A 144,179-nucleotide genomic window follows, 5' to 3' on the forward strand; every position below is an offset into this window, starting at 1 on the left:
GGTACTTCCTGGTTCTAGTCAGGACTAATGTGATGGTACTTCCTGGTTCTAGTCAGGACCAATGTGATGGTACTTCCTGGTTCTGGTCAGGACTAATGTGATGGTACTTCCTGGTTCTGGTCAGGACTAATGTGATGTACTTCCTGGTTCTGGTCACGACTAATGTGATGGTACTTCCTGGTTATGGTCAGGACTAATGTGATGGTACTTCCTGGTTTTAGTCAGGACTAATGTGATGGTACTTCCTGGTTCTAGTCAGGACTAATGTGATGGTACTTCCTGGTTCTGGTCAGGACTAATGTGATGGTACTTCCTGGTTCTGGTCAGGACTAATGTGATGGTACTTCCTGGTTCTGGTCAGGACTAATGTGATGTACTTCCAGGTTCTAGTCAGGACTAATGTGATGGTACTTTCTGGATCTAGTCAGGACTAATGTGATGGTACTTCCTGGTTCTGGTAAGGACTAATGTGATGGTACTTCCTGGTTTTAGTCAGGACTAATGTGATCGTACTTCCTGGTTCTAGTCAGGACTAACGTGATGGTACTTCCTGGTTCTAGTCAGGACTAATGTGATGGTACTTCCTGGTACTGGTCAGGACTAATGTGATGGTACTTCCTGGTTCTGGTCAGAACTAATGTGATGGTACTTCCTGGTTCTAGTCAGGACTAATGTGATGGTACTTCCTGGTTCTGGTCAGACTAATGTGATGGTACTTCCTGGTTCTAGTCAGGACTAATGTGATGGTACTTCCTGGTTCTAGTCAGGACTAATGTGATGGTACTTCCTGGTTCTGGTCAGGACTAATGTGATGGTACTTCCTGGTTCTGGTCAGACTAATGTGATTGTACTTTCTGGTTCTAGTCAGGACTAATGTGATGGTACTTCCTGGTTCTGGTCAGGACTAATGTGATGGTACTTCCTGGTTCTGGTCAGGACTAATGTGATGGTACTTCCTGGTTCTAGTCAGGACTAATGTTATGGTACTTCCTGGTTCTGGTCAGGACTAATGTGATGGTACTTCCTGGTTCTAGTCAGGACTAATGTGATGGTACTTCCTGGTTCTGGTCAGGACTAATGTGATGGTACTTCCTGGTTCTAGTCAGGACTAATGTGATGGTACTTCCTGGTTCTAGTCAGGACTAATGTGATGGTACTTCCTGGTTCTGGTTAGGACTAATGTGATGGTACTTCCTGGTTCTAGTCAGGACTAATGTGATGGTACTTCCTGGTTCTGGTCAGGACTAATGTGATCATACTTCCTGGTTCTAGTCAGGACCTGAGCAGCAGCGTTCTGGATGAACTTCAGCTGTTTTACAGCTCGTTTGGAGAGGCCAGTGAGCGGCCGTTACAGTCTAATCTACTGGAGACAAACACATGGATAAGTCTCTCTAAATCTGGTTTAAACCTGGTTTAGGTGAGTGAAGCTTCATTCTGAAGCTTCAGAATGAAGCTTCAGAATGAAGGTCTCCACAGAGTGTTACTCCTCCAGGAGAAGACCTGAGACTTACAGAAAATCCAATAATCAAACTTTAATGTTCTGTATAATTAAACTAATGATGATAAATTGTTTAAAGATAAAGTGTGATATGTGACGCTCCAGAGTCTGAACCATAAACCTTCAGCGACATTTGGACTCATCACTCAAATAAAACTGTCAAACCTGAACCTGGTCTGGACCTGAGCCTGGTCCTGGCTCTGGTCCTGGTCCAGAAAAGGTTTCTTCTCTCATTTTATCTTATATAACCCTTAGTTCCTCTCCTTTTATCTAAAGAACCATTTGAACAGCAGGGTCTTCTGTCTTGTCTGCAGCTGCCCTGGGTCTGACTCATGGAAATGTGGCTCTTATTCTGTGCCAGAGGAATGTTTCATCTTAGACCAAGAGGAGCCACAGAGCGATGAAACGTGAAATGAATAAACACTTTAGTTTCTTCCATGGGACATATAAAGACACAGAGAAGAACCTTTATCTAACTTTTTATTCATGTCCTTGAACAAAGTAGAAATCATAAAATACTTTACACTAAACAAGAGACATTAGAAATGTTCTAATCCAGGTTCAAAAGGTGAGATATTATATATCTATATATCTATATATATATATATATATATATATATATATATACACATGATAAAGACATGGCATCATTAGGGACTGAACAGGAAACCCTCTGGAGACCGGGCGACGCGGTGCCCTGAGCCTTTGCTCCCGTGGTTCATCTTTATGGATTGTTATGAGATTATGAGAAAACATGATTTTATTAATTTATTTATGGAAGGATTTTATGGATTTACAGCGTCTTGATAACGTGGCTCAGATATGAAGAGGATAAAAGCAGCAGGTCGAGGTTCATATCCACTAGCCACGAGGAGAAAAAAGAGCCACAAGGAGAAGAAAGAGCCACGAGGAACGAGGAGAAGAAAGAGCCACGAGGAGAAGAAAAGAGCCACGAGGAACGAGGAGAAGAAAGAGCCACGAGGAGAAGAAAAGAGCCACGAGGAGAAGAAAAGAGCCACGAGGAACAAGGAGAAGAAAGAGCCACGAGGAGAAGAAAAGAGCCACGAGGAGAAGAAAAGAGCCACGAGGAACGAGGAGAAGAAAGAGCCACGAGGAGAAGGAAAGAGCCACGAGGAGAAGAAAAGAGCCACGAGGAGAAGAAAAGAACCACGAGGAGAAAAAAAGAAAACTTACTCCGGAAGTTCCTCCTGAAGTTTGTCCTGGTTTGAGTTTTCTATCTGAGCTTTCCAGGTGAGAAACATGAGAATGAAATAGAAACATGTTTATGATAAACAAAACTGCACTATTACCATATACTTTAAAAAAACTACTTGATTACTTTAGTTTAGCTCCTTTCCTTCTAAAGTCCTGCTTTAGTCCACTTAGACCACATCTGCAGAGACACTGACATGAACGTCCACTTACACCACATCTGCAGAGACACTGACATGAACGTCCACTTAGACCACATCTGCAGAGACACTGACATGAACGTCCACTTACACCACATCTGCAGAGACACTGACATGAACGTCCACTTACACCACATCTGCAGAGACACTGACATGAACGTCCACTTACACCACATCTGCAGAGACACTGACATGAACGTCCACTTACACCACATCTGCAGAGACACTGACATGAACGTCCACTTACACCACATCTGCAGAGACACTGACATGAACGTCCACTTACACCACATCTGCAGAGACACTGACATGAACGTCCACTTAGACCACATCTGCAGAGACACTGACATGAACGTCCACTTACACCACATCTGCAGAGACACTGACATGAACGTCCACTTAGACCACATCTGCAGAGACACTGACATGAACGTCCACTTACACCACATCTGCAGAGACACTGACATGAACGTCCACTTAGACCACATCTGCAGAGACACTGACATGAACGTCCACTTACACCACATCTGCAGAGACACTGACATGAACGTCCACTTAGACCACATCTGCAGAGACACTGACATGAACGTCCACTTACACCACATCTGCAGAGACACTGACATGAACGTCCACTTACACCACATCTGCAGAGACATTGACATGAACGTCCACTTACACCACATCTGCAGAGACATTGACATGAACGTCCACTTACACCACATCTGCAGAGACACTGACATGAACGTCCACTTAGACCACATCTGCAGAGACACTGACATGAACGTCCACTTACACCACATCTGCAGAGACACTGACATGAACGTCCACTTACACCACATCTGCAGAGACACTGACATGAACGTCCACTTAGACCACATCTGCAGAGACACTGACATGAACGTCCACTTAGACCACATCTGCAGAGACACTGACATGAACGTCCACTTACACCACATCTGCAGAGACACTGACATGAACGTCCACTTACACCACATCTGCAGAGACACTGACATGAACGTCCACTTACACCACATCTGCAGAGACACTGACATGAACGTCCACTTACACCACATCTGCAGAGACACTGACATGAACGTCCACTTACACCACATCTGCAGAGACACTGACATGAACGTCCACTTAGACCACATCTGCAGAGACACTGACATGAACGCCCACTTACACCACATCTGCAGAGACACTGACATGAACGTCCACTTACACCACATCTGCAGAGACACTGACATGAACGTCCACTTAGACCACATCTGCAGAGACACTGACATGAACGTCCACTTAGACCACATCTGCAGAGACACTGACATGAACGTCCACTTACACCACATCTGCAGAGACACTGACATGAACGTCCACTTACACCACATCTGCAGAGACACTGACATGAACGTCCACTTACACCACATCTGCAGAGACACTGACATGAACGTCCACTTACACCACATCTGCAGAGACACTGACATGAACGTCCACTTACACCACATCTGCAGAGACACTGACATGAACGTCCACTTACACCACATCTGCAGGGACACTGACATGAACGTCCACTTACACCACATCTGCAGGGACACTGACATGAACGTCCACTTACACCACATCTGCAGAGACACTGACATGAACGTCCACTTACACCACATCTGCAGAGACACTGACATGAACGTCCACTTACACCACATCTGCAGAGACACTGACATGAACGTCCACTTAGACCACATCTGCAGAGACACTGACATGAACGTCCACTTAGACCACATCTGCAGAGACACTGACATGAACGTCAACTTAGACCACATCTGCAGAGACACTGACATGAACGTCCACTTACACCACATCTGCAGAGACACTGACATGAACGTCCACTTAGACCACATCTGCAGAGACACTGACATGAACGTCCACTTAGACCACATCTGCAGAGACACTGACATGAACGTCCACTTACACCACATCTGCAGAGACACTGACATGAACGTCCACTTAGACCACATCTGCAGAGACACTGACATGAACGTCCACTTACACCACATCTGCAGAGACACTGACATGAACGTCCACTTACACCACATCTGCAGAGACACTGACATGAACGTCCACTTACACCACATCTGCAGAGACACTGACATGAACGTCCACTTACACCACATCTGCAGAGACACTGACATGAACGTCCACTTACACCACATCTGCAGAGACACTGACATGAACGTCCACTTACACCACATCTGCAGAGACACTGACATGAACGTCCACTTACACCACATCTGCAGAGACACTGACATGAACGTCCACTTACACCACATCTGCAGAGACACTGACATGAACGTCCACTTACACCACATCTGCAGAGACACTGACATGAACGTCCACTTAGACCACATCTGCAGAGACACTGACATGAACGTCCACTTACACCACATCTGCAGAAACACTGACATGAACGTCCACTTACACCACATCTGCAGAGACACTGACATGAACGTCCACTTACACCACATCTGCAGAGACACTGACATGAACGTCCACTTACACCACATCTGCAGAGACACTGACATGAACGCCCACTTACACCACATCTGCAGAGACACTGACATGAACGTCCACTTAGACCACATCTGCAGAGACACTGACATGAACGTCCACTTACACCACATCTGCAGAGACACTGACATGAACGTCCACTTACACCACATCTGCAGAGACACTGACATGAACGTCCACTTAGACCACATCTGCAGAGACACTGACATGAACGTCCACTTACACCACATCTGCAGAGACACTGACATGAACGTCCACTTACACCACATCTGCAGAGACACTGACATGAACGTCCACTTACACCACATCTGCAGAGACACTGACATGAACGTCCACTTACACCACATCTGCAGAGACACTGACATGAACGTCCACTTACACCACATCTGCAGAGACACTGACATGAACGTCCACTTAGACCACATCTGCAGAGACACTGACATGAACGTCCACTTACACCACATCTGCAGAGACACTGACATGAACGTCCACTTACACCACATCTGCAGAGACACTGACATGAACGTCCACTTACACCACATCTGCAGAGACACTGACATGAACGTCCACTTACACCACATCTGCAGAGACACTGACATGAACGTCCACTTACACCACATCTGCAGAGACACTGACATGAACGTCCACTTACACCACATCTGCAGAGACACTGACATGAACGTCCACTTACACCACATCTGCAGAGACACTGACATGAACGTCCACTTACACCACATCTGCAGAGACATTGACATGAACGTCCACTTACACCACATCTGCAGAGACACTGACATGAACGTCCACTTAGACCACATCTGCAGAGACACTGACATGAACGTCCACTTACACCACATCTGCAGAGACACTGACATGAACGTCCACTTACACCACATCTGCAGAGACACTGACATGAACGTCCACTTACACCACATCTGCAGAGACACTGACATGAACGTCCACTTACACCACATCTGCAGAGACACTGACATGAACGTCCACTTACACCACATCTGCAGAGACACTGACATGAACGTCCACTTACACCACATCTGCAGAGACACTGACATGAACGTCCACTTACACCACATCTGCAGAGACACTGAAATGCAGAACCAAATTTGAAAACAAATTAATTTCCATCTCAATTCCTTGATTATCTGTTGTATGGGAAATAAGAATGAACCTAAACCAGGAATAAATGACACGACTCTGGAGATGTTCTAGACTTTAGATGTGATGCTTATTTGGGTTTGTGACGCACTCGCTCAGGCTCAAGCTCCAGGATGAAGAGGTTCTCGTCTCTGGAGCTGCTCCTCAGCCTCGTGGTGATTTTGCTGCTCATCTGCTCCATCAGCCTGGGCATCCTCAACTTCATCTGTATCCAGAAAACAGGTGAGTCAGACCTAAAACCAGGACTAAACCAGAAATAAACTAAGACTACAATGAGAACTTTAACCAGGACTAAACCAGAACTAAACCAGGACTACAATGAGAACTTTAACCAGGACTAAACCAGGACTACAATGAGAACTTTAACCAGGACTAAACCAGAACTAAACCAGGACTACAATGAGAACTTTAACCAGGACTAAACCAGAACTAAACCAGGACTACAATGAGAACTTTAACCAGGACTAAACCAGAACTAAACCAGGACTACAATGAGAACTTTAACCAGGACTAAACCAGAACTAAACCAGGACTACAATGAGAACTTTAACCAGGACTAAACCAGAACTAAACCAGGACTACAATGAGAACTTTAACCAGGACTAAACCAGGACCAAATCACACTGATACTGGTAAATCCAAAAACCAAACCAAAACTGAACCGGGACTGACAAAAACATTTTAAAAGCGAAAGAACAATGTGATGTGATAGAACATATGACACAAAAGCTCAGGCATAGTTCTGCTGCGTGTGCTGAGATGATGTTTGTATCTGTCACGTGGTTTAGGTTCTGATGACATCATCTTCTTGGGGCAAATGAAGATCACTGGAGGAGCAGACTTTTCAGATGACCTCACAAACTCCACCTCGGCTCAGTTCAAAACTCTGGCCTTCGACGTTCAGCAGCTGGTCAGTGTTTCTGTTGAACATCTAAACTCCTGCGCTCATGACCTCTGTGTAACCTCTGTGAAATCGTTATGTGACCTCTGTGTAACCTCTGTGTAATCGTTATGTGACCATTGTGTAACCTCTGTGGGACCTGTGGGACCTGTGAAACCTTTGTGTGACCTTTGTAACCTCTGTGTGACCCCTGCGGGACCTCTGAAACCTTTGTGTGACCTTTGTAACCTCTCTGTGACCTCCGTGGGACCTGTGCGACCTCTGTGGGACCTGTGGGACCTTTGTGTGACCTTTGTAACCTCTGCACAACCTCTGTGTGACCTCTGTGTAAACTCGGTGTGACCTGTGTGACTTCTGTGTGAACCTCTGTGTGACCTCTGTGTGACTTCTGTGTGACCTCTGTGTGACCTCTGTGTATCCTCTGGCCTCCAGGTGAGCGAGGTCTTCTCTCTGAGTGACCTCAGGCTCCAGTTCAAATCCTGCTCCGTTCTGCTCTTCAGGTCAGAATAACAAACCCTGACCCTGACCCTAACCCTAACCCTCACCCTCACCCTAACCCTAACCCTCACCCTCACCCTCACCCTCACCCTAACCCTCACCCTAACCCTCAACCCTCACCCTCACCCTCAACCCTCACCCTAACCCTCACCCTCACCCTAACCCTAACCCTAACCCTAACCCTCACCCTAACCCTCAACCCTCAACCCTCACCCTCACCCTCACCCTCAACCCTCACCCTAACCCTCACCCTAACCCTCACCCTAACCCTCACCCTCACCCTAACCCTCACCCTCACCCTCACCCTAACCCTCACCCTCACCCTCACCCTAACCCTCACCCTAACCCTCACCCTAACCCTCACCCTAACCCTCACCCTCACCCTAACCCTCACCCTCACCCTCACCCTCACCCTAACCCTCACCCTCACCCTCACCCTAACCCTAACCCTCACCCTAACCCTCACCCTAACCCTCACCCTCACCCTAACCCTCACCCTCACCCTAACCCTCACCCTAACCCTCACCCTAACCCTCACCCTAACCCTCACCCTCACCCTAACCCTCACCCTCACCCTAACCCTAACCCTCACCCTCACCCTCACCCTAACCCTCACCCTCACCCTCACCCTAACCCTAACCCTGTTTATAAAAGTGTTTGTCTTGCCAGTTGAAGCTGATCAATGCTGTTGTAGAGCCCAGTATGTGAACCAGAGTCATGCAAGAGCCAGGCTGTGGAAGGTCGCCTCTCCTTCCCTTAGCAACCAATCATGCTAGCTGTCAATCAAACCCTTGTTCACACAAGCTGGACCTCTGTGAAAGAAGGCTCCTGATTGGTCAGTTATTATTGTCGCTATCTTGATTTACAAATACAACAGTGAAATAAAAAATACCTGGGCTGCGTCCAAATTTCCACCTTATTCCCTCCTTAAGGATGAATTTAGGGCTCAATGACCTCCAATCATTTTATTCATACTTATTATTCAGCTTAAATAACATATCTTCAGAACTAATTGATGTAGAGCAACTTATAATCAAAAGAGAAAAAAACATGCAGAATAGGCAAGTCTTGTTATATATCTTACAGTTTGAAAACTACCATAAGATGCCACTTGGGGCCGCCACAAGGAAACCCTAACCCGGGCAGAGCGGGCGCAGCGCGGGCACCCAGAGCGGGCGCAGAGTTCAGATTGTACGGCTGCGGCTGCTTTAGTCACAAAGGAGGAAACTCAGAACAATGGACAATGAAGCGAGCACTGGAGTGAGTGCAGAGGAGAAGGTCACAATCTGTCCGTGTCTGATTAAACATGGACCGGCCTCCTGCTGGTGCCAGAGTCAGGACTAAACATGGCCTCCTGCTGGTGCCAGAGTCAGGACTAAACATGGACCGGCCTCCTGCTGGTGCCAGAGTCAGGACTAAACATGGAGCGGCCTCCTGCTGGTGCCAGAGTCAGGACTAAACATGGACCGGCCTCCTGCTGGTGCTAGAGTCAGGACTAAACATGGACCGGCCTCCTGCTGGTGCCACAGTCAGGACTAAACATGGACCGGCCTCCTGCTGGTGCCACAGTCAGGACTAAACATGGACCGGCCTCCTGCTGGTGCCAGAGTCAGGACTAAACATGGACCGGCCTCCTGCTGGTGCCAGAGTCAGGACTAAACATGGACCGGCCTCCTGCTGGTGCCACAGTCAGGACTAAACATGGACCGGCCTCCTGCTGGTGCCAGAGTCAGGACTAAACATGGACCGGCCTCCTGCTGGTGCCAGAGTCAGGACTAAACATGGACCGGCCTCCTGCTGGTGCCAGAGTCAGGACTAAACATGGACCGGCCTCCTGCTGGTGCCAGAATGAACTTCACTCCATTTGGAACCATATGATATAAGTTGAAGTTTGACATGAACAAACTCATTCTTTCTTTAGAACTGTGTGTCACGTTTAACTCCTGTGTTTAGGAAAGGCAGTGTGTTGGTGACCTTTGACCTGCGCTTCCTACGTGCTGTCAGTGCGCAGGAGGCAGAGCAACAGTTGGGGGCGGGGCTTGAGCTCGTCCAAGGCTCAGGATTGGTCATGGATCCGAGCAGCATCAGAGTGACAGGTGAAACTGACAGAAAAAGATTGATTTTTCCACTCATTCCTCCTTGAATTCATGTGCTTTGTATTTCTGTAGTAGAAAAAGCTTCAGTTGTTTCATCTGGACTCAGTTTGAAAAAATAGACGTTTTGACTCTCATCCAAGAGTCATTGTCAATAAAAGAATTTAGAACGAGAACTCCGATATTAATACTGTTCTGTGGTAAGACCCGCCCATTGGGAGGAGCCTTCCTGAAGTAGAAAGAGTTGTTTGTTTCAACAGAAACTCCCCCTTGTATCTACCGAGCCTATTCAGAATCTTAATGGGCTATTAGAATCCTCTTTGTCTTTGTGAGACCCTGGCTCAACCACCCTGAGTACCTGATTAACATTTGAATGCCCTGGTCCTTTACCTTTCCAGGGGTTCAGTAACCCATTATAGATAACAGGAAGATTAAACCGTCGCCCTCCATTTCTGTTTAAAGAAGGTCTTTCTTTTTTAACAAAAATAGCTTCCTTGACTCCTCTTTCAAACCATCTTTTCTCCTGCTTAAAACCTTCACCTCACCGTCTTCAAACGAGTGATTAGAGGCTTCAAGATGGAGATGCACGGCGCTCTGTGGTCCTGAACTTGTATTTCTTCTGTGCTGATAGAGCCTCTTGTGTAGAGGCTGTTTAGTCTCACCTATGTACCGTTCTTTACAGCTTTCTTCACTGCATTGGACAGAATAAACTACATTGCTCTGTTTTTGAGTCGGCAACTTGTCCTTAGGGTGAACCAGTTTTTGTCTTAAAGTGTTTCCTGGTTTAAAATAAACAGGGACTTCGTGTTGTCTAAAAATTCTCTGCAGTTTTTCCGACAGGCCAGACACATAAGGGATAGAAACACCTTCCTTCTCTGTTCAGTTTCCCTTTTGTCCTGCTTCTTGGTTCTCTTCACTCTGTTGAGGGCCCAAGCGGGGTAACCACAGGCTGAGTGGGCTGTCGGAAAAACTGCAGAGAATTTTTAGACAACACGAAGTCCCTGTTTATTTTAAACCAGGAAACACTTTAAGACAAAAACTGGTTCACCCTAAGGACAAGTTGCCGACTCAAAAACAGAGCAATGTAGTTTATTCGATCCAATGCAGTGAAGAAAGCTGTAAAGAACGGTACATAGGTGAGACTAAACAGCCTCTACACAAGAGGCTCTATCAGCACAGAAGAAATACAAGTTCAGGACCTCAGAGCGCCGTGCATCTCCATCTTGAAGCCTCTAATCACTCGTTTGAAGACGGTGAGGTGAAGGTTTTAAGCAGGGAGAAAAGATGGTTTGAAAGAGGAGTCAAGGAAGCTATTTTTGTTAAAAAAGAAAGACCTTCTTTAAACAGAAATGGAGGGCTAAGATTCAATCTTCCTATTATTTATAATGGGTTACTGAACCCCTGGAAAGGTAGAGGACCAGGACCAGGTCATTTAGATGCTAATCAGGTACTCAGGGTGGTTGAGCCAGGGTCTCACAAAGACAAAGAGGATTCTAATAGCCCATTAAGATTCTGAATAGGCTCGGTAGATACAAGGGGGGAGTTTCTGTTGAAACAAACAACTCTTTCTACTTCAGGAAGGCTCCGCCCAATGGGTGGGTCTTACCACAGAACAGTATTAATATCGGAGTTCTCGTTCTAAATTCTTTTATTGACAATGACTCTTGGATGAGAGTCGAAACGTCTATTTTTTCAAACTGAGTCCAGATGAAACAACTGAAGCTTTTTCTACTATGGAACACGCCTGGACCAATGAGGGATTACACCGACATATTTGTATTTCTGTGTTTATACAGAGAAAGGAGACGTTTTGCCTACGCTGACTCCTCCCACCTCTGTGACTCCTCCCACCTCTCTGACTCCTCCAACCTCTGTGACTCCTCCCACCTCTGGGACTCCTCCCACCTCTGTGACCCCAAACCTGACCCCCAGCTCGTCTCCAGGTGAGTGCTGCTTCATCTGATTAATAACATCTTAAAACTTCCAGGAGACATGTGAATAAGTGGACAGTGAGTCAGGGGACATCCCCGGTGTGGACAGTGAGTCAGGTTCAATTAAATTTATTTTTGTAAGGCCCAAAATCACAACAACAGTCGCCTCTGAGGGCCGAATCAACAATGTCTGTGGTGGCGATAGAGTCAGACAATGTCGCTGGGACAAAGTCCCAGGGTCCTCTGTCCTTAGACTCTCCTTCTCGGCCAGGAAAAACTAGAAAAAAAACCTCCTTGGGAAAAAGCGTAGAAACCTGGAGGAGTTCCAGTGAAGGAGAGATCCCACTCTCACAGACGTTTGGGAGACTGGAGCTGGAGCCACTCTTCAGGCAGATGAGGGACCGTCCACACGGGGCAGGGACACTTCACCAGGAGAGGGACATCTGGGTCCACAGGTCCTCAGGAGTGAGAAAAAGAAAAATAGGCGGTGAACAGTTTGCAAGTGGAATTGAAAATTAAATATTGTTTGTTAGAATAAGTAGGAAGAAGAGGACAGAGCTCATGCTGTCATACTTTCCCCAGCACAGTTGCTACTAGGGCAGCGGAGCTGAAGCTGTGGGTTTATGTTTCTGTTCCTAACTGGTCAGACCATAAGAGATTTCAAAGAGGAACGTTTTAAGCCTGGACTTAAATGAAGAGACTGTGTCAGCATATTTAACATGGGTCGGGAGCTGATTCCATAACAAAGGCGCTTGGTAGCTAGACGCTCTACCTCCTACAGTACTTTTAGAGACTCTTGGGACCAGAAGGCCAGCATTTTGAGAGCGAAGAGCTCTGTTTGGATAATATGGTTCTATAGCATCTTTGAGGTGGGAGGGGCCATGTCATTTATGGCTTTGTAGGTCAGAGTAGAATTTTAAATGTGATTCTAAACTCGACGGGGAGCCAGTGAAGAGACACCAGCACCGGTGTAATGTGCTCTCTTCTTTTTGTTCCTGTTAGTAATCTTGCTGCTGCATTTTGAACCACTTAAAGCTTTTTATGGAGCTTTTAGGACCTGCTGTGAGCAGGAGTTACAGTCTAATCTAGAATCTGTAGCCAGGAAACTAGCAGACAACAGGAATCACTTGAGGTTCAATCTTAGATGCAAACAGAACAACATGATCCCGAAGAGCCTGCAGATCAAATCACCGGTCAGAGGACACAGAGCAGAGAAGATTTGGAGAAGGAGCCTTATACAGATGCTCAGTGAAAGGATCCAGGAAAACAACGTCAGAATTGATAAATTGAAAGACAGAACAGGAACTTTACAGGAGAAATTAACCAGCATACTCCCTGAAGAAGCTTTCAAAAGAGTGCTGGATTTTACACAGACAGCACAAGAAGCACAGCACAGGAAGAGCAAAGAACGCCAAATCAAGAAGTTCAACATTCTTTTGAACAAAAAGAATGCAGGTGAGGTCGAGCTAGACATTAGGACTGAGACAGACAAAGTAGCAACCAGAAAAAAAACAATTGGATTAAGAACCTATCAGATCGTGTTCTGACACAGGCAGAAAAGGAGGTGCTCTCTAAAGGGCTCAACTTTTTCTGTCACCTCTAAACACATCCCTACAGAGGACTACATCACAGCCACTGAAACGGCAATTAGAAACAACAAAATGACTGAATCGGAGGCTGCAGACCTGAGGTTACGAGTCACAGCGACCCTGAAGAGTGCTAAACCACCTCCTTCAAATATCACAGCTGAAGAGAGAAAAGCACTTTCAGCACTGGAAAAAGATCATAGCATCAACATCCTCCCAGCAGACAAGGGACGTTGCACTGTGATTCTCAACGCAGCTGATTACGAAGCCAAAGTCCACACCCTCCTCGAGGACACGACCACATACGAACGCTTGAAAAGAGATCCGACCAGTGGCTACAAGAAGAAAGTGATAGACTGTTTACAAAGGCTGGAAAAAGAGGAAGTGATAGACCGGCCTCTGTATTACAGACTGTATCCTGGTGAAGCCATGCCTTGCATTTATGGCCTTCCAAAAATACACAAGAAGGATGTTCCACTCAGACCCATAGTGTGCAGCACAGATCACTTACAATGTGGCCAAGCATTTAACAACTATATTGGCTCCGCTTGTGGGGAATTCGGTACATCATGTGGACACGCACAACTTTGTGGATAAAGTGAAACATCTCCAACTGGACCCAGATGACCTCATGGTTTCATATGATGTGGTGTCCCTGTTCACCTGCATCCCGACCTCTGATGCAGTAGCAGCAGTGAGGATCAGACTGCAGGAAGACACCACCCTACAGGAAAGGACCAAACTGACACCTGAACACATATGTAAACTGTTGGACATCTGTCTGAACACCACTTACTTTCAATTCCGGGGACAATTTTACAGACAGATTCATGGCTGTGCCATGGGCTCGCCCGTCTCTCCCATAGTGGCCAACCTGTACATGGAGCACTTTGAGAAGAAGGCACTGGCCTCATTCTCAGGCTCCGCCCCAAAACTGTGGCTCCGCTATGTCCATGATACTTTTGTAACAATTAAGAAACAAGAGCTGGAAACCTTCTCTGATCACATCAATGCTGTGGACCCACATATCAGGTTTACAAGAGAAGACGCTAAGGCAAGGCAAGTTTATTTGTAGAGCACATTTCATACACAAGGCAATTCAAAGCTTCACAGCAGGAAAAATGCATTCAAATCACAAAGAAATTACAGAAACAGAAATACAATAAAATTAACTAAATTAAAAATTATCAATCCAACTGATTTTCTAAACTAATAAAATCACAAACAAAAGAGAAGAGTGCAAAGAAAAAATCCTTTCAGTCATATGCGCAGCTAAACAAAACTGTTTTTAGCTTAGATTTGAACATTGTCAGAGTAGAACCTGTCTCACATCTTCAGGAAGACTGTTCCAGATTTTAGCTGCATAAAACTGAAACGCAGATTCCCCATGATTTGTCCTGACTCTGGCACCAGCAGGAGGCCGCTCCATGTTTAGTCCTGACTCTGGCACCAGCAGGAGGCCGGTCCCTGAGGTCCTCAGAGTCCGAGATGGTTCATATGGCACTAACATATCCAAGATGTACTTTGGTGCTAGGCCATGGAGAGACTTGTACACAAGCAGAGCTGCTTTAAAGTCTATTCTCTGAGCCACAAGGGGCAGTGCAGAGACCTGAGAACAGGACTAATGTGATCATACTTCCTGGTTCTAGTCAGGACCCGAGCAGCAGCATTCTGGATGTACTGCAGCTGTTTTACAACTCGTTTGGAGAGACCAGTGAGCAGGCCGTTACAGTAGTCTAATCTACTGGAGACAAACGCATGGATAAGTCTCTCTAAATCTGGTTTTGACACTATATTCTAAGGAGAATCGCTTGGCCTTTCTTGATTGTTCCACGATCAGAGGAGAGGACGGGAAACTCCAAATAGAAGTATATAGGAAACCTACACACACGGACCAGTATCTGCTCTTTGGTTCCAACCACCCACTACAGCACAAGCTGGGAGTGATCAGAACCTTACAACACAGAGCTCAAGGTGTGCCCACCAGCTCAGAGGGCAAGAAGAAAGAGGAAAAACATGTCCGAAATGCCCTCTCAGCCTGTGGTTACCCCGCTTGGGCCCTCAACAGAGTGAAGAGAACCAAGAAGCAGGACAAAAGGGAAACTGAACAGAGAAGGAAGGGTGTTTCTATCCCTTATGTGTCTGGCCTGTCGGAAAAACTGCAGAGAATTTTTAGACAACACGAAGTCCCTGTTTATTTTAAACCAGGAAACACTTTAAGACAAAAACTGGTTCACCCTAAGGACAAGTTGCCGACTCAAAAACAGAGCAATGTAGTTTATTCGATCCAATGCAGTGAAGAAAGCTGTAAAGAACGGTACATAGGTGAGACTAAACAGCCTCTACACAAGAGGCTCTATCAGCACAGAAGAAATACAAGTTCAGGACCTCAGAGTGCCGTGCATCTCCATCTTGAAGCCTCTAATCACTCATTTGAAGACGGTGAGGTGAAGGTTTTAAGCAGGAGAAAAGATGGTTTGAAAGAGGAGTCAAGGAAGCTATTTTTGTTAAAAAAGAAAGACCTTCTTTAAACAGAAATGGAGGGCTAAGATTTAATCTTCCTGTTATTTATAATGGGTTACTGAACCCCTGGAAAGGTAGAGGACTAGGACCAGGACATTTAGATGCTAATCAGGTACTCAGGGTGGTTGAGCCAGGGTCTCACAAAGACAAAGAGGATTCTAATAGCCCATTAAGATTCTGAATAGGCTCGGTAGATACAAGGGGGGAGTTTCTGTTGAAACAAACAACTCTTTCTACTTCAGGAAGTTTCCTCCCAATGGGCGGGACTTACCACAGAACAGTATTAATATCGGAGTTCTCGATCTAAATTCTTTTATTGACAATGACTCTTGGATGAGAGTCAAAACGTCTATTTTTTCAAACTGAGTCCAGATGACTACAACTGAAGCTTTTTCTACTAAAGTCTAATCTAGATGTTACAAATGCAGGAGACGTTTTTCAGCTTCACTTTTAGGCCGGATTCTTCTGATTTTGGCTCTTGTTGCGCAAATGGAAATAGTCTGTTTTACAAGCTTGATTTATATGAGCTTTAAATGAGAGCTCCTGGTCCAATAAGACCAAGGTTTCTAACAGTAGAACTGGAGGCTCCAGTGACATTGTCCAATGAGACTATCTGCTCAGATAGAGCGTCACGTAGATGTTTAGGGCCAAGCACAATGACCTCCAGCACAATGACCTCCAGCACAATGACCTCCAGCACAATGACCTCCAGCACAATGACCTCGGTTTTTTCAGGGTTAAGAAGCAGGTAGTTAAGTGTCCTCCAGGTTTTTATCTCCTTCACACAAGCACTAAGTCTGTCTACTTGATCGCTCTGATCAGGTTTCATTGATAAATACAGCTGAGTGTCGTCTGCAGAGCAGTGGAAGTTAATGCCATGTGACCTGATCATGTGACCTAACAGCAGCATATAAAGAGTAAACATAATTGGACCGAGTACTGACCCCTGTGGCACACCGTAAATTACTTTAGAACAAGGTGAGGAGCTCTGGTTTACATGAACAAATTGGTACCTATCAGATAAATAGGATTTAAACCAGCTGAGGGCGGAGCCTCTGAGGGCGGGACATCCGACACCTACATCACATTCCAGCCTCTGCAGCAGAATGTTGTGGTCAATGGTCAAACGCTGCGCTGAGGTCCAACAGAACCAGGACTGAGAACAGACCATCATCAGCGGCTAATAAAAAAATCGTTTTTGACTTTAACTAACGCAGTTTCAGTGCTGTGGTGGTCTCTGAACCCTGCTGTGGTGGGCTCTGAACCCTGTTCTGGTGGGCTCTGAACCCTGCTGTGGTGGGCTCTGAACCCTGCTGTGGTGGGCTCTGAATCCTGAATGGAAAACTTCACATAAGTTATTGTCCTGTAGGTGGCGACAAAGCTGTTCTACCACAACTTTTTCAAGGATTTTAGAGACGAAGGGAAGATTATAAATAGGTCTGTAGTTTAACAATAGGTCGGGATCTAGATCAGGCTTTTTCAGAAAAAGGTTTAATGACGTCATGTTTGAAGGACGTGGAACATAAACACTTTCTACTGAAGTATTTATTATAGTAAGAATAGAGTCTATAATTAGGGGGAGAATGTCTTTGAGGAGCTTGGAATGGGGTCTAGGACACAAGTTGAGCTTTTAGAGGACATAAGGGCTGAAGTTCTCTCTCTTGATCAACAACTGAACCTTTCTACATTTACAGGTGGATTTATCTGAGACGTTAGATTTACAGCTTGGGCTAGTTCAGGGCGAATAGTGGGAGTCATTCATCTCATTTATCTCTGATTGTTTGCATTTTATTGTTAAAAAATAGGAAAAAATCATCAGAGCTGAGAGAAGCTGGGAGTGAGGGCTCTACTGCTGTGACAGTGTGTTACCATGGCTACAGCGCTGAAAAGAAATGTAGTGTTACTTTTGTTGACTTCTATTAGATGTGAATAGAGTCTAGTTTGGGCCTCACACAGAGCTGCTGATAGGACAGGAGCAACTTTTCCTGCTTTTAGAGATTCTTCTGTGTGGGAGGGGCCAAATAATCCCTCTAGTTTTCTAACTCTTTGTTTATGTGAATGCAGTTCTTGGTTGTACCATGGGGAGGAGGCGCTTTGACCTTATGACCTTCTGTTTTAACGGCGCTACAACGTCAAGAGCAGACTTCAGAGAATTCATGGTCAAGTTGACAAATTGATCACTTATACTGGGACTAAAACTGTTCACAGCAGGATCACATGACATGATCAAATGACATGATCACATTACATGATCACGTGACATGACATGATGACGTGATCATGTCATGTGATCATGTCATGTGATCCTGCTGTGAACAGTTTTAGTCCCAGTCACGTGATCACGTCACGTGATCACATGACGTGATCACATGACATGATCACATGACATGATCACATGACGTGATCACATGACGTGATCACGTCACGTGATCACATGACGTGCTCACGTGACACGATGACGTGACACGATCACGTGACACGATGACGTGACACGATCACGTGACACGATTACGTGACACGATCACGTGACACGATCACGTGACATGATCACGTGACATGATCACGTGACACGATGACATGACGTGATCACATGACACGATCACGTGACATGATCACGTGACACGATCACGTTACACGATTACGTGACATGATCACGTGACATGATCACGTGACACGATCACGTGACACGATTACGTGACATGATCACGTGACATGATCACGTGACACGATCACATGACACGATCACATGACACGATGACATGACACGACGACATGACGTCATCATATGACGTGATCACATGATGTGATCACATGAAGTGATCACATGACATGTCACTGAATATTGGCTCTATTATTTCTTTGAAAAGGACAATATCTGAAAAATCTATCTGAAAATTCATTATAACTTTATTTTGTGGGACTGGATGATCTTTAAGAATTAACTGAAAGGTAATTATGAAATGATCTGACAATATAGAGTTTTGAGGGAAGACAATGAGGTCATTTATCTCTATTCCATACGTTAGGACAAGATCCAGAGTGTGCTTATGACTGTGAGTCGCTTTATTTACATTCTGAGTGAAACCAATGCTGTCTAACAAGGCGCTTGAAGGCATTACTGAGGGAGTCATCACTCATGTTCACGTGGATATTAAAGCCTCCAGCTATAACTATTTTATCCCAGGCTAGCACTAAGTTTGATATAAAGTCAGAAAACTCTGTTAAACTCTGAATATGGACCAGGAGGTCGGGAGAAAACTATGAACAAAACTCCTTTTTGGTTTTTCATATTTGGACACGTGATTGACACATGAGGCTTTAAATGAGTGAAATGTGTTGTTAATTTTAGGAATCATGAGTCGCTTAAGTGTGAGATCACTGCCACACCACCACCTCGACCTGTGCTCCTGGAGGTGTGAGAGGTAACATGGGTGGGTGGGGTTAACATGGGTGGGTGGGGTTAACATGGGTGGGTGGGGTTTACATGGGTGGGTGGAGTTAACAGGGGTGGGTGGGGTTAACATGGGTAGGTGGGGTTAACATGGGTGGGTGGGGTTTACATGGGTGGGTGGGATTAACATGGGTGGGTGGAGTTAACAGGGGTGGGTGGGGTTAACATGGGTAGGTGGGGTTAACATGGGTGGGTGGGGTTTACATGGGTGGGTGGGGTGGACTCATTTAGTCTGACGTAGTCGTCTTGTTGAAGCCACGTTTCAGTTGGAGCTGAAGATCTATGTTATAGTCACTAATTAATTCATGAACTAAGAGCGATTTGGAGGAAATTGCTCTAATGTTGATCAGTCCACATTTTATGTCTTTATTCATTTGTTTATTTGTGTCATTTGTAATTGTTATTTGGTCTGACATCTGAAATGGGTTTTTCTGAGATGTGACTTTTTGGCATTATTTGTACGAGGGACACGAGGGACATGAGGGACACGAGGGACACAAGGGACACACACAGTCTCTATCTGTCTTGAATCTGAACACTTCACATGTGACAGAGCGGGCAAGAGTTCAGCGACAGAGGAGCGTCTTACACTGCTGCTCTGCGCCCGGTGACGTCCCCGGTGTGGACAGTGAGTCAGGGGACGTCCCGGGTGTGGACAGTGAGTCAGGGGATGTCCCCGGTGTGGACAGTGAATCAGGTGACGTCCCCGGTGTGGACAGTGAGTCAGGTGACGTCCCCTGTGTGGACAGTGAGTCAGGGGACGTCCCCGGTGTGGACAGTGAGTCAGGGGACGTCCCCGGTGTGGACAGTGAGTCAGGGGACGTCCCCAGTGTGGACAGTGAGTCAGGTGACGTCCCCTGTGTGGACAGTGAGTCTTTTTGGTGGTGTGTGACTTTGTGTTAAGATGTGATTCTCACTCATCATCAAGAATCAAAAAAAGGAAGTCTTGATGCTGTTTTAGTTTCTTTTAGTTTCTTTTAGTTTGGATCCGACTCAAACGTTTCCACGAGACAAACGTATCACGTTTTAAATGTTTTAAATATTTAAAAACAGCACGTTTTAAAGTTTTCTCTTTCTCTCTCAGCTTCGTGTCCAGACGGTCACATGACCTGCTCTGACGGGTCAGGCTGTGTTCTGATTGGTCAGTTTTGTGATGGACACAGAGACTGTTCAGACGGATCAGATGAAGACCAGAGCAGCTGCGGTAAAACTGTGTTACACCTGAAGCTGGACACAACCACGTCATGTGCTCAACAGAACAAAGACACAACCAACAGAACAAAGACTTCCACACAACCAAACACACATGTGCTCAACAGAACAAAGACTCCCACACAACCAAACACACATGTGCTCAACAGAACAAAGACACAACCAAACACACATGTGCTCAACAGAACAAAGACTTCCACACAACCAAACACACATGTGCTCAACAGAACAAAGACACAACCAAACACACATGTGCTAAACAGAACAAAGACTTCCTCACAACCAAACACACATGTGCTCAACAGAACAAAGACTCCCACACAACCAAACACACATGTGCTCAACAGAACAAAGACACAACCAAACACACATGTGCTAAACAGAACAAAGACTTCCTCACAACCAAACACACATGTGCTCAACAGAACAAAGACTCCCACACAACCAAACACACATGTGCTCAACAGAACAAAGACAAAACTAACAGAACAAAGACTTCCACACAACCAAACACACATGTGCTCAACAGAACAAAGACACAACCAAACACACATGTGCTCAACAGAACAAAGACTCCCACACAACCAAACACACATGTGCTCAACAGAACAAAGACACAACCAAACACACATGTGCTCAACAGAACAAAGACTCCCACACAACCAAACACACATGTGCTCAACAGAACAAAGACACAACTAACAGAACAAAGACTTCCACACAACCAAACACACATGTGCTCAACAGAACAAAGACACAACCAAACACACATGTGCTCAACAGAACAAAGACACAACCAAACACACATGTGCTCAACAGACAAAGACTCCCACACAACCAAACACACATGTGCTCAACAGAACAAAGACACAACTAACAGAACAAAGACTTCCACACAACCAAACACACATGTGCTCAACAGAACAAAGACACAACCAAACACACATGTGCTCAACAGAACAAAGACACAACCAAACACACATGTGCTCAACAGAACAAAGACTTCCTCCATAAGAATCATTTATAATAATAATTAATCGTTTCCACAGACGACATCACGACAGTCAGAGGTTTATCGGTGTAAAACAATTCAACAGTCAGAGGTTTATCGGTGTAAAACAGTTCAACAGTCAGAGGTTTATCGGTGTAAAACAGTTTAACAGTCAGAGGTTTATCGGTGTAAAACAGTTCAACAGTCAGAGGTTTATCGGTGTAAAACAGTTCAACAGTCAGAGGTTTATCGGTGTAAAACAATTCAACAGTCAGAGGTTTATCGGTGTAAAACAGTTCAACAGTCAGAGGTTTATCGGTGTAAAACAGTTCAACAGTCAGAGGTTTATCGGTGTAAAACAATTCAACAGTCAGAGGTTTATCGGTGTAAAACAGTTCAACAGTCAGAGGTTTATCGGTGTAAAACAGTTCAACAGTCAGAGGTTTATCGGTGTAAAACAGTTCAACAGTCAGAGGTTTATCGGTGTAAAACAGTTCAACAGTCAGAGGTTTATCGGTGTAAAACAGTTCAACAGTCAGAGGTTTATCGGTGTAAAACAATTCAACAGTCAGAGGTTTATTGGTGTAAAACAGTTCAACAGTCAGAGGTTTATCGGTGTAAAACAGTTCAACAGTCAGAGGTTTATCGGTGTAAAACAGTTTAACAGTCAGAGGTTTATCGGTGTAAAACAGTTCAACAGTCAGAGGTTTATCGGTGTAAAACAGTTCAACAGTCAGAGGTTTATCGGTGTAAAACAGTTCAACAGTCAGAGGTTTATCGGTGTAAAACAGTTTAACAGTCAGAGGTTTATCGGTGTAAAACAATTCAACAGTCAGAGGTTTATTGGTGTAAAACAATTCAACAGTCAGAGGTTTATCGGTGTAAAACAGTTCAACAGTCAGAGGTTTATCGTGTAAAACAGTTCAACAGTCAGAGGTTTATCGGTGTAAAACAATTCAACAGTCAGAGGTTTATCGGTGTAAAACAGTTCAACAGTCAGAGGTTTATCGGTGTAAAACAGTTCAACAGTCAGAGGTTTATCGGTGTAAAACAGTTCAACAGTCAGAGGTTTATCGGTGTAAAACAATTCAACAGTCAGAGGTTTATCGGTGTAAAACAATTCAACAGTCAGAGGTTTTTTGGTGTAAAACAGTTTAACAGTCAGAGGTTTATCGGTGTAAAACAATTCAACAGTCAGAGGTTTATCGGTGTAAAACAATTCAACAGTCAGAGGTTTATCGGTGTAAAACAATTCAACAGTCAGAGGTTTATCGGTGTAAAACAATTCAACAGTCAGAGGTTTATCGGTGTAAAACAGTTCAACAGTCAGAGGTTTGTTGGTGTAAAACAGTTCAAGAGTCAGAGGTTTATCGGTGTAAAACAATTCAACAGTCAGAGGTTTATCGGTGTAAAACAATTCAACAGTCAGAGGTTTATCGGTGTAAAACAATTCAACAGTCAGAGGTTTTTTGGTGTAAAACAGTTTAACAGTCAGAGGTTTATCGGTGTAAAACAATTCAACAGTCAGAGGTTTATCGGTGTAAAACAATTCAACAGTCAGAGGTTTATCGGTGTAAAACAATTCAACAGTCAGAGGTTTATCGGTGTAAAACAATTCAACAGTCAGAGGTTTATCGGTGTAAAACAGTTCAACAGTCAGAGGTTTGTTGGTGTAAAACAGTTCAAGAGTCAGAGGTTTATCGGTGTAAAACAATTCAACAGTCAGAGGTTTATCGGTGTAAAACAATTCAACAGTCAGAGGTTTATCGGTGTAAAACAGTTCAACAGTCAGAGGTTTATCGGTGTAAAACAGTTGCAAGAGCTGCTACAGCCTAAAAGCAAATATAAAAGTCTTCAACTCTGCAGCAAAGTATTCACTTTGTGTCTGACGTGTAAAACAAGAACACATTTCCCTCTCTCTCTTTCTTACATTATCTTCTTTTTCTTTTCTTTTTCACTCTCTTTCTCTCTCTTATACCCGTTATTTTTTTCTCTTTGTCATTCTCTCTTTCGCTCCTCTTTTTCTATTTTCTCTTCTCTTTTGCGCTCTTTTCTTTCTCCTCTTCACAGCGACGTCATGCGATGGTCACTTCCTGCTCCAGGGTCAAACTGGCTCCTTCACTTCCTCTGTGGGCGGGAACTATAGCAACTCCACTTCCTGTCGCTGGATCCTTCGGTATTTCACATTAAAGCTCTGGTTTGTGTTTTATTTTGACTTGTGCTCTTATTGTTGCGGTTTGTTTTAGGGTGGAGCAAGACCTGTCAATCAGAGTGGATTTCCTGTATTTCCAGACCGAGGAGGGGCGGGACTTCCTGCGGTTGTACGAGGGCGTGGGGGCGGATCGACAGCTGATTGGTTTGTGATTAGTATAGGGGGCGTGGTCTGGTTGTTGAAAACGAAGGTTACGACTGTAACTACGGTTCTATGAATCCCGGATGACCGGTCAGTCGGGATGAAATAGAATGCTCCACGAGCCCGAGAACAGATGAAGCAGAGAAACAGCCTGGAGTCGACTTGAACGCTCCACGAGCCCGAGAACAGAGAAACCTCAGATCACGCAGCATCACAGGAAAATGACACATCTCACTGAGTGAGACATGAAGACTCCTGTCTCACTCCCACAGACTGACATCACCAGAGTAAAGTCTAAAGAGTGAAATCTAAAGAGTGAAATCTAAAGAGTGAAGTCTAAAGGGTGAAGTCTAAAGAGTGAAGTCTAAAGAGTGAGGTCTAAAGAGTGAGGTCTAAAGTCTTAGACGTACAACTCCAATAGGGGGCGGTAATGTAACACTTGGATACCAACTGCCATAAAACACCAAGAAAGAAGAAGAAGAAGAAGAAGAAGAAGAAGAAGAAGAAGAAGAAGAACCATCTGGGCCTGTCCCATGTGGACCATCTGGGCCTGTCCCATGTGGACCATCTAGGCCTGTCCCATGTGGACCATCTGGGCCTGTCCCATGTGGACCATCTGGGCCTGTCCCATGTGGACCATCTGGGCCTGTCCCATGTGGACCATCTAGGCCTGTCCCATGTGGACCATCTAGGCCTGTCCCATGTGGACCATCTAGGCCTGTCCCATGTGGACCATCTGGGCCTGTCCCATGTGGACCATCTAGGCCTGTCCCATGTGAACCATCTGGGCCTGTCCCATATGGACCATCTGGGCCTGTCCCATGTGGACCATGTGGACCATCTGGGCCTGTCCCATGTGGACCATCTGGGCCTCTCCCATGTGGACCATCTAGGCCTGTCCCATGTAGACCATCTAGGCCTGTCCCATGTGGACCATCTGGGCCTGTCCCATGTGGACCATCTAGGCCTGTCCCATGTTGACCATCTGGGCCTGTCCCATGTGGACCATCTGGGCCTGTCCCATGTGGACCATGTGGACCATCTGGGCCTGTCCCATGTGGACCATCTGGGCCTGTCCCATGTGGACCATCTGGGCCTGTCCCATGTGGACCGTCTGGGCCTGTCCCATGTGGACCATCTGGGCCTGTCCCATGTGGACCGTCTGGGCCTGTCCCATGTGGACCGTCTGGGGCTGTCCCATGTGGACCGTCTGGGCCTGTCCCATGTGGACCATCTGGGCCTGTCCCATGTGGACCGTCTGGGGCTGTCCCATGTGGACCGTCTGGGCCTGTCCCATGTGGACCATCTGGGCCTGTCCCATGTGGACCATGTGTGATGATATATCAGTGACAGGTGGAGGAGGAGGTGGAGCTAAAGTGCAACAGATCTGGTCCAATCAGCTGTCAGTGCTCTATCTCCTTACGTGCTACACAACACTGCATTTCCCATCATGCATTTGGACGGCTGCATCTCCTTACAGGCCGCCTCGATCTCGTCTTGATCACATGATATAATAGGGCCTAAAACAAGCCTGTTATTCCTGCTTGTTTCTGATTGGACATGCTCTTTCTCTGTACAGGTGAGCTAACAGGCTCCGCCCCTCCTGGAAAAGTGTGGCTGCTCAGCGACCAGGTGACAGCAGAGTTTGTGTCAGATGACCTGGGTGAGGGGCGGGGCTTCAGGGCCATATTCCGGGCAGAGAATCTGACTAACATCAGCAGTAAGTCTGACCCTATCCTGCAATCACACTGTCCCCATCCTGCAATCACACTGTCCCCATCCCCCAATCACACTGTTCCCATCGCCCAATCACACTGTCCCCATCCCCCAATCACACTGTCCCCATCCCCCAATCACACTGTCCCATCCTGCAATCACACTGTCCCCATCCCCCAATCACACTGTTCCCATCGCCCAATCACACTGTCCCCATCCCCCAATCACACTGTCCCCATCCCCCAATCACACTGTCCCCATCCTGCAATCACACTGTCCCCATCCCCCAATCGCACTGTCCCCATCCCCCAATCACACTGTCCCCATCCTGCAATCACACTGTCCCCATCCCCCAATCACACTGTCCCCATCCCCCAATCACACTGTCCCTATCCCCCAATCACACTGTCCCTATCCCCCAATCACACTGACCCCATCCTGCAATCACACTGTCCCCATCCTGCAATCACACTGTCCCCATCCCCCAATCACACTGTTCCCATCGCCCAATCACACTGTCCCTATCCCCCAATCACACTGTCCCCATCCCCCAATCACACTGTCCCCATCCTGCAATCACACTGTCCCCATCCCCCAATCACACTGTCCCCATCCCCCAATCACACTGTCCCCATCCTGCAATCACACTGTCCCCATCCCCCAATCACACTGTCCCCATCCCCCAATCACACTGTCCCTATCCCCCAATCACACTGTCCCTATCCTGCAATCACACTGTCCCTATCCCCCAATCACACTGTCCCTATCCCCCAATCACACTGTCCCTATCCTGCAATCACACTGTCCCTATCCTGCAATCACACTGTCCCCATCCCCCAATCACACTGTCCCCATCCCCCAATCACACTGTCCCCATCCTGCAATCACACTGTCCCCATCCCCCAATCACACTGTCCCCATCCCCCAATCACACTGTCCCTATCCCCCAATCACACTGTCCCTATCCCCCAATCACACTGACCCCATCCTGCAATCACACTGTCCCCATCCTGCAATCACACTGTCCCCATCCCCCAATCACACTGTTCCCATCGCCCAATCACACTGTCCCCATCCCCCAATCACACTGTCCCCATCCCCCAATCACACTGTCCCCATCCTGCAATCACACTGTCCCCATCCCCCAATCACACTGTCCCCATCCCCCAATCACACTGTCCCCATCCTGCAATCACACTGTCCCCATCCCCCAATCACACTGTCCCCATCCCCCAATCACACTGTCCCTATCCCCCAATCACACTGTCCCTATCCCCCAATCACACTGTCCCTATCCTGCAATCACACTGTCCCTATCCTGCAATCACACTGTCCCCATCCCCCAATCACACTGTCCCCATCCTGCAATCACACTGTCCCCATCCTGCAATCACACTGTCCCTATCCTGCAATCACACTGTCCCTATCCCCCAATCACACTGTCCCTATCCCCCAATCACACTGTCCCTATCCTGCAATCACACTGTCCCTATCCTGCAATCACACTGTCCCCATCCTGCAATCACACTGTCCCCATCCTGCAATCACACTGTCCCTATCCCACAATCACACTGTCCTGGTTTAGTCCTCTCTTGTGTGTTTAAGACCTGGTTTAGTCCTGGTTTAGTCCTGATTTAGTCCTGGTTTAGTCCTGGTTTAGACCTGGTTTAGTCCTCTCTTGTGTGTTTCAGATGAGCAGAAGCTGAATTGTTCCTTTGAGGACGGCTGGTGTTTCTGGAGACAAGATCCAGACCAGGACCAGGACTGGATCAGGACCAGAGGAGACCGCTTCCCCCCAGAGACCGGCCCCAGTGAGGACCACACCACAGGATCCAGCACAGGTATGAAGCAGGACTAAAACAGGACTAAAACTGGATCAAAACTAGACTAAAACTGGACTAAAACTGGACTAAAACAAGACTAAAACAGGACTAGTTTTGCATCACACAATGATGGTGAGGCCTGGTTTTCATGGTGTGGTGGAGGGCAGAATCATGACAGAAACAAAAGACAGAAACAGGAACATCATCTCATGAACTCACATCCACGAGTTACAGAGCGTTACAAAAACACAACTACAATCGTACACAGACAATTGTAGAAGCTCCAAACACTCCCATTGACCCGGGCTTATCTGAGGGGTTGGGGCATACCTGAGGGGGTGGGGCTTACCTGAGGGAGTGGGGCACACCTGAGGGGTTGGGGCATACCTGAGGGGGTGGGGCTTACCTGAGGGGGTGGGGCATACCTGAGGGGGTGGGGCTTACCTTAAAGGGGAGTTGGTGTGGTCGGGGGTGGGACATTGGTGGGCTCTGGAGGGGCGGGGCCACAGGGCAGTGATGTCAGAGTGATATCATCTAAAGCGATGTCGTTACAAGTGCTTCACACAAAAGAAATCAAAAAACAGTTTAAGACGTAAAGAGACACAAAAAAGAAAAAAAAATAACACAAAAGCAACTTCAGTTTTTAGTTTATTTCTTTATTTGAACATGTATTAATGAATAGCTAGTGCTGTGATGACACTGGCTTTAGCTCAAAGATCCCGTGGAACAGGGGGTAAAGCAGATAAAGCCCTTGTCCCGTGGAACAGGGGTAAGGCAGATAAAGCTCTTGTCCCGTGGAACAGGGGTGAAGCAGACAAAGCCCTTGTCCCGTGGAACAGGGGTGAAGCAGATAAAGCTCTTGCCCCGTGGAACAGGGGTAAAGCAGACTAAGCTCTTGTCCCGTGGAACAGGGGTGAAGCAGATAAAGCCCTTGTCCCGTGGAACAGGGGTGAAGCAGAAAAAGCCCTTGTCCCGTGGAACAGGGGTAAAGCAGACAAAGTCCTTGTCCCTTGGAACAGGGGTGAAGCAGATAAAGCCCTTGTCCCGTGGAACAGGGGTAAAGCAGATAAAGCCCTTGTCCCATGGAACAGGGGTGAAGCAGATAAAGCCCTTGTCCCGTGGAACAGGGGTGAAGCAGATAAAGCCCTTGTCCCGTGGAACAGGGGTAAAGCAGATAAAGCCCTTGTCCCGTGGAACAGGGGTGAAGCAGATAAAGCCCTTGTCCCGTGGAACAGGGGTGAAGCAGATAAAGCTCTTGTCCCGTGGAACAGGGGTAAAGCAGATAAAGCCCTTGTCCCGTGGAACAGGGGTGAAGCAGATAAAGCCCTTGTCCCGTGGAACAGGGGTGAAGCAGATAAAGCCCTTGTCCCGTGGAACAGGGGTAAAGCAGATAAAGCCCTTGTCCCATGGAACAGGGGTAAAGCAGATAAAGCCCTTGTCCCGTGGAACAGGGGTGAAGCAGATAAAGCCCTTGTCCCGTGGAACAGGGGTAAAGCAGATAAAGCCCTTGTCCCGTGGAACAGGGGTAAAGCAGATAAAGCCCTTGTCCCGTGGAACAGGGGTAAAGCAGACAAAGCCCTTGTCCCGTGGAACAGGGGTATAGCAGATAAAGCCCTTGTCCCGTGGAACAGGGGTGAAGCAGACAAAGCCCTTGTCCCGTGGAACAGGGGTATAGCAGATAAAGCCCTACAAACTAATAGTAGAAAAAGCTTCAGTTGTAGTCATCTGGACTCATGTCGGTGTAATCCCTCATTGGTCCAGGCGTGTTCCATAGTAGAAAAAGCTTCAGTTGTAGTCATCTGGACTCAGTTTGAAAAAATAGACGTTTCGACTCTCATCCAAGAGTCATTGTCAATAAAAGAATTTAGATCGAGAACTCCGATATTAATACTGTTCTGTGGTAAGACCCGCCCATTGGGAGGAAACTTCCTGAAGTAGAAAAAGTTGTTTGTTTCAACAGAAACTCCCCCCTTGTATCTACCGAGCCTATTCAGAATCTTAATGGGCTATTAGAATCCTCTTTGTCTTTGTGAGACCCTGGCTCAACCACCATGAGTACCTGATTAGCATCTAAATGACCTGGTCCTCTACCTTTCCAGGGGTTCAGTAACCCATTATAAATAACAGGAAGATTAAACCTTAGCCCTCCATTTCTGTTTAAAGAAGGTCTTTCTTTTTTAACAAAAATAGCTTCCTTGACTCCTCTTTCAAACCATCTTTTCTCCTGCTTAAAACCTTCACCTCACCGTCTTCAAACGAGTGATTAGAGGCTTCAAGATGGAGATGCACGGCACTCTGAGGTCCTGAACTTGTATTTCTTCTAAATTTAACAGCCTCTACACAAGAGGCTCTATCAGCACAGAAGAAACAGTGACAAAACAGAGCTCCTCCTCATTGGCACCAAATCCACTCTCAATAAAACTGGTCCCTTTTCACTCAGCATCGACACCTCGACCATCCCCCCCTCTACCCTGGTACGCAATCTTGGTGTCATCATGGACCCCACCCTCTCCTTCACTCCCCATGTCAGCCACATCGTCAAGACCTCATACTTTCACCTCCGCCGCATCGCCAAAATCCGACACTGCCTCACCCTCCCCGCTGCTGAATCCCTCATCCACGCCTTCATCTCCTCCCGCCTCGACTACTGCAACTCCCTCCTCACTGGCATCTCCTCCCATTCCCTCCACAGACTCCAAATGGTCCAAAACTCCGCTGCCCGCCTCCTCACCCACACCCTCCTCACCCACACCCGGTCCCGTGATCACATCACTCCCGTTCTCCGCTCTCTCCACTGGCTCCCCATCAAGCAGCGCATAAACTTTAAAATACTCCTCCTCACCTTCAAAGCTCTTCACCACCTTGCCCCCCCCTACCTGTCTGACCTCCTCATCCCCCACCGCCCCACCCGAGCTCTCCGATCCTCCTCCTCTCTCACCCTGGCTGCACCAACATCCCGACTCAAAACTTTTGGCGACAGAGCATTCTCCCGAACAGCACCCCGACTCTGGAACTCCCTCCCCCAACCTGTCCGCCACTCTCCCTCACTCACAACATTCAAATCCCGCCTAAAAACATACCTCTTCACCCAAGCCTATGACCTCCCCTACCCCTAGCCTCCTCTACCCCATTGCCTACTCTTCTACCCCCTGTTACATCCCCATCTTTTTCTCTCTACTTCTTCTGTCTTGTTCATTTTATCTGTATATTAATGTGTTCTGTACGTGTTGTCCCCCCCTGTCTGTAAATACCCCCCCTTTTTTATTATGTTCAGCGTCTTTGGGTCACTGAAAAGCGGCATATAAATAAAAGTTATTATTATTATTAGGCCCGAGCGCCACAAGCTGGCGAGAGGCCTATTAATCTCGTAAGGCCGTGCGAAGCACGGCTGCGAAAGTGCGCACGTAGTGCGCACGAAATCGAGCGCGAAGCGCTCGCCCACTTCCAAACAGTCACTAACGCACTCCTTCACTCATGCACGCCCCGTGCATACTAATTAGTAGTAGGAAAATGGAACATTACCGTTGTAAACGGGCGAAGCCCGTGCAAAAGTGCGCACTAAACGAGCACTTTACATTGAGATGACGACCGCGAAGCGGTCGTCATCCCCATATAAAGCACTCATTTGCGCTAAGTAGCTCACGAATATGTTCCCCATCTCTTGCATGTTCCGTGCATATAAGCATGTAATGCAAAAATTGAACATTATTACTGTATAGAGGGCCAAAAACACAAAGTGGGCGGAGCCCACTCAAAATTAACGAAAGTACCCGTCAGTGACCAGGGACCCACACCATGAGGTAGGAAAGCGCGAGCGCTTTCCGAAAATGTATAGTTTATGATATTTGAAAAATGGGAAACATTGTTTTCGCATCGGAATATTCTTCTTCTTCTTCTTCTTCTTCTTCTTCTTCTTCTTCTTCTTCTTCTTCTTCTTCTTCTTCTTCTTCTTCTTCTTCTTCTTCTTCTTCTTCTTCTTCTTCTCGGGACCAACCCCCCTATTTTTCACCCAGTGAACATTGACGAAAAGTCACAAAAATGTTCACACCTCTAAAAATCGTGCCTCTCTACATTCTGGCTATTTCCCTTTTCTAAAATAAAAAAAATTGGCGCGTCAGCGCCCCCAAATGTACCAAAAATGCATTGAGAGATGGGAAATGACCCAAAAAAAATCTGATCGTAGGATCATGAAATTTGGCGCAGAGGTAGATGGTGACAAGAGAAGTAAAAAATATTATTACGGCAACGCCGTCCGCCCAACCAAATGTCGGCCATATTGCTTCAAAAATGGCTAAACATGACTTCGGAGTTTTTCCAAACGTCGTACTTTTACGAACTCCTCCCAGGGCGTTGGCCCTAAAAAGCTGAAATTTGGTGAAAATGCTACTGAGGAGTGGGACATCAAAAGTTATCCAAATTACATTGATACCTCTCACGGTCTCTGTGCGGCGAAGCCGCAAACTGTAGCTAGAATTTCAGAAATCTCCCATATTTAAAATTTCTGCCGTTTGCGCGGATAAAGTCCGAATTGCGTCAAATTAGAATCAGTTGTTAAACTCTTTGCCCTAAACCTACTTGAAGTGAAATAAATTCATTTGGCGCCACAGCGCCCCCTACAGATTTTATATGGAGGTTAAATGTTTAGTTTTGCGAAATTATATGAAATTTGACACACAACTCAATTTTAGCATCCCCATCAAAAAAGTCAATGAGACCCATGTCATAATTGTTATGGCGTTGCCGTAACGATGACCGAAACCTCCCATGTTATTCCAATGGGGCCAGAACATGTTTACACTTTAGACTTTCACAAACTCCTCCCAGGGCGTCAGCCCTATTAACCTGAAATTTGGTGAGACTCATCTTCAGGACCATCAAAAGTTATCCACATTTTCATTCAAAGAGTCACGGTGTCTGTGCGGCAAAGCTGCACATTTTGCCAAGAATTCAAAATAAAATTGCTTTTTGATGGTAAAACAAAGGGGAGAACATGTGACAGCGTCACAGATTCAGCAGTAGGCGTGATAAAAGGACAATTGGGGCGCGTTAGCGCCCCCTCCTCTTGCGGCGTGGCGGCGGTGTGGCGGCGGCGTGGCGAGGGCCGATCATTGCCGCTTGCGGCTATATTTATTATGATTATTACAACTATCTACTACAACTACTACTACAACTAACTACTACAACTACTTCTACTACTAACTACTACAACAACCACTACTACAACTACTACTACAACTACTACTACAACTACTACTACAACTACTACTACAACTAACTACTACAACTACTACTACAACTAACTACTACAACTACTACTACAACTACTACTACAACTAACTACTACAACTACTACTACAACTGACTACTACAACTACTACTACAACTAACTACTACAACTACTACTACAACTAACTACTACAACTACTACTACAACTAACTACTACAACTACTACTACAACTGACTACTACAACTACTACTACAACTAACTACTACAACTACTACTACAACTAACTACTAAAACTACTACTACAACTACTACTACAACTGACTACTACAACTACTACTACAACTAACTACTACAACTACTACTACAACTACTACTACAACTAACTACTACAACTACTACTACAACTAACTACTACAACTACTACTACAACTGACTACTACAACTACTACTACAACTAACTACTACAACTACTACTACAACTAACTACTACAACTACTACTACAACTACTACTACAACTGACTACTACAACTACTACTACAACTACTACTACAACTGACTACTACAACTACTACTACAACTAACTACTACAACTACTACTACAACTGACTACTACAACTACTACTACAACTGACTACTACAACTACTACTACAACTAACTACTACAACTACTACTACAACTAACTACTACAACTGACTACTACAACTACTACTACAACTAACTACTACAACTACTACTACAACTAACTACTACAACTACTACTACAACTTCCACACATACACTCACTTGTGCACATTCTGACTTGTGGAGGATAAAATGTACAGATGTCTCGCTAATAGTCACAACTTTGAGAATTATTCAGCCAGGGTCAGGGTTAGGGTTAGGGTGAGGGTCAGGGTAAGGGTCAGGGTGAGGGTCAGGGTCAGGTTGAGGGTCAGGGTTAGGGTGAGGTTAAGGGTTAGGGTTAGGGTCAGGGTCAGAGTGAGGTTAAGGGTTAGGGTTAGGGTCAGGGTTAGGGTGAGGTTAAGGATTAGGGTTAGGGTTAGAGTTAGGGTTAGGATCAGGGTTAGGGTGAGGTTAAGGGTTAGGGTTAGGGTCAGGGTTAGGGTGAGGTTAAGGGTAGTATTAAAAAAATTTCCATTGAAAATAACAGTTTGCCGTCACTATAGAATGGTTCCATCAAAAAAGGTTAAACCTAACCCTAACCCTTTCAAGTGGTGTGAATCCTTCATCAAGATGTGAGATGAATTAATTGACTCTTAGCAGTAATTTTAGATACAACGGGTAAAACACTGATGGGTTTATAATTGTTGATCCGTGTTTTAGACCCTGATTTGAAAATAGGTGTTATTGTGGCTGTTTTTTAATATGACGGAACTCTTTTCTGGTTGATTGATTGATTGATTGATTGATTGATTGCTCACGGGCCTCAGCAGACTCTCTTAATAAGTTGTTGAATTCCATGCACATCCCTTTTTGGCTTTGGAATTTTTGAGGTTTTTATACATTTAGTGAACTCTGCTATTGTTACTTTTTGTAGCTGAAATAGCGGCTGATGACAGTTATTGACTCTGTTTAATCTGTTTCTCACTGTCGCCCTCCGAGGCAACTGCTCTTGTGATTTTGGGAGTTAGAAAAATAAACTGAATTGACTTAACCAGGACTAAAAGCGCGCTTGTTTTCCAGGCTTTTATGTGACGACTTCTCTCAGTCCGGGATCCTGGTTGAAGACCTTCTGGATCCTGAGTCTTCCCCTGAGTCCGGTGTCTGGAGCCTCCTGCCTGTCCTTCTGGTAAATCACTGACAGAAGCTGTGCCCTTTAAACCTGAGCCCTGGATGTTTAGAATGTCTGGCTCCGCCTCTAGTTTCAGGTATCAAATGTTTCAGGTATTACATGTTTCAGGAATCACATAGTTGTATCACATGTTTGTATCACATAGTTGTATCACATGGTTTTATCACATGTTCCAGGTATCACATAGTTGTATCACATGTTTGTATTACATAGTTGTATCACATGGTTGTATCACATGTTTCAGGTATCACATAGTTGTATCACATGTTTCAGGTATCACATAGTTGTATCACATAGTTGTATCACATGGTTGTATCACATAGTTGTATCACATGGTTGTATCACATGTTTCAGGTATCACATAGTTGTATCACACGTTTCAGGTATCACATAGTTGTATCACATGTTTTAGGTATCACATAGTTGTATCACATGTTTCAGGTATCACATAGTTGTATCACATGTTTTAGGTATCACATAGTTGTATCACATAGTTGTATCACATGTTTTAGGTATCACATAGTTGTATCACATAGTTGTATCACATGGTTGTATCACATAGTTGTATCACATAGTTGTATCACACGTTTCAGGTATCACATAGTTGTATCACATGTTTTAGGTATCACATAGTTGTATCACATGTTTCAGGTATCACATAGTTGTATCACATGTTTCAGGTATCACATAGTTGTATCACATAGTTGTATCACATGGTTGTATCACATGGTTGTATCACATGGTTCTATCACATGTTCCAGGTATCACATGTTTGGCACAGACATATTTGTGCTCAGAGTCCTGATCATCCGTCCGGACCTCACAGACCTGGTCCTGTTCCAGAGATTTGGGGACTTTGGCGACTTCTGGTACGAAGGACAAGTCCAAATCCACCAGAACTACAGCTACGGACAGGTACGGTTGGACAGGAACGGGTGGACAGGTACGGGTGGACTGGTACAGGTGAACAGGTACGGGTGGATAGGTACGGGTGGACAGGTACGGGTGGACTGGTACAGGTGAACAGGTACGGGTGGATAGGTACGGGTGGACAGGTACGGGTGGACAGGTACGGGTGAACAGGTACGGGTGGATAGGTACGGGTGGACACGTACGGGTGGACAGGTACGAGTGGATAGGTACGGGTGGACAGGTACGAGTGAACAGGTACGGGTGGACAGGTGCGGGTGGACAGGTACGGGTGGACAGGTACGGGTGGACATGATTGCTGGGTGTCTTGCTCTGGTCCTCGTTCAGAGTTGAGCTGGACAAATGGTCCGGCTTTAGTCTCGAGCTAAAGTTACAAACAGACGACTCTACTATGTAGAGGACCAATCACAGCATGTGTTTTGGACCAATCAGAGCATGTGTTTTGGACCAATCAGAGCATGTGTTTTGGACCAATCAGAGCATGTGTTTTGGACCAATCAGAGCATGTGTTTTGGACCAATCAGAGCATGTGTTTTGGACCAATCAGAGCATGTGTTTTGGACCAATCAGAGCATGTGTTTTGGACCAATCAGAGCATGTGTTTTGGACCAATCAGAGCATGTGTTTTGGACCATGTGTTTTAGATCGTATTCGAGGCACAGAAAAAAGGTGGAATGTTGAACGACATCGCTTTAGATGATATCACTCTGACATCACTGCCCTGTGGCCCCGCCCCTCCAGAGCCCACCAATGTCCCGCCCCCGACCACACCAACTCCCCTTCCAGGTAAGCCCCACCCCCTCAGGTAAGCCCCATGGGCAGGAAATACACTTCTAACACTGAAAATAACATTTTGTTCAGCTTTATTTTGCATTTGATCTCATGTCTCGTCAGAACAATTATTCTATACAAACTACAGTGTGGGGGCGCCCCAGGGCACTGTCCTCGCGCCCTTTCTCTTCACCCTTTACACTGCAGACTTCAGACACGACACGGACAGCTGTGTCCTGCAGAAGTTCTCTGACCACTCTGCCATCATCGGACTCATCACGGACGACGATGATGTGGAGGACAGAGGACTGGAGCAGGACTTTGTGGACTGGTGTCAGCAGAACCACCTCCTCATCAACGCGGGGAAGACCAAGGAGATGGTGGTGGACTTCCACAGAGGCCACGCCCCCCTCACCAGTGAACATCCAGGGACGGGACATTGAGAGAGTGACTCATACAAGGACCTGGTGTTCATCTGAACCACAAACTGGACTGGACTCATAACACAGACTGTACAGGAAGAGCCAGAGTAGGCTCTACCTCCTGAGGAGACTCAGGTCTTTTGGAGTGACAGGGTCGCTCCTGACAGGGCCACTCCTGACAGGGCCACTCCTGAAGACCTTCTCTGACTCTGTGGTGGCGTCAGCTCCTGTAGGTGTGGCCTGCTGCAGCAGCATCACAGAGAGGGAGAGGAAGAAGCTGGACAAAGTCATCAAGAAGTCCAGCTCCGTCCTGGGCTGTGCTCTGGACTTGGTGCAGGAGGTGGGGGACAGAAGGGTCCTGGCTAGATTCACATCTATGCTGGACCATGAGTCTCACCCCCTGCAGGACATTCTGTCCCCTGCAGGACACTCTGTCCCCTGCAGGACACTCTGTCCGCTCTGGAGAGCAGCTTCAGTGAGAGACTGATCCACCCTCGCTGTGTGAAGGAGAGGTTTCGTAGGTCTTTCCTTCTGCTGCTGTCAGACTTTATAACAAACACTGTTAGTCCTGAACACTCACAATACTGACCTAACCATGTGCAATTGTGTCATATGTGCAATTACTGTCGTGATCACATTTATTTATTTATGTATTTTTTATGCATTTATTTATTTATTTATTTGTATCTTTATTATTTTCCCCTCCATCCCTTGTTGGGAAATGGGAGTTTTTGTTTATAGGAGATCTTCTACTGAAAGTGTTTTTCAAACTTCCTATAAGTGATCTGTTCTTTTCTTCTGTATCAACCTGCGTTGCAACAATGAAATTTCCCCATGTGGGACAATAAAGGAATATTTTATCTTATCTTATCTTATTATCATAAAATATCAATCGAAGAAGCTACTGATACATAGCACAATATGAAACTAAAAGTATTATATAAGTGTTAGGGTTAAGAGTGTCCTAGGGTTAGGGTTAAGAGTGTCCTAGGGTTAGGGTTAAGAGTGTCCTAGGGTTAGGGTTAAGAGTGTCCTTGGGTTAGAGTTAAGAGTGTCCTAGCGGCACAAGCGGGTTTGTGCTCTATGCTGCTCTTTGATTGGTCAATTGTGTCTTTCAGCTAACTGTGGAGGACCCTTCAATCTTCATAACAACGCCTCCTTCAACTCCCCCAACTACCCCCATTACTACGGCAACAAGGCCAACTGTGAGTACAAATACTACTGCAAATAGTGCAAATACTACTGCAAATACTGCAAATACTACTGCAGATACTGCAAATACTACTGCAAATACTACTGCAAATACTACTGCAGATACTGCAAATACTACTGCAAATACTGCAAATACTACTGCAGATACTGCAAATACTGCAAATACTACTGCAGATACTGCAAATACTACTCCAAATACTGCAAATACTACTGCAAATACTGCAAATACTACTGCAGATACTGCAAATACTACTGCAAATACTTACTGCAGATACTACAAATACTACTGCAAATACTTACTGCAGATACTGCAAATACTACTGCAGATACTGCAGATACTGCAAATGCTACTGCAGATACTGCAAATACTATTGCAAATACTGCAAATACTTCTGCAGATACTGCAAATACTACTGCAAATACTACTGCAGATACTGCAAATACTACTGCAAATACTGCAAATACTACTGCAGATACTGCAAATACTGCTGCAAATACTACTGCAGATACTGCAAATACTACTGCAGATACTGCAAATACTACTGCAGATACTGCTGTCAGTCATATTTTGGCTCTGAGCCACGACAATAACTAAATTCCAGAAAAAAGAAAAAAAATCGAACCATAACATCACACAGAGGTGTGTGATGTTATGGTCAAATGTAGTGCTGAAGTGTGACGCTAGTAATGAACAGGAAAGAAGGAAACAAAAACAAAGGGTCAGTGTCTGCTGCGTCGGGGAGTGACCATCACCAGACAGTCACATTCCTCGCCTTGGGTCATGAAAATCCCCATAAAGATGAGTATTTCCCCCAGGAATCACCATGACTCAAAATGCAATACCTAAAATGCCCCACAAAGCAAAGGAAATGTGACCAGTCACTAAACACTAAAACAAAAAAACACTAGCAGAGTATTTAACCCTCAACCACAAGGCGCCCGAGACGAGGCGCGAGACGAGGCGCCCGAGACGGGGCGCCCAAGACGAGGCATGAGGCAAAAACAGAGACCAGCTAACAAGGCGTGGGTTAGGGTTAGGCGTGTTATAAAAGCGTGTTATAAAAGCTCAGGGAATTATGATCGCTGTAAATCTGCAACGGGGCCACGCCCCCTCGATGGCCAACACATCCTTTTCCTTTTTATATTTATTTTAATTAGTTTTTTTTTTTTTATTTATTTAGTCGCACACGTCGATAAAAGCCCTCGGCCCCTTGGGACCGTGGGGTACGAGCCACCACAAAAAGCATACCTCAAAACCCCGCCTACATCACGCCTCCCCACAAACAGTATACACTTTATACTACTCCATTTCCACACGGTCTGAGATGTCCCCTTTGGCTTTTATGTCCCCTTTGGCTTTTATGTCCCCTTTGGCTTTTATGTCCCCTTTGGCTTTTATGTCCAGTGTGACGTGGAGAATAAGGCAAGGCAAGGCAAGGCAAGGCAAGTTTATTTGTAGAGCACATTTCATACACAAGGCAATTCAAAGCTTCACAGCAGGAAAAATGCATTCAAATCACAAAGAAATTACAGAAACAGAAATACAATAAAATTAACTAAATTAAAAATTATCAATCCAACTGATTTTCTAAACTAATAAAATCACAAACAAAAGAGAAGAGTGCAAAGCAAAAATCCTTTCAGTCATATGCGCAGCTAAACAAAACTGTTTTAAGCTTAGATTTGAACATTGTCAGAGTAGAAGCCTGTCTCACATCTTGAGGAAGACTGTTCCAGATTTTAGCTGCATAAAACTGAAACACAGATTCCCCATGTTTTGTCCTGACTCTGGGCACCAGCAAGAGGCCGGTCCCTGAGGTCCTCAGAGTCCGAGATGGTTCATATGGCACTAACATATCCAAGATGTACTTTGGTGCTAGGCCATGGAGAGACTTGTACACAAGCAGAGCTGCTTTAAAGTCTATTCTCTGAGCCACAGGGGGCAGTGCAGAGACCTGAGAACAGGACTAATGTGATCATACTTCCTGGTTCTGGTCAGGACCCGAGCAGCAGCGTTCTGGATGTACTGCAGCTGTTTTACAGCTCGTTTGGAGAGACCAGTGAGCAGGCCGTTACAGTAGTCTAATCTACTGGAGACAAACGCATGGATAAGTCTCTCTAAATCTGGTTTTGACACTATATTTTTGATTTTGGCAATGTTTTTTAGAAGCTGCTGATGTTATTGATTTGACGTGGCTATTAAAGTTCAAGTCTGAGTCCATTATTACCCCCAGATTTCTAATTTGGTTTGTAGGTTTTAGAGCGAGACTCTGGAGGTGACCGCTAACACTTTCTCTTTGTTTCTGTGGGCCAAAAACGATTATTTCAGTCTTGTCTGAGTTCAGCTGGAGAAAGTTGTTTTGCATCCACAAACTGATCTGTTGGATGCAGTGACAGAGTGAATCTACTGGTCCATAGTCACCTGCCGATAGTGAAACATAGATCTGAGTGTCGTCTGCATCATTGTGATAGGACACATTTTCACTGCGTATCAACTGACCTAACGGCAGCATGTAGAGGTTGAACAGAAGGGGACCCAGGACTGACCCTTGGGCACTCCACAGGTCAGGGTCATGTGGTCTGAGACACAGCTACCAATTTCAACAAAGTACTTCCTGTCTTCCAGATAGGACCTTAACCAGTTTAGGGCAGTGCCAGTGATGCCCACCCAGTCCTCTAGTCTCTGTAAGAGGATCCCATGATCGACAGTGTCAAAAGCAGCACTCAGATCTAACAGAATTAAGACTGAGGCTTTGCCCATGTCAGTGTTCAGGCGGATGTCATTTGTCACCTTGACAAGAGCAGTCTCAGTGCTGTGATGAGGTCTAAAACCTGACTGAAAAACATCAAATGAGTTGTTTATTAAGAGGAAATCTGTGAGCTGTTGGTAAACAACCTTTTCAAGGACTTTGCCCCAAAATGGCAGATTCGAGATGGGCCGGTAATGACTCAGTACTGCGGCATCAAGACTGCTCTTCTTTAGGAGAGGCTTTATGACCGCAGTTTTCAAAGACATTGGGAATGTTCCAGATTGAAGCGACATGTTAACTATGTGAGTAAATGGTGCTAACAAACTGTTCAGCACAGACTTTAGAAATCTGGTGGGTAACACATCAAGGCAGCATGTAGATGAACTCAGCCTGGTGATTATCTCATGGACAGTTTTGTCAGTTACTGGTGCAAAGTGAGTTAGCTCTAAGTGTCTTGGTGGTTTTAGGGTAATTTTTTGCATTGTGGGATTTATAGCATTTTTAATGCCCTGAACTTTGTCATTAAAGAATAATGCAAACTCATTACACTTGGATGTGGAAATGAGTTCTAACGGCAGCTGAGCTGGAGGGTTTGTTAATCTGTTTACTGTGGCAAACAGGACACGCGAGTTGTTACTGCAGCTTCCAATTATTTCAGAAAAACATCTTTCCCTAGTTCTACATAAGATTAGGTTGTACATATTCAGCTTTTCTTTGTAAATCTCTTTTTGAACCTGGAGCTTTGACTTGCGCCATTTCCGTTCGGCCCTGCGGCACTCCCTTTTCTGTGCCCTGACCGAATCATCATTTCTCCACGGCGCCTTCTGCTTATTTTTAACCATTTTAGCCTTTATAGGGGCGATGGTGTCCAGAACATTAGAAACACTAGATGTAACAGAGTTCAACAAATCATTTACATTAGAACATGAGACATTTTCAAAGTTTATCATTTCCATAAATGCCATCACTTATGTGTCTCCTCTGAACAACTGCAGGACCAACCGGAGGTTTGGGAGAAACAGACAGGTCAAAGAAGACACAGAAATGATCAGACAGAGCAGCATCGATCACATTAACATTTGAAATATTTACCCCCTTTGTAATTATGAGATCTAGAGTGTGTCCTTTGCTGTGGGTGGGGCCTCTCACATGCTGAGTAAGACTGAAGGTTTCAAGGACAGCATCAAGCTCTTTAGCGTTTCTGTCACAAATATTATCAACATGCACATTGAAATCACCTGTAATGACCAAACCATCAAAGTCTGTGCATACGACTGAAAGCATCTCAGTAAAATCATCAATAAAACTTTGGCAGTGCTGGGGAGGCTTGTATAAAACAATGAAGAGAATGGATGGAGACCGTTTTAGCTCCATTTTAAAGGATACATACTCAAATGATGAAAACACCCCAAAAGACAACCTGCGGGTAATTATTTCATCCCTAAAGACAGCACAGACTCCACCCCCTTTTTTGTTTTCTCGTGTTTCAGATTCAAACTTAAAATTGGGTGGAGCAGATTCTATCAGAACTACATTTCCTGTGTTTTTGTCAAGCCATGTTTCAGTTAAAAACATAAAATCAAGATTATAAGAAGAAATAAAATTATTAATTAAGAGAGATTTGTTACATAAGGATCTGACATTTAGCACAGCAAGTTTCAGACTAGTTTCAGTGGGACTGGGCTTTATCTTTTCACAGGGAATATGAATCACATTTCTCAGATTGGGCCTGACTCGCATTTTGTTTTTCCATCTGTGTGATGATGTGACTACAGAAATAGCACTAGGGGGGGCTCTTTTTACATAGGGCCCCGGGTTGGTTTGATTTTTAATGTGACAATAAGTCCCGGCAACGCTGAGACCCAGTGCATCCTAGCTATGGGAGATACCAGGTGAAAGGCGAGGTTGGATGGGTGGTGGGGCTTTTGTAGCCAAGGAGAGTTTGGGACCAGGTGAGAGGCGAGGGGGGATGGGTGGTGGGGCTTTTGTTGGTGTAGTCGGCATAGCCCTTGCTATATTGGGCGTGAGTGGAGCCATCTTAATGCCTGATTTGATCAGACTTTCAAAATGGCTGGGAAGGCCCATGGGTGAGAGTGGAGATGAGAAGGAGAATGATGAATCTTTAGTGGGAGTAAATGTTGCAGGGGGAACCCAGGGCTGGTGTGAAGGCAGGGGCGATGACAGGGATGTTGTTGGGCTTGTCACAGATGGGTCCAAGGCCTTTGAAGATTGTTCCATTGCTGGAGGCGGTGGAGGTGAATGTGGAGCAGCTGGAGCTGAATCCTTTGCTGGTGGTGGTGGAGCAGCTGCTGATGAATCCTTTGGTGGAGGCTGAGGTTGTGGTGCTTTTGATGTTGAAACATTGGCTCGGTCTCTGGCTGATGGAGCAGGAATTCTTCTCTCATTCCTCTCTTCTCTAACTATCTGCTCAGGACCCTGTCCAGGCCCAGTCCAATGCCTCAGAGCGTGGAGCAGGTTCTCTGTCAGCACCCTCACTCCACCTCTGCATAGGTGGGGGCCATTTCTCTTAAACAGGTCCTCTCGTTTCCAGAATAGATGGAAGTTCTCAATGTAGTGTAGTCCTCTCGGGGCACACTCTTTGGACAGCCATGTGTTCAGCTGAAGAAGCCGGCTAAACTTGTTTATCCTCCTGTCGATGTTTGGAAGAGGTCCACTTATGAATGTTTTGATTTCCATTTTATCAAGCATGTCGAATAACTTCAAGAAGTCTTTTTTCAAAACTTCAGTCTGTTCCCGCCGCATGTCCACTGCACCCACGTGCACAATCAGCTGTTTAGCTCCTCCATGCTTAGCCATAATATTTGGAAGGAGTGACGTTATCTCAGAAACAGTGGCGCTTGGAAAAGAATGTGTGTTTATCTTTTCATGCGTCACGTGACTTATCGCGCCGTCTCCTATCAAAACAATCCGTGTGACCTTGGCTTTTGGCACAGTTCCTCCTCGCTGTATTTTGGCCACGTCATCGTTCCTTTTTTCATTTAATTCCATCTCTGAAAGTGGTAAAAATCTGTTGGTGAGCTGTATTTTAGGTGACTTCACGTTATCTTTGTATCGTTTAGGCTTTGCTCCAAGTTTGTTCCAAGAAACAGCCTGATCTTTCTGGTTTTTAGACAGTTTTGGAAACGACACAGAGTCACTGCGGTTTAGGTTGAAAGTAGCAGTTTTTCTTGTAAAAAGTGTGCTCTTCTTACCGTCGGTTGACACAGGAATGGTATCGTGAAGAACTTTTTCAGATTCCAAAACAAATATCTGTGTTTTCAGCTCATTAATTTCTTGTTGATATTTCCGACAGCGTTCAGTCTTTCTCCCTTCTTCTCCCGACATGTCGCTGGCGTCAGATATGTCGTTAAAACTGGAAAAAATTTCTTAAAATCCTTGGTTTACTTGACAAGGTCTAAAGCAAAAATGTTTGGAAGACAAAAACTGATTAAAAAGCAAAATAAATAAGGAAAGCAGCGATAGCAAGCGGAGCGAGCAAAAAAGCGTGTGCACTCTTCGGAAGCAGGTTGCAGAATAAACTTTTTTAAAGTGAGCATCATATTTTTACTGTGGCTTCCATTGATTTTTGAGGTTGCGCTCCTGAGCCGTCAATATGACTCACTCGCACATCCATCTCCAACCACTACGCCATTGTTGCGTTTTTCCAGCCCCCGGATACAATTTTAATTAGTCCTTCGCCGATTCTCATTGTTAAGCTAATGACATTAACACAAAGGACAAAGTATGACAAAACATAAATACAATTACAGCACAACATGTCCTACATGTCCTACATACACGTCCCATTTAGTCCCATATATGTCCATTTTTGAATTAAGTTTCATTGTAATTGTTTCCATGTGTTTGTGTCGTTTCCTCGATGGTTTGTGTCATTTTTTTGTTCTTTGGCCTTTTTTTCTGCCCCAAAAGTTCATTCCAAAAGTATTTATTATGTTCATGGCAGAAATTTTGAGACCAAAGTGCAAAGTTCTAAAATTGAGTCCAGGTGGTGATCTGACAGATCAATCTTAAAGGTGCTCTACACCTCAAACTTAAAGGTGCTCTACACCTCAAACTTAAAGGTGCTCCACACCTCAAACTTAAAGGTGCTCTACACCTCAAACTTAAAGGTGCTCTACACCTCAAACTTAAAGGTGCTCCACACCTCAAACTTAAAGGTGCTCCACACCTCAAACTTAAAGGTGCTCTACACCTCAAACTTAAAGGTGCTCTACACCTCAAACTTAAAGGTGCTCCACACCTCAACCTTAAAGGTGCTCTACACCTCAAACTTAAAGGTGCTCTACACCTCAAACTTAAAGGTGCTCCACACCTCAAACTTAAAGGTGCTCTACACCTCAAACTTAAAGGTGCTCTACACCTCAATCTTAAAGGTGCTCTACACCTCAAACTTAAAGGTGCTCTACACCTCAAACTTAAAGGTGCTCTACACCTCAAACTTAAAGGTGCTCCACACCTCAATCTTAAAGGTGCTCCACACCTCAAACTTAAAGGTGCTCTACACCTCAAACTTAAAGGTGCTCCACACCTCAATCTTAAAGGTGCTCTACACCTCAAACTTAAAGGTGCTCCACACCTCAAACTTAAAGGTGCTCCACGTCTCAAACTTAAAGGTGCTCTACACCTCAAACTTAAATGTGCTCCACGCCTCAAACTTAAAGGTGCTCTACACCTCAAACTTAAAGGTGCTCCACACCTCAAACTTAAAGGTGCTCCACACCTCAAACTTAAAGGTGCTCCACACCTCAAACTTAAAGGTGCTCTACACCTCAAACTTAAAGGTGCTCTACACCTCAAACTTAAAGGTGCTCCACACCTCAATCTTAAAGGTGCTCTACACCTCAAACTTAAAGGTGCTCTACACCTCAAACTTAAAGGTGCTCTACACCTCAATCTTAAAGGTGCTCCACACCTCAATCTTAAAGGTGCTCTACACCTCAAACTTAAAGGTGCTCTACACCTCAAACTTAAAGGTGCTCTACACCTCAAACTTAAAGGTGCTCTACACCTCAAACTTAAAGGTGCTCTACACCTCAAACTTAAAGGTGCTCCACACCTCAAACTTAAAGGTGCTCTACACCTCAATCTTAAAGGTGCTCTACACCTCAATCTTAAAGGTACTCCACACCTCAAACTTAAAGGTGCTCTACACCTCAAACTTAAAGGTGCTCTACACCTCAATCTTAAAGGTGCTCTACACCTCAAACTTAAAGGTGCTCTACACCTCAAACTTAAAGGTGCTCCACACCTCAATCTTAAAGGTGCTCTACACCTCAAACTTAAAGGTGCTCTACACCTCAAACTTAAAGGTGCTCCACACCTCAAACTTAAAGGTGCTCTACACCTCAAACTTAAAGGTGCTCTACACCTCAAACTTAAAGGTGCTCCACACCTCAATCTTAAAGTTGCTCTACACCTCAAACTTAAAGGTACTCTGCACCAAACTCTACTCACCACCAATCTGTGGAAAAGACCCCGCCTTGGGTATTGACACTGGAAATTCTACTGCAAATACCGCAACAAATACTACTTCAAATGTTGCCAATACTACTGCAGATACTGCTGATACTACTGCAAACACTATTGCACAGATCTAAACCAGGTCTCTCTGCAGATCTAAACCAGTCTCTTTTTTCAGGTCTCTGGAGACTTCATGCAGAAGTCGGCAAAAACCTTCAGCTGCATTTCTTGGACTTTGACCTTGAAACGACCTACGACACATTGGAGATCAGAGATGGACCAGAACCGGACTCTACTCTCCTGGGTCTGAACAGGTTTAGAGCAGGATCTGAACAGGTTTAGAGCTGGATCTGAACAGGTTTAGAGGAGGATCTGAACAGGATCTGAACAGGTTTAGAGGAGGATCTGAACAGGTTTAGAGCAGGATCTGAACAGGTTTAGAGCTGGATCTGAACAGGTTTAGAGCTGGATCTGAACAGGTTTAGAGGAGGATCTGAACAGGATCTGAACAGGTTTAATGAGGATCTGAACAGGTTTAGAGCAGGATCTGAACAGGTTTAGAGGAGGATCTGAACAGGTTTAGAGCTGGATCTGAACAGGTTTAGAGGAGGATCTGAACAGGATCTGAACAGGTTTAGAGGAGGATCTGAACAGGATCTGAACAGGTTTAATGAGGATCTGAACAGGTTTAGAGCAGGATCTGAACAGGTTTAGAGGAGGATCTGAACAGGATCTGAACAGGTTTAGAGGAGGATCTGAAAAGGCTTAGAGGAGGATCTGAACAGGATCTGAACAGGTTTAATGAGGATCTGAACAGGTTTAGAGCAGGATCTGAACAGGTTTAGAGGAGGATCTGAACAGGTTTAGAGCTGGATCTGAACAGGATCTGAACAGGTTTAGAGGAGGATCTGAACAGGTTTAGAGCTGGATCTGAACAGGTTTAGAGGAGGATCTGAACAGGATCTGAACAGGTTTAGAGGAGGATCTGAAAAGGCTTAGAGGAGGATCTGAACAGGATCTGAACAGGTTTAATGAGGATCTGAACAGGTTTAGAGCAGGATCTGAACAGGTTTAGAGGAGGATCTGAACAGGATCTGAACTGGTTTAATGAGGATCTGAACAGGTTTAGAGCAGGATCTGAACAGGTTTAGAGGAGGATCTGAACAGGATCTGAACAGGTTTAATGAGGATCTGAACAGGTTTAGAGCAGGATCTGAACAGGTTTAGAGCAGGATCTGAACAGGTTTAGAGCAGGATCTGAACAGGATCTGAACAGGTTTAGAGCAGGATCTGAACAGGTTTAGAGCAGGATCTGAACAGGATCTGAACAGGTTTAATGAGGATCTGAACAGGTTTAGAGCAGGATCTGAACAGGTTTAGAGCAGGATCTGAACAGGTTTAGAGCAGGATCTGAACAGGTTTAGAGCAGGATCTGAACAGGATCTGAACAGGTTTAGAGGAGGATCTGAACAGGATCTGAACAGGTTTAATGAGGATCTGAACAGGTTTAGAGCAGGATCTGAACAGGATCTGAACAGGTTTTCTTCTTTTCTCAGGTGTTTTCACAGGAACCCGAGGCCCCGTCCATGACCTTTTCTCCTTGACCAATCAGATGTCTCTGTATTTCTTGACGGACGGGTCAGGCTCTGGTCGAGGATTCAGGGCAAACTTCAGCTCCGGGGTCAACCTGGGGTCACCAGGTCAGAGGTCAAACAAACACAACACTGTCAATGTAAAGTGTCCTGTGGGTTAGAGCTCTCTTCTGTTTCAGAGCTCTCTCTTCTGTTTCAGAGCTCTCTTCTGTTTCAGAGCTCTCTTCTCTTTCAGAGCTCTCTTCTCTTTCAGAGCTCTCTTCTGTTTCAGAGCTCTCTTCTTTTTAAGAGCTCTCTCTTCTGTTTTAGAGCTCTCTTCTGTTTTAGAGCTCTCTTCTGTTTCAGAGCTCTCTTCTGTTTCAGAGCTCTCTTCTGTTTCAGAGCTCTCTCTTCTGTTTCAGAGCTCTCTTCTGTTTCAGAGCTCTCTTCTGTTTAAGAGCTCTCTTCTCTTTCAGAGCTCTCTTCTGTTTCAGAGCTCTCTTCTGTTTAAGAGCTCTCTTCTCTTTCAGAGCTCTCTTCTGTTTAAGAGCTCTCTTCTCTTTCAGAGCTCTCTTCTGTTTAAGAGCTCTCTTCTCTTTCAGAGCTCTCTTCTGTTTTAGAGCTCTCTTCTTTTTAAGAGCTCTCTCTTCTGTTTCAGAGCTCTCCTCTGTTTCAGAGCTCTCTTCTTTTTAAGAGCTCTCTCTTCTGTTTCAGAGCTCTCTTCTGTTTCAGAGCTCTCTTCTGTTTCAGAGCTCTCTTCTCTTTCAGAGCTCTCTTCTGTTTCAGAGCTCTCTTCTCTTTCAGAGCTCTCTTCTCTTTCAGAGCTCTCTTCTGTTTCAGAGCTCTCTTCTGTTTCAGAGCTCTCCTCTGTTTCAGAGCTCTCTTCTTTTTAAGAGCTCTCTCTTCTGTTTCAGAGCTCTCTTCTGTTTCAGAGCTCTCTTCTGTTTCAGAGCTCTCTCTTCTGTTTCAGAGCTCTCTTCTGTTTCAGAGCTCTCTTCTTTTTAAGAGCTCTCTCTTCTGTTTTAGAGCTCTCTTCTGTTTTAGAGCTCTCTTCTGTTTTAGAGCTCTCTTCTGTTTCAGAGCTCTCTTCTGTTTCAGAGCTCTCTTCTGTTTCAGAGCTCTCTTCTGTTTCAGAGGTTTCTTCTGTTTCAGAGCTCTCTTCTGTTTTAGAGCTCTCTTCTGTTTCAGAGCTCTCTTCTGTTTTAGAGCTCTCTCTGTTTTAGAGCCCTGCTTGGAGGATCAGTTCCAGTGCTTCTCTGGTCTCTGTGTTCCTGCTGAGTTCGAGTGTGATGGACGTTTAGATTGTGACGATGGAACCGACGAGGCCCAGTGCGGTGAGACCAAGTGTAGACCTGCTTTAGACCTGGTCAAGTGCTGCTTTACTCTCCTTTAGTCTCCTTTAGTACTCCTTTAGTCTCCTTTAGTCTGCTTTAGTCTCCTTTAGTTCTCCTTTAGTCTCCTTTAGTACTCCTTTACTCTCCTTTAGTTCTCCTTTAGTCTCCTTTAGTTCTCCTTTAGTCTCCTTTAGTCTCCTTTAGTACTCCTTTTGTCTCCTTTAGTTCTACTTTAGTTCTACTTTAGTCTCCTTTAGTACTCCTTTAGTCTCCTTTAGTACTCCTTTAGTCTCCTTTAGTCTCCTTTAGTTCTCCTTTAGTCTCCTTTAGTACGCTTTTACTCTCCTTTAGTCTCCTTTAGTACTCCTTTAGTCTCCTTTAGTTCTCCTTTGGACTACTTTAGTTTCTTTTAGTCCTCCTTTAGTCTCCTTTGGTACTCCTTTAGTCTCCTTTAGTCTCCTTTAGTAATCCTTTAGTACTCCTTTAGTAATCCTTTAGTCTCTTTTAGTTCTCCTTCAGTCTCCTTTAGTCTCCTTTAGTACTCCTTTAGTACACCTTTAGTCTCCTTTAGTCTCCTTTAGTCTCCTTTAGTCTCCTTTAGTTCTCCTTTAGTCTCCTTTAGTCTCGTTTAGTACTCCTTTAGTCTCCTTTAGTTCTCCTTTAGTCTCCTTTAGTCTCCTTTAGTACTCCTTTAGTCTCCTTTAGTCTCATTTAGTCTCCTTTAGTTCTCCTTTAGTCGTCCTCCTTTAGTCTCCTTTAGTACACTTTAGTCTCCTTTAGTCTCCTTTAGTACTCCTTTAGTCTCCTTTAGTTCTCCTTTAGTCTCCTTTAGTTCTCCTTTAGTCTCCTTTAGTCTCCTTTAGCACTCCTTTAGTCTCCTTTAGTCTCCTTTAGTCTCCTTTAGTACTCCTTTAGTCTCCTTTAGTACTCCTTTAGTCTCCTTTAGTACTCCTTTAGTCTCCTTTAGTTCTCCTTTAGTCTCCTTTAGTTCTCCTTTAGTCCTCCTTTAGTCTCCTTTAGCACTCCTTTAGTCTCCTTTAGTCTCATTTAGTCTCCTTTAGTACTCCTTTAGTCTCCTTTAGTACTCCTTTAGTCTCCTTTAGTCTCCTCTTGTTTCTTTTTGTGTCTCCAGTGTTTATGGAATTGAAGCGTCTCCAGTTTCAGATTTTTTCCTCAAACTTCTCCGTCTGCTCCTCAAACTGGAGCCAAAGTCTGAGCGACTTCACCTGCAGATACCTGGGACTCAGGTGAGGGAGGGACTCAGGTGAGGGAGGGGCACAGGTGAGGGAGGGATTCAGGTGAGGGAGGGGCACAGGTGAGGGAGGGGCACAGGTGAGGGAGGGACTCAGGTGAGGGAGGGGTACAGGTGAGGGAAGGGCACAGGTGAGGGAGGGGCACACGTGAGGGAGGGATTCAGGTGAGGGAGGGGCACAGGTGAGGGAGGGGCACAGGTGAGGGAGGGGCACAGGTGAGGGAGTGGCACAGGTGAGGGAGGGGCACAGGTGAGGGAGGGGTACAGGTGAGGGAGGGATTCAGGTGAGGGAGGGGCACAGGTGAGGGAGGGGCACAGGTGAGGGAGGGGCACAGGTGAGGGAGGGGCACAGGTGAGGGAGGGGCACAGGTACGGGAGGGGCACAGGTACGGGAGGGGCACAGGTGATGGAGGGGCACAGGTGCGGGTGTGTGTGCGTCACAGATTAGTGTGTAACAGTGTGTCTGTCTCAGGTCTGGACTCTGGACGTCAATTTTGTCTCGTCCCGAAGATTCTCCTTTTGTCTCGGTGTTTGTGACCAATCACAGTCTGCACACGTCTGCAGTGTAAGAGCGAGAGCGCCCCCTGGTGTATCTCCAGAGACATCTTACATTATGTATCTATAATCTATGGCAAGCACGGATCAATTTGAATTACAACATTGGTAAAAGAAACAAGTCGCCTGATTGACACGTCGTCCCACTGTGGAAAAACACCCACTCACAGACCTCTGTTTGGGAAACAATCCATTCATTTTATTTGACCAGATACAGACACGAAGACATGATGAAGAATAAAGTGGTCCAATAGTATCATTTTGCTGCGAGCTAAATGCTAGCATTATGCTAGTGCCGCCAGCTGTATTTTTACTAGTCATGTACCGATATGGAACTTTTTTTAATCCATTACCCCAACGACAAGAAAGAACCCCCGGCTCCACATTACTCTCAATATAAGACCTGCACAGGAACCCCCGGCTCCACATTACTCTCAATATAAGACCTGTACAGGAACCCCCGGCACCACATTACTCTCAGTATAAGACCTGTACAGGAACCCCCGGCACCACATGACTCTCAGTATAAGACCTGTACAGGAACCCCCGGCACCACATGACTCTCAGTATAAGACCTGTACAGGAACCCCCGGCACCACATGACTCTCAGTATAAGACCTGTACAGGAACCCCCGGCACCACATGACTCTCAGTATAAGACCTGTACAGGAACCCCCGGCACCACATTACTCTCAGTATAAGACCTGTACAGGAACCCCCGGCACCACATTACTCTCAGTATAAGACCTGTACAGGAACCCCCGGCACCACATTACTCTCAGTATAAGACCTGTACAGGAACCCCCGGCACCACATTACTCTCAGTATAAGACCTGTACAGGAACCCCCGGCACCACATTACTCTCAGTATAAGACCTGTACAGGAACCCCCGGCACCACATTACTCTCAGTATAAGACCTGTACAGGAACCCCCGGCACCACATTACTCTCAGTATAAGACCTGTACAGGAACCCCCGGCACCACATTACTCTCAGTATAAGACCTGTACAGGAACCCCCGGCACCACATTACTCTCAGTATAAGACCTGTACAGGAACCCCCGGCACCACATTACTCTCAGTATAAGACCTGTACAGGAACCCCCGGCACCACATTACTCTCAGTATAAGACCTGTACAGGAACCCCCGGCACAACATTACTCTCAGTATAAGACCTGTACGGGAACCCCCGGCACCACACTACTCTCAGTATAAGACCTGTACGGGAACCCCCGGCACCACATGACTCTCAGTATAAGACCTGTACAGGAACCCCCGGCACCACATGACTCTCAGTATAAGACCTGTACAGGAACCCCCGGCACCACATTACTCTCAGTATAAGACCTGTACAGGAACCCCCGGCACCACATGACTCTCAGTATAAGACCTGTAGAGGAACCCCCGGCACCACATTACTCTCAGTATAAGACCTGTACAGGAACCCCCGGCACCACATTACTCTCAGTATAAGACCTGTACAGGAACCCCCGGCACCACATTACTCTCAGTATAAGACCTGTACAGGAACCCCCGGCACCACATTACTCTCAGTATAAGACCTGTACAGGAACCTCAGGCACCACATGACTCTCAGTATAAGACCTGTACAGGAACCCCCGGCACCACATTACTCTCAGTATAAGACCTGTACAGGAACCCCCGGCACCACATGACTCTCAGTATAAGACCTGTACAGGAACCCCCGGCACCACATTACTCTCAGTATAAGACCTGTAGAGGAACCCCCGGCACCACATTACTCTCAGTATAAGACCTGTACAGGAACCTCAGGCACCACATGACTCTCAGTATAAGACCTGTAGAGGAACCCCCGGCACCACATTACTCTCAGTATAAGACCTGTACAGGAACCCCCGGCACCACATTACTCTCAGTATAAGACCTGTACAGGAACCCCCGGCACCACATTACTCTCAGTATAAGACCTGTACAGGAACCCCCGGCACCACATTACTCTCAGTATAAGACCTGTACAGGAACCTCAGGCACCACATGACTCTCAGTATAAGACCTGTACAGGAACCCCCGGCACCACATGACTCTCAGTATAAGACCTGTACAGGAACCCCCGGCACCACATTACTCTCAGTATAAGACCTGTAGAGGAACCCCCGGCACCACATTACTCTCAGTATAAGACCTGTACAGGAACCTCAGGCACCACATGACTCTCAGTATAAGACCTGTACAGGAACCCCCGGCACCACATTACTCTCAGTATAAGACCTGTACAGGAACCTCAGGCACCACATGACTCTCAGTATAAGACCTGTACAGGAACCCCCGGCACCACATTACTCTCAGTATAAGACCTGTACAGGAACCCCCGGCACCACATTACTCTCAGTATAAGACCTGTACAGGAACAACAGGGTCATGATCGCAGCTAGACCAACACGTCCGCACTAAGACTCCATCATTCCGGAAGTCCCCTTTTTCAGATTCTGAAAACACTGAGGAGCAGCTCAAACACTGAGGAGTTTTAGGCCACACCCCGTTATGACTGCCTGTTTCAAACCCACATTTAAGACAAACAGTTGAACATCCAACGAACAGAACTGCTCTCTTCATGTAGTGAAGAGCTGCTCAGACAATGAAGAGCTGTTCAGACACTGAGAAGAACTGGTGTGAGTGCGGAGTCAAAGAGGCCATGTTTGTCCTTCTGAATAAACCAAAGTGTGTCAGTCTGAGCGTTTAGCTCCTTCAAACTGATTTAAGGCCGTAAGGGTTAGGGTTAGGGTCACTTCTGTGTCAGAGGGTTAGGGTTAGTGTGAGGGTTAGGGTCACTTCTGTGTCGGAGGGTTAGGGTTAGGGTTAGGTTTAGGGTTAGGGTTGGGGTCTAGGGTTAGGGTTAGGGTCACTTCTGTGTCGGAGGGTTAGGGTTAGGGTCACTTCTGTGTCGGAGGGTTAGGGTTAGGGGTTAGGGTTAGGGTTGGGGTTAGGGTTAGGGTCACTTATGTGTCGGAGGGTTAGGGTCACTTCTGTGTCGGATGGTTGGGGTTAGGGGTTAGGGTCACTTCTGTGTCGGAGGGTTAGGGTTAGGGTTAGGATCACTTCTGTGTCGGATGGTTAGGGTTAGGGGTTAGGGTCACTTCTGTGTCGGATGGTTAGGGCTAGGGGTTAGGGTCACTTCTGTGTCGGAGGGTTAGGGTTAGGGGTTAGGGTCACTTCTGTGTCGGAGGGTTAGGGTTAGTGTGAGGGTTAGGGTCACTTCTGTGTCGGAGGGTTAGGGGTTAGGGTTAGGGTAACTTCTCTGTCGGAGGGTTAGGGTTAGGGTCACTTCTGTGTCGAATGGTTAGGGTTAGGGGTTAGGGTCACTTCTGTGTCGGATGGTTAGGGCTAGGGGTTAGGGTCACTTCTGTGTCGGAGGGTTAGGGTTAGGGGTTAGGGTCACTTCTGTGTCGGAGGGTTAGGGTTAGTGTGAGGGTTAGGGTCACTTCTGTGTCGGAGGGTTAGGGTTAGGGTTAGGTTTAGGGTTAGGGTTGGGGTCTAGGGTTAGGGTTAGGGTCACTTCTGTGTCGGAGGGTTAGGGTTAGGGTCACTTCTGTGTCGGAGGGTTAGGGTTAGGGGTTAGGGTTAGGGTTGGGGTTAGGGTTAGGGTCACTTATGTGTCGGAGGGTTAGGGTCACTTCTGTGTCGGATGGTTGGGGTTAGGGGTTAGGGTCACTTCTGTGTCGGAGGGTTAGGGTTAGGGTTAGGATCACTTCTGTGTCGGATGGTTAGGGTTAGGGGTTAGGGTCACTTCTGTGTCGGATGGTTAGGGCTAGGGGTTAGGGTCACTTCTGTGTCGGAGGGTTAGGGTTAGGGGTTAGGGTCACTTCTGTGTCGGAGGGTTAGGGTTAGTGTGAGGGTTAGGGTCACTTCTGTGTCGGAGGGTTAGGGTTAGGGTTAGGTTTAGGGTTAGGGTTGGGGTCTAGGGTTAGGGTTAGGGTCACTTCTGTGTCGGAGGGTTAGGGTTAGTGTCACTTCTGTGTCGGAGGGTTAGGGTTAGGGGTTAGGGTTAGGGTTGGGGTTAGGGTTAGGGTCACTTATGTGTCGGAGGGTTAGGGTCACTTCTGTGTCGGATGGTTGGGGTTAGGGGTTAGGGTCACTTCTGTGTCGGAGGGTTAGGGTTAGGGTTAGGATCACTTCTGTGTCGGATGGTTAGGGTTAGGGGTTAGGGTCACTTCTGTGTCGGATGGTTAGGGCTAGGGGTTAGGGTCACTTCTGTGTCGGAGGGTTAGGGTTAGGGGTTAGGGTCACTTCTGTGTCGGAGGGTTAGGGTTAGTGTGAGGGTTAGGGTCACTTCTGTGTCGGAGGGTTAGGGGTTAGGGTTAGGGTAACTTCTCTGTCGGAGGGTTAGGGTTAGGGTCACTTCTGTGTCGAATGGTTACGGTTAGGGTTAGGGTCACTTCTGTGTCGGATGGTTAGGGTTAGGGGTTAGGGTCACTTCTGTGTCGGAGGGTTAGGGTTAGTGTGAGGGTTAGGGTCACTTCTGTGTCGGAGGGTTAGGGTTAGGGGTTAGGGTTAGGGTAACTTCTCTGTCGGAGGGTTAGGGTTAGGGTCACTTCTGTGTTGGAGGAACTGAAGAAGGCTTAGGGTTAGGGTTAGGGTTACGGTCACTTCTGTGTCGGAGGGTTAGGGTTAGGGTAACTTCTGTGTCGGAGGGTTAGGGTTAGGGGTTAGGGTTAGGGTTGGGGTTAGGGTTAGGGTCACTTCTGTGTCGGAGGGTTAGGGTTAGGGTCACTTCTGTGTCGGATGGTTAGGGTTAGGGGTTAGGGTCACTTCTGTGTCGGAGGGTTAGGGTTAGGGTTAGGATCACTTCTGTGTCGGATGGTTAGGGTTAGGGTTAGGGTCACTTCTGTGTCGGATGGTTAGGGTTAGGGCTAGGGGTTAGGGTCACTTCTGTGTCGGAGGGTTAGGGTTAGTGTGAGGGTTAGGGTCACTTCTGTGTCGGAGGGTTAGGGTTAGGGGTTAGGGTCACTTCTGTGTCGGAGGGTTAGGGTTAGGGTCACTTCTGTGTCGGATGGTCAGGGTTAGGGTCACTTCTGTGTCGGATGGTTAGGGTTAGGGGTTAGGGTCACTTCTGTGTCAGAGGGTTAGGGTTAGTGTGAGGGTTAGGGTCACTTCTGTGTCGGAAGGTTAGGGTTAGGTTTAGGGTTAGGGTTGGGGTCTAGGGTTAGGGTTAGGGTCACTTCTGTGTCGGAGGGTTAGGGTTAGGGTCACTTCTGTGTCGGATGGTCAGGGTTAGGGTCACTTCTGTGTCGGATGGTTAGGGTTAGGGGTTAGGGTCACTTCTGTGTCGGAGGGTTAGGGTTAGTGTGAGGGTTAGGGTCACTTCTGTGTCGGAGGGTTAGGGGTTAGGGTTAGGGTAACTTCTGTGTCGGAGGGTTAGGGTTAGGGTCACTTCTGTGTTGGAGGAACTGAAGAAGGCTTAGGGTTAGGATTAGGGTCACTTCTGTGTCGGAGGGTTAGGGTCACTTCTGTGTTGGAGGAACTGAAGAAGGCTTAGGGTTAGGGTTAGGGTTAGGGTTAGGGTTAGGGTCACTTCTGTGTTGGAGGAACTGAAGAAGTGACTGGGATGACGGACCAAATGTCATTCACACTTTTTTTCAGTTACACAAATTGTTTTTTATTTTCCTATAAATGCTTTTTACCTGGAAATCTGCTCCTAAAATAATACATCATTTTATTGAATCCACTTTTGTTCCAAAAGTCCATTTAGTAGAAAATTCCTCCTTTAATGAAAATGTGTTTCTGGTTTCTCAGGGAAAAGTGTGAGAGCGTCGTGTCTCTGAGCTGCAGCAACCAACGTGAGTCACACAATACCTGGTTTAGACCTGGTTTAGTCCTGGTTTAGACCTGGTTTAGTCCTGGTTTAGACCTGGTTTAGTCCTGGTTTAGACCTGGTTTAGTCCTGGTTTAGTCCTGGTTTAGACTTGGTTTAGTCCTGGTTTAGACTTGGTTTAGTCCTGGTTTAGTCCTGGTTTAGTCCTGGTGTAGACTTGGTTTAGTCCTGGTTTAGTCCTGGTTTAGTCCTGGTGTAGACTTGGTTTAGTCCTGGTGTAGACTTGGTTTAGTCCTGGTTTAGACCTGGTTTAGACTTGGTTTAGACCTGGTTTAGTCCTGGTTTAGTCCTGGTTTCGTCCTGGTTTAGACTTGGTTTAGACCTTGTTTAGACCTGGTTTAGTCCTGGTTTAGATCTGGTTTAGTCCTGGTTTAGTCCTGGTTTAGTCCTGGTTTAGACCTGGTTTAGTCCTGGTTTAGTCCTGGTTTAGACCTGGTTTAGACCTGGTTTAGACCTGGTTTAGTCCTGGTTTAGACCTGGTTTAGTCCTGGTTTAGTCCTGGTTTAGTCCTGGTTTAGACCTGGTTTAGTCCTGGTTTAGTCCTGGTTTAGACCTGGTTTAGACCTGGTTTAGTCCTGGTTTAGACCTGGTTTAGACCTGGTTTAGACCTGGTTTAGTCCTGGTTTAGACCTGGTTTAGTCCTGGTTTAGTCCTGGTTTAGTCCTGGTTTAGACCTGGTTTAGTCCTGGTTTAGTCCTGGTTTAGACCTGGTTTAGACCTGGTTTAGTCCTGGTTTAGTCCTGGTTTAGACCTGGTTTAGTCCTGGTTTAGTCCTGGTTTAGTCCTGGTTTAGACCTGGTTTAGTCCTGGTTTAGTCCTGGTTTAGACCTGGTTTAGTCCTGGTTTAGTCCTGGTTTAGTCCTGGTTTAGACCTGGTTTAGTCCTGGTTTAGTCCTGGTTTAGACCTGGTTTAGACCTGGTTTAGTCCTGGTTTAGTCCTGGTTTAGACCTGGTTTAGACTTGTTTAGTCCTGTTTTGGTCTGGGTTTGGTTCAGGCGACAGGCGACTAACCCAGAACTATTTTCAGCTTGTGGAGTGCGACAGGTGAACTTCACGTTTGAGTTTAACCAATGGGAGACGAGAGGCGAGTCAGCCGTCCAATCAGAGAGCTCTGGTGAGTACAAGCTGATTCACCCCAGCTCCAGGGCGTCTCCGGTTTGATTCCCGAGTATTTGCCATAAGTAGTAAGTTTATTTTAAAACATCTTTCACGAACGTCAGGATCAGAATCAGGATCAGGATCAGAAGTTATGCCGGGTCATGCTTAACTCCTCCCCTCCTGGTGTGAAACTCCTCCCCTCCTAGTGTGAAACTCCTCCCCTCCTGGTGTGACAGAGGCCATCATGTCCCTGAAGGAGCGACTGGACTGTGCCTCATAGAGACTATTTCTCTTCTGAATGTGACGTTTATTCACCTCATTTATGTCCAAAAGAACGGAACAAACTGAATCCACAAAGATCAGACACAAGACGACATAAGACCATCTTTACACACAATGAGACACACAAGACGACATAAGACCATCTTTACACACAATGAGACACACACAAGAGGACATAAGACCATCTTTAAACACAATGAGACACACACAAGAGGACATAAGACCATCTTTAAACACAATGAGACACACACAAGACGACATAAGACCATCTTTACACACAATGAGACACACACAAGACGACATAAGACCATCTTTACACACAATGAGACACACACAAGAGGACATAAGACCATCTTTACACACAATGAGACACACACAAGACGACATAAGACCATCTTAACACACAATGAGACACACACAAGAGGACATAAGACCATCTTTACACACAATGAGACACACAAGACGACATAAGACCATCTTTACACACAATGAGACACACACAAGACGACATAAGACCATCTTTACACACAATGAGACACACACAAGAGGACATAAGACCATCTTTACACACAATGAGACACACACAAGACGACATAAGACCATCTTTACACGCAATGAGACACACACAAGACGACATAAGACCATCTTTACACACAATGAGACACACAAGACGACATAAGACCATCTTAACACACAATGAGACACACACAAGACGACATAAGACCATCTTTACACACAATGAGACACACACAAGACGACATAAGACCATCTTAACACACAATGAGACACACACAAGACGACATAAGACCATCTTTACACACAATGAGACACACACAAACACAACTAAACAAAGTTGGAAGAATAAGTCTGGACTTATTTATTTAAAGTTAATCATTTATTTATGGTGGGGGGTCTTTGCCCCAAGTGGAGGAGTTCAAGTATCTCGGGGTCTTGTTCAGCTCCCTCGGGAGGTGTTTCAGGCATGTCCCACCGGGAAGAGGCCCCGGGGAAGACCCAGGACATGTTGAAGAGACTATGTCTCTCTGGCCTGGGAACGCCTCGGGATCCCCCTACTTTCATTCAGATAAAATACAGTTTGGTTAAGGTTATGGTTTTTTTTTTAAATTTGCTTAAAACTTTTTTTTTTCTGTTTCAGGAAGTAGAAAAATTGTGGGCGGAGTTGATGCAGTAAAAGGGGCGTGGCCTTGGATGGTGTCTCTTCATTGGAGGAATCGTCATGTGTGTGGGGCTACTCTGATTGGTGCAGACTGGCTTCTGACCGCCGCCCACTGCGTCTACGGGTTTGACTGCATACTCACACAAGTTTGTTTCTTAAATTTGACCTCTGACCTCTGTGACCTCTGACCTCAGGAAGAACATGCACGTGGAGCTTTGGCGTGCACTGCTGGGCCTCACTGCACAATCACAACCCTCAGCTCCTGAGGTCCAGTCTCGGCCAATCAGACGCATCATTATCCACCCACTGTATGACCGGCGAATCAAGCGGGCCGACATGGCCCTAATGCAGCTGCAGGAGCCAATCAGCTTCAGCGGTCAGTCACACGCTCTCACAGCGTCCAGTCAGAGCTTCAGCGGTCGGTCACACGCTCTCACAGCGTCCAGTCAGAGCTTCAGCGGTCGGTCACACGCTCTCACAGCGTCCAGTCAGCTTCAGCGGTCGGTCACACGCTCTCACAGCGTCCAGTCAGCTTCAGCGGTCGGTCACACGCTCTCACAGCGTCCAGTCAGAGCTTCAGCGGTCGGTCACACGCTCTCACAGCGTCCAGTCAGCTTCAGCGGTCGGTCACACGCTCTCACAGCGTCCAGTCAGCTTCAGCGGTCGGTCACACGCTCTCACAGCGTCCAGTCAGCTTCAGCGGTCGGTCACACGCTCTCACAGCGTCCAGTCAGCTTCAGCGGTCGGTCACACGCTCTCACAGCGTCCAGTCAGCTTCAGCGGTCGGTCACACGCTCTCACAGCGTCCAGTCAGCTTCAGCGGTCGGTCACACGCTCTCACAGCGTCCAGTCAGAGCTTCAGCGGTCGGTCACACGCTCTCACAGCGTCCAGTCAGAGCTTCAGCGGTCGGTCACACGCTCTCACAGCGTCCAGTCAGAGCTTCAGCGGTCGGTCACACGCTCTCACAGCGTCCAGTCAGAGCTCCAGCGGTCGGTCACACACTCTCACAGCGTCCAGTCAGCTCCAGCGGTCGGTCACACGCTCTCACAGCGTCCAGTCAGAGCTTCAGCGGTCGGTCACACGCTCTCACAGCGTCCAGTCAGCTTCAGCGGTCGGTCACACGCTCTCACAGCGTCCAGTCAGAGCTTCAGCGGTCGGTCACACGCTCTCACAGCGTCCAGTCAGAGCTTCAGCGGTCGGTCACACGCTCTCACAGCGTCCAGTCAGCTTCAGCGGTCGGTCACACGCTCTCACAGCGTCCAGTCAGAGCTTCAGCGGTCGGTCACACGCTCTCACAGCGTCCAGTCAGAGCTTCAGCGGTCGGTCACACGCTCTCACAGCGTCCAGTCAGCTCCAGCGGTCGGTCACACGCTCTCACAGCGTCCAGTCAGCTCCAGCGGTCGGTCACACGCTCTCACAGCGTCCAGTCAGCTTCAGCGGTCGGTCACACGCTCTCACAGCGTCCAGTCAGAGCTTCAGCGGTCGGTCACACGCTCTCACAGCGTCCAGTCAGCTTCAGCGGTCGGTCACACGCTCTCACAGCGTCCAGTCAGCTTCAGCGGTCGGTCACACGCTCTCACAGCGTCCAGTCAGAGCTTCAGCGGTCGGTCACACGCTCTCACAGCGTCCAGTCAGAGCTTCAGCGGTCGGTCACACGCTCTCACAGCGTCCAGTCAGCTTCAGCGGTCGGTCACACGCTCTCACAGCGTCCAGTCAGAGCTTCAGCGGTCGGTCACACGCTCTCACAGCGTCCAGTCAGAGCTTCAGCGGTCGGTCACACGCTCTCACAGCGTCCAGTCAGCTTCAGCGGTCGGTCACACGCTCTCACAGCGTCCAGTCAGCTCCAGCGGTCGGTCACACACTCTCACAGCGTCCAGTCAGCTCCAGCGGTCGGTCACACGCTCTCACAGCGTCCAGTCAGAGCTTCAGCGGTCGGTCACACGCTCTCACAGCGTCCAGTCAGAGCTTCAGCGGTCGGTCACACGCTCTCACAGCGTCCAGTCAGCTTCAGCGGTCGGTCACACGCTCTCACAGCGTCCAGTCAGAGCTTCAGCGGTCGGTCACACGCTCTCACAGCGTCCAGTCAGAGCTTCAGTGGTCGGTCACACGCTCTCACAGCGTCCAGTCAGCTTCAGCGGTCGGTCACACGCTCTCACAGCGTCCAGTCAGCTTCAGCGGTCGGTCACACGCTCTCACAGCGTCCAGTCAGAGCTTCAGCGGTCGGTCACACGCTCTCACAGCGTCCAGTCAGCTTCAGCGGTCGGTCACACGCTCTCACAGCGTCCAGTCAGCTTCAGCGGTCGGTCACACGCTCTCACAGCGTCCAGTCAGAGCTTCAGCGGTCGGTCACACGCTCTCACAGCGTCCAGTCAGCTTCAGCGGTCGGTCACACGCTCTCACAGCGTCCAGTCAGAGCTTCAGCGGTCGGTCACACGCTCTCACAGCGTCCAGTCAGCTTCAGCGGTCGGTCACACGCTCTCACAGCGTCCAGTCAGAGCTTCAGCGGTCGGTCACACGCTCTCACAGCGTCCAGTCAGCTTCAGCGGTCGGTCACACGCTCTCACAGCGTCCAGTCAGAGCTTCAGCGGTCGGTCACACGCTCTCACAGCGTCCAGTCAGAGCTTCAGCGGTCGGTCACACGCTCTCACAGCGTCCAGTCAGAGCTTCAGCGGTCGGTCACACGCTCTCACAGCGTCCAGTCAGCTTCAGCGGTCGGTCACACGCTCTCACAGCGTCCAGTCAGCTCCAGCGGTCGGTCACACACTCTCACAGCGTCCAGTCAGCTCCAGCGGTCGGTCACACGCTCTCACAGCGTCCAGTCAGAGCTTCAGCGGTCGGTCACACGCTCTCACAGCGTCCAGTCAGAGCTTCAGCGGTCGGTCACACGCTCTCACAGCGTCCAGTCAGCTTCAGCGGTCGGTCACACGCTCTCACAGCGTCCAGTCAGAGCTTCAGCGGTCGGTCACACGCTCTCACAGCGTCCAGTCAGAGCTTCAGCGGTCGGTCACACGCTCTCACAGCGTCCAGTCAGCTTCAGCGGTCGGTCACACGCTCTCACAGCGTCCAGTCAGCTTCAGCGGTCGGTCACACGCTCTCACAGCGTCCAGTCAGAGCTTCAGCGGTCGGTCACGCGCTCTCACAGCGTCCAGTCAGAGCTTCAGCGGTCGGTCACACGCTCTCACAGCGTCCAGTCAGCTCCAGCGGTCGGTCACACGCTCTCACAGCGTCCAGTCAGCTTCAGCGGTCGGTCACACGCTCTCACAGCGTCCAGTCAGAGCTTCAGCGGTCGGTCACACGCTCTCACAGCGTCCAGTCAGCTTCAGCGGTCGGTCACACGCTCTCACAGCGTCCAGTCAGAGCTTCAGCGGTCGGTCACACGCTCTCACAGCGTCCAGTCAGCTTCAGCGGTCGGTCACACGCTCTCACAGCGTCCAGTCAGAGCTTCAGCGGTCGGTCACACGCTCTCACAGCGTCCAGTCAGCTTCAGCGGTCGGTCACACGCTCTCACAGCGTCCAGTCAGAGCTTCAGCGGTCGGTCACACGCTCTCACAGCGTCCAGTCAGAGCTTCAGCGGTCGGTCACACGCTCTCACAGCGTCCAGTCAGCTTCAGCGGTCGGTCACACGCTCTCACAGCGTCCAGTCAGCTCCAGCGGTCGGTCACACACTCTCACAGCGTCCAGTCAGCTCCAGCGGTCGGTCACACGCTCTCACAGCGTCCAGTCAGAGCTTCAGCGGTCGGTCACACGCTCTCACAGCGTCCAGTCAGAGCTTCAGCGGTCGGTCACACGCTCTCACAGCGTCCAGTCAGCTTCAGCGGTCGGTCACACGCTCTCACAGCGTCCAGTCAGAGCTTCAGCGGTCGGTCACACGCTCTCACAGCGTCCAGTCAGAGCTTCAGCGGTCGGTCACACGCTCTCACAGCGTCCAGTCAGCTCCAGCGGTCGGTCACACGCTCTCACAGCGTCCAGTCAGAGCTCCAGCGGTCGGTCACACACTCTCACAGCGTCCAGTCAGAGCTTCAGCGGTCGGTCACACGCTCTCACAGCGTCCAGTCAGCTTCAGCGGTCGGTCACACGCTCTCACAGCGTCCAGTCAGAGCTTCAGCGGTCGGTCACACGCTCTCACAGCGTCCAGTCAGAGCTTCAGCGGTCGGTCACACGCTCTCACAGCGTCCAGTCAGCTTCAGCGGTCGGTCACACGCTCTCACAGCGTCCAGTCAGCTTCAGCGGTCGGTCACACGCTCTCACAGCGTCCAGTCAGCTTCAGCGGTCGGTCACACGCTCTCACAGCGTCCAGTCAGAGCTTCAGCGGTCGGTCACACGCTCTCACAGCGTCCAGTCAGAGCTTCAGCGGTCGGTCACACGCTCTCACAGCGTCCAGTCAGCTTCAGCGGTCGGTCACACGCTCTCACAGCGTCCAGTCAGCTTCAGCGGTCGGTCACACGCTCTCACAGCGTCCAGTCAGAGCTTCAGCGGTCGGTCACACGTTCTCACAGCGTCCAGTCAGAGCTTCAGCGGTCGGTCACACGCTCTCACAGCGTCCAGTCAGCTTCAGCGGTCGGTCACACGCTCTCACAGCGTCCAGTCAGAGCTTCAGCGGTCGGTCACACGCTCTCACAGCGTCCAGTCAGCTTCAGCGGTCGGTCACACGCTCTCACAGCGTCCAGTCAGAGCTTCAGCGGTCGGTCACACGCTCTCACAGCGTCCAGTCAGAGCTTCAGCGGTCGGTCACACGCTCTCACAGCGTCCAGTCAGCTCCAGCGGTCGGTCACACACTCTCACAGCGTCCAGTCAGCTCCAGCGGTCGGTCACACGCTCTCACAGCGTCCAGTCAGCTTCAGCGGTCGGTCACACGCTCTCACAGCGTCCAGTCAGAGCTTCAGCGGTCGGTCACACGCTCTCACAGCGTCCAGTCAGCTTCAGCGGTCGGTCACACGCTCTCACAGCGTCCAGTCAGAGCTTCAGCGGTCGGTCACACGCTCTCACAGCGTCCAGTTAGCTCCAACGGTCCAGCTAGTACTAGTTACTTTTTCAAATGAGTAACCCCTGTCCTCGCTCGTCCTGTCCTCGCTCGTCCTGTCCTCGTGCGTCTTGTCCTCGCTCGTCCTTTCCTCGTGCGTCCTGTCCTCGCTCGTCCTGTCCTCGCGCGTCCTGTCCTCGCTCGTCCTGTCCTTGCGCGTTCTGTCCTCGCTCGTCCTGTCCTCGCTCGTCCTGTCCTCGCGCGTCCGGTCCTCGATCGTCCTGTGCTCGTCCTGTCCTCGCTCGTCCGGTCCTCGCGCGTCCCGTCCTCGCTCGTCCTGTCCTCGCGCGTGTCCCTTGCACGTGTCTCTTGCACTTGGGCCCACAACATGTTTTTAAATCCTTATTCTGTTGTTTCCGTGTCGAACTGTATGTGAAGTGTTAAAGCTTCACTGTGTAACTTTCCCATAGATCACGTGCAGCCGATTTGTCTCCCTGAACTTGGACAAGATCCACCTCCAGGGACCGTCTGCTCCATTAGCGGCTGGGGACGACTGACGAGTGGAGGTGAGAGCCAATCAGAGCACAGCAGCAGAGACAGTGGGTGTGTTTCAGGTTCTCTCCCGGACGTTCTGCAGGAGGCTCAGGTTCCTCTGGTTCCTCAGACTGTGTGTGTTTCAGGTTCTCTCCCGGACGTTCTGCAGGAGGCTCAGGTTCCTCTGGTTCCTCAGACTGTCTGTGTTTCAGGTTCTCTCCCGGACTTTCTGCAGGAGGCTCAGGTTCCTCTGGTTCCTCAGACTGTGTGTGTTTCAGGTTCTCTCCGGACGTTCTGCAGGAGGCACAGGTTCCTCTGGTTCCTCAGACTGTGTGTGTTTCAGGTTCTCTCCGGACGTTCTACAGGAGGCTCAGGTTCCTCTGGTTCCTCAGACTGTGTGTGTTTCAGGTTCTCTCCCGGACGTTCTGCAGGAGGCTCAGGTTCCTCTGGTTCCTCAGACTGTGTGTGTTTCAGGTTCTCTCCCGGACGTTCTGCAGGAGGCTCAGGTTCCTCTGGTTCCTCAGACTGTGTGTGTTTCAGGTTCTCTCCGGACGTTCTGCAGGAGGCTCAGGTTCCTCTGGTTCCTCAGACTGTGTGTGTTTCAGGTTCTCTCCGGACGTTCTGCAGGAGGCTCAGGTTCCTCTGGTTCCTCAGACTGTGTGTGTTTCAGGTTCTCTCCGGACGTTCTGCAGGAGGCTCAGGTTCCTCTGGTTCCTCAGACTGTGTGTGTTTCAGGTTCTCTCCCGGACGTTCTGCAGGAGGCTCAGGTTCCTCTGGTTCCTCAGACTGTGTGTGTTTCAGGTTTTCTCCGGACGTTCTGCAGGAGGCTCAGGTTCCTCTGGTTCCTCAGACTGTGTGTGTTTCAGGTTCTCTCCGGACGTTCTGCAGGAGGCTCAGGTTCCTCTGGTTCCTCAGACTGTGTGTGTTTCAGGTTCTCTCCCGGACGTTCTGCAGGAGGCTCAGGTTCCTCTGGTTCCTCAGACTGTGTGTGTTTCAGGTTCTCTCCCGGACGTTCTGCAGGAGGCTCAGGTTCCTCTGGTTCCTCAGACTGTGTGTGTTTCAGGTTCTCTCCCGGACGTTCTGCAGGAGGCTCAGGTTCCTCTGGTTCCTCAGACTGTGTGTGTTTCAGGTTCTCTCCCGGACGTTCTGCAGGAGGCTCAGGTTCCTCTGGTTCCTCAGACTGTGTGTGTTTCAGGTTCTCTCCCGGACGTTCTGCAGGAGGCTCAGGTTCCTCTGGTTCCTCAGACTGTGTGTGTTTCAGGTTCTCTCCCGGACGTTCTGCAGGAGGCTCAGGTTCCTCTGGTTCCTTAGACTGTGTGTGTTTCAGGTTCTCTCCGGAAGTTCTGCAGGAGGCTCAGGTTCCTCTGGTTCCTCAGACTGTGTGTGTTTCAGGTTCTCTCCCGGACGTTCTGCAGGAGGCTCAGGTTCCTCTGGTTCCTCAGACTGTGTGTGTTTCAGGTTCTCTCCGGACGTTCTGCAGGAGGCTCAGGTTCCTCTGGTTCCTCAGACTGTGTGTGTTTCAGGTTCTCTCCCGGACGTTCTGCAGGAGGCTCAGGTTCCTCTGGTTCCTCAGACTGTGTGTGTTTCAGGTTCTCTCCCGGACGTTCTGCAGGAGGCTCAGGTTCCTCTGGTTCCTCAGACTGTGTGTGTTTCAGGTTCTCTCCCGGACGTTCTGCAGGAGGCTCAGGTTCCTCTGGTTCCTTAGACTGTGTGTGTTTCAGGTTCTCTCCCGGACGTTCTGCAGGAGGCTCAGGTTCCTCTGGTTCCTCAGACTGTGTGTGTTTCAGGTTCTCTCCCGGACGTTCTGCAGGAGGCTCAGGTTCCTCTGGTTCCTCAGACTGTGTGTGTTTCAGGTTCTCTCCCGGACGTTCTGCAGGAGGCTCAGGTTCCTCTGGTTCCTTAGACTGTGTGTGTTTCAGGTTCTCTCCGGACGTTCTGCAGGAGGCTCAGGTTCCTCTGGTTCCTCAGACTGTGTGTGTTTCAGGTTCTCTCCCGGACGTTCTGCAGGAGGCTCAGGTTCCTCTGGTTCCTCAGACTGTGTGTGTTTCAGGTTCTCTCCCGGACGTTCTGCAGGAGGCTCAGGTTCCTCTGGTTCCTCAGACTGTGTGTGTTTCAGGTTCTCTCCCGGACGTTCTGCAGGAGGCTCAGGTTCCTCTGGTTCCTCAGACTGTGTGTGTTTCAGGTTCTCTCCCGGACGTTCTGCAGGAGGCTCAGGTTCCTCTGGTTCCTCAGACTGTGTGTGTTTCAGGTTCTCTCCGGAAGTTCTGCAGGAGGCTCAGGTTCCTCTGGTTCCTCAGACTGTGTGTGTTTCAGGTTCTCTCCCGGACGTTCTGCAGGAGGCTCAGGTTCCTCTGGTTCCTCAGACTGTGTGTGTTTCAGGTTCTCTCCGGACGTTCTGCAGGAGGCTCAGGTTCCTCTGGTTCCTCAGACTGTGTGTGTTTCAGGTTCTCTCCCGGACGTTCTGCAGGAGGCTCAGGTTCCTCTGGTTCCTCAGACTGTGTGTGTTTCAGGTTCTCTCCCGGACGTTCTGCAGGAGGCTCAGGTTCCTCTGGTTCCTCAGACTGTGTGTGTTTCAGGTTCTCTCCCGGACGTTCTGCAGGAGGCTCAGGTTCCTCTGGTTCCTCAGACTGTGTGTGTTTCAGGTTCTCTCCCGGACGTTCTGCAGGAGGCTCAGGTTCCTCTGGTTCCTCAGACTGTGTGTGTTTCAGGTTCTCTCCCGGACGTTCTGCAGGAGGCTCAGGTTCCTCTGGTTCCTCAGACTGTGTGTCAGGAGCAGCTTCCTCAGTACAACATCTCTGAGCTCATGTTGTGTGCGGGACGTGATCAGGGCGGCACTGACTCCTGCCAGGTACAGACACATTTACACAAGGTGACCTGTGTCAGAAAACTCTCAAAACATTTCAGTTCCTGCAAAAGAAAAGAAAAGTAACAGGAAACTCTGTATTTCTAAGTAATTAGGAAGATTAATTTGTGATTGTGTCTCTGATTAAAGGTCATGTTTGTCTGGACCAAACTGACCTTTAAAATACCTTTTATAACAGAGACAGTGGCATTATTCAATCAAAATGTCAAAAAATAACTATTTCTAACTTTATTCATGAATATTCTCTCTCTCGAAGCTTCGGTCACATATTGACACCGATATTTTGGATCAAATGTGTTTGAAAAGTCAATCAAAAGAGTGAATCATTATTCGCAGCACTAATTGTTCCGTATGATCTAAATGAAAGAACGAGACTAAAAGACATTTGTGCTTTAGCTTCAAAAGCTCAATGGATAAACTCAGCATCTGTAAATCTTTTATAAATATCTGTGACATACGAGACTGGTTTATTTTTTACCATCCATCTTCTTCCGCTTTATCCGGGGCCGGGTCGCGGGGGCAGCAGTCCGAGCAGGGACTCCCAGACTTCCTCCTCCCCAGACACTTCCTCCAACTCCTCCGGGGGGATCCCGAGGCGTTCCCAGGCCAGAGAGACATAGTCTCTTCAACATGTCCTGGGTCTTCCCCGGGGCCTCTTCCCGGTTGGACATGCCTGAATCACCTCCCGAGGGAGGCGCCCAGGAGGCTCCGGAACAGATGCCCGAGCCACCTCAGCTGGAGGAGCAGCGGCTCTACTCCGAGCTCCCCCCGTGTGGCCGAGCTCCTCACCTTATCTCTAAGGGAACGCCCAGCCACACGGCGGAGGAAACTCATTTCGACCGCTTGTATCCGCGATCTTGTTCTTTCGGTCACTACCCAAAGCTCATGACCATAGGTGAGGTCAGAACGTAGACCGACCGGTAAATAGAGAACTTTGCCTTTCGGCTCAGCTCCCTCTTTATCACAACAGTCGATGCAGCGACTGCATCACTGCAGCTGCTGCACCGATCCAACTGTCAATCTCACGCTCCCTCCTTCCCTCACTCGTGAACAAGACCCCAAGATACTTGAACTCCTCCACTTGGGGCAAGGACCCCCCACCCACCTGGAGAGAACAAGGACCCCCCACCCACCTGGAGAGAACAAGGACCCCCCACCCACCTGGAGAAAACAAGGACTCCCCACCCACCTGAAGAGGGAAAGCCACCTTTTTCCGGTCGAGAACCATGGCCTCGGATTTGGAGCTGATTCTCATCCCAGACGCTTCACACTCGGCTCAAACCGTCCCAGTGCAGCTGCAGGTCCGGGTTTGATGGAGACATCAGGACAACATCGTCTGCAAACAGCAGAGATGAGATCCTGTGGTCCCCAAACCGGACACCCTCCGACCCCTGACCACACCCTCCGAACCCTGACCACACCCACCCTGCGCCTAGAAATTCTGTCCATAAAAATTATAAACAGAACCAGTGACAAAGGGCAGCCCTGAGGAGTCCCTCATGGGAACAGGTCTGACTTACTGCAGTGACCGCAGCTCCTGCTCCGGTCATACAGGGACCTGACAGCCCTGAGCAAAGGGCCCCAGACCCCGTACTCCCGGAGCACCCCCCAAAGGACACCCCGAGGGACACGGTCAAAAGCCTTCTCCAGATCCACAAAGTACATGTGGACTGGTTGGGCAAACTCCCATGAACCCTCGAGCACCCGATGGAGGGTATAGAGCTGGTCCAGTGTTCCACGACTGGGACCTAAACCTGCTCCTCCTGAATCCGACGTTCGACTATCGATTGGATTCTCCTCTCCAGGACCTGGAATAGACCTTATGGGAGGCTGAGGAGTGGGATCCCTCTGTAGTTGGAACACACCCTCTAGTCCCCCTTCTTGAACAGAGGGACAATCACCCCGGTCTGCCAGTCCAGAGACACTGTCCCCGACCGCCACGCCCTGTTGCAGAGACGTGTCAGCCAAGTCCTACAACATCCAGAGACTTTAGGTCCTCAGGGCGGATCTCATCCACCCCCGGAGCCACCGAGGAGTTTGCGAACAACCTCAGTGACTTCAGCTTGGGTGATGGATGAGCCAGCCCCTGAGTCCCCGGTCTCTACTTCCTCTTCGGAATACGTGACTGAGGGATTAAGGAGATCCTCAAAGTATTCCTTCCACCGTCCGAAGACATCCCCAGTCGAGGTCAGCAGGCCTCCACCCGCACCGTAAACGGTGTTGGTGAAGCACTGCTTCCCCTTCCTGAGGCGCCGGACAGTTTGCCAGAATTTCTTTGGGGCCGACCGATAGTCCTCCTCCATGGCTCCTCCTCCATGGCCTCCCCAAACTCCTCCCAGAGCCGGGTTTTTGCCTCTGCGACAGCACAAGCTGAGGCCCACTTAGCCTGTCAATACCTGTCGATGACCTCAGGAGACCTACAAGCCAGAGTGGCCTGATAGGCCTCCTTCTTCCGCCTGACGACATCTCTTACTTCCGGTGTCCACCACCGGGTTCGGGGGTTGCCGCCACGACAGGCACCGGAGACCTTGCGACCACAGCTCCGAGCAGCCGCATCAACAATGGTTGTGGAGAACATGGTCCACTCTGCCTCAATGTTGCCAACCTCCCCCGGGACATGGGAGAAGCTCTCCCGGAGGTGTGAGTTGAATACCCTACTGACAGAGGCTCCACAAGACGCCAGAGGATCCAACTCACCACCAGGTGGTGATCGGTTGATAACTCCGCCCCTCTCTTCACCCGAGTGTCCAAGACACGCGGTCGGAGGTCAGATGACACGACAACAAAGTCGATCATTGACCTCCGGCCTAGGGTGTCCTGGTGCCACGTGCACTGATGGACCTTGTGCTTGAACATGGTGTTCGTTATGGACAAACCGTGGCACAGAAGTCCAATAACTGAACACCGCTCGGGTTCAGATCGGGGCTCCTCCCCTCTCCAGGTGTCACTGTCATTGCCCATGTGGGCGTTGAAGTCCCCCAGTAGAACAATAGAGTCCCCGGTCGGTGCACTGTCCAGTACCCCTCCCAAGGACTCCAAGAAGGCCGGGTACTCTGCACTGCTGTTTGGCCCATAGGCCGCCACAACAGTGAGAGACCTGTCCCCCACCCGAAGGCGAAGGGACGCGACCCTCTCATCCACCGGGGTGAACTCCAACACGTGACGGCTGAGCTGGGGGGCTATAAGCCCACACCAGCCCCGCCCACACCAGCCCCGCCTCTCCCCGCGGGCAACACCAGAGAAGTGGAGCGTCCAGTCCCTCTGGAGGAGATGGTTCCAGAGCCCAAACTGTGCTGGAGGTGAAGCCGACTATATCTAGTCGATATCGCTCCTCCCCCCAGCCCAAGCTCAGGCTCCTCCCCCCAGCGAGGTGACATTCCATGTCCCCAGAGTTAGTCTCTGTGTCTGGAGATCTGGTCGCCGAGGCTCCTGCCGTCGACTGCAGCCCAGATCTCTTTGAACCGGCCCCTTATGGATCCTCCTGCGGGTGGTGGGCCCATGGGAGGGCGGCCCCACGTCGCTCCTTCGGGCTGTGCCCGGCCGGGCCCCGTGGGGTAAGACCCGGCCACCAGGCGCTCGCCATCGAGCACCCATCCCAGGCCTGGCTCCAGGATGGGGCCCCGGTGACGCCGATCCGGGCGACGTAAACGGCCTTGTTCTTTTTGTCATCATAAAGAGCTTTGTCTGACCCGTCACCTAGGACCTGTTTGCCTTGGGAGACCCGACCAGGGGCTTGAAGCCCCCGACAACATAGCTCCCGGGATCATTCGGGCGCTCAAACCCCTCCACCACGTTAAGGTGTCGGTTCAACCATTTCATAAGTAAATTCTTCATTTATGCCATATTTGACTCTATAGTCGTTAGTTATTGTATTATTCATGGTTTTATGTTTAAAACTGACACAAGTTTGTGAACCGTGTTCAAGGACAAAGGAAATAAACCTTTTCTGATTCTGATTCTTATATTAACTATTTGGAAAATTCACCCAGAAAAAAATATCATTTGCCTAATGATTTGGAACGACGTGTATTTGAAATAAACTGATGTAAATATCACGTCACATGAAGAGTTCATCTGGAGCTGAACGGACACGACACCAACCATGAAACGTCTCTGGTCCTGGTCCTGGTCCTGGTCCTGGTCCTGGTCCTGGCTCTGGTCCTGGTCCTGGCTCTGGTCCTGGTCCTGGTCCTGGTTCTGGCTCTGGTCCTGGTCCTGGTCCTGGTTCTGGTTCTGGTTCTGGTTCTGGTCCTGGTCTTAACTCGGCTCTGTTTGTGCCTCAGGGCGACTCTGGCGGTCCGTTGATGTTTCTTCAGGGCGAACACTGGACTCAGATCGGTCAGTGACACTTTTATCATCTTTACTGTTTATTGTGGAGGATTTTATATTTAAACTGTTTATATATTATATATATATTATATTATTATTATTATTATATATTTTCGGTGAGACTCTAAAGTCACATGATTGTGTCACGACGGCCTCAGAAAGTGAAGCCATAATTCAGACAGGCTCCGCCTCCATCTGAGAGGACGCTCTTTTTACAGTGTAACACACACAACGATGATGTCATCACATGCTACAATGCGATGACGTCATCACACGCTACAATGCGATGACGTCATCACACGCTACAATGTGATGACTATGATTAAAATGTACAGTTGATGCTGTGCTGTGATTGGCTGTTCAGGAGTGACATCATTCGGAGCTGGATGTGGAGATCCTCAGAGTCCCGGAGTTTACGCCCGAGTCACCGCCTTCACTTCTTGGATAGCTCAGACCAGACGCTCACATGACACCACAGCACCACCTGCAGGACTGAAACCACAGCACCACCTGCAGGACTGACACCACAGCACCACCACAGCACCACCTGCAGGACTGACACCACCTGACACCACCTGCAGGACTGACACCACAGCACCACCTGCAGGACTGACACCACAGCACCACCTGCAGGACTGAAACCACAGCACCACCTGCAGGACTGACACCACAGCACCACCTGCAGGACTGAAACCACAGCACCACCTGCAGGACTGACACCACCTGACACCACCTGCAGGACTGAAACCACAGCACCACCTGCAGGACTGACACCACAGCACCACCACAGCACCACCTGCAGGACTGACACCACCTGACACCACCTGCAGGACTGACACCACAGCACCACCTGCAGGACTGACACCACAGCACCACCTGCAGGACTGAAACCACAGCACCACCTGCAGGACTGACACCACAGCACCACCTGCAGGACTGAAACCACAGCACCACCTGCAGGACTGACACCACCTGACACCACCTGCAGGACTGAAACCACAGCACCACCTGCAGGACTGACACCACAGCACCACCACAGCACCACCTGCAGGACTGACACCACCTGACACCACCTGCAGGACTGACACCACAGCACCACCTGCAGGACTGACACCACAGCACCACCTGCAGGACTGAAACCACAGCACCACCTGCAGGACTGACACCACAGCACCACCTGCAGGACTGAAACCACAGCACCACCTGCAGGACTGACACCACAGCACCACCACAGCACCACCTGCAGGACTGACACCACCTGACACCACCTGCAGGACTGACACCACAGCACCACCTGCAGGACTGACACCACAGCACCACCTGCAGGACTGAAACCACAGCACCACCTGCAGGACTGACACCACAGCACCACCTGCAGGACTGAAACCACAGCACCACCTGCAGGACTGACACCACAGCACCACCACAGCACCACCTGCAGGACTGACACCACCTGACACCACCTGCAGGACTGACACCACAGCACCACCTGCAGGACTGACACCACAGCACCACCTGCAGGACTGAAACCACAGCACCACCTGCAGGACTGACACCACAGCACCACCACAGCACCACCTGCAGGACTGACACCACCTGACACCACCTGCAGGACTGACACCACAGCACCACCTGCAGGACTGACACCACAGCACCACCTGCAGGACTGAAACCACAGCACCACCTGCAGGACTGACACCACAGCACCACCTGCAGGACTGAAACCACAGCACCACCTGCAGGACTGACACCACCTGACACCACCTGCAGGACTGAAACCACAGCACCACCTGCAGGACTGACACCACAGCACCACCACAGCACCACCTGCAGGACTGACACCACCTGACACCACCTGCAGGACTGACACCACAGCACCACCTGCAGGACTGACACCACAGCACCACCTGCAGGACTGAAACCACAGCACCACCTGCAGGACTGACACCACAGCACCACCTGCAGGACTGAAACCACAGCACCACCTGCAGGACTGACACCACAGCACCACCACAGCACCACCTGCAGGACTGACACCACCTGACACCACCTGCAGGACTGACACCACAGCACCACCTGCAGGACTGACACCACAGCACCACCTGCAGGACTGAAACCACAGCACCACCTGCAGGACTGACACCACAGCACCACCTGCAGGACTGAAACCACAGCACCACCTGCAGGACTGACACCACAGCACCACCACAGCACCACCTGCAGGACTGACACCACCTGACACCACCTGCAGGACTGACACCACAGCACCACCTGCAGGACTGACACCACAGCACCACCTGCAGGACTGAAACCACAGCACCACCTGCAGGACTGACACCACAGCACCACCTGCAGGACTGAAACCACAGCACCACCTGCAGGACTGACACCACAGCACCACCACAGCACCACCTGCAGGACTGACACCACCTGACACCACCTGCAGGACTGACACCACAGCACCACCTGCAGGACTGACACCACAGCACCACCTGCAGGACTGAAACCACAGCACCACCTGCAGGACTGACACCACAGCACCACCTGCAGGACTGAAACCACAGCACCACCTGCAGGACTGACACCACAGCACCACCACAGCACCACCTGCAGGACTGACACCACCTGACACCACCTGCAGGACTGACACCACAGCACCACCTGCAGGACTGACACCACCTGACACCACCTGCAGGACTGACACCACAGCACCACCTGCAGGACTGACACCACCTGACACCACCTGCAGGACTGACACCACAGCACCACCTGCAGGACTGACACCACCTGACACCACCTGCAGGACTGACACCACAGCACCACCTGCAGGACTGACACCACAGCACCACCTGCAGGACTGACACCACAGCACCACCACAGCACCACCTGCAGGACTGACACCACAGCACCACCTGCAGGACTGACACCACAGCACCACCTGCAGGACTGAAACCACAGCACCATCTGCAGGACTGAAACCACAGCACCACCTGTAGGACTGACACCACATGAACATATGGTGTCACCATCTGCAGGACTGACACCACAGCACCACCTGTAGGACTGACACCACAGCACCACCTGCAGGAACAACACCACAGCACCACCTGCAGGACTAACACCACAGCACCACCTGCAGGACTAACACCACAGCACCACCTGCAGGACTGACACCACAGCACCACCTGTAGGACTGACACCACAGCACCACCTGCAGGAACAACACCACAGCACCACCTGCAGGACTAACACCACAGCACCACCTGCAGGACTAACACCACAGCACCACCTGCAGGACTAACACCACAGCACCACCTGCAGGACTGACACCACAGCACCACCACAGCACCACCTGCAGGACTGACACCACCTGACACCACCTGCAGGACTGACATCACAGCACCACCTGCAGGACTAACACCACAGCACCACCTGCAGGACTAACACCACAGCACCACCTGCAGGACTAACACCACAGCACCACCTGCAGGACTAACACCACAGCACCACCTGCAGGACTAACACCACAGCACCACCTGCAGGACTGACACCACAGCACCACCACAGCACCACCTGCAGGACTGACACCACCTGACACCACCTGGAGTGTGTAACATGTAAACAACTTTATCAGAACTGCTTTGATCAGATATAGTAGAGAAAGCCTCAGGATCAGGACCCTGGAGAGCGTCATGTTTAATCCTCGATGATGTGGTTTGGTTTTTTAAAGTAAAAAAATGTGATTTTGATGTGAAACTTTGGAGGAAGAAATTGTGTTATTTTTTGTGTTAAATTATACAGACTTTATATGTTCATGAAATCATTTCTGAAGCACTTTTTGTTCATCAAAAGTTTATCAAATAAAATAAAATTGGAGATTGATCAATGTACGGAATTTGTTTTAGATTTTTTGGTTTCCATATCACAACTTCACTTAACGCTAATAATACGTCATTATAAAAACACAAAGCAATTTATTAGCATTTCCCCGCCCTGTGGGAGGAGCTACAGCGCCATCACATGCCCTGTGGGAGGAGCTACAGGGCCATCACATGCCCTGTGGGAGGAGCTACAGGGCCATCACATGCCCTGTGGGAGGAGCTACAGCGCCATCACATGCCCTGTGGGAGGAGCTACAGCGCCATCACATGCCCTGTGGGAGGAGCTACAGCGCCATCACATGCCCTGTGGGAGGAGCTACAGCGCCATCACATGCCCTGTGGGAGGAGCTAGAGCGCCATCACATGCTCTGTGGGAGGAGCTAATGGGTCCATCACACGTCCTACGGGAGGAAATACAGGGCCATCACATGCCCTGTGGGAGGAGCTACAGGGCCATCATATGCCCTGTGGGAGGAGCTACAGGGCCATAACATGCCCTGTGGGAGGAGCTACAGGGCCATCATATGCCCTGTGGGAGGAGCTACAGGGCCATAACATGCCCTGTGGGAGGAGCTACAGGTCCATCACATGCCCTGTGGGAGGAGCTACAGGGCCATCATATGCCCTGTGGGAGGAGCTACAGGGCCATCACATGCCCTGTGGGAGGAGCTACAGGGCCATAACATGCCCTGTGGGAGGAGCTACAGGTCCATCACATGCCCTGTGGGAGGAGCTACAGGGCCATCATATGCCCTGTGGGAGGAGCTACAGGGCCATAACATGCCCTGTGGGAGGAGCTACAGGTCCATCACATGCCCTGTGGGAGGAGCTATAGGGCCATCATATGCCCTGTGGGAGGAGCTACAGGGCCATCACATGCCCTGTGGGAGGAGCTACAGGTCCATCACATGCCCTGTGGGAGGAGCTACAGGGCCATCATATGCCCTGTGGGAGGAGCTACAGGGCCATCACATGCCCTGTGGGAGGAGCTACAGGGCCATCACATGCCCTGTGGGAGGAGCTACAGGGCCATCACATGCCCTGTGGGAGGAGCTATAGGGCCATCACATGCCCTGTGGGAGGAGCTACAGGGCCATCATATGCCCTGTGGGAGGAGCTACAGGGCCATCACATGCCCTGTGGGAGGAGCTACAGGGCCATCACATGCCCTGTGGGAGGAGCTACAGGTCCCTCACATGCCCTGTGGGAGGAGCTACAGGGCCATCATATGCCCTGTGGGAGGAGCTACAGGGCCATCACATGCCCTGTGGGAGGAGCTACAGGGCCATCATATGCCCTGTGGGAGGAGCTACAGGGCCATCATATGCCCTGTGGGAGGAGCTACAGGGCCATCACATGCCCTGTGGGAGGAGCTACAGGTCTATCACATGCCCTGTGGGAGGAGCTACAGGGCCATCACATGCCCTTGGGAGGAGCTACAGGGCCATCACATGCCCTGTGGGAGGAGCTATAGGGCCATCACATGCCCTGTGGGAGGAGCTACAGGTCTATCACATGCCCTGTGGGAGGAGCTACAGGGCCATCACATGCCCTTGGGAGGAGCTACAGGGCCATCACATGCCCTGTGGGAGGAGCTACAGGGCCATCACATGCCCTGTGGGAGGAGCTACAGGGCCATCATATGCCCTGTGGGAGGAGCTACAGGGCCATCACATGCCCTGTGGGAGGAGCTACAGGTCTATCACATGCCCTGTGGGAGGAGCTACAGGGCCATCACATGCCCTTGGGAGGAGCTACAGGGCCATCACATGCCCTGTGGGAGGAGCTATAGGGCCATCACATGCCCTGTGGGAGGAGCTATAGGGCCATCACATGCCCTTGGGAGGAGCTACAGGGCCATCACATGCCCTGTGGGAGGAGCTATAGGGCCATCACATGCCCTGTGGGAGGAGCTACAGGGCCATCACATGCCCTTGGGAGGAGCTATAGGGCCATCACATGCCCTGTGGGAGGAGCTACAGGGCCATCACATGCCCTGTGGGAGGAGCTATAGGGCCATCACATGCCCTGTGGGAGGAGCTACAGGGCCATCACAGTCATTCAGACTTTAAACCAATCCCTTATGTCCTTTGTTTATTCACTGTTATGTGTTTGTGTTGTCGGCATAAATGATTATAGCATCTTTGAGGTGGGAGGAGCCATGTAATGTATGTCATTATAAATCAGGAGGAGGAGTTTAAATGTGATTCTTAACTGGACAGGAACCAGTGAAGAGACTCCAGCACTGGCGTAATGTGCTCTCTTCTTTTAGTTGCTGTCAGTAATCTTGCTGCTGCATTTTGAACCAGTTAAAGCTTTTTATGGAACTTTTAGGACCTGCTGTGAGCAGGAGTTACAGGAGAATCTAGACGTTACAATGACCTCCAGCACAATGACCTCCAGCACAATGACCTCCAGAACAATGACCTCCAGCACAATGACCTCCAGCACAATGACCTCCAGCACAATGACCTCCAGCACAATGACTTCCAGCACAATGACCTCCAGCACAATGACCTCCAGCACAATGACCTCCAGCACAATGACTTCCAGCACAATGACCTCCAGCACAATGACCTCCAGCACAATAACCTAAAGCACAAGCACCTCCAGCACAATGACCTCCAGCACAATGACCTCAGCACAATGACCTCCAGCACAATGACTTCCAGCACAATGACCTCCAGCACAATGACTTCCAGCACAATGACCTCCAGCACAATGACCTCCAGCACAATAACCTAAAGCACAAGCACCTCCAGCACAATGACCTCCAGCACAATGACCTCCAGCACAATAACCTAAAGCACAAGCACCTCCAGCACAATGACCTCCAGCACAATAACCTAAAGCACAAGGACCTCCAGCACAATGACCTTGGTTTGTTCAGGGTTAAGAAGCAGATCATTAAGTGTTCTCCAGGTTTTTATCTCCTTCACAGGAGCTCTAAGTCTGTCTGATCATGTGACCTGATCATGTGTCCTAACGGCAGCATGTAAACAGAACTGGACCCAGTACTGACCCCTGAGGATAAAAAGCTGTTTACGGGACTTCTTCAAATGGGAAAACTTCAGGAAAATACAAGTGAACCTCCTGTCTGGTACCTGTGCCCAAGACACCGCGCCCCAAAGACCTCAACAGCTTCAGGCCAGTGGCTCTCACGTCCTGATGAAGACACTGGAGCGGCTGGTCCTGGACCACCTCCGCTCCACCGTGAGCTCAGCCATGGACCCGCTGCAGTTTGCATATCGGTCTGGCATCGGAGTGGAGGACGCCGTCATCTCCCTGCTGCACCGCTCTCTCTCTCACCTGGAAAAGCCTGGCAGCTCTGTGAGGATCCTGTTCTTCGATCTCTCCAGTGCCTTCAACACCATCCAGCCGCTGCTCCTGAGGGACAAGCTGGAGACGGCTGGTGTGGAGTATGACCTGGCAGAGTGGATCCTGGACTACCTCACAGACCGACCCCAGTTTGTGAGAGCCCGGGACTGTGTGTCTGACACTCGGACCTGCAGTGTGGGGGTCCTGCAGAGTGGGGGACCTGCAGTGTGGGGGACCTGCAGTGTGGGGGCGCCCCAGGGCACTGTCCTCGCGCCCTTTCTCTTCACCCTTTACACTGCAGACTTCAGACACGACACGGACAGCTGTGTCCTGCAGAAGTTCTCTGACCACTCTGCCATCATCGGACTCATCACGGACGACGATGACGCGGAGTACAGAGGACTGGAGCAGGACTTTGTGGACTGATGTCAGTGGAACCACCTCCTCATCAACGCGGGGAAGACCAAGGAGATGGTGGTGGATTTCCGCAGACGCCACCCCACTGCCCCCTCACCAGTGAACATCCAGGGACGGGACATTGAGAGAGTGACTCATACAAGTACCTGGGTGTTCATCTGAACCACAAACTGGACTGGACTCATAACACAGACGCACTGTACAGGAAGAGCCAGAGTCGGCTCTACCTCCTGAGGAGACTCAGGTCTTTTGGAGTGACAGGGCCACTCCTGAAGACCTTCTATGACTCTGTGGTGGCATCGGCCCTCCTGTAGGTGTGGCCTGCTGGAGCAGCAGCATCACAGAGAGGGAGAGGAAGAGGCTGGACAGAGTCATCAAGAAGTCCAGCTCCGTCCTGGGCTGTGCTCTGGACTCGGTGCAGGAGGTGGGGGACAGGAGGGTCCTGGCTAGATTCACATCTATGCTGGACCATGAGTCTCATCCCCTGCAGGACACTCTGTCCGCTCTGGAGAGCAGCTTCAGTGAGAGAATGATCCACCCTCGCTGTGTGAAGGAGAGGTTTCGCAGGTCTTTCCTTCTGCTGCTGTCAGACTTTATAACAAACACTGTTAGTACTGAACACTCGCAATACTGACCTAACCTAATACTGATGTGCAGTTCCGTCATATGTGCAATTACTGTGAAATTCATGTGCAATCTATGTGCTGTCGTGACACATATTCATGTACAATTACTGTCGGGATCACATGCAATGGTATTTATTTATTTATTTAATTATTTGTCTATGGGAGTTTTTATTTATTTATAGGAGATCTTCTACTGAAAGTGTTTTTCAGACTTCCTATAAGTGATCTGTTCTTCTGGATCTACCTCTGTATCTACCTGCGTTGCACCAATGAAATTTCCCCATGTGGGACAATAAAGGAATATCTTATCTTATCTAAGTGGATATTGTTTTTCTGTGGATTATTACGGACCTCAAGTGAGGGCCCACCATCACCAGGACCTAAAGTGGGAACCATCATCAGCTCCTCATCAAGAAGGCCCAGCAGAGGATGTACTTCCTGCAGCAGCTGAAGAAAGACAATCTGATGATGGAGCACCTCCTCCATCACCTCCTCCGTCACCGTGTGGTACGCTGGAGCCACAGACAGGGACAAACAGAGACTACAGCGCCCTCTGCTGAGAAGGTGATCGGCTGCAGACTTCCACCTCTGCAGGAGGCCACTCCTCTAAGGAAGGAGGCCGCTCCCCTCAGGCAGGAGGCCACTCCCCTCAGGCAGGAGACCACTCCCCTCAGGCAGGAGGCCACTCCCCTCAGGCAGGAGGCCACTCCCCTCAGGCAGGAGGCCACTCCCCTCAGGCAGGAGGCCACTCCCCTCAGGACCAGAACCTCCCTCCACTAGAACAGTGCTGTTGGACTCACGAACACTTTGAGGTTTCTGGCCTCTTTGATTTCCTGCAGAAACGTCCATAGAACGATGGGACGTATATGGCTCTATTTTTGACCAGTTTTGGGTCTTAGTGCGTCCACCAGAGAGGCCGTCCTTTGGAGCTCATTTGGGTCAAAGGTCAGTTTTTGAGGAATGGTTCTTTGTGTGGAAGGTCTAAAAATATCAGTTTGAAAACCGTCTTCTTCCAGACGCTGCAGAGTGAAGCACTTTGTACGAGTCGTCCTTTGTTCTACTCAACGCTCAATAATGACCTTTGAACCTTTGAGGACACAACAACTTCTTAAACTACTCTCTGCACTAACTATGTCAATTCAAATGTAAAATATGTCAATTTTGTTTAAAAATCCTTTTTTAGCCTGTTTAAAGTTTGTCTTTTTGACTTGTTTTGGGAGGAAGAGGAGGAGGAGGGGGAGGGGAGGAGGAGGGGAGGAGGAGGAGGAGGAGGAGGAGGGGGAGGAGGAGGAGGGGAGGAGGAGAGGGAGGAGGAGGAGGGGAGGAGGAGGAGGAGGAGGGGGAGGAGGAGGAGGAGGAGGAGGAGGGGGAGGAGGAGGAGGGAAGGAGGAGGAGGAGGAGGGGGAGGAGGGGGAGGAGGAGGAGGAAGAGGGGGAGGAGAGGAGGAGGGGGAGAAGGAAGAAGAGGAGGAGGAAGAGGAGGGGGAAGAGGAGGGGGAGGAGGAGGAGGGGGAGGAGGAGGAGAGGAGGAGGAGAGGAGGAGGAAGAGGAGGAGGAGGGGGAGGAGGAGGAGGAAGAGGAGGAGGGGGAGGAGGAGGGGGAGGAGGAGGGGAGGAGGAGGAGGAGGAGGAGGGGGAGGAGGAGGAAGAAGAGGAGGAGGAAGAGGAGGAGGAGGGGGAGGAGGAGGAGGGGAGGAGGAGGAGGAGGAGGAGGGGGAGGAGGAGGGGGAGGAGGAAGAAGAGGAGGAGGAAGAGGAGGGGGAGGAGGAGGAGGGGGAGGAGGAGGAGAGGAGGAGGAAGAGGAGGAGGAGGAGGGGGAGGAGGAGGGGGAGGAGGAAGAAGAGGAGGAGGAAGAGGAGGGGGAGGAGGAGGAGGAGGAGGAGGAGGGGGAGGAGGGGGAGGAGGAGGAGGGGGAGGAGAGGAGGAGGAAGAGGAGGGGGAGGAGGAGGAGAGGAGGAGGAAGAGGAGGAGGAGGAGGGGGAGGAGGAAGAAGAGGGGGAGGAGGAGGAGGGGGAGGAGGAGGAGGGGGAGGAGAAAATAAAATAGATAAATAAAATAAAAAGATAAAAATAAGATAATAATAAAATAATAATATTAAAATAAAGTCCTAGCATAAGACTAAATCATACTAATGATGTCGTCATGGTTACTATGGCTCAGATCGTTCGATTTAACTCAGAAGTAAAAACTCTGACATAAAAACAATCTTTACTTTGAAAAAAGGCACAAGAACAATGACATTTTCAAGTTTTAATCAACAAATGCATTTATTTATAAAGCTTCAAATATTCAAATTATATGATTTAGTTTAACATCATCATGATGTTCAGAACAATGACATGTTCAGAACAATGACATGTTTGAACAATGACCTGTTCAGAACAATGACCTGTTCAGAACAATGACATGTTCAGAACAATGACATGTTCAGAACAATGACATGTTCAGAACAATGACATGTTTGAACAATGACCTGTTCAGAACAATGACATGTTTAGAACAATGACATGTTTGAACAATGACCTGTTCAGAACAATGACCTGTTCAGAACAATGACATGTTCAGAACAATGACCTGTTCAGAACAATGACATGTTCAGAACAATGACCTGTTCAGAACAATGACATGTTTAGAACAATGACATGTTCAGAACAATGACATGTTTAGAACAATGACATGTTCAGAACAATGACGTGTTTAGAACAATGACATGTTCAGAACAATGACATGTTCAGAACAATGACATGTTTAGAACAATGACATGTTCAGAACAATGACATGTTTAGAACAATGACATGTTTAGAACAATGACATGTTCAGAACAATGACATGTTTGAACAATGACATGTTTGAACAATGACATGTTTAGAACAATGACATGTTCAGAACAATGACATGTTTAGAACAATGACATGTTTAGAACAATGACATGTTTGAACAATGACATGTTCAGAACAATGACATGTTTAGAACTATGACATGTTCAGAACAATAACCTGTTCAGAACAATGACATGTTTAGAACAATGACATGTTTAGAACAATGACATGTTCAGAACAATGACCTGTTCAGAACAATGACCTGTTCAGAACAATGACGTGTTCAGAACAATGACATGTTCAGAACAATGACATGTTCAGAACAATGACCTGTTCAGAACAATGACAGGTTCAGAACAATAACCTGTTCAGAACAATGACGTGTTCAGAACAATGACATGTTCAGAACAATGACGTGTTTAGAACAATGACATGTTCAGAACAATGACATGTTCAGAACAATGACATGTTCAGAACAATGACATGTTTAGAACAATGACATGTTCAGAACAATGACATGTTTAGAACAATGACATGTTTGAACAATGACATGTTCAGAACAATGACATGTTCAGAACAATGACATGTTTAGAACAATGACATGTTTGAACAATGACATGTTCAGAACAATGACATGTTAAGAACAATGACATGTTCAGAACAATGACATGTTCAGAACAATGACATGTTTAGAACAATGACATGTTCAGAACAATGACATGTTTAGAACAATGACATGTTTAGAACAATGACATGTTCAGAACAATGACATGTTTAGAACAATGACATGTTTGAACAATGACATGTTTAGAACTGTGACATGTTCAGAACAATGACATGTTTGAACAATGACATGTTTGAACAATGACATGTTTAGAACAATGACATGTTCAGAACAATGACATGTTTAGAACAATGACATGTTTAGAACAATGACATGTTTGAACAAGGACATGTTTGAACAATGACATGTTTGAACAATGACATGTTTAGAACAATGACATGTTTGAACAAGGACATGTTTGAACAATGACATGTTTGAACAATGACATGTTTAGAACAATGACATGTTTCAATCTGTTTCAAGTTTGGATCTTTAAAGTTTCAATGACTCTCGGCAGATTTATGACGTCATAAAGAGAAGAAGCTTCAGTCTCTGCGTCAAAGACTGAGTGTGACAGAAACAAACTCAAGTGTCAGGGGTCGATAGAGGTCAGGGGACGATAGAGGTCAGTGGTTGATAGAGGTCAGGGGTCGATAGAGGTCAGGGGACGATAGAGGTCAGGGGACGATAGAGGTCAGTGGTCGATAGAGGTCAGGGGTCGATAGAGGTCAGGGGACGATAGAGGTCAGGGGACGATAGAGGTCAGGGGTCGATAGAGGTCAGGGGACGATAGAGGTCAGGGGTCGATAGAGGTCATGATAGAGGTCAGGGGTCAATAGAGGTCAGAGGTCGATAGAAGTCAGGGCATGATAGAGGTCAGGGGTCGATAGAGGTCAGGGGTCTATAGAGGTCAGGGCATGATAGAGGTCAGGGGTCGATAGAGGTCAGGGCATGACAGAGGTCAGGGGTCGGTAGAGGTCAGAGCATGATAAAGGTCAGGGTCAATAGAGGTCAGAGGTCAATAGAGGTCAGGGCATGATAGAGGTCAGGGCATGATAGAGGTCAGGGGTCGATAGAGGTCAGGGGTCTATAGAGGTCAGGGCATGATAGAGGTCAGGGGTCGATAGAGGTCAGGGCATGACAGAGGTCAGGGGTCGGTAGAGGTCAGAGCATGATAAAGGTCAGGGTCAATAGAGGTCAGAGGTCAATAGAGGTCAGGGCATGATAGAGGTCAGGGCATGATAGAGGTCAGGGGTCGATAGAGGTCAGGGGTCGATAGAGGTCAGGGCATGACAGAGGTCAGGGATCGGTAGAGGTCAGAGCATGATAAAGGTCAGGGTCAATAGAGGTCAGAGGTCAATAGAGGTCAGGGCATGATAGAGGTCAGGGCATGATAGAGGTCAGGGGTCGATAGAGGTCAGGGGTCGATAGAGGTCAGGGCATGACAGAGGTCAGGGGTCGGTAGAGGTCAGAGCATGATAAAGGTCAGGGTCAATAGAGGTCAGAGGTCAATAGAGGTCAGGGCATGATAGAGGTCAGGGCGTGATAGAGGTCAGGGGTCGATAGAGGTCAGGGGTCTATAGAGGTCAGGGCATGATAGAGGTCAGGGGTCGATAGAGGTCAGGGCATGACAGAGGTCAGGGGTCGGTAGAGGTCAGAGCATGATAAAGGTCAGGGTCAATAGAGGTCAGAGGTCAATAGAGGTCAGGGCATGATAGAGGTCAGGGCATGATAGAGGTCAGGGGTCAATAGAGGTCAGAGGTCGAAAGAGGCGGATGTGGAACATGTGGAGCTCCACTCAACATGGCGCTTCCAGTGGGCTGCAGCTGGACCCTTGTCTTCCACAACAAGGACGCTCCAGGACGCAGCCGTCTGATTGGTGGACGCAGGAGGACAAATCTGATTGGCTGACGCAGGAACAGATCTTATTTCATGATTATATCTTTTATTCACAATAATAATTATAATATATTAAATCTAAAGTATTTGCGTTTGCGCCTTAGCAGCCTTTCACCTCCGACCTGCAACGACAAACACAGGTCAAAGGTCACATTATTTTACACTCGCTCAAGAAGTTAAACAAAGACATTTGTTTTAAAGACTCTGTCTCTGTGTGAGACAGAAGTCACACGTTTGTCTCTGTGTGAGACAGAAGTCACACGTTTGTCTCTGTGTGAGACAGAACAGTCGTTTGTCTCTGTGTGAGACAGAAGTCACACGTTTGTCTCTGTGTGAGACAGAACAGTCGTTTGTCTCTGTGTGAGACAGAACAGTCGTTTGTCTCTGTGTGAGACAGAACAGTTGTTTGTCTCTGTGTGAGACAGAAGTCACACGTTTGTCTCTGTGTGAGACAGAAGTCACACGTTTGTCTCTGTGTGAGACAGAACAGTCGTTTGTCTCTGTGTGAGACAGAAGTCACACGTTTGTCTCTGTGTGAGACAGAACAGTCGTTTGTCTCTGTGTGAGACAGAAGTCACACGTTTGTCTCTGTGTGAGACAGAACAGTCGTTTGTCTCTGTGTGAGACAGAACAGTTGTTTGTCTCTGTGTGAGACAGAAGTCACACGTTTGTCTCTGTGTGAGACAGAACAGTCGTTTGTCTCTGTGTGAGACAGAAGTCACACGTTTGTCTCTGTGTGAGACAGAAGTCACACGTTTGTCTCTGTGTGAGACAGAAGTCACACGTTTGTCTCTGTGTGAGACAGAAGTCACATGTTTGTCTCTGTGTGAGACAGAACAGTCGTTTGTCTCTGTGTGAGACAGAAGTCACACGTTTGTCTCTGTGTGAGACAGAACAGTCGTTTGTCTCTGTGTGAGACAGAAGTCACATGTTTGTCTCTGTGTGAGACAGAAGTCACACGTTTGTCTCTGTGTGAGACAGAAGTCACATGTTTGTCTCTGTGTGAGACAGAAGTCACATGTTTGTCTCTGTGTGAGACAGAAGTCACACGTTTGTCTCTGTGTGAGACAGAACAGTCGTTTGTCTCTGTGTGAGACAGAAGTCACACGTTTGTCTCTGTGTGAGACAGAACAGTCGTTTGTCTCTGTGTGAGACAGAACAGTTGTTTGTCTCTGTGTGAGACAGAAGTCACACGTTTGTCTCTGTGTGAGACAGAAGTCACACGTTTGTCTCTGTGTGAGACAGAACAGTCGTTTGTCTCTGTGTGAGACAGAAGTCACACGTTTGTCTCTGTGTGAGACAGAACAGTCGTTTGTCTCTGTGTGAGACAGAACAGTCGTTTGTCTCTGTGTGAGACAGAAGTCACACGTTTGTCTCTGTGTGAGACAGAACAGTCGTTTGTCTCTGTGTGAGACAGAACAGTTGTTTGTCTCTGTGTGAGACAGAAGTCACACGTTTGTCTCTGTGTGAGACAGAAGTCACACGTTTGTCTCTGTGTGAGACAGAAGTCACATGTTTGTCTCTGTGTGAGACAGAAGTCACACGTTTGTCTCTGTGTGAGACAGAAGTCACACGTTTGTCTCTGTGTGAGACAGAAGTCACACGTTTGTCTCTGTGTGAGACAGAAGTCACATGTTTGTCTCTGTGTGAGACAGAAGTCACACGTTTGTCTCTGTGTGAGACAGAAGTCACACGTTTGTCTCTGTGTGAGACAGAAGTCACATGTTTGTCTCTGTGTGAGACAGAAGTCACATGTTTGTCTCTGTGTGAGACAGAAGTCACATGTTTGTCTCTGTGTGAGACAGAAGTCACATGTTTGTCTCTGTGTGAGACAGAAGTCACACGTTTGTCTCTGTGTGAGACAGAAGTCACACGTTTGTCTCTGTGTGAGACAGAACAGTCGTTTGTCTCTCGGGTTTGGGGCTGTTCAAACTAGAACAGTTGGATTTATCAAACATACATATATTTTATACATCTCAAAGTCTTAATTATGATTAAATGTTTTATGAATATTGCTTTAATCTGTAATTGTAGATGTGTAATTCCTCAGTCGTCCAGAAGAGGGCAATCTGCAGGAGGACCCTGAAGCTCCCTCTGGTGGAGGACCCTGAAGCTCCCTCTGGTGGAGGACCCTGAAGCTCCCTCTGGTGGAGGACCCTGAAGCTCCCTCTGGAGGACCCTGAAGCTCCCTCTGGAGGACCCTGAAGCTCCCTCTGGAGGACCCTGAAGCTCCCTCTGGAGGATCCTGAAGCTCCCTCTGGAGGAGGACCCTGAAGCTCCCTCTGGTGGAGGACCCTGAAGCTCCCTCTGGAGGAGGACCCTGAAGCTCCCTCTGGTGGAGGACCCTGAAGCTCCCTCTGGAGGATCCTGAAGCTCCCTCTGGAGGAGGACCCTGAAGCTCCCTCTGGTGGAGGACCCTGAAGCTCCCTCTGGAGGAGGACCCTGAAGCTCCCTCTGGAGGAGGACCCTGAAGCTCCCTCTGGAGGACCCTGAAGCTCCCTCTGGTGGAGGACCCTGAAGCTCCCTCTGGTGGAGGACCCTGAAGCTCCCTCTGGAGGACCCTGAAGCTCCCTCTGGAGGAACCTGAAGCTCCCTCTGGAGGAGGACCCTGAAGCTCCCTCTGGTGGAGGACCCTGAAGCTCCCTCTGGAGGAGGACCCTGAAGCTCCCTCTGGAGGAGGACCCTGAAACTCCCTCTGGTAGAGGACCCTGAAGCTCCCTCTGGAAGACCCTGAAGCTCCCTCTGGATGAGGACCCTGAAGCTCCCTCTGGTGGAGGACCCTGAAGCTCCCTCTGGAGGAGGACCCTGAAGCTCCCTCTGGAGGACCCTGAAACTCCCTCTGGAGGACCCTGAAGCTCCCTCTGGTGGAGGACCCTGAAGCTCCCTCTGTAGGAGGACCCTGAAGCTCCCTCTGGTGGAGGACCCTGAATCTCCCTCTGGTGGAGGACCCTGAAGCTCCCTCTGGTGGAGGACCCTGAAGCTCCCTCTGGTGGAGGACCCTGAAGCTCCCTCTGGAGGAGGACCCTGAAGCTCCCTCTGGTGGAGGACCCTGAAGCTCCCTCTGGAGGAGGACCCTGTAGCTCCCTCTGGAGGAGGACCCTGAAGCTCCCTTTGGTGGAGGACCCTGAAGCTCCCTCTGGAGGAGGACCCTGAAGCTCCCTCTGGTGGAGGACCCTGAAGCTCCCTCTGGTGGAGGACCCTGAAGCTCCCTCTGGTGGACGTTAGGTACAGGTTTTATGGTCGATTATAATCGTTGTAATAATTTTACAGTTACACTTTGAACGTCTGAAACTAAAAAGAGTAAAACAGACGGAAACAGGATCTGAGGAAATTACTCAAAGTATTTCAATGGACGTATGTCGGTGTAATCCCTCATTGGTCCAGGCGTGTTCCATAGTAGAAAAAGCTTCAGTTGTTTCATCTGGACTCAGTTTGAAAAATTAGACGTTTCGACTCTCATCCAAGAGTCATTGTCAATAAAAGAATTTAGATCGAGAACTCCGATCTTAATACTGTTCTGTGGTAAGACCCGCCCATTGGGAGGAGCCTTCCTGAAGTAGAAAGAGTTGTTTGTTTCAACAGAAACTCCCCCTTGTATCTACTGAGCCTATTCAGAATCTTAATGGGCTATTAGAATCCTCTTTGTCTTTGTGAGACCCTGGCTCAACCACCCTGAGTACCTGATTAGCATCTGAATGTCCTCTACCTTTCCAGGGGTTCAGTATCCCATTATAAATAACAGGAAGATTAAATCTTAGCCCTCCATTTCTGTTTAAAGAAGGTCTTTCTTTTTTAACAAAAATAGCTTCCTTGACTCCTCTTTCAAACCATCTTTTCTCCCTGCTTAAAACCTTCACCTCACCGTCTTCAAACGAGTGATTAGAGGCTTCAAGATGGAGATGCACGGCGCTCTGAGGTCCTGAACTTGTATTTCTTCTGTGCTGATAGAGCCTCTTGTGTAGAGGCTGTTTAGTCTCACCTATGTACCGTTCTTTACAGCTTTCTTCACTGCATTGGATCGAATAAACTACATTGCTCTGTTTTTGAGTCGGCAACTTGTCCTTAGGGTGAACCAGTTTTTGTCTTAAAGTGTTTCCTGGTTTAAAATAAACAGGGACTTCGTGTTGTCTAAAAATTCTAAAAAGGTTCTTGCTCTTTGGTTCCAACCACCCACTACAGCACAAGCTGGGGGTGATCAGAACCTTACAACACAGAGCTCAAGGTGTGCCCACCAGCTCAGAGGGCAAGAAGAAAGAGGAAAAACATGTCTGAAATGCCCTCTCAGCCTGTGGTTACCCCGCTTGGGCTCTCAACAGAGTGAAGAGAACCAAGAAGCAGGACAAAAGGGAAACTGAACAGAGAAGGAAGGGTGTTTCTATCCCTTATGTGTCTGGCCTGTCGGAAAAACTGCAGAGAATTTTTAGACAACACGAAGTCCCTGTTTATTTTAAACCAGGAAACACTTTAAGACAAAAACTGGTTCACCCTAAGGACAAGTTGCCGACTCAAAAACAGAGCAATGTAGTTTATTCGATCCAATGCAGTGAAGAAAGCTGTAAAGAACGTTACATAGGTGAGACGAAACAGCCTCTACACAAGAGGCTTTATCAGCACAGAAGAAATACTAGTTCAGGACCTCAGAGTGCCGTGCATCTCCATCTTGAAGCCTCTAATCACTCGTTTGAAGACGGTGAGGTGAAGGTTTTAAGCAGGGAGAAAAGATGGTTTGAAAGAGGAGTCAAGGAAGCTATTTTTGTTAAAAAAGAAAGACCTTCTTTAAACAGAAATGGAGGGCTTAGGTTTCATCTTCCTGTTATTTATAATGGGTTACTGAACCCCTGGAAAGGTAGAGGACCAGGACAAGGACATTTAGATGCTAATCAGGTACTCAGGGTGGTTGAGCCAGGGTCTCACTAAGACAAAGAGGTTTTAACAGCCCATTAAGATTCTGAATAGGCTCGGTAGATACAAGGGGGAGTTTCTGTTGAAACAAACAACTCTTTCTACTTCAGGAAGGCTCCGCCCAATGGGCGGGTCTTACCACAGAACAGTATTAATATCGGAGTTCTCGACCTAAATTCTGTTATTGACAATGACTCTTGGATGAAGTCGAAACGTCTATTTTTTCAAACTGAGTCCAGATGAAACAACTGAAGCTTTTTCTACTATTTCAATGGACATTTGTCATGAGAGGGTTCTGTCGTCATGAGAGGGTTCTGTCGTCATGAGAGGGTTCTGTCGTCATGATAGGGTTCTGTCGTCATGGAGAGGGTTCTGTCGTCATGAGAGGGTTCTGTCGTCATGAGAGGGTTCTGTCGTCATGGAGAGGGTTCTGTCGTCATGAGAGGGTGCTGTCGTCATGAGAGGGTTCCGTCGTCATGGAGAGGGTTCTGTCGTCATGAGAGGGTTCTGTCGTCATGAGAGGGTTCTGTCGTCATGAGAGGGTTCTGTCGTCATGAGAGGGTGCTGTCGTCATGAGAGGGTTCCGTCGTCATGGAGAGGGTTCTGTCGTCATGAGAGGGTTCTGTCGTCATGGAGAGGGTTCTGTCGTCATGGAGAGGGTTCTGTCGTCATGAGAGGGTTCTGTCGTCATGGAGAGGGTTCTGTCGTCATGGAGAGGGTTCTGTCGTCATGAGAGGGTGCTGTCGTCATGAGAGGGTTCCGTCGTCATGGAGAGGGTTCCGTCGTCATGGAGGGTTCTGTCGTCATGGAGAGGGTGCCGTCGTCATGAGAGGGTTCTGTCGTCATGGAGAGGGTGCTGTCTTCATGGAGGGTTCTGTCGTCATGGAGAGGGTTCTGTCGTCATGAGAGGGTTCTGTCGTCATGGAGAGGGTTCTGTCGTCATGAGAGGGTTCTGTCGTCATGAGAGGGTTCTGTCGTCATGGAGAGGGTTCTGTCGTCATGGAGAGGGTTCTGTCGTCATGAGAGGGTTCTGTCGTCATGGAGAGGGTTCTGTCGTCATGGAGAGGGTTCTGTCGTCATGGAGAGGGTGCCGTCGTCATGAGAGGGTTCTGTCGTCATGGAGAGGGTTCTGTCGTCATGAGAGGGTTCTGTCGTCATGAGAGGGTTCTGTCGTCATGGAGAGGGTTCTGTCGTCATGAGAGGGTGCTGTCGTCATGAGAGGGTTCTGTCGTCATGGAGAGGGTTCTGTCGTCATGGAGAGGGTTCTGTCGTCATGGAGAGGGTGCCGTCGTCATGAGAGGGTTCTGTCGTCATGGAGAGGGTGCTGTCTTCATGGAGGGTTCTGTCGTCATGGAGAGGGTTCTGTCGTCATGATAGGGTTCTGTCGTCATGAGAGGGTTCTGTCGTCATGGAGAGGGTTCTGTCGTCATGGAGAGGGTTCTGTCGTCATGGAGAGGGTGCCGTCGTCATGAGAGGGTTCTGTCGTCATGAGAGGGTTCTGTCGTCATGGAGAGGGTTCTGTCGTCATGAGAGGGTGCTGTCGTCATGAGAGGGTTCCGTCGTCATGGAGAGGGTTCCGTCGTCATGGAGGGTTCTGTCGTCATGGAGAGGGTGCCGTCGTCATGAGAGGGTTCTGTCGTCATGGAGAGGGTGCTGTCTTCATGGAGGGTTCTGTCGTCATGGAGAGGGTTCTGTCGTCATGATAGGGTTCTGTCGTCATGAGAGGGTTCTGTCGTCATGGAGAGGGTTCTGTCGTCATGAGAGGGTTCTGTCGTCATGAGAGGGTGCTGTCGTCATGAGAGGGTTCTGTCCTCATGGAGAGGGTTCTGTCGTCATGGAGAGGGTTCTGTCGTCATGGAGAGGGTTCTGTCGTCATGAGAGGGTGCTGTCGTCATGAGAGGGTTCTGTCGTCATGGAGAGGGTTCTGTCGTCATGGAGAGGGTTCTGTCGTCATGGAGAGGGTTCTGTCGTCATGGAGAGGGTTCTGTCGTCATGGAGAGGGTGCCGTTGTCATGAGAGGGTTCTGTCGTCATGGAGAGGGTGCTGTCTTCATGGAGGGTTCTGTCGTCATGGAGAGGGTTCTGTCGTCATGATAGGGTTCTGTCGTCATGGAGAGGGTTCTGTCGTCATGGAGAGGGTTCTGTCGTCATGAGAGGGTTCTGTCGTCATGAGAGGGTTCTGTCGTCATGAGAGGGTTCTGTCGTCATGAGAGGGTTCTGTCGTCATGGAGAGGGTTCTGTCGTCATGAGAGGGTGCTGTCGTCATGAGAGGGTTCCGTCGTCATGGAGAGGGTTCTGTCGTCATGAGAGGGTTCTGTCGTCATGAGAGGGTTCTGTCGTCATGAGAGGGTTCTGTCGTCATGAGAGGGTGCTGTCGTCATGAGAGGGTTCCGTCGTCATGGAGAGGGTTCTGTCGTCATGAGAGGGTTCTGTCGTCATGAGAGGGTTCTGTCGTCATGGAGAGGGTTCTGTCGTCATGAGAGGGTTCTGTCGTCATGATAGGGTTCTGTCGTCATGGAGAGGGTTCTGTCGTCATGAGAGGGTTCTGTCGTCATGAGAGGGTTCTGTCGTCATGGAGAGGGTTCTGTCGTCATGAGAGGGTGCTGTCGTCATGAGAGGGTTCCGTCGTCATGGAGAGGGTTCTGTCGTCATGAGAGGGTTCTGTCGTCATGAGAGGGTTCTGTCGTCATGAGAGGGTTCTGTCGTCATGAGAGGGTGCTGTCGTCATGAGAGGGTTCCGTCGTCATGGAGAGGGTTCTGTCGTCATGAGAGGGTTCTGTCGTCATGAGAGGGTTCTGTCGTCATGGAGAGGGTTCTGTCGTCATGAGAGGGTGCTGTCGTCATGAGAGGGTTCCGTCGTCATGGAGAGGGTTCCGTCGTCATGGAGGGTTCTGTCGTCATGGAGAGGGTGCCGTCGTCATGAGAGGGTTCTGTCGTCATGGAGAGGGTGCTGTCTTCATGGAGGGTTCTGTCGTCATGGAGAGGGTTCTGTCGTCATGAGAGGGTTCTGTCGTCATGGAGAGGGTTCTGTCGTCATGAGAGGGTTCTGTCGTCATGAGAGGGTTCTGTCGTCATGGAGAGGGTTCTGTCGTCATGGAGAGGGTTCTGTCGTCATGAGAGGGTTCTGTCGTCATGGAGAGGGTTCTGTCGTCATGGAGAGGGTTCTGTCGTCATGGAGAGGGTGCCGTCGTCATGAGAGGGTTCTGTCGTCATGGAGAGGGTTCTGTCGTCATGAGAGGGTTCTGTCGTCATGAGAGGGTTCTGTCGTCATGGAGAGGGTTCTGTCGTCATGAGAGGGTGCTGTCGTCATGAGAGGGTTCTGTCGTCATGGAGAGGGTTCTGTCGTCATGGAGAGGGTTCTGTCGTCATGGAGAGGGTGCCGTCGTCATGAGAGGGTTCTGTCGTCATGGAGAGGGTGCTGTCTTCATGGAGGGTTCTGTCGTCATGGAGAGGGTTCTGTCGTCATGATAGGGTTCTGTCGTCATGAGAGGGTTCTGTCGTCATGGAGAGGGTTCTGTCGTCATGGAGAGGGTTCTGTCGTCATGGAGAGGGTGCCGTCGTCATGAGAGGGTTCTGTCGTCATGAGAGGGTTCTGTCGTCATGGAGAGGGTTCTGTCGTCATGAGAGGGTGCTGTCGTCATGAGAGGGTTCCGTCGTCATGGAGAGGGTTCCGTCGTCATGGAGGGTTCTGTCGTCATGGAGAGGGTGCCGTCGTCATGAGAGGGTTCTGTCGTCATGGAGAGGGTGCTGTCTTCATGGAGGGTTCTGTCGTCATGGAGAGGGTTCTGTCGTCATGATAGGGTTCTGTCGTCATGAGAGGGTTCTGTCGTCATGGAGAGGGTTCTGTCGTCATGAGAGGGTTCTGTCGTCATGAGAGGGTTCTGTCGTCATGAGAGGGTGCTGTCGTCATGAGAGGGTTCTGTCCTCATGGAGAGGGTTCTGTCGTCATGGAGAGGGTTCTGTCGTCATGGAGAGGGTTCTGTCGTCATGAGAGGGTGCTGTCGTCATGAGAGGGTTCTGTCGTCATGGAGAGGGTTCTGTCGTCATGGAGAGGGTTCTGTCGTCATGGAGAGGGTTCTGTCGTCATGGAGAGGGTTCTGTCGTCATGGAGAGGGTGCCGTTGTCATGAGAGGGTTCTGTCGTCATGGAGAGGGTGCTGTCTTCATGGAGGGTTCTGTCGTCATGGAGAGGGTTCTGTCGTCATGATAGGGTTCTGTCGTCATGGAGAGGGTTCTGTCGTCATGGAGAGGGTTCTGTCGTCATGAGAGGGTTCTGTCGTCATGAGAGGGTTCTGTCGTCATGAGAGGGTTCTGTCGTCATGGAGAGGGTTCTGTCGTCATGAGAGGGTTCTGTCGTCATGAGAGGGTTCTGTCGTCATGGAGAGGGTTCTGTCGTCATGAGGGTTCTGTCGTCATGAGAGGGTTCTGTCGTCATGAGAGGGTTCTGTCGTCATGAGGGTTCTGTCGTCATGGAGAGGGTTCTGTCGTCATGAGAGGGTTCTGTCGTCATGGAGAGGGTTCTGTCGTCATGGAGAGGGTTCTGTCGTCATGAGAGGGTTCTGTCGTCATGGAGAGGGTTCTGTCGTCATGGAGAGGGTTCTGTCGTCATGAGGGTTCTGTCGTCATGGAGAGGGTTCTGTCGTCATGAGAGGGTTCTGTCGTCATGGAGAGGGTTCTGTCGTCATGATAGGGTGTAAAATGGAGGATGTGTTTTCCGTCTGTTTGCAGAAGAAAAGTGAAAAGTCAGAGACACAGAAAGATTCACAATGTTTTATTCATCAACAGTTTCAACATTTACACAAGTTCTGTTCTGCAAACAGAGGGAGAACATCCGGGCCAAACCGGGCCAGAACCTCAGTCCAACAGAGTCCAACAGTTCAATAATACACAGACCAGGACCGGGGTCGAGGGGAGGACCGGGGTCGAGGGGAGGACCGGGGTCGAGGGGAGGACCGGGTCCGAGGGGAGGACCGGGGTCGAGGGGAGGACCGGGGTCGAGGGGAGGACCGGGGTCGAGGGGAGGACCGGGGTCGAGGGGAGGACCGGGTCCGAGGGGAGGACCGGGGTCGAGGGGAGGACCGGGTCCGAGAGGAGGACCGGGTCCGAGAGGAGGACCGGGGTCCGAGGGGAGGACCGGGTCCGAGGGGAGGACCGGGGTCGAGGGGAGGACCGGGGTCGAGAGGAGGACCGGGGTCGAGAGGAGGACCGGGGTCGAGGGGAGGACCGGGGTCGAGGGGAGGACCGGGTCCGAGGGGAGGACCGGGGTCGAGGGGAGGACCGGGGTCGAGGGGAGGACCGGGGTCGAGGGGAGGACCGGGGTCGAGGGGAGGACCGGGGTCGAGAGGAGGACCGGGGTCGAGAGGAGGACCGGGGTCGAGGGGAGGGACTAACTCTATTATTCTATTTGTGATTCTTATTTTTGTCATTTAGACGTTAAAGACGTTAAAGTCTCAGTAAACTGGGTCAAGACCGGATCAGAACCAGAACTAAACCAGGTCTGAGGACGAGTTTGGCACTAAATAAAATATGTCCGAACAAAGTCTTAAAACTAGACCAGACCAGACTCCCTAGAAGGTCTGGATCAGCTGGACTGCATTTCCCAGGGTGCACTGGGGCAGAACAGATTTACAGCAGTTTTACAGCCTACACTTCCCAGGATGCACCAGGCTTTTCTCACGATGCCTCTAACCCTGAAAAAAAAAAAAAAAAATTAAATTGTTTTTATTCTGAATTTCAGTCGGTGAATGTTTAACGCATCGAATGTCAAGCTCTCAAACTCAAAGATGTGTCAGTGTCTCCATGGAGATTAGCAGGAGGCGTGTCCTCCTCCAGGCCTCGTCATGAGTCAGCTCTGCTCTACCCAAGTATTATTGTTAGTCTTGAATGTTGCGTTTGGCTTTTAAAAAGGTCCCATTTCATGCTAAATGGACTTTTCAGAGCTTCTAACCCTCTGACAGAGCTAGCGGTGCCTCATATGAGCCCAAAGTGGGTTTTGACTGATTCCTGCAGTTTTTAGCTAGAGAACAGTCTCTATCCTTCTCCTCGGACGAGCAGACAAACGGGGGCTAGTCACCCCAGGTGAGTTACGCAACATGTTTCCCTGTTTCAGCCCCTCCAGGAAGAACTCTGTACCTGTGACACGCCCCTCCCGTCCTCAAGAAGAACCGCCGCTATTTAGGCTCAGTTAGCTTCAAACGCTACTTTTGTTCCAACACTGCGCTGTGTCATGCGCTGTGTAGCGGTGCACACGCCTCGGTCTCCACGCTAGGCTACGTCACGGGGTGGGCGGGGGAGGCAGATCGCTCTTTGCGAGCGAATCTCAAACCAAGCCGTCTGCATTTCCGGGTTTGTGGGCGGGTCCAAGATATGGGTGATATTTCATAACTATTATGTTATGGGTGTTGCACAACACTTATCAAATACATCCTTAGGGTGGACTACGAAACGGGAAGAAAAGCATGGTATGGGACCTTTAAGGAAAAGAACTGTTACCACGGTAACGGGTTCATAGAACCGTGTTTACACTTGCCGTTTGAAGGCTTCATTCTGGACGGTTTAACACAAAGACCTTTTTAATCCGGCCTGAAAAACATTTAATTTATATGTATTCATTTCCAATAATATATAATTTTATGGCTAGGAATACGAGGCCTTTATTCCTCCCGTGCTGAGCAGCGCTGCCATGCTGCTCAGCGCTGCTGTAGCATCTCGTGCAGTGCCCATTTGCACAGGTTAGTCAGTACGTTCACATGCAAACGAAAAAACAAAGTTGCTTTAATCCACTACAATCAGACATCTTTGTGTGGGTGAAAACACTGCAAATAGACAAAGCTCCACGACCCACGCTGACCTATGACCCACGCTGACCTATGACACACGCTGACCCATGACCCACGCTGACCCACACTGACCTATGACCTCGGAAACCTAACCATACAAGGAAGAACACATCACCAGGGTTAGTGTGCACTTTATCTGCACAATAACTAACACGGACATGACATGAGAGATGAACAAAGCTGTGCGACTGCTGTTGTTCCAAAATGCACATGACAGTTGTTTATATGTGACGCAAAGGGTCAACTGGAACGGGGGGGCGTGTTAGTCCAATGAAACGACGCATATCGCCACCTAGTGGAGGACGACACGTTCTTGTCAGGACTTGTCCAAGACCTCAAAACCGAATGTTATAAAAAACTTTCTTTGCAGTAAACACACTGAGTGAGCAGAGCGGTCTGAGCGAGGAAAGACACGTGCGGAGCCAGCGTGGAGCCAGCGTGGAGCCAGTGAACCTTTGTGAGGAAAACCTCCAAACCAGTGCAAACCTGGACAGATCAGGAGCCACAGGTAAATACAGGAGGAGGTTTTTAACTGGTCAAAATATGTGAATGACTAACTCGGCGACTAATTCAGAATAAAACAATTTAAACTGAGTAAAGACAAAAGTGAGAAATTCAGCAGCTTTTAAAATGTCATCTGTAAGTGCTGCACAAAGCGGCAGCCGCTCACAGACAGCGTTGGGTTAGTTTGAACGTAGAACCCTGAGCTCAGGTCCGGTGTTGTGGTTACGTCTCAAACTGCGTGATGAGCGCCCGCACTTCTGGCGTCAGCTGCTTGGCGGCGCTGGCGGCTTCGGCGATGGCGCGGCGATAAGGACCTCTGCGTTTTCGGTCGAAACGCGCCTGAAACGTCTCGAGGAACGGCGACATGAGGCTCAGCGGCAGCACGGACGTGGTGCGTGAGCCGAACCACGCCACCCGCACTTCCTGCTTCACCACCCCGCCCCCGTCTCCATGGCGACTCACCGTGAGCGACAACACACGTGCCGGCCACCACGGAAACCCTGCGATCTTCGCCCAAACGATGTCGCCTACGCAAACGCAGCGTCCGTCTGCACCCACGACCTTCGGCACGGCGCGGCTCGACATCGGCCTAGGGTCCGGCCTAGAGCCAGGATTGTGGGACAGTTTCTGAGGAGGTTTACAGATTGACTTCGTGCTGGACCTGGTGCTACACTGCGACTGTTCCGAGGCCCGAGACTCAGTCCTGGAGCTGGGTCTGGACCTGGACCCGGATGAGGAGCCGGGAGACGAGGGCCTTGAGTCCACCACAGACCCAGAACGAGACCGGATTGTGGGGCTCTCCTTAGACCAAGACTCAGGGAGGGCTTGGTCTGAAATCTGCTCTGGACTAGTGTTAGGGCCTGAATCTTGGTCTGGACTAGTGTTAGGGCCTGAATCTTTGTCTGGACTAGTGTTAGGGCCTGAATCTTGGTCTGGACTAGTGTTAGGGCCTGAATCTTTGTCTGGACTAGTGTTAAGGCCTGAATCTTGGTCTGGACTAGTGTTAGGGCCTGAATCATGGTCTGGACTAGGATTTGAGTCCATTTCCATGGGCTCAGGTATGGTCTCTGAAACAGTTCTGTTTTCAGGTTCATGGCTCCCATTAATGGAGTCAGGATTGGAACCGGGTTCTGGAAGACTAGAGCCGGACTTGGGACCAGGACTAGACCTGGTCGGGACTTCAGAACCCTCCAAAGACTTTGGTCTTTCATGGAATTCCTTCTCATCGATCACTGCGTCTGAACAGAGCTCTGAATCGGACTCAGGGTCTGGTTCTGATACTGGTCTAGATCTCTGGTTTGGTTCGGGTCCAGGTTTGGGTCTCTGATCTAGTCCTGGTTCAGTCTCACTGGACTCGAGTTGAGTCTCTTTTTCTGCTTTTTCCTTACAAACAAATTTAACCTCATCTGAGTTTCTTTTTGTTTCTGGTTTAGGGTCTGGTCCTGGTTTTGTGCTGTACCTGTCCTGGTCTGGTCCGGTCTTGTCTGGGTCTGGCCAGCCGATAAAGTCCAGGTCAAAGTCTTGGGTTGGTCTGGGGAAAACCTGTTTTCTGCGGCTGCGTGAAGGGGAGGGGCTGGGGAGAACCGGGTGGTAGTCTGGATCTGAGCAAGACTCGGAGTCAGGATCAGGTTTAAGGACTTGTGTGGGGTGCTCCTCAGGGTGCTCTGGGTCCTGGTCTAACAAAGTCTTAGTACTGTTCTCTGACTCTGGTCTATACTCAGATTTGACCTCTGCTTTCAGGTCTGGTTCTGGATTCTGTTTGGAATTCTGGTCTTTCTGCTGAATCCTAGTCTCAGTCCTGGTCCCTGGTCTAGTCTCCGCTTTAGACCCTGGTTTAGACCCGGGCCTTGCCTCTTCTCTGCTTGGAGATCTGTTCTGCGGTCGACTGGAGGGTTTGGTCAGGGTTTTGGCTGAGTTCTTGCTGGTGCGCTGAGGTCCTGGGTCTAGTCTAGGTCCTGGTCTAGGTCTGGTCTTGAGGGGAGGGGGGCTAGGCTCTGGGTCGGTGCGGTACCTGTGTGGCTTTAGTCGGATTCTGGGTGGAGACAGAGCTGAGGAGATCCTCCGGGTCAGGACTCTGCTCCCGGCGGCGCCGCCGGAGTTAGATCCGAGACTGGGCCCTGAACTGGACCTGAGGCCAGATCCCGAGCCAGATCTAAGACCGGAGCCCGGCCCGGTCCTGAGAGAGTTGGGGGCTGAGCGCAGGCTATTGGACCTCGTGGTGTCTCTGCTCCTCTGGTCCCGGCCCGAGCTGCCACTGGCTGTGGGTCGCCGTGGGGCCGGGTTAGGAGCCCCTGCTCCAGTCCCGGGCCCCTTAGGGGGGTCTCTGCGTGCTCGCGTTGGACGAGCATCATCGCAGCGCAGGCGTTTGACTTCGGCCGGTAGGTTCTCGTCCAGAGGTTCTGGGTTTGGGCGGCGGCGAGCCGAAGGGGCTGGTCTGGGGCCGGCCACACCCTTGCACCTGTCGCACAGCACCTGTCGGGGGCGGAGCCGCACTAACATGCAGGTGGGCTCCTCGCTGTTGCCATAGCGACGGCGGGAGCGTTTGATTCTTCGAGGCGGCGGCTGAGGAAGGCTCTGGTGGTACGTGTCTCTGAGGAACAGAGGAGGAGGGTACGGGGCCCCCTGGTGGAACAGCGGGGTCAACGTGGGGTCAGGGGATGAATCTTCTGCAGAGAGAGGGGGCGGGGCTGGGACGTGTCGCCGTGATGACTCTCGGCGAGGAGGAAACGTTGAGATGGGGATTCCGTACGGACCGAACCTGAAGACGAGATCAACATATAAACATATGAGTGATACTAACTCCGCCCCCCAGGGGGCACAAACATATGCGTGATACTAACTCCGCCCCCCCAGAACTGAAGGAACACTTACTCACTCCTGAATAGTGACAAAGCCATAACGGCCCATGTCAGAATCCACTAGAGGCGCACTGCCACTCCAGTCCTGCAGGAGTGCTGTTCCGTTTCAATGTTACTGGAAATACACTATTTAATTTGGCCTTAATTAATACAATCAACACTTAATGAACCCTTCAATAACGTGTGGTCAGATGCATGAATCCAGTAACACTGACTGGACACGTGGGGGTTGTATACACAGGTGACCACCGCCCCCCCCGCACACCGACCAGCGGCACCGACCAGCGGCACCGACCACTGGCACCGACCAGCGGCACCGACCAGCGGCACCGACCACTGGCACCGGTCAGAGCTTTTTAGCTGAAATGTGAGGACACTTTTGAATATCTCACATGTTTTTGGGATAAATATTCATAAAGTATTAAACTGACCATGATATTTCTGATGATGTAAATCTGACCCTTTTGAACATGTCTGGACCTAATACTTCAGTACATAAATACTTCAGTACATAATACATAATACTTCAGTACATAATACTTCAGTACATAATACTTCAGAACATAAATATTTCAGTACCTGCGGGACAGGTCCATGAGGACACCGGAGAAGACCTTGTGTCCCACGCAGAAAGACACCACGAGTGCGTCGTCGATCACGTGATCCAGAGAAACCCGCACCTGAGTCCCGGGCCGGAGCTCCGAACCGGGCTCTGGGGCTTCTGCGGGCTCCTGAGCTCGGTCTGCGGCCTGTTCCCCGCTGTCCTCCCGGCGGCTCTCCGCGGGCTCCCGCAGCGCCGTGAAAAGCGAGGCCGCGGGCTCGGTCCGGTCCGGGCTCCCGGTCATAGTTCTCTCGGTGCAGGCGCGGTCTGGTCCGTTGGGTTGGCCCAGAGACAGTCCGGCCTCTGGAGCCTCCAGGGCCGCGGGCAGAGACAGCGGGGACACGGCGGACTGCACCGGGTCCAGCTCTGTTCCGGGGCCGTGGTCAGAGAGGCCTTTACCCGCAGCCGAGTCCCGCAGCAGCGGCGTTAGCTCCGGGGCGGAGTCGGGGCTCTGGAGCTCGGTAGCATTAGCTTCAATGCTAACATGGAACCTGTCTTCGTCCTTGTCGCTAAACACGGCGCAGAGGCACGGCCCCGGAGGCTCAGGCAGACCGGGCGGGAGGCCCGGGAGGCTCAGTCCGGAGCAGGCCGGGTCCGGGGGCCTGGGCTCGGGAGGAGGAACCGTCAGAACCGCAGCAGCTCCTGGCTCACGGGCCACGGCCGCCATTTTGTTCCGTTGTGATACGGAGCGGCACATTGCTCCGCCTTCTGTGACCGCGGCACTGCGCAAGCGCATTTCAATTGGCTAAAGAAGCTGTCTGTTAAGGGCTTCACGCGGAACGTGGGCTCTGATTGGTTATTTGTGACGCAGAGAGGAGTCCGTTTGTTAGAACAAAAACATCTGTTTTTTATCAACAAAAAGAGAAACGCGGACCACGAGCCCCAATTCCACAATAATATACCACAATAAAGCCTCAAGGACTGATCAAACCAGGACTAAAGCAGGACTAAACCAGGTCTAAACCAGGTCTAAACCAGGTCTAAACCAGGACTAAAGCAGGACTAAACCAGGTCTAAACCGGGACAAAAAGCAGGACTAAAGCAGGGCTAAACCAGGTCTAAACCAGGACTAAAGCAGGACTAAAGCAGGGCTAAACCAGGTCTAAACCAGGACTAAAGCAGGACTAAAGCAGGACTAAACCAGGACTAAACCAGGTCTAAACCAGGACTAAAGCAGGACTAAAGCAGGACTAAAGCAGGGCTAAACCAGGTCTAAACCAGGACTAAAGCAGGACTAAAGCAGGGCTAAACCAGGTCTAAACCAGGACTAAACCAGGTCTAAACCAGGACTAAAGCAGGACTAAACCAGGTCTAAACCAGGTCTAAACCGGGACAAAAAGCAGGACTAAAGCAGGGCTAAACCAGGTCTAAACCAGGACTAAAGCAGGACTAAAGCAGAGCTAAACCAGGTCTAAACCAGGACTAAAGCAGGACTAAACCAGGACTAAACCAGGTCTAAACCAGGACTAAAGCAGGACTAAAGCAGGGCTAAACCAGGTCTAAACCAGGACTAAAGCAGGACTAAAGCAGGGCTAAACCAGGTCTAAACCAGGACTAAACCAGGTCTAAACCGGGACAAAAAGCAGGACTAAAGCAGGGCTAAACCAGGTCTAAACCAGGACTAAAGCAGGACTAAACCAGGACTAAACCAGGTCTAAACCAGGACTAAAGCAGGACTAAAGCAGGGCTAAACCAGGTCTAAACCAGGACTAAACCAGGTCTAAACCAGGACTAAAGCAGGACTAAACCAGGTCTAAACCGGGACAAAAAGCAGGACTAAAGCAGGGCTAAACCAGGTCTAAACCAGGACTAAAGCAGGACTAAACCAGGACTAAACCAGGTCTAAACCAGGACTAAAGCAGGACTAAAGCAGGGCTAAAGCAGGGCTAAACCAGGTCTAAACCAGGACTAAACCAGGTCTAAACCAGGACTAAAGCAGGACTAAACCAGGTCTAAACCAGGTCTAAACCGGGACAAAAAGCAGGACTAAAGCAGGGCTAAACCAGGTCTAAACCAGGACTAAAGCAGGACTAAAGCAGAGCTAAACCAGGTCTAAACCAGGACTAAAGCAGCACTAAAGCAGGGCTAAACCAGGTCTAAACCAGGACTAAAGCAGGACTAAAGCAGGGCTAAACCAGGTCTAAACCAGGACTAAAGCAGGACTAAAGCAGGGCTAAACCAGGTCTAAACCAGGACTAAACCAGGTCTAAACCAGGACTAAAGCAGGACTAAACCAGGTCTAAACCGGGACAAAAAGCAGGACTAAACCAGGTCTAAACCAGGACTAAAGCAGGACTAAAGCAGAGCTAAACCAGGTCTAAACCAGGACTAAAGCAGGACTAAAGCAGGGCTAAACCAGGTCTAAACCAGGACTAAAGCAGGACTAAAGCAGGGCTAAACCAGGTCTAAACCAGGACTAAACCAGGTCTAAACCAGGACTAAAGCAGGACTAAACCAGGTCTAAACCGGGACAAAAAGCAGGACTAAAGCAGGGCTAAACCAGGTCTAAACCAGGACTAAAGCAGGACTAAACCAGGACTAAACCAGGTCTAAACCAGGACTAAAGCAGGACTAAAGCAGGGCTAAACCAGGTCTAAACCAGGACTAAAGCAGGACTAAAGCAGGGCTAAACCAGGTCTAAACCAGGACTAAACCAGGTCTAAACCAGGACTAAAGCAGGACTAAACCAGGTCTAAACCGGGACAAAAAGCAGGACTAAAGCAGGGCTAAACCAGGTCTAAACCAGGACTAAAGCAGGACTAAACCAGGACTAAACCAGGTCTAAACCAGGACTAAAGCAGGACTAAAGCAGGGCTAAACCAGGTCTAAACCAGGACTAAAGCAGGACTAAAGCAGGGCTAAACCAGGTCTAAACCAGGACTAAACCAGGTCTAAACCAGGACTAAAGCAGGACTAAACCAGGTCTAAACCGGGACAAAAAGCAGGACTAAAGCAGGGCTAAACCAGGTCTAAACCAGGACTAAAGCAGGACTAAACCAGGACTAAACCAGGTCTAAACCAGGACTAAAGCAGGACTAAAGCAGGGCTAAACCAGGTCTAAACCAGGACTAAAGCAGGACTAAAGCAGGGCTAAACCAGGTCTAAACCAGGACTAAACCAGGTCTAAACCAGGACTAAAGCAGGACTAAACCAGGTCTAAACCGGGACAAAAAGCAGGACTAAAGCAGGGCTAAACCAGGTCTAAACCAGGACTAAAGCAGGACTAAACCAGGACTAAACCAGGTCTAAACCAGGACTAAAGCAGGACTAAAGCAGGGCTAAACCAGGTCTAAACCAGGACTAAAGCAGGACTAAAGCAGGGCTAAACCAGGTCTAAACCAGGACTAAACCAGGTCTAAACCAGGACTAAAGCAGGACTAAACCAGGTCTAAACCGGGACAAAAAGCAGGACTAAAGCAGGGCTAAACCAGGTCTAAACCAGGACTAAAGCAGGACTAAACCAGGACTAAACCAGGTCTAAACCAGGACTAAAGCAGGACTAAAGCAGGGCTAAACCAGGTCTAAACCAGGACTAAAGCAGGACTAAAGCAGGGCTAAACCAGGTCTAAACCAGGACTAAACCAGGTCTAAACCAGGACTAAAGCAGGACTAAACCAGGTCTAAACCGGGACAAAAAGCAGGACTAAAGCAGGGCTAAACCAGGTCTAAACCAGGACTAAAGCAGGACTAAACCAGGACTAAACCAGGTCTAAACCAGGTCTAAAGCAGGACTAAAGCAGGGCTAAACCAGGTCTAAACCAGGACTAAACCAGGTCTAAACCAGGACTAAAGCAGGACTAAACCAGGTCTAAACCGGGACAAAAAGCAGGACTAAAGCAGGGCTAAACCAGGTCTAAACCAGGACTAAAGCAGGGCTAAACCAGGTCTAAACCAGGACTAAACCAGGTCTAAACCAGGACTAAAGCAGGACTAAAGCAGGGCTAAACCAGGTCTAAACCAGGACTAAAGCAGGACTAAAGCAGGACTAAAGCAGGACTAAAGCAGGACTAAACCAGGTCTAAACCGGGACAAAAAGCAGGACTAAAGCAGGGCTAAACCAGGTCTAAACCAGGACTAAAGCAGGACTAAAGCAGGACTAAACCAGGTCTAAACCGGGACAAAAAGCAGGACTAAAGCAGGGCTAAACCAGGTCTAAACCAGGACTAAAGCAGGACTAAACCAGGACTAAACCAGGTCTAAACCAGGACTAAAGCAGGACTAAAGCAGGGCTAAACCAGGTCTAAACCAGGACTAAAGCAGGACTAAAGCAGGGCTAAACCAGGTCTAAACCAGGACTAAACCAGGTCTAAACCAGGACTAAAGCAGGACTAAACCAGGTCTAAACCGGGACAAAAAGCAGGACTAAAGCAGGGCTAAACCAGGTCTAAACCAGGACTAAAGCAGGACTAAACCAGGACTAAACCAGGTCTAAACCAGGACTAAAGCAGGACTAAAGCAGGGCTAAACCAGGTCTAAACCAGGACTAAAGCAGGACTAAAGCAGGGCTAAACCAGGTCTAAACCAGGACTAAACCAGGTCTAAACCAGGACTAAAGCAGGACTAAACCAGGTCTAAACCGGGACAAAAAGCAGGACTAAAGCAGGGCTAAACCAGGTCTAAACCAGGACTAAAGCAGGACTAAACCAGGACTAAACCAGGTCTAAACCAGGACTAAAGCAGGACTAAAGCAGGGCTAAACCAGGTCTAAACCAGGACTAAAGCAGGACTAAAGCAGGGCTAAACCAGGTCTAAACCAGGACTAAACCAGGTCTAAACCAGGACTAAAGCAGGACTAAACCAGGTCTAAACCGGGACAAAAAGCAGGACTAAAGCAGGGCTAAACCAGGTCTAAACCAGGACTAAAGCAGGACTAAACCAGGACTAAACCAGGTCTAAACCAGGACTAAAGCAGGACTAAAGCAGGGCTAAACCAGGTCTAAACCAGGACTAAAGCAGGACTAAAGCAGGGCTAAACCAGGTCTAAACCAGGACTAAACCAGGTCTAAACCAGGACTAAAGCAGGACTAAACCAGGTCTAAACCGGAAAAAAAAAAGCAGGACTAAAGCAGGGCTAAACCAGGTCTAAACCAGGACTAAAGCAGGACTAAAGCAGGACTAAAGCAGGGCTAAACCAGGACTAAACCAGGTCTAAACCAGGACTAAAGCAGGACTAAAGCAGGGCTAAACCAGGTCTAAACCAGGACTAAAGCAGGACTAAAGCAGGGCTAAACCAGGTCTAAACCAGGACTAAACCAGGTCTAAACCAGGACTAAAGCAGGACTAAACCAGGTCTAAACCGGGACAAAAAGCAGGACTAAAGCAGGACTAAAGCAGGGCTAAACCAGGTCTAAACCAGGACTAAAGCAGGACTAAACCAGGACTAAACCAGGTCTAAACCAGGACTAAAGCAGGACTAAAGCTGGCTAAACCAGGTCTAAACCAGGACTAAAGCAGGACTAAAGCAGGGCTAAACCAGGTCTAAACCAGGACTAAACCAGGTCTAAACCAGGACTAAAGCAGGACTAAACCAGGTCTAAACCGGGACAAAAAGCAGGACTAAAGCAGGGCTAAACCAGGTCTAAACCAGGACTAAAGCAGGACTAAACCAGGACTAAACCAGGTCTAAACCAGGACTAAAGCAGGACTAAAGCAGGTCTAAACCAGGACTAAACCAGGTCTAAACCAGGACTAAACCAGGACTAAAGCAGGACTAAACCAGGTCTAAACCAGGACTAAACCAGGACTAAACCAGTTCTAAACCAGGGCTAAACCTGGACTAAACCGGGTCTAAACCAGGACTAAAGCAGGTCTAAACCAGGACTAAACCAGGGCTAAACCAGGTCTAAACCAGGACTAAACCAGGTCTAAACCAGGACGAAACCAGGGCTAAACCAGGACTAAAGCAGGACTAAACCAGGTCTAAACCAGGACTAAACCAGGACTAAACCAGTTCTAAACCAGGGCTAAACCAGGTCTAAAGCAGGGCTAAACCAGGTCTAAACCAGGTCGAACCCAAGTCTAAACCAGGTCTAAAGCAGGACTAAACCAGGTCTAAAGCAGGTCTAAAGCAGGTCTAAACCAGGTCTAAAGCAGGTCTAAAGCAGGACTAAAGCAGGTCTAAAGCAGGTCTAAAGCAGGTCTAAAGCAGGACTAAACCAGGTCTAAAGCAGGACTAATCCAGGTATGAACCAGGAGTAAATCAGGACTAAACCAGGTCTAAACCGGGACAAAAAGCAGGACTAAAGCAGGGCTAAACCAGGTCTAAACCAGGACTAAAGCAGGACTAAACCAGGACTAAACCAGGTCTAAACCAGGACTAAAGCAGGACTAAAGCAGGGCTAAACCAGGTCTAAACCAGGACTAAAGCAGGACTAAAGCAGGACTAAAGCAGGACTAAAGCAGGACTAAACCAGGTCTAAACCGGGACAAAAAGCAGGACTAAAGCAGGGCTAAACCAGGTCTAAACCAGGACTAAAGCAGGACTAAAGCAGGACTAAACCAGGTCTAAACCGGGACAAAAAGCAGGACTAAAGCAGGGCTAAACCAGGTCTAAACCAGGACTAAAGCAGGACTAAACCAGGACTAAACCAGGTCTAAACCAGGACTAAAGCAGGACTAAAGCAGGGCTAAACCAGGTCTAAACCAGGACTAAAGCAGGACTAAAGCAGGGCTAAACCAGGTCTAAACCGGGACAAAAAGCAGGACTAAAGCAGGGCTAAACCAGGTCTAAACCAGGACTAAAGCAGGACTAAACCAGGACTAAACCAGGTCTAAACCAGGACTAAAGCAGGACTAAAGCAGGGCTAAACCAGGTCTAAACCAGGACTAAAGCAGGACTAAAGCAGGGCTAAACCAGGTCTAAACCAGGACTAAACCAGGTCTAAACCAGGACTAAAGCAGGACTAAACCAGGTCTAAACCGGGACAAAAAGCAGGACTAAAGCAGGGCTAAACCAGGTCTAAACCAGGACTAAAGCAGGACTAAACCAGGACTAAACCAGGTCTAAACCAGGACTAAAGCAGGACTAAAGCAGGGCTAAACCAGGTCTAAACCAGGACTAAAGCAGGACTAAAGCATGGCTAAACCAGGTCTAAACCAGGACTAAACCAGGTCTAAACCAGGACTAAAGCAGGACTAAACCAGGTCTAAACCGGGACAAAAAGCAGGACTAAAGCAGGGCTAAACCAGGTCTAAACCAGGACTAAAGCAGGACTAAACCAGGACTAAACCAGGTCTAAACCAGGACTAAAGCAGGACTAAAGCAGGGCTAAACCAGGTCTAAACCAGGACTAAAGCAGGACTAAAGCAGGGCTAAACCAGGTCTAAACCAGGACTAAAGCAGGACTAAAGCAGGGCTAAACCAGGTCTAAACCAGGACTAAAGCAGGACTAAAGCAGGGCTAAACCAGGTCTAAACCAGGACTAAACCAGGTCTAAACCAGGACTAAAGCAGGACTAAACCAGGTCTAAACCGGGACAAAAAGCAGGACTAAAGCAGGACTAAAGCAGGGCTAAACCAGGTCTAAACCAGGACTAAAGCAGGACCAAAATAGGACTAAACCAGGTCTAAACCAGGACTAAAGCAGGACTAAAGCTGGCTAAACCAGGTCTAAACCAGGACTAAAGCAGGACTAAAGCAGGGCTAAACCAGGTCTAAACCAGGACTAAACCAGGTCTAAACCAGGACTAAAGCAGGACTAAACCAGGTCTAAACCGGGACAAAAAGCAGGACTAAAGCAGGGCTAAACCAGGTCTAAACCAGGACTAAAGCAGGACTAAACCAGGACTAAACCAGGTCTAAACCAGGACTAAAGCAGGACTAAAGCAGGGCTAAACCAGGTCTAAACCAGGACTAAAGCAGGACTAAAGCAGGGCTAAACCAGGTCTAAACCAGGACTAAACCAGGTCTAAACCAGGACTAAAGCAGGACTAAACCAGGTCTAAACCGGGACAAAAAGCAGGACTAAAGCAGGGCTAAACCAGGTCTAAACCAGGACTAAAGCAGGACTAAACCAGGACTAAACCAGGTCTAAACCAGGACTAAAGCAGGACTAAAGCAGGGCTAAACCAGGTCTAAACCAGGACTAAAGCAGGACTAAAGCAGGGCTAAACCAGGTCTAAACCAGGACTAAACCAGGTCTAAACCAGGACTAAAGCAGGACTAAACCAGGTCTAAACCGGGACAAAAAGCAGGACTAAAGCAGGGCTAAACCAGGTCTAAACCAGGACTAAAGCAGGACTAAAGCAGGGCTAAACCAGGTCTAAACCAGGACTAAACCAGGACTAAAGCAGGACTAAACCAGGTCCAAACCAGGACTAAAGCAGGACTAAAGCAGGGCTAACCCAGGTCTAAACCAGGACTAAAGCTGGACTAAAGCAGGGCTAAACCAGGTCTAAACCAGGACTAAACCAGGACTAAAGCAGGTCTAAACCAGGACTAAACCAGGTCTAAACCAGGACTAAACCAGGTCTAAACCAGGACTAAACCAGGTCTTAACCAGGACTAAAGCAGGACTAAAGCAGGTCTAAACCAGGTCTAAAGCAGGTCTAAAGCAGGACTAAAGCAGGTCTAAACCAGGACTAAACCAGGTCTAAACCAGGACTAAAGCAGGACTAAAGCAGGTCTAAACCAGGACTAAAGCAGGTCTAAACCAGGACTAAACCAGGTCTAAACCAGGACTAAACCAGGTCTAAACCAGGACTAAACCAGGTCTAAACCAGGACTAAAGCAGGACTAAAGCAGGTCTAAACCAGGACTAAACCAGGTCTAAACCAGGTGTGACGAAGGACCCGCCCCGTTTCTGCCAGGTGCCTGATTGACAGGTCGAGTAGCCAATCACGCGTTAGCATAGGCAAGTTAGGTTGAGGATGCTACGTGTTTGCAGAGTTTTCCCCCACATCGTGTAGAGCTTGTGGTTGTAGTTTGGTGTGCGTGATAAAAAGTGAGTATTTGTTAGAAACGAAAGTAGACATAGACACACCATTTGTTCCATGATTGTATAAAGTGTTGCATGCCATTCGAATTGTTTAATAGTGTAGTTAAAGTTATATATTTACCTTGTTTTGTGTTTGTGAATGCTAAGTGCCTCGAGCTAAGCGCTAACAGCAGTAGCTCCGACGGAGCTCATGTATATTTGTGCATTATATGTTATTGTTTTACAGATTTTATTATAATTTATGTTCTCCTTGTTTATATTACAGAACCACACACACGTATTTACATGATTAATAACTGCTCTGTAAATACCAACCACCAGTATTATTTGACTGAAATCTTTAATAAAGAGAAAACCCTGGATCATCTCTCCCAGTGCATTCTTACCAATGCCCCCTGGCGGTCACAACCCGTATAAAACCAGTAAATTAGCTCTCCCCAAAACAAATGGTGCCGAAACCCGGGACAAGTGAGGCCACCGTGGAATAAATAGAGATGTATTCAGACCAGAGTCACCTTCTACACGATGCAGGTGCTCGGCCACGCCGAGACAGAAGACCACCTGTTTGGATGCAGGACTACGTGTCCACCCCTGCACAGCAAGCTGCTCTCAATGCATATGAGCAGCAACAACCATATCCCAGCGTGGAGAGATCGGTGGGGAGAATTGCCAGGACGACGTCTCTCACACCTCCACAGCCTGCTGACTGGAGTGAACTAGAAGGAGCCAGAGCTATGGATCCATATGCTGCTGAATATTCCCTGCGTTTACCTGTAAGTACACCAGTCACGCCCAGGCAGAGACCAGCTGCAGAAGAAACATCTGACACTCTAGCATTGTTACACCGAGTGCTTAACGACAATCATAGTATGCAAAGACAGATGATGGACATGCAAAGGCGCCTTGATGCAAGAGAGTTCTCATCCCAACGATTCATCCCGATGCCAGCCCCTGCTCCACCACAAGGCCTACGTGCACCTTTGAGCCAGGATCACAGTCAGCTTCTGCTCTCTGCTCCGCCTGCACAAGCTGTGAACTTTATGTTGCCTACAGATCCTGAGTACTGGCCACCTCCTCCCCCTCCTGTAACAGATGAGTTCATTGAAAGGCCACTATCACCGCCACCACAAAGGATGGTGTCTGAACTCACGGAGCTGCTAAGGGACATGAGAACTACCCCACAAGATCCGCCAAGGTATGTTGCAGATACACACCACTCCCCATCTCCTGTGCCGACGCCAGAGTATGGCAGCCCCTATACTCCACCAAGACGTGAGTCAGAGCACACCAGACCCCTGCCTCCTCCTAAACATGAGGTGGTGTATCGCGGCCCTAAGCCTACAATCCCTTCATTCACAAAGGGTGATCCAAGAGAGTTTGCCAGGCTCAAGGTGGCCCTGGAGAATCTTCTGCCTGAAGACGCCACTGAACGCTTTAAGTATCAAATACTGTTAGACCACTTAAAGCACGAAGATGCCTTGCTTATTGCCGATTCATATATCAACTCACAGCAGCCATATACAGACACAATGGCCAGTTTAACTGAGCGTTATGGCCAGCCCCACCAGTTAGCACTCAGGAAGATTGCTGACCTGATGGAGTCCCCAAACATAGCTCGTGGAGACACCCTGGGCTTTGAGCGTTTTGCACTGAGGGTGAGAGCGCTGGTGGGCTTGTTGGAACAGCTAGGTGAAAGTGGACAGACAGAACTCTGCTGCGGGTCACATGTGACACGTTTATTATTTAAGCTGCCACAAGATATGAGAGCTGAGTTTAAAAGGTTCCTTTACCGTTATGCGTGTCACAATTCCCAGCCTTCTGCACTTCTCCGATTGGCTCAATTATGAGCTGAAGATACAAGAGACAGTGTTTGAGTCATTACACAGTGAAGTAAGGAGTAGCAGTGTACCCAAGTCAGCTCGGCACCATGACAATAAGAGCAGCAGAAACACTAACATCTTTCATACAGGAAACAAGCCCAGTGATCCCCCGCCAGCAGAGCAGACAACAGTCACTCCCAAGAAGTCCCCTTTTTGCCCATATTGTGTCAATACACTACACTACCTTGACCAGTGTGGTAATTTTGCCCTGTTAACAGTGGATCAGAGAACGGCGTGGATCAAGTCTAACAGAAGGTGCTGGCGCTGCGCACGTTCACATCAGGCTGCCCAATGTCGTTTGAAAGTCACATGCCCAAAGTGCAAAGGAAAACACCTGCAGGCCCTACATGACGTTAATGCAAAGCCCTTTGAGACACCATTAAGCCCCGTCAGCTCAACCAATGAAGTTTTGTACCTTGACAGACGTTCTGGCTGCAACCAAGTCCTGTTAAAGATTAGCAGGGTGCTGCTCCGCAATGGTGAGAATTCACTAGAGACGTATGCAGTGCTTGATGACGGATCAGAGCGGACTATTCTGCTTCCTGCTGCAGCCCAAACACTCAAACTCATTGGTGAGCCAGAAGACCTTGCCCTCAGAACTGTTAGACAAGACATCAAGGTCATGCATGGTGCAGCGGTGTCATTCACCATTTCCCCTGCAGACCAGCCAATGAAGACGTTTGCCATTAAAGGTGCATTTACTGCTGAGCCACTGAGTTTAGCTGAACACACATACTCAGTGGAGGCACTCCAGCGAAAGTACAGACACCTCAGAGGTCTGCCACTCCCAGCAATGAACAGAGTACGCCCCCTATTGTTGATAGGCTCTGATTACCCTCACCTCATCACTCCAGTTGCCCCTGTGCGCCTCGGACGTCCTGGGGGACCCGCTGCTGTGAGAACAAGGTTAGGCTGGACACTTCAGGGGCCGATTAAGAATGCCAAACACCCATCTACCTCTCAGCAGTGCCTTCACCTCTCCACCATGTCATCCTCTGCTGAAATACTCCAGAATGTGGAGAAGTTGTGGCAATTAGACATCCTCCCCTATCGCAGTGAAAAGCTGGTGGTGCGATCCAGGCAGGATCAGGAAGCAATACAGCTGCTGGAGGATAAAACCACACGTGTGAACATCGATGGTGTCCAGCGATATGCCACTCCCCTCCTCAGAGTAAAGAACATGCCACAGCTTCAAGCCCCAAAGGAGGCTGTGCTGGCCAATCTTCGTAGCACAGAGAAAAGACTCACTGCTCGATCCAGAGTTGCCCCCAAAAAGCAACAGTCTATGCCCAGGCTGGAGCTCTGTGCAGCACTGACAGCTGCCCAGCTCTCTACACTCCTGCAACGCGAGCTGACCGTGCCAATCAACAGTGTTATCCTCTGGACAGACTCCACCACCGTCCTCACCTGGTTACAGTCAGACTCCTGTCGTTTTAAGGTGTTTGTGGGAACACGAGTGGCCGAGATCCAGGAGCTAACAGACCCGCTGAGTTGGAGGTATGTGAATACAGCACAGAACCCAGCCGATGATGTCACTCGTGGTAAAACCTTGCAGGAGTTGTCTAACAGCGGAAGGTGGAAACATGGGCCAGCCTTCCTACAGCAGCCACCAGAGACCTGGTCCATGCAACCAGCCAAAGAAGAACCTCAGGATGATCCTGAACTAAGAAAATCTACCATCTCCTGCCTTGCCACCACAGTTGCCAAGACCACACGACAGTTACAGGAGGACCAGTGCTCCTCCTTCACTGAACTCATAAACATGGTCGCATCGTCCTATCACGGGGCGGCACCTGGCCAGGCCGCTCCCTCTGCTGCAGACCATCAGAAGGCGGAGAGGGAGATCCTACAGCAAGCCCAACAGGATAGTTTTCCAGATGAGTACAACTTGCTGAGCAGTAACAAGCCAGTTGCCTCTGCTAGTCGGCTGTTGACCCTGTCCCCAGAATTTGATCCCACTGCAGGGCTTATTAGAGTTGGTGGGAGGCTAAGGCGCTGCAGTCAACTACAACCGGAGTCCATTCACCCTGTGGTCTTAAATCCCCATCACCGAGTTACTCAGCTCATCATCAAGGACACAGACATTGCCCTACGTCACCCAGGCTCAGAGCGCCTGTTTGCCGAACTAAGGCGGAAGTATTGGATACTCCGGGGGCGAGAGGCAGTGAAAAGACACCAGCATTCATGCCCAGAGTGCCAAAGATGGAGAGCAATGCCAACTGTGCCCAAGATGTCAGATCTGCCAGAGGCGAGGTTGAGACTGTTTAAGCCGCCCTTCTTTTCTACTGGTGTGGACTGTTTTGGACCTTTCACTGTCAAGGTGGGCCGTCGTCTGGAGAAAAGATGGGGTATTATATTTAAGTGCTTGACAACACGAGCCGTGCACTTAGATATTCTCTCCAGTTTAGACCACGATTCGTTTCTCATGGCACTCCGCAGATTCATTGCCAGAAGAGGCAAACCAGCTGAACTCCTGTCTGATCAGGGGACAAACTTCAAAGGAGGAGAGCGGGAGCTCAGAGAGGCCTTTGAAGCCCTACAACCTGAACTCCGTGATCATTTGGCCAAGCACCAGATCCGGTTTAAGTTTAACCCGCCAAGTGCCCCACATTTTGGGGGTGTGTGGGAAAGGGAAGTGAGATCGGTCAAAGTCGCACTTTATGCCACCATCCAGTCTCAGTCTGTTCCAGAAGAAGTCCTGAGGACTGTTCTCACAGAGGTTGAAGGGATTTTGAACTCCAAGCCCCTGGGTTATGTTTCGACAGATGTGGCAGACCCAGACCCTGTGACCCCTAATCTGCTTCTCATGGGGCGGCGCGACTCCTCCCTACCACAGGCTGTTTATGAGGATGCAGAGCCTTTAAGTCGACGCCGCTGGAGGCACAGTCAAATGTTAGCAGACCAGTTCTGGGCACACTTTATCCGGTGCTACCTCCCAACCCTTCAAACCCGCTCCAAATGGCACAAGGACCCAGCACAGCTGCAACTCGGGACCACGGTCATGGTGATGGACCCTCAGCTACCGAGAGCCCTCTGGCCAATTGGACTGGTCACCAAAGCTCTTACTGGGAAGGATGGAAGGGTTCGTGCAGCTGAAGTCCGAATCAAGGATAAGACCTACACCAGGCCCGTTGCACGCCTTGTAGCCCTACCCGCCATCCCAGACACTGACTTTGAAACTGTGCGTCCTTCTTAGGTCTCAAATTTGCTGGACAAATTAGGGGGCGGCTGTGACGAAGGACCCGCCCCGTTTCTGCCAGGTGCCTGATTGACAGGTCGAGTAGCCAATCACGCGTTAGCATAGGCAAGTTAGGTTGAGGATGCTACGTGTTTGCAGAGTTTTAGTTGTTTTCCCCCACATCGTGTAGAGCTTGTGGTTGTAGTTTGGTGTGCGTGATAAAAAGTGAGTATTTGTTAGAAACGAAAGTAGACATAGACACACCATTTGTTCCATGATTGTATAAAGTGTTGCATGCCATTCGAATTGTTTAATAGTGTAGTTAAAGTTATATATTTACCTTGTTTTGTGTTTGTGAATGCTAAGTGCCTCGAGCTAAGCGCTAACAGCAGTAGCTCCGACGGAGCTCATGTATATTTGTGCATTATATGTTATTGTTTTACAGATTTTATTATAATTTATGTTCTCCTTGTTTATATTACAGAACCACACACACGTATTTACATGATTAATAACTGCTCTGTAAATACCAACCACCAGTATTATTTGACTGAAATCTTTAATAAAGAGAAAACCCTGGATCATCTCTCCCAGTGCATTCTTACCAATGCCCCCTGGCGGTCACAACCCGTATAAAACCAGTAAATTAGCTCTCCCCAAAACACCAGGACTAAACCAGGTCTAAACCAGGACTAAAGCAGGACTAAAGCAGGTCTAAACCAGGACTAAACCAGGACTAAACCAGGTCTAAACCAGGACTAAACCAGGACTAAAGCAGGACTAAACCAGGTCTAAACCAGGACTAAACCAGGACTAAACCAGTTCTAAACCAGGGCTAAACCTGGACTAAACCAGGTCTAAACCAGGACTAAAGCAGGTCTAAACCAGGACTAAACCAGGGCTAAACCAGGTCTAAACCAGGACTAAACCAGGTCTAAACCAGGACGAAACCAGGGCTAAACCAGGACTAAAGCAGGACTAAACCAGGTCTAAACCAGGACTAAACCAGGACTAAACCAGTTCTAAACCAGGGCTAAACCAGGTCTAAAGCAGGGCTAAACCAGGTCTAAACCAGGTCGAACCCAAGTCTAAACCAGGTCTAAAGCAGGACTAAACCAGGTCTAAAGCAGGTCTAAACCAGGTCTAAAGCAGGTCTAAAGCAGGACTAAAGCAGGTCTAAAGCAGGTCTAAAGCAGGTCTAAAGCAGGACTAAACCAGGTCTAAAGCAGGTCTAAAGCAGGACTAAAGCAGGTATAAAGCAGGACTAAACCAGGACTACAGCAGGACTAAACAAGGGCTGAACCAGGTCTAAAGCAGGACTAATCCAGGTATGAACCAGGAGTAAATCAGGACTAAACCAGGTCTAAACCAGGACTAAAGCAGGACTAAAGCAGGGCTAAACCAGGTCTAAACCAGGACTAAAGCAGAGCTAACCCAGGTCTAAACCAGGACTAAACCAGGACTAAAGCAGGACTAAACCAGGTCTAAACCAGGACTAAAGCAGGACTAAAGCAGGGCTAAACCAGGTCTAAACCAGGACTAAAGCAGGACTAAAGCAGGGCTAAACCAGGCCTAAACCAGGACTAAACCAGGACTAAAGCAAGACTACAGCAGGACTAAACAAGGGCTGAACCAGGTCTAAACCAGAACTAAACCAGGACTAAAGCAAGACTAAAGCAGGACTAAACAAGGGCTGAACCAGGTCTAAACCAGAACTAAACCAGGACTAAAGCAGGACTAAAGCAGGGCTAAACCAGGACTAAAGCAGGACTAAACCAGGTCTAAACCAGGACTATAGCAGGACTAAAGCAGGGCTAAACCAGGTCTAAACCAGGTCTAAAGCAGGACTAAACCAGGTCTAAACCAGGACTAAACCAGGTCTAAACCAGGACTAAAGCAGGGCTAAACCAGGTCTAAACCAGGACTAAACCAGGACTAAAGCAGGACTAAACCAGGTCTAAAGCAGGACTAAACCAGGTCTAAACCAGGACTAAACCAGGTCCAAACCAGGTCTAAAGCAGGTCTAAACCAGGTCTAAACCAGGACTAAACCAGTTCTAAACCAGGGCTAAACCAGGTCTAAACCAGGACTAAACCGGGTCTAAACCGGGACTAAACCAGGTCGAACCCAAGTCTAAACCAGGTCTAAAGCAGGACTAAACCAGGTCTAAAGCAGGTCTAAAGCAGGTCTAAACCAGGTCTAAAGCAGGTCTAAAGCAGGACTAAAGCAGGACTAAAGCAGGTCCAAACCAGGTCTAAACCAGGTCTAAAGCAGGACTAATCCAGGTATGAACCAGGAGTAAATCAGGTCTAAACCAGGACTAAACCAGGACTAAAGCAGGACTAAAGCAGGGCTAAACCAGGTCTAAACCAGGACTAAACCAGGACTAAAGCAAGACTAAAGCAGGACTTAACCAGGACTAAACCAGGACTAAAGCAGGACTAAACCAGGTCTAAACCAGGACTAAAGCAGGACTAAAGCAGGGCTAAACCAGGTCTAAACCAGGACTAAAGCAGGACTAAAGCAGGGCTAAACCAGGTCTAAACCAGGACTAAACCAGGTCTAAACCAGGACTAAAGCAGGACTAAACCAGGTCTAAACCGGGACAAAAAGCAGGACTAAAGCAGGGCTAAACCAGGTCTAAACCAGGACTAAAGCAGGACTAAACCAGGACTAAACCAGGTCTAAACCAGGACTAAAGCAGGACTAAAGCAGGGCTAAACCAGGTCTAAACCAGGACTAAAGCAGGACTAAAGCAGGGCTAAACCAGGTCTAAACCAGGACTAAACCAGGTCTAAACCAGGACTAAAGCAGGACTAAACCAGGTCTAAACCGGGACAAAAAGCAGGACTAAAGCAGGGCTAAACCAGGTCTAAACCAGGACTAAAGCAGGACTAAACCAGGACTAAAGCAGGACTAAACCAGGTCCAAACCAGGACTAAAGCAGCACTAAAGCAGGGCTAACCCAGGTCTAAACCAGGACTAAAGCAGGACTAAAGCAGGGCTAAACCAGGTCTAAACCAGGACTAAACCAGGACTAAAGCAGGGCTAAACCAGGTCTAAACCAGGACTATAGCAAGACTAAAGCAGGGCTAAACCAGGACTAAACCAGGACTAAAGCAGGACTAAACCAGGTCTAAACCAGGACTAAAGCAGGACTAAAGCAGGGCTAAACCAGGTCTAAACCAGGACTAAAGCAGGACTAAAGCAGGGCTAAACCAGGCCTAAACCAGGACTAAACCAGGACTAAAGCAAGACTACAGCAGGACTAAACAAGGGCTGAACCAGGTCTAAACCAGAACTAAACCAGGACTAAAGCAAGACTAAAGCAGGACTAAACAAGGGCTGAACCAGGTCTAAACCAGAACTAAACCAGGACTAAAGCAGGACTAAAGCAGGGCTAAACCAGGACTAAAGCAGGACTAAACCAGGTCTAAACCAGGACTATAGCAGGACTAAAGCAGGGCTAAACCAGGTCTAAACCAGGTCTAAAGCAGGACTAAACCAGGTCTAAACCAGGACTAAACCAGGTCTAAACCAGGACTAAAGCAGGGCTAAACCAGGTCTAAACCAGGACTAAACCAGGACTAAAGCAGGTCTAAACCAGGTCTAAAGCAGGACTAAACCAGGTCTAAACCAGGACTAAACCAGGTCTAAACCAGGACTAAACCAGGTCTAAACCAGGACTAAACCAGGTCTAAACCAGGACTAAAGCAGGACTAAAGAGGGACTAAAGCAGGTCTAAAGCAGGACTAAAGCAGGACTAAAGCAGGTCCAAACCAGGTCTAAACCAGGTCTAAAGCAGGACTAAACCAGGTCTAAACCAGGACTAAACCAGGTCTAAACCAGGACTAAAGCAGGGCTAAACCAGGTCTAAATCAGGACTAAAGCAGGACTAAACCAGGTCTAAACCAGGACTAAAGCAGGACTAAACCAGGTCTAAACCAGGACTAAACCAGGACTAAAGCAGGACTAAACCAGGTCTAAAGCAGGACTAAACCAGGTCTAAACCAGGACTAAACCAGGTCTAAACCAGGTCTAAAGCAGGTCTAAACCAGGACTAAACCGGGTCTAAACCGGGACTAAACCAGGTCGAACCCAAGTCTAAACCAGGTCTAAAGCAGGACTAAACCAGGTCTAAAGCAGGTCTAAAGCAGGTCTAAACCAGGTCTAAAGCAGGTCTAAAGCAGGACTAAAGCAGGTCTAAAGCAGGACTAAAGCAGGACTAAAGGAGGTCCAAACCAGGTCTAAACCAGGTATAAAGCAGGACTAATCCAGGTATGAACCAGGACTAAACCAGGACTAAACCAGGACTAAAGCAGGACTAAAGCAGGGCTAAACCAGGTCTAAACCAGGACTAAAGCAGGGCTAACCCAGGTCTAAACCAGGACTAAACCAGGACTAAAGCAGGACTAAAGCAGGGCTAAACCAGGTCTAAACCAGGACTAAAGCAGGACTAAAGCAGGGCTAAACCAGGTCTAAACCAGGACTAAAGCAGGACTAAAGCAGGACTAAAGCAGGGCTAAACCAGGACTAAAGCAGGACTAAACCAGGTCTAAACCAGGACTATAGCAGGACTAAAGCAGGTCTAAACCAGGACTAAACCAGGGCTTAACCAGGTCTAAACCAGGACTAAACCAGGACTAAACCAGGACTAAAGCAGGGCTAAACCAGGACTAAAGCAGGACTAAACCAGGTCTAAACCAGGACTATAGCAGGACTAAAGCAGGACTAAACAAGGGCTTAACCAGGTCTAAACCAGGACTAAACCAGGACTAAACCAGGACTAAAGCAGGACTAAACCAGGACTAAACCAGGTCTAAACCAGGACTAAAGCAGGACTAAAGCAGGGCTAAACCAGGTCTAAACCAGGACTAAAGCAGGACTAAAGCAGGGCTAAACCAGGTCTAAACCAGGACTAAACCAGGTCTAAACCAGGACTAAAGCAGGACTAAACCAGGTCTAAACCGGGACAAAAAGCAGGACTAAAGCAGGGCTTAACCAGGTCTAAACCAGGACTAAAGCAGGACTAAACCAGGACTAAACCAGGTCTAAACCAGGACTAAAGCAGGACTAAAGCAGGGCTAAACCAGGTCTAAACCAGGTCTAAAGCAGGACTAAAGCAGGGCTAAACCAGGTCTAAACCAGGACTAAACCAGGTCTAAACCAGGACTAAAGCAGGACTAAACCAGGTCTAAACCGGGACAAAAAGCAGGACTAAAGCAGGGCTAAACCAGGTCTAAACCAGGACTAAAGCAGGACTAAACCAGGACTAAACCAGGTCTAAACCAGGACTAAAGCAGGACTAAAGCAGGGCTAAACCAGGTCTAAACCAGGACTAAAGCAGGACTAAACCAGGACTAAACCAGGTCTAAACCAGGACTAAAGCAGGACTAAAGCAGGGCTAAACCAGGTCTAAACCAGGACTAAAGCAGGACTAAAGCAGGGCTAAACCAGGTCTAAACCAGGACTAAACCAGGTCTAAACCAGGACTAAAGCAGGACTAAAGCAGGTCTAAACCGGGACAAAAAGCAGGACTAAAGCAGGGCTAAACCAGGTCTAAACCAGGACTAAAGCAGGACTAAACCAGGACTAAACCAGGTCTAAACCAGGACTAAAGCAGGACTAAAGCAGGGCTAAACCAGGTCTAAACCAGGACTAAAGCAGGACTAAAGCAGGGCTAAACCAGGTCTAAACCAGGACTAAACCAGGTCTAAACCAGGACTAAAGCAGGACTAAACCAGGTCTAAACCGGGACAAAAAGCAGGACTAAAGCAGGGCTAAACCAGGTCTAAACCAGGACTAAAGCAGGACTAAACCAGGACTAAACCAGGTCTAAACCAGGACTAAAGCAGGACTAAAGCAGGGCTAAACCAGGTCTAAACCAGGACTAAAGCAGGACTAAAGCAGGGCTAAACCAGGTCTAAACCAGGACTAAACCAGGTCTAAACCAGGACTAAAGCAGGACTAAACCAGGTCTAAACCGGGACAAAAAGCAGGACTAAAGCAGGGCTAAACCAGGTCTAAACCAGGACTAAACAGGACTAAACCAGGACTAAACCAGGTCTAAACCAGGACTAAAGCAGGACTAAAGCAGGGCTAAACCAGGTCTAAACCAGGACTAAAGCAGGACTAAAGCAGGGCTAAACCAGGTCTAAACCAGGACTAAACCAGGTCTAAACCAGGACTAAAGCAGGACTAAACCAGGTCTAAACCGGGACAAAAAGCAGGACTAAAGCAGGGCTAAACCAGGTCTAAACCAGGACTAAAGCAGGACTAAACCAGGACTAAACCAGGTCTAAACCAGGACTAAAGCAGGACTAAAGCAGGGCTAAACCAGGTCTAAACCAGGACTAAAGCAGGACTAAAGCAGGGCTAAACCAGGTCTAAACCAGGACTAAACCAGGTCTAAACCAGGACTAAAGCAGGACTAAACCAGGTCTAAACCGGGACAAAAAGCAGGACTAAAGCAGGACTAAAGCAGGGCTAAACCAGGTCTAAACCAGGACTAAAGCAGGACTAAACCAGGACTAAACCAGGTCTAAACCAGGACTAAAGCAGGACTAAAGCTGGCTAAACCAGGTCTAAACCAGGACTAAAGCAGGACTAAAGCAGGGCTAAACCAGGTCTAAACCAGGACTAAACCAGGTCTATACCAGGACTAAAGCAGGACTAAACCAGGTCTAAACCGGGACAAAAAGCAGGACTAAAGCAGGGCTAAACCAGGTCTAAACCAGGACTAAAGCAGGACTAAACCAGGACTAAACCAGGTCTAAACCAGGACTAAAGCAGGACTAAAGCAGGTCTAAACCAGGACTAAACCAGGTCTAAACCAGGACTAAACCAGGACTAAAGCAGGACTAAACCAGGTCTAAACCAGGACTAAACCAGGACTAAACCAGTTCTAAACCAGGGCTAAACCTGGACTAAACCAGGTCTAAACCAGGACTAAAGCAGGTCTAAACCAGGACTAAACCAGGGCTAAACCAGGTCTAAACCAGGACTAAACCAGGTCTAAACCAGGACGAAACCAGGGCTAAACCAGGACTAAAGCAGGACTAAACCAGGTCTAAACCAGGACTAAACCAGGACTAAACCAGTTCTAAACCAGGGCTAAACCAGGTCTAAAGCAGGGCTAAACCAGGTCTAAACCAGGTCTAAAGCAGGTCTAAAGCAGGACTAAAGCAGGTCTAAAGCAGGTCTAAACCAGGACTAAACCAGGACTAAAGCAGGACTAAACCAGGTCTAAAGCAGGACTAATCCAGGTATGAACCAGGAGTAAATCAGGACTAAACCAGGTCTAAACCGGGACAAAAAGCAGGACTAAAGCAGGGCTAAACCAGGTCTAAACCAGGACTAAAGCAGGACTAAACCAGGACTAAACCAGGTCTAAACCAGGACTAAAACAGGACTAAAGCAGGGCTAAACCAGGTCTAAACCAGGACTAAAGCAGGACTAAAGCAGGACTAAAGCAGGACTAAAGCAGGACTAAACCAGGTCTAAACCGGGACAAAAAGCAGGACTAAAGCAGGGCTAAACCAGGTCTAAACCAGGACTAAAGCAGGACTAAAGCAGGACTAAACCAGGTCTAAACCGGGACAAAAAGCAGGACTAAAGCAGGGCTAAACCAGGTCTAAACCAGGACTAAAGCAGGACTAAACCAGGACTAAACCAGGTCTAAACCAGGACTAAAGCAGGGCTAAACCAGGTCTAAACCAGGACTAAAGCAGGACTAAAGCAGGGCTAAACCAGGTCTAAACCAGGACTAAACCAGGTCTAAACCAGGACTAAAGCAGGACTAAACCAGGTCTAAACCGGGACAAAAAGCAGGACTAAAGCAGGGCTAAACCAGGTCTAAACCAGGACTAAAGCAGGACTAAACCAGGACTAAACCAGGTCTAAACCAGGACTAAAGCAGGACTAAAGCAGGGCTAAACCAGGTCTAAACCAGGACTAAAGCAGGACTAAAGCAGGGCTAAACCAGGTCTAAACCAGGACTAAACCAGGTCTAAACCAGGACTAAAGCAGGACTAAACCAGGTCTAAACCGGGACAAAAAGCAGGACTAAAGCAGGGCTAAACCAGGTCTAAACCAGGACTAAAGCAGGACTAAACCAGGACTAAACCAGGTCTAAACCAGGACTAAAGCAGGACTAAAGCAGGGCTAAACCAGGTCTAAACCAGGACTAAAGCAGGACTAAAGCAGGGCTAAACCAGGTCTAAACCAGGACTAAACCAGGTCTAAACCAGGACTAAAGCAGGACTAAACCAGGTCTAAACCGGGACAAAAAGCAGGACTAAAGCAGGGCTAAACCAGGTCTAAACCAGGACTAAAGCAGGACTAAACCAGGACTAAACCAGGTCTAAACCAGGACTAAAGCAGGACTAAAGCAGGGCTAAACCAGGTCTAAACCAGGACTAAAGCAGGACTAAAGCAGGGCTAAACCAGGTCTAAACCAGGACTAAACCAGGTCTAAACCAGGACTAAAGCAGGACTAAACCAGGTCTAAACCGGGACAAAAAGCAGGACTAAAGCAGGGCTAAACCAGGTCTAAACCAGGACTAAAGCAGGACTAAACCAGGACTAAACCAGGTCTAAACCAGGACTAAAGCAGGACTAAAGCAGGGCTAAACCAGGTCTAAACCAGGACTAAAGCAGGACTAAAGCAGGGCTAAACCAGGTCTAAACCAGGACTAAACCAGGTCTAAACCAGGACTAAAGCAGGACTAAACCAGGTCTAAACCGGGACAAAAAGCAGGACTAAAGCAGGACTAAAGCAGGGCTAAACCAGGTCTAAACCAGGACTAAAGCAGGACTAAACCAGGACTAAACCAGGTCTAAACCAGGACTAAAGCAGGACTAAAGCTGGCTAAACCAGGTCTAAACCAGGACTAAAGCAGGACTAAAGCAGGGCTAAACCAGGTCTAAACCAGGACTAAACCAGGTCTAAACCAGGACTAAAGCAGGACTAAACCAGGTCTAAACCGGGACAAAAAGCAGGACTAAAGCAGGGCTAAACCAGGTCTAAACCAGGACTAAAGCAGGACTAAACCAGGACTAAACCAGGTCAAAACCAGGACTAAAGCAGGACTAAAGCAGGGCTAAACCAGGTCTAAACCAGGACTAAAGCAGGACTAAAGCAGGGCTAAACCAGGTCTAAACCAGGACTAAACCAGGTCTAAACCAGGACTAAAGCAGGACTAAACCAGGTCTAAACCGGGACAAAAAGCAGGACTAAAGCAGGGCTAAACCAGGTCTAAACCAGGACTAAAGCAGGACTAAACCAGGACTAAACCAGGTCTAAACCAGGACTAAAGCAGGACTAAAGCAGGGCTAAACCAGGTCTAAACCAGGACTAAAGCAGGACTAAAGCAGGGCTAAACCAGGTCTAAACCAGGACTAAACCAGGTCTAAACCAGGACTAAAGCAGGACTAAACCAGGTCTAAACCGGGACAAAAAGCAGGACTAAAGCAGGGCTAAACCAGGTCTAAACCAGGACTAAAGCAGGACTAAAGCAGGGCTAAACCAGGTCTAAACCAGGACTAAACCAGGACTAAAGCAGGACTAAACCAGGTCCAAACCAGGACTAAAGCAGGACTAAAGCAGGACTAAACCAGGTCTAAACCAGGACTAAACCAGGTCTTAACCAGGACTAAAGCAGGACTAAAGCAGGTCTAAACCAGGTCTAAAGCAGGTCTAAAGCAGGACTAAAGCAGGTCTAAACCAGGACTAAACCAGGTCTAAACCAGGACTAAAGCAGGACTAAAGCAGGTCTAAACCAGGACTAAAGCAGGTCTAAACCAGGACTAAACCAGGTCTAAACCAGGACTAAACCAGGTCTAAACCAGGACTAAACCAGGTCTAAACCAGGACTAAAGCAGGACTAAAGCAGGTCTAAACCAGGACTGAACCAGGTCTAAACCAGGACTAAACCAGGTCTAAACCAGGACTAAAGCAGGACTAAAGCAGGTCTAAACCAGGACTAAACCAGGTCTAAACCAGGACTAAACCAGGACTAAAGCAGGACTAAACCAGGTCTAAACCAGGACTAAACCAGGACTAAACCAGTTCTAAACCAGGGCTAAACCTGGACTAAACCAGGTCTAAACCAGGACTAAAGCAGGTCTAAACCAGGACTAAACCAGGGCTAAACCAGGTCTAAACCAGGACGAAACCAGGGCTAAACCAGGACTAAAGCAGGACTAAACCAGGTCTAAACCAGGACTAAACCAGGACTAAACCAGTTCTAAACCAGGGCTAAACCAGGTCTAAAGCAGGGCTAAACCAGGTCTAAACCAGGTCGAACCCAAGTCTAAACCAGGTCTAAAGCAGGACTAAACCAGGTCTAAAGCAGGTCTAAAGCAGGTCTAAACCAGGTCTAAAGCAGGTCTAAAGCAGGACTAAAGCAGGACTAAACCAGGTCTAAAGCAGGACTAATCCAGGTATGAACCAGGAGTAAATCAGGACTAAACCAGGTCTAAACCAGGTCTAAAGCAGGACTAATCCAGGTATGAACCAGGAGTAAATCAGGACTAAACCAGGTCTAAACCAGGACTAAACCAGGTCTAAACCAGGACTAAACCAGGACTAAAGCAGGACTAAACCAGGTCTAAACCAGGACTAAACCAGGACTAAACCAGTTCTAAACCAGGGCTAAACCTGGACTAAACCAGGTCTAAACCAGGACTAAAGCAGGTCTAAACCAGGACTAAACCAGGGCTAAACCAGGTCTAAACCAGGACGAAACCAGGGCTAAACCAGGACTAAAGCAGGACTAAACCAGGTCTAAACCAGGACTAAACCAGGACTAAACCAGGTCTAAACCAGGGCTAAACCAGGTCTAAAGCAGGGCTAAACCAGGTCTAAACCAGGTCGAACCCAAGTCTAAACCAGGTCTAAAGCAGGACTAAACCAGGTCTAAAGCAGGTCTAAAGCAGGTCTAAACCAGGTCTAAAGCAGGTCTAAAGCAGGACTAAAGCAGGTCTAAAGCAGGTCTAAAGCAGGTCTAAAGCAGGACTAAACCAGGTCTAAAGCAGGACTAATCCAGGTATGAACCAGGAGTAAATCAGGACTAAACCAGGTCTAAACCAGGTCTAAAGCAGGACTAATCCAGGTATGAACCAGGAGTAAATCAGGACTAAACCAGGTCTAAACCAGGACTAAAGCAGAGCTAACCCAGGTCTAAACCAGGACTAAACCAGGACTAAAGCAGGACTAAACCAGGTCTAAACCAGGACTAAAGCAGGACTAAACCAGGCCTAAACCAGGACTAAACCAGGACTAAAGCAAGACTACAGCAGGACTAAACAAGGGCTGAACCAGGTCTAAACCAGAACTAAACCAGGACTAAAGCAAGACTAAAGCAGGACTAAACAAGGGCTGAACCAGGTCTAAACCAGAACTAAACCAGGACTAAAGCAGGACTAAAGCAGGGCTAAACCAGGACTAAAGCAGGACTAAACCAGGTCTAAACCAGGACTATAGCAGGACTAAAGCAGGGCTAAACCAGGTCTAAACCAGGTCTAAAGCAGGACTAAACCAGGTCTAAACCAGGACTAAACCAGGTCTAAACCAGGACTAAAGCAGGGCTAAACCAGGTCTAAACCAGGACTAAACCAGGACTAAAGCAGGACTAAACCAGGTCTAAAGCAGGACTAAACCAGGTCTAAACCAGGACTAAACCAGGTCTAAACCAGGTCTAAAGCAGGTCTAAACCAGGTCTAAACCAGGACTAAACCAGTTCTAAACCAGGGCTAAACCAGGTCTAAACCAGGACTAAACCGGGTCTAAACCGGGACTAAACCAGGTCGAACCCAAGTCTAAACCAGGTCTAAAGCAGGACTAAAGCAGGACTAAAGCAGGTCCAAACCAGGTCTAAACCAGGTCTAAAGCAGGACTAAAGCAGGACTAAAGCAGGGCTAAACCAGGTCTAAACCAGGACTAAACCAGGACTAAAGCAAGACTAAAGCAGGACTTAACCAGGACTAAACCAGGACTAAAGCAGGACTAAAGCAGGGCTAAACCAGGTCTAAACCAGGACTAAACCAGGACTAAAGCAAGACTAAAGCAGGACTTAACCAGGACTAAACCAGGACTAAAGCAGGACTAAACCAGGTCTAAACCAGGACTAAAGCAGGACTAAAGCAGGGCTAAACCAGGTCTAAACCAGGACTAAAGCAGGACTAAAGCAGGGCTAAACCAGGTCTAAACCAGGACTAAACCAGGTCTAAACCAGGACTAAAGCAGGACTAAACCAGGTCTAAACCGGGACAAAAAGCAGGACTAAAGCAGGGCTAAACCAGGTCTAAACCAGGACTAAAGCAGGACTAAACCAGGACTAAACCAGGTCTAAACCAGGACTAAAGCAGGACTAAAGCAGGGCTAAACCAGGTCTAAACCAGGACTAAAGCAGGACTAAAGCAGGGCTAAACCAGGTCTAAACCAGGACTAAACCAGGTCTAAACCAGGACTAAAGCAGGACTAAACCAGGTCTAAACCGGGACAAAAAGCAGGACTAAAGCAGGGCTAAACCAGGTCTAAACCAGGACTAAAGCAGGACTAAACCAGGACTAAAGCAGGACTAAACCAGGTCCAAACCAGGACTAAAGCAGCACTAAAGCAGGGCTAACCCAGGTCTAAACCAGGACTAAACCAGGACTAAAGCAGGTCTAAACCAGGACTAAACCAGGTCTAAACCAGGACTAAACCAGGTCTAAACCAGGACTAAACCAGGTCTAAACCAGGACTAAACCAGGTCTAAACCAGGACTAAACCAGGTCTTAACCAGGACTAAAGCAGGACTAAAGCAGGTCTAAACCAGGTCTAAACCAGGTCTAAACCAGGACTAAACCAGGTCTAAACCAGGACTAAAGCAGGACTAAACCAGGTCTAAACCGGGACAAAAAGCAGGACTAAAGCAGGGCTAAACCAGGTCTAAACCAGGACTAAAGCAGGACTAAACCAGGACTAAAGCAGGACTAAACCAGGTCCAAACCAGGACTAAAGCAGCACTAAAGCAGGGCTAACCCAGGTCTAAACCAGGACTAAACCAGGACTAAAGCAGGTCTAAACCAGGACTAAACCAGGTCTAAACCAGGACTAAACCAGGTCTAAACCAGGACTAAACCAGGTCTTAACCAGGACTAAAGCAGGACTAAAGCAGGTCTAAACCAGGTCTAAAGCAGGTCTAAAGCAGGACTAAAGCAGGTCTAAACCAGGACTAAACCAGGTCTAAACCAGGACTAAAGCAGGACTAAAGCAGGTCCAAACCAGGACTAAAGCAGGTCTAAACCAGGACTAAACCAGGTCTAAACCAGGACTAAACCAGGTCTAAACCAGGACTAAACCAGGTCTAAACCAGGACTAAAGCAGGTCTAAACCAGGACTAAACCAGGTCTAAACCAGGACTAAACCAGGTCTAAACCAGGACTAAACCAGGTCTAAACCAGGACTAAAGCAGGACTAAAGCAGGTCTAAACCAGGTCTAAACCATGACTAAACCAGGACTAAAGCAGGACTAAACCAGGTCTAAACCAGGACTAAACCAGGACTAAACCAGTTCTAAACCAGGGCTAAACCTGGACTAAACCAGGTCTAAACCAGGACTAAAGCAGGTCTAAACCAGGACTAAACCAGGGCTAAACCAGGTCTAAACCAGGACTAAACCAGGTCTAAACCAGGACGAAACCAGGGCTAAACCAGGACTAAAGCAGGACTAAACCAGGTCTAAACCAGGACTAAACCAGGACTAAACCAGTTCTAAACCAGGGCTAAACCAGGTCTAAAGCAGGGCTAAACCAGGTCTAAACCAGGTCGAACCCAAGTCTAAACCAGGTCTAAAGCAGGACTAAACCAGGTCTAAAGCAGGTCTAAAGCAGGTCTAAACCAGGTCTAAAGCAGGTCTAAAGCAGGACTAAACCAGGTCTAAACCAGGTCTAAAGCAGGACTAATCCAGGTCTAAAACAGGACTAAAGCAGGACTAAAGCAGGGCTAAACCAGGTCTAAACCAGGACTAAACCAGGACTAAAGCAGAGCTAATCCAGGTCTAAACCAGGACTAAACCAGGACTAAAGCAGGACTAAAGCAGGGCTAAACCAGGTCTAAACCAGGACTATAGCAAGACTAAAGCAGGGCTAAACCAGGACTAAACCAGGACTAAAGCAGGACTAAACCAGGTCTAAACCAGGACTAAAGCAGGACTAAAGCAGGGCTAAACCAGGTCTAAACCAGGACTAAAGCAGGACTAAAGCAGGGCTAAACCAGGCCTAAACCAGGACTAAACCAGGACTAAAGCAAGACTACAGCAGGACTAAACAAGGGCTGAACCAGGTCTAAACCAGAACTAAACCAGGACTAAAGCAAGACTAAAGCAGGACTAAACAAGGGCTGAACCAGGTCTAAACCAGAACTAAACCAGGACTAAAGCAGGACTAAAGCAGGGCTAAACCAGGACTAAAGCAGGACTAAACCAGGTCTAAACCAGGACTATAGCAGGACTAAAGCAGGGCTAAACCAGGTCTAAACCAGGTCTAAAGCAGGACTAAACCAGGTCTAAACCAGGACTAAACCAGGTCTAAACCAGGACTAAAGCAGGGCTAAACCAGGTCTAAACCAGGACTAAACCAGGACTAAAGCAGGTCTAAACCAGGTCTAAAGCAGGACTAAACCAGGTCTAAACCAGGACTAAACCAGGTCTAAACCAGGACTAAACCAGGTCTAAACCAGGACTAAACCAGGTCTAAACCAGGACTAAAGCAGGACTAAAGAGGGACTAAAGCAGGTCTAAAGCAGGACTAAAGCAGGACTAAAGCAGGTCCAAACCAGGTCTAAACCAGGTCTAAAGCAGGACTAAACCAGGTCTAAACCAGGACTAAACCAGGTCTAAACCAGGACTAAAGCAGGGCTAAACCAGGTCTAAATCAGGACTAAAGCAGGACTAAACCAGGTCTAAACCAGGACTAAAGCAGGACTAAACCAGGTCTAAACCAGGACTAAACCAGGACTAAAGCAGGACTAAACCAGGTCTAAAGCAGGACTAAACCAGGTCTAAACCAGGACTAAACCAGGTCTAAACCAGGTCTAAAGCAGGTCTAAACCATGTCTAAACCAGGACTAAACCAGTTCTAAACCAGGGCTAAACCAGGTCTAAACCAGGTCGAACCCAAGTCTAAACCAGGTCTAAAGCAGGACTAAACCAGGTCTAAAGCAGGTCTAAAGCAGGTCTAAACCAGGTCTAAAGCAGGTCTAAAGCAGGACTAAAGCAGGTCTAAAGCAGGTCTAAAGCAGGACTAAAGCAGGACTAAAGGAGGTCCAAACCAGGTCTAAACCAGGTATAAAGCAGGACTAATCCAGGTATGAACCAGGACTAAACCAGGACTAAACCAGGACTAAAGCAGGACTAAAGCAGGGCTAAACCAGGTCTAAACCAGGACTAAAGCAGGACTAAAGCAGGGCTAAACCAGGTCTAAACCAGGACTAAAGCAGGGCTAACCCAGGTCTAAACCAGGACTAAACCAGGACTAAAGCAGGACTAAAGCAGGGCTAAACCAGGACTAAAGCAGGACTAAACCAGGTCTAAACCAGGACTATAGCAGGACTAAAGCAGGTCTAAACCAGGACTAAACCAGGGCTTAACCAGGTCTAAACCAGGACTAAACCAGGACTAAACCAGGACTAAAGCAGGGCTAAACCAGGACTAAAGCAGGACTAAACCAGGTCTAAACCAGGACTATAGCAGGACTAAAGCAGGACTAAACAAGGGCTTAACCAGGTCTAAACCAGGACTAAACCAGGACTAAACCAGGACTAAAGCAGGGCTAAACCAGGACTAAAGCAGGACTAAACCAGGTCTAAACCAGGACTATAGCAGGACTAAAGCAGGGCTAAACCAGGTCTAAACCAGGACTAAACCAGGACTAAAGCAAGACTAAACCAGGACTAAAGCAGGACTATAGCAGGACTAAAGCAGTGCTAAACCAGGACTAAAGCAGGACTGAAGCAGGGCTAAACCAGGTCTAAACCAGGACTAAACCAGGACTAAAGCAGGGCTAAACCAGGTCTAAACCAGGACAAAAAGCAGGACTAAAGCAGGGCTAAACCAGGTCTAAACCAGGACTAAACCAGGTCTAAACCAGGACTAAACCAGGACAAAAGCAGGACTAAAGCAGGGCTAAACCAGGACTAAACCAGGACTAAAGCAGGACTAAAGCAGGACTAAACCAGGACTAAACCAGGACTAAAGCAGGACTAAACCAGGTCCAAACCAGGACTAAAGCAGGACTAAAGCAGGACTAAACAAGGGCTGAACCAGGTCTAAACCAGGACTAAACCAGGACAAAAGCAGGACTAAAGCAGGGCTAAACCAGGACTAAACCAGGACTAAAGCAGGACTAAAGCAGGACTAAACCAGGACTAAACCAGGACTAAAGCAGGGCTAAACCAGATCTAAACCAGGACTAAACCAGGACTAAAGCAGGTCTAAACCAGGACTAAACCAGGTCTAAACCAGGACTAAACCAGGTCTAAACCAGGACTAAACCAGGTCTAAACCAGGACTAAAGCAGGACTAAAGCAGGTCTAAACCAGGTCTAAAGCAGGTCTAAAGCAGGACTAAACCAGGTCTAAAGCAGGACTAAAGCAGGACTAAAGCAGGTCCAAACCAGGTCCAAACCAGGTCTAAAGCAGGACTAAACCAGGTCTAAACCAGGACTAAACCAGGTCTAAACCAGGACTAAAGCAGGGCTAAACCAGGTCTAAACCAGGACTAAAGCAGGACTAAACCAGGTCTAAACCAGGACTAAACCAGTTCTAAACCAGGGCTAATCCAGGTCTAAACCAGGACTAAACCGGGTCTAAACCGGGACTAAACCAGGTCGAACCCAAGTCTAAACCAGGTCTAAAGCAGGACTAAAACAGGTCTAAAGCAGGACTAAACCAGGTCTAAAGCAGGACTAAAGCAGGACTAAAGCAGGTCCAAACCAGGGCTAACCCAGGTCTAAACCAGGACTAAACCAGGACTAAAGCAGGACTAAAGCAGGGCTAAACCAGGTCTAAACCAGGACTAAACCAGGACTAAAGCAAGACTAAAGCAGGGCTTAACCAGGACTAAACCAGGACTAAAGCAGGACTAAAGCAGGACTAAACCAGGTCTAAACCAGGACTAAAGCAGGACTAAAGCAGGGCTAAACCAGGTCTAAAACAGGACTAAAGCAGGACTAAAGCAGGGCTAAACCAGGCCTAAACCAGGACTAAACCAGGACTAAAGCAAGACTAAAGCAGGACTAAACAAGGGCTTAACCAGGTCTAAACCAGGACTAAACCAGGACTAAAGCAGGACTAAAGCAGGGCTGAACCAGGTCTAAACCAGAACTAAACCAGGACTAAAGCAAGACTAAAGCAGGACTAAACAAGGGCTGAACCAGGTCTAAACCAGAACTAAACCAGGACTAAAGCAAGACTAAAGCAGGACTAAACAAGGGCTTAACCAGGTCTAAACAAGGACTAAACCAGGACTAAACCAGGACTAAAGCAGGGCTAAACCAGGACTAAAGCAGGACTAAACCAGGTCTAAACCAGGACTATAGCAGGCTCTAAAGCAGGGCTAAACCAGGACTAAAGCAGGACTGAAGCAGGGCTAAACCAGGTCTAAACCAGGACAAAAAGCAGGACTAAAGCAGGGCTAAACCAGGTCTAAATCAGGACTAAACCAGGACTAAAGCAAGACTAAAGCAGGACTAAAGCAGGACTAAACAAGGGCTGAACCAGGTCTAAACCAGGACTAAACCAGGACTAAACCAGGTCTAAACCAGGACAAAAAGCAGGACTAAAGCAGGACTAAAGCAGGGCTAAACCAGGACTAAACCAGGACTAAAGCAGGACTAAAGCAGGACTAAACCAGGACTAAAGCAGGACTAAAGCAGGGCTAACCCAGGTCTAAACCAGGACTAAAGCAGGACTAAAGCAGGGCTAAACCAGGTCTAAACCAGGACTAAACCAGGACTAAAGCAAGTCTAAACCAGGACTAAACCAGGTCTAAACCAGGACTAAACCAGGTCTAAACCAGGACTAAACCAGGTCTAAACCAGGACTAAAGCAGGACTAAAGCAGGTCTAAACCAGGTCTAAAGCAGGTCTAAAGCAGGACTAAAGCAGGACTAAAGCAGGTCCAAACCAGGTCTAAACCAGGTCTAAAGCAGGACTAAACCAGGTCTAAACCAGGACTAAACCAGGTCTAAACCAGGACTAAAGCAGGGCTAAACCAGGTCTAAACCAGGACTAAAGCAGGACTAAACCAGGTCTAAACCAGGACTAAAGCAGGACTAAACCAGGTCTAAACCAGGACTAAACCAGGACTAAAGCAGGACTAAACCAGGTCTAAAGCAGGACTAAACCAGGTCTAAACCAGGACTAAACCAGGTCTAAACCAGGTCTAAAGCAGGTCTAAACCAGGTCTAAACCAGGACTAAACCAGTTCTAAACCAGGGCTAAACCAGGTCTAAACCAGGACTAAACCGGGTCTAAACCGGGACTAAACCAGGTCGAACCCAAGTCTAAACCAGGTCTAAAGCAGGACTAAACCAGGTCTAAAGCAGGTCTAAAGCAGGACTAAAGGAGGTCTAAAGCAGGACTAAAGCAGGACTAAAGCAGGTCCAAACCAGGTCTAAACCAGGACTAAAGCAGGACTAAAGCAGGGCTAAACCAGGTCTAAACCAGGACTAAAGCAGGGCTAACCCAGGTCTAAACCAGGACTAAACCAGGACTAAAGCAGGACTAAAGCAGGGCTAAACCAGGTCTAAAACAGGACTAAACCAGGACTAAAGCAAGACTAAAGCAGGGCTTAACCAGGACTAAACCAGGACTAAAGCAGGACTAAACCAGGTCTAAACCAGGACTAAAGCAGGACTAAAGCAGGGCTAAACCAGGTCTAAACCAGGACTAAAGCAGGACTAAAGCAGGGCTAAACCAGGCCTAAACCAGGACTAAACCAGGACTAAAGCAAGACTAAAGCAGGACTAAACAAGGGCTTAACCAGGTCTAAACCAGGTCTAAACCAGGACAAAAAGCAGGACTAAAGCAGGGCTAAACCAGGTCTAAACCAGGACTAAACCAGGTCTAAACCAGGACTAAACCAGGACTAAAGCAAGACTAAAGCAGGACTAAACAAGGGCTGAACCAGGACTAAACCAGGACTAAAGCAGGACTAAAGCAGGGCTAAACCAGGACTAAACCAGGACTAAACCAGGTCTAAACCAGGACTAAAGCAGGACTAAAGCAGGGCTAAACCAGGTCTAAACCAGGACTAAACCAGGACTAAAGCAAGACTAAAGCAGGGCTAACCCAGGTCTAAACCAGGACTAAACCAGGACTAAAGCAGGACTAAAGCAGGGCTAAACCAGGTCTAAACCAGGACTAAACCAGGACTAAAGCAAGACTAAAGCAGGGCTAAACCAGGACTAAACCAGGACTAAAGCAGGACTAAACCAGGTCTAAACCAGGACTAAAGCAGGACTAAAGCAGGACTAAAGCAGGGCTAAACCAGGTCTAAACCAGGACTAAAGCAGGACTAAAGCAGGGCTAAACCAGGACTAAACCAGGACTAAAGCAGGACTAAACCAGGTCCAAACCAGGACTAAAGCAGGACTAAAGCAGGGCTAAACCAGGTCTAAACCAGGACTAAAGCAGGACTAAACCAGGTCTAAACCAGGACTAAACCAGTTCTAAACCAGGGCTAATCCAGGTCTAAACCAGGACTAAACCGGGTCTAAACCGGGACTAAACCAGGTCGAACCCAAGTCTAAACCAGGTCTAAAGCAGGACTAAAACAGGTCTAAAGCAGGACTAAACCAGGTCTAAAGCAGGACTAAAGCAGGACTAAAGCAGGTCCAAACCAGGGCTAACCCAGGTCTAAACCAGGACTAAACCAGGACTAAAGCAGGACTAAAGTAGGGCTAAACCAGGTCTAAACCAGGACTAAAGCAGGACTAAAGCTGGGCTAAACCAGGCCTAAACCAGGACTAAACCAGGACTAAAGCAAGACTAAAGCAGGACTAAACCAGGACTAAACCAGGACTAAATCAGGTCTAAACCAGGACAAAAAGCAGGACTAAAGCAGGGCTAAACCAGTTCGAAAACCAGGACTAAACCAGGTCTAAACCAGGACTAAACCAGGTCTAAACCAGGACTAAACCAGGACTAAAGCAGGACTAAACCAGGGCTAAACCAGGACTAAAGCAGGACTAAACCAGGTCTAAACCAGGACTAAAGCAAGACTAAAACAGGACTAAAGCAGGGCTAAACCAGGTCTAAACCAGGACTAAAGCAGGACTAAACCAGGACTAAAGCAAGACTAAAGCAGGACTAAAGCAGGACTAAACAAGGGCTGAACCAGGTCTAAACCAGGACTAAACCAGGACTAAACGAGGTCTAAACCAGGACAAAAAGCAGGACTAAAGCAGGACTAAAGCAGGACTAAAGCAGGTCTAAACCAGGTCTAAACCAGGACTAAATCAGGACTAAACCAGGACTAAACCAGGACTAAACCAGGTCTAAACCAGGACTAAATCAGGACTAAACCAGGACTAAACCAGGACTAAACCAGGTCAAAATCAGGACTAAACCAGGACTAAACCAGGTCTAAACCAGGACAAAAAGCAGGACTAAAGCAGGACTAAAGCAGGACTAAAGCAGGGCTAAACCAGGTCTAAACCAGGACTAAAGCAGGGCTAAACCAGGTCTAAACCAGGTCTAAACCAGGACTAAATCAGGACTAAACCAGGACTAAACAAGGTCTAAACCATGTCTAAACCAGGACTAAACCGGGTCTAAACCGGGACTAAACCAGGTCTAAACCAAGTCTAAACCAGGACTAAACCAGGACTAAAGCAGGACTAAAGCAGGACTAAAGCAGGGCTAAACCAGGTCTAAACCAGGACTAAACCAGGACTAAAGCAAGACTAAAGCAGGGCTAAACGAGGACTAAACCAGGACTAAAGCAGGACTAAACCAGGTCTAAACCAGGACTAAAGCAGGACTAAAGCAGGGCTTAACCAGGTCTAAACCAGGAATAAAGCAGGACTAAAGCAGGGCTAAACCAGGTCTAAACCAGGACTAAACCAGGACTAAAGCAGGACTAAACAAGGGCTTAACCAGGTCTAAACAAGGACTAAACCAGGACTAAAGCAGGGCTAAACCAGGACTAAACCAGGACTAAACCAGGTCCAAACCAGGACTAAAGCAGGACTAAAGCAGGTCTAAACCAGGTCTAAACCAGGACTAAAGCAGGGCTAAACCAGGACTAAAGCAGGGCTAAACCAGGACTAAAGCAGGACTAAAGCAGGTCTAAACCAGGTCTAAACCAGGACTAAAGCAGGGCTAAACCAGGACTAAAGCAAGACTAAAGCAGGACTAAAGCAGGACTAAACCAGGTCTAAACCAGGACTAAACAAGGACTAAACCAGGACTAAAGCAGGACTAAAGCAGGGCTAAACCAGGACTAAACCAGGACTAAACCAGGTCTAAACCAGGACTAAAGCAGGTCTAAAGCAGGGCTAAACCAGGTCTAAACCAGGACTAAAGCAGGGCTAACCCAGGTCTAAAGCAGGACTAAAGCAGGACTAAACCAGGTCTAAACCAGGACTAAACCAGGACTAAACCAGGACTAAACCAGGACTAAACCAGGTCTAAACCAGGACTAAACCAGGACTAAAGCAGGGCTAAACCAGGTCTAAACCAGGACTAAAGCAGGGCTAACCCAGGTCTAAACCAGGACTAAACCAGGTCTAAACCAGGTCTAAAGCAGGACTAATCCAGGTATGAACCAGGAGTAAATCAGGACTAAACCAGGTCTAAACCAGGACTAAAGCAGGACTAAAGCAGGGCTAACCCAGGTCTAAACCAGGACTAAACCAGGACTAAAGCAGGACTAAAGCTGGCTAAACCAGGTCTAAACCAGGACTAAAGCAGGACTAAAGCAGGACTAAAGCAGGGCTAAACCAGGTCTAAACCAGGACTAAACCAGGACTAAATTAAGACTAAAGCAGGGCTAAACCAGGACTAAACCAGGACTAAACCAGGACTAAAGCAGGGCTAAACCAGGACTAAAGCAGGACTAAACCAGGCCTAAACCAGGACTATAGCAGGACTAAAGCAGGGCTAAACCAGGACTAAAGCAGGACTGAAGCAAGACTAAAGCAGGACTAAAGCAGGACTAAAGCAGGGCTAAACCAGGTCTAAACCAGGACTAAAGCAGGGCTAAACCAGGTCTAAACCAGGACAAAAAGCAGGACTAAAGCAGGGCTAAACCAGGTCTAAACCAGGACTAAACCAGGACTAAAGCAAGACTAAAGCAGGACTAAACCAGGACTAAACCAGGTCTAAACCAGGACTAAAGCAGGACTAAAGCAGGACTAAACCAGGACTAAACCAGGTCTAAACCAGGACAAAAAGCAGGACTAAAGCAGGGCTGAACCAGGTCTAAACCAGAACTAAACCAGGACTAAAGCAAGACTAAACCAGGACTAAAGCAGGACTAAAGCAGGGCTAAACCAGGACTAAACCAGGACTAAACCAGGTCCAAACCAGGACTAAAGCAGGACTAAAGCAGGTCTAAACCAGGTCTAAACCAGGACTAAAGCAGGGCTAAACCAGGACTAAAGCAGGACTAAACCAGGTCTAAACCAGGACTAAAGCAAGACTAAAACAGGACTAAAGCAGAACTAAAGCAGGGCTAAACCAGGTCTAAACCAGGACTAAAGCAGGGCTAAACCAGGTCTAAACCAGGACAAAAAGCAGGACTAAAGCAGGGCTAAACCAGGTCTAAACCAGGACTAAACCAGGACTAAAGCAGGGCTAAAGCAGGACTAAAGCAGGACTAAACAAGGGCTGAACCAGGTCTAAACCAGGACTAAACCAGGACTAAACGAGGTCTAAACCAGGACAAAAAGCAGGACTAAAGCAGGACTAAAGCAGGACTAAAGCAGGGCTAAACCAGGTCTAAACCAGGACTAAATCAGGACTAAACCAGGACTAAACCAGGACTAAACCAGGTCAAAACCAGGACTAAAGCAGAACTAAACAAGGTCTAAACCAGGTCTAAACCAGGACTAAACAAGGTCTAAACCATGTCTAAACCAGGACTAAACCGGGTCTAAACCAAGTCTAAACCAGGACCAAACCAGGTCTTAAGCAGGACTAAAGCAGGGCTAAAGCAGGACTAAAGCACGACTAAACCAGGTCTAAAGTGGGTTCAAACCAGGTCTAAACCAGGACTAAACCAGGTCTAAACCAGGTCTAAAGCAGGACTAATCCAGGTATGAACCAGGAGTAAATCAGGACTAAACCAGGACTAAACCAGGACTAAACCAGGTCAAAACCAGGACTAAAGCAGGACTAAACCAGGTCTAAACCAGGACTAAAGCAGGACTAAAGCAGGGCTAAACAAGGTCTAAACCAGGACTAAAGCAGGGCTAACCCAGGTCTAAACCAGGACTAAACCAGGACTAAAGCAGGGCTAAACCAGGTCTAAACCAGGACTAAAGCAGGGCTAAAGCAGGACTAAAGCAGGGCTAAACCAGGTCTAATCCAGGACTAAACCAGGACTAAATCAGGACTAAACCAGGACTAAACCAGGACTAAACCAGGTCAAAACCAGGACTAAAGCAGGACTAAACCAGGTCTAAACCAGGACTAAAGCAGGACTAAAGCAGGGCTAAACCAGGTCTAAACCAGGACTAAAGCAGGACTAAAGCAGGACTAAAGCTGGCTAAACCAGGTCTAAACCAGGACTAAAGCAGGACTAAAGCAGGGCTAAACCAGGTCTAAACCAGGACTAAAGCAGGACTAAAGCAGGGCTAACCCAGGTCTAAACCAGGACTAAACCAGGACTAAAGCAGGACTAAAGCTGGCTAAACCAGGTCTAAACCAGGACTAAAGCAGGACTAAAGCAGGGCTAAACCAGGTCTAAACCAGGACTAAACCACGACTAAACCACGACTAAAGCAGGGCTAAACCAGGTCTAAACCAGGACTAAACCAGGACTAAAGCAGGACTAAAGCTGGCTAAACCAGGTCTAAACCAGGACTAAAGCAGGACTAAAGCAGGGCTAAACCAGGTCTAAACCAGGACTAAACCACGACTAAAGCAGGACTAAAGCAGGGCTAAACCAGGTCTAAACCAGGTCTAAACCAGGACTAAAGCAGGACTAAAGCAGGGCTAAACCAGGTCTAAACCAGGACTAAACCACGACTAAAGCAGGACTAAAGCAGGGCTAAACCAGGTCTAAACCAGGACTAAACCAGGACTAAAGCAGGACTAAAGCTGGCTAAACCAGGTCTAAACCAGGACTAAAGCAGGACTAAAGCAGGGCTAAACCAGGTCTAAACCAGGACTAAACCACGACTAAAGCAGGACTAAAGCAGGGCTAAACCAGGTCTAAACCAGGACTAAACCAGGACTAAACCAGGACTAAAGCAGGGCTAAACCAGGACTAAAGCAGGACTAAACCAGGCCTAAACCAGGACTATAGCAGGACTAAAGCAGGGCTAAACCAGGACTAAAGCAGGACTGAAGCAAGACTAAAGCAGGACTAAAGCAGGACTAAAGCAGGGCTAAACCAGGTCTAAACCAGGACTAAAGCAGGGCTAAACCAGGTCTAAACCAGGACAAAAAGCAGGACTAAAGCAGGGCTAAACCAGGTCTAAACCAGGACTAAACCAGGACTAAAGCAAGACTAAAGCAGGACTAAAGCAGGACTAAACCAGGACTAAAGCAGGACTAAACCAGGTCTAAACCAGGACTAAAGCAGGACTAAAGCAGGGCTAACCCAGGTCTAAACCAGGACTAAAGCAGGACTAAAGCAGGACTAAACCAGGACTAAACCAGGTCTAAACCAGGACAAAAAGCAGGACTAAAGCAGGGCTAAACCAGGTCTAAACCAGGACTAAACCAGGTCTAAACCAGGACTAAACCAGGTCTAAACCAGGACTAAACCAGGACTAAAGCAGGACTAAAGCAGGGCTAAACCAGGACTAAACCAGGACTAAACCAGGTCTAAACCAGGACTAAAGCAGGACTAAAGCAGGGCTAAACCAGGTCTAAACCAGGACTAAACCAGGACTAAACCAGGACTAAAGCAGGACTAACCCAGGTCTAAACCAGGACTAAAGCAGGACGAAAGCAGGGCTAAACCAGGTCTAAACCAGGACTAAAGCAGGACTAAAGCAGGGCTAAACCAGGTCTAAACCAGGACTAAACCAGGACTAAAGCAAGACTAAAGCAGGACTAAACAAGGGCTGAACCAGGTCTAAACCAGAACTAAACCAGGACTAAAGCAAGACTAAACCAGGACTAAAGCAGGACTAAAGCAGGGCTAAACCAGGACTAAACCAGGACTAAACCAGGTCCAAACCAGGACTAAAGCAGGACTAAAGCAGGTCTAAACCAGGTCTAAACCAGGACTAAAGCAGGGCTAAACCAGGACTAAAGCAGGACTAAACCAGGTCTAAACCAGGACTAAAGCAAGACTAAAACAGGACTAAAGCAGAACTAAAGCAGGGCTAAACCAGGTCTAAACCAGGACTAAAGCAGGGCTAAACCAGGTCTAAACCAGGACAAAAAGCAGGACTAAAGCAGGGCTAAACCAGGTCTAAACCAGGACTAAACCAGGACTAAAGCAGGGCTAAAGCAGGACTAAAGCAGGACTAAACAAGGGCTGAACCAGGTCTAAACCAGGACTAAACCAGGACTAAACGAGGTCTAAACCAGGACAAAAAGCAGGACTAAAGCAGGACTAAAGCAGGACTAAAGCAAGGCTAAACCAGGTCTAAACCAGGACTAAAGCAGGGCTAAACCAGGTCTAAACCAGGTCTAAACCAGGACTAAATCAGGACTAAACCAGGACTAAACCAGGACTAAACCAGGTCAAAACCAGGACTAAACCAGGACCAAACCAGGTCTTAAGCAGGTCTAAAGCAGGTCTAAAGCAGGGCTAAAGCAGGACTAAAGCAGGACTAAACCAGGTCTAAAGTGGGTTCAAACCAGGTCTAAAGCAGGACTAAATCATATCTAAAGCAGGTCTAAAGCAGGACTAAAGCCGGACTAAACCAGGTCTAAAGCGGGTTCAAACCAGGTCTAAAGCAGGTCTAAAGCAGGTCTAAAGCAGGACTAAAGCAGGTCCAAACCAGGTCTAAACCAGGACTAAAGCAGGTCTTAAGCAGGACTAAACCAGGTCTAAAGCAGGTCTAAAGCAGGACTAAAGCAGGTATAAACCAGGACTAAAGCAAGACTAAAGCAGGACTAAAGCAGGGCTAACCCAGGTCTAAACCAGGACTAAACCAGGACTAAAGCAGGACTAAAGCAGGGCTAAACCAGGTCTAAACCAGGACTAAAGCAGGGCTAAACGAGGACTAAACCAGGACTAAAGCAGGACTAAACCAGGTCTAAACCAGGACTAAAGCAGGACTAAAGCAGGGCTAAACCCGGTCTAAACCAGGACTAAACCAGGACTAAAGCAGGGCTAAACCAGGACTAAACCAGGACTAAAGCAGGGCTAAACCAGGTCTAAACCAGGACAAAAAGCAGGACTAAAGCAGGGCTAAACCAGGTCTAAACCAGGACTAAACCAGGACTAAAGCAGGGCTAAAGCAGGACTAAAGCAGGACTAAACAAGGGCTGAACCAGGTCTAAACCAGGACTAAACCAGGACTAAACGAGGTCTAAACCAGGACAAAAAGCAGGACTAAAGCAGGACTAAAGCAGGACTAAAGCAGGGCTAAACCAGGTCTAAACCAGGACTAAAGCAGGGCTAAACCAGGTCTAAACCAGGTCTAAACCAGGACTAAATCAGGACTAAACCAGGACTAAACCAGGACTAAACCAGGTCAAAACCAGGACTAAAGCAGGACTAAACAAGGTCTAAACCAGGTCTAAACCAGGACTAAACAAGGTCTAAACCAGGACTAAACCAGGTCTTAAGCAGGACTAAAGCAGGGCTAAAGCAGGACTAAAGCAGGACTAAACCAGGTCTAAAGTGGGTTCAAACCAGGTCTAAACGAGGACTAAACCAGGTCTAAACCAGGTCTAAAGCAGGACTAATCCAGGTATGAACCAGGAGTAAATCAGGACTAAACCAGGACTAAACCAGGACTAAACCAGGTCAAAACCAGGACTAAAGCAGGACTAAACCAGGTCTAAACCAGGACTAAAGCAGGACTAAAGCAGGGCTAAACCAGGTCTAAACCAGGACTAAAGCAGGGCTAACCCAGGTCTAAACCAGGACTAAACCAGGACTAAAGCAGGACTAAAGCTGGCTAAACCAGGTCTAAACCAGGACTAAAGCAGGGCTAAAGCAGGACTAAACCAGGACTAAAGCAGGGCTAAACCAGGTCTAAACCAGGTCTAAACCAGGACTAAATCAGGACTAAACCAGGACTAAACCAGGACTAAACCAGGTCAAAACCAGGACTAAAGCAGGACTAAACCAGGTCTAAACCAGGACTAAAGCAGGACTAAAGCAGGGCTAAACCAGGTCTAAACCAGGACTAAAGCAGGGCTAACCCAGGTCTAAACCAGGACTAAACCAGGACTAAAGCAGGACTAAAGCTGGCTAAACCAGGTCTAAACCAGGACTAAAGCAGGACTAAAGCAGGGCTAAACCAGGTCTAAACCAGGACTAAACCACGACTAAAGCAGGACTAAAGCAGGGCTAAACCAGGTCTAAACCAGGACTAAACCAGGACTAAAGCAAGACTAAAGCAGGGCTAAACCAGGACTAAACCAGGACTAAACCAGGACTAAAGCAGGGCTAAACCAGGACTAAAGCAGGACTAAACCAGGCCTAAACCAGGACTATAGCAGGACTAAAGCAGGACTAAAGCAGGACTAAAGCAGGACTAAAGCAGGGCTAAACCAGGTCTAAACCAGGACTAAAGCAGGGCTAAACCAGGTCTAAACCAGGACAAAAAGCAGGACTAAAGCAGGGCTAAACCAGGTCTAAACCAGGACTAAACCAGGACTAAAGCAAGACTAAAGCAGGACTAAAGCAGGACTAAACCAGGACTAAAGCAGGACTAAACCAGGTCTAAACCAGGACTAAAGCAGGACTAAAGCAGGACTAAAGCAGGGCTAACCCAGGTCTAAACCAGGACTAAAGCAGGACTAAAGCAGGACTAAACCAGGACTAAACCAGGTCTAAACCAGGACAAAAAGCAGGACTAAAGCAGGGCTAAACCAGGTCTAAACCAGGACTAAACCAGGTCTAAACCAGGACTAAACCAGGTCTAAACCAGGACTAAACCAGGACTAAAGCAGGACTAAAGCAGGGCTAAACCAGGACTAAAGCAGGACTAAAGCAGGGCTAAACCAGGTCTAAACCAGGACTAAACCAGGACTAAACCAGGACTAAAGCAGGACTAACCCAGGTCTAAACCAGGACTAAAGCAGGACGAAAGCAGGGCTAAACCAGGTCTAAACCAGGACTAAAGCAGGACTAAAGCAGGGCTAAACCAGGTCTAAACCAGGACTAAACCAGGACTGAAGCAAGACTAAAGCAGGACTAAACAAGGGCTGAACCAGGTCTAAACCAGAACTAAACCAGGACTAAAGCAAGACTAAACCAGGACTAAAGCAGGACTAAAGCAGGGCTAAACCAGGACTAAACCAGGACTAAACCAGGTCCAAACCAGGACTAAAGCAGGACTAAAGCAGGTCTAAACCAGGTCTAAACCAGGACTAAAGCAGGGCTAAACCAGGACTAAAGCAGGACTAAACCAGGTCTAAACCAGGACTAAAGCAAGACTAAAACAGGACTAAAGCAG

The 144,179-nt window shown here is 48.6% G+C and overlaps 2 protein-coding genes across 2 annotated transcripts; one reads left to right on the forward strand and one right to left on the reverse strand.

Annotated features, from left to right (window-relative positions):
* The first annotated feature begins 6,746 nt into the window (after positions 1-6,746).
* tmprss15 (transmembrane serine protease 15) lies at positions 6,747-72,636 on the forward strand. The gene is made up of 27 exons (XM_072459675.1): positions 6,747-6,861; positions 7,428-7,549; positions 7,973-8,040; positions 9,992-10,134; positions 11,928-12,074; positions 20,707-20,826; positions 23,896-24,001; positions 24,072-24,181; positions 25,758-25,898; positions 27,586-27,735; positions 34,631-34,736; positions 35,501-35,654; positions 36,314-36,455; positions 37,981-38,067; positions 46,484-46,609; positions 47,862-48,005; positions 49,100-49,210; positions 50,343-50,457; positions 50,935-51,027; positions 56,792-56,835; positions 57,898-57,984; positions 59,407-59,551; positions 59,622-59,803; positions 64,859-64,954; positions 67,631-67,770; positions 72,069-72,123; positions 72,479-72,636. Exons 1-27 carry the CDS (start codon positions 6,753-6,755, stop codon positions 72,634-72,636), a joined length of 3,201 nt encoding a protein of 1,066 aa, XP_072315776.1. The 5' UTR covers positions 6,747-6,752.
* A 23,647-nt stretch (positions 72,637-96,283) lies between these two features.
* LOC140372542 (uncharacterized) lies at positions 96,284-102,257 on the reverse strand. Its single transcript, XM_072459674.1, has 2 exons — positions 101,357-102,257; positions 96,284-100,677 (listed from the first exon to the last, which is right to left on the reverse strand). The coding sequence occupies exons 1-2, from the start codon at positions 102,112-102,114 to the stop codon at positions 98,142-98,144; spliced, it is 3,294 nt and encodes a 1,097-aa protein (XP_072315775.1). The 5' UTR covers positions 102,115-102,257; the 3' UTR covers positions 96,284-98,141.
* Between the last annotated feature and the right edge of the window lie 41,922 nt (positions 102,258-144,179).

Source organism: Eucyclogobius newberryi, unplaced genomic scaffold, assembly GCF_026437365.1.
Source record: "Eucyclogobius newberryi isolate DKJ021-1_F unplaced genomic scaffold, fEucNew1.0.hap1 SCAF_25, whole genome shotgun sequence".
Lineage (NCBI taxonomy): Eukaryota > Metazoa > Chordata > Actinopteri > Gobiiformes > Gobiidae > Eucyclogobius > Eucyclogobius newberryi.

Excerpts from the sequence above, each read along its gene's own strand:
- tmprss15 (XM_072459675.1), top strand. The coding sequence starts at position 6,753 with ATGAAGAGGTTCTCGTCTCTGGAGCTGCTCCTCAGCCTCGTGGTGATT. Across the intron at positions 25,899-27,585 it reads GAATCTGACTAACATCAGCA|ATGAGCAGAAGCTGAATTGT; the intron begins GTAAGTCTGACC and ends TGTGTGTTTCAG. Across the intron at positions 36,456-37,980 it reads CACACCAACTCCCCTTCCAG|CTAACTGTGGAGGACCCTTC; the intron begins GTAAGCCCCACC and ends TGTGTCTTTCAG.
- LOC140372542 (XM_072459674.1), bottom strand. The coding sequence starts at position 102,114 with ATGCGCTTGCGCAGTGCCGCGGTCACAGAAGGCGGAGCAATGTGCCGC. Across the intron at positions 100,678-101,356 it reads CTCATGGACCTGTCCCGCAG|GTTCGGTCCGTACGGAATCC; the intron begins GTACTGAAATAT and ends TCTCGTCTTCAG.